This window comes from Salminus brasiliensis, chromosome 4, assembly GCF_030463535.1.
Source record: "Salminus brasiliensis chromosome 4, fSalBra1.hap2, whole genome shotgun sequence".
NCBI classification, from domain to species: Eukaryota; Metazoa; Chordata; class Actinopteri; order Characiformes; family Bryconidae; genus Salminus; species Salminus brasiliensis.
The window spans coordinates 22,396,362-22,518,299 of NC_132881.1; the positions used below are offsets into that span (position 1 = coordinate 22,396,362).

General features: G+C 42.1%; 3 protein-coding genes across 4 annotated transcripts; 2 read left to right on the forward strand and 1 right to left on the reverse strand.

The window, feature by feature from the left end:
- The first annotated feature begins 14,305 nt into the window (after positions 1-14,305).
- On the forward strand, positions 14,306-98,214 carry micu1 (mitochondrial calcium uptake 1). The gene is made up of 12 exons (XM_072677622.1): positions 14,306-14,535; positions 26,345-26,509; positions 29,354-29,543; positions 44,913-45,075; positions 55,183-55,226; positions 75,576-75,690; positions 80,228-80,310; positions 84,004-84,204; positions 87,365-87,502; positions 91,731-91,839; positions 95,602-95,691; positions 96,598-98,214. Exons 2-12 carry the CDS (start codon positions 26,346-26,348, stop codon positions 96,759-96,761), a joined length of 1,461 nt encoding a protein of 486 aa, XP_072533723.1. The 5' UTR covers positions 14,306-14,535; position 26,345; the 3' UTR covers positions 96,762-98,214.
- A 3,178-nt stretch (positions 98,215-101,392) lies between these two features.
- On the reverse strand, positions 101,393-112,317 carry nolc1 (nucleolar and coiled-body phosphoprotein 1). 2 transcript variants are annotated; one of them, XM_072677623.1, is made up of 14 exons: positions 112,186-112,317; positions 111,097-111,152; positions 110,835-110,989; positions 109,575-109,696; positions 109,339-109,459; positions 109,044-109,153; positions 108,780-108,906; positions 108,548-108,676; positions 108,345-108,440; positions 107,706-108,254; positions 105,272-106,225; positions 102,757-102,905; positions 102,474-102,557; positions 101,393-102,389 (listed from the first exon to the last, which is right to left on the reverse strand). In XM_072677623.1, exons 1-14 carry the CDS (start codon positions 112,294-112,296, stop codon positions 102,231-102,233), a joined length of 2,922 nt encoding a protein of 973 aa, XP_072533724.1. In that variant the 5' UTR covers positions 112,297-112,317; the 3' UTR covers positions 101,393-102,230. The 2 variants fall into 2 exon arrangements, with proteins under 2 accessions (XP_072533724.1, XP_072533725.1); XM_072677624.1 differs by having other exon boundaries at positions 102,302-102,389; positions 102,474-102,534.
- A 2,548-nt stretch (positions 112,318-114,865) lies between these two features.
- Positions 114,866-118,651, forward strand: mrps6 (mitochondrial ribosomal protein S6). Its single transcript, XM_072677625.1, has 2 exons — positions 114,866-115,390; positions 118,549-118,651. The coding sequence occupies exon 1, from the start codon at positions 115,029-115,031 to the stop codon at positions 115,386-115,388; it is 360 nt and encodes a 119-aa protein (XP_072533726.1). The 5' UTR covers positions 114,866-115,028; the 3' UTR covers positions 115,389-115,390; positions 118,549-118,651.
- Positions 118,652-121,938: the final 3,287 nt, after the last annotated feature.

A 121,938-nucleotide genomic window follows, 5' to 3' on the forward strand; every position in this document is an offset into this window, starting at 1 on the left:
AAGCAGCTTTATGCAAAAATTTATATTCTTTGCTACTGGGCTTCCCCAATCCACCTACAGTTGGGAAGTGTAATTCACTTTTACTCCAGTGCAGTAAAGCAGAAAATCACGGCTTAAGCTCCCCCCAAGGACACACTTTACACAAGCTGAGACATGCATTTGAAATGAAAAAGACATGTGGACTGTCACACTATATCACTAATATTACAAGAGTTCACATTATTATGATCGCAATTGGTCTTGTGCATGCTCCACCAAAGTTACATAGTACAGTAGTCGGAATTCTGGCCCAGAGTGGCGATGACAGAGACGTAATTTTCCCTAGCATCAAAATGATTCCGAACTTTAAGTTCCTTTTCATTTTGTTAGTTTATACTAGTGGCAGATAGTGGCAGTTTTCTTTGTTTATTAGTTAGTTTAACAGTTAGTTCAGGTTCAGCTTAGGCCTGTTTTTACCATTTGTAGTTTAGTTCCTCCAAATCTAAGAGATAAAGAGATACTGATCGTTCTACACTACGCTGTTGTCTCAATTTATTATGAGCATCATACAGACAGAAAATAAGAAGGCCATTTGTCTATGTGTGTTCTGAAATAATATGAATAATACTGTCATTATTGTATAATATGTAATGTAATGTAAAATAAAAATCCAGATACTAGTCACATGAAGTGACAAGGTATAAATGGTGTCTATTGTCAAGACCTTTTAAGACCATTTTTAGAATGGTCAGGGCATGACCTAAAGCTCATCAACTCTTCCGTTCTGCCGCTTTCATCACTGTATGTGCGTTTCTGTCCTTAGGTTGCCAGATATTCCACAGCAGAATCAATATTCACTTAAGAAACATTCCACTTTGAAATTAAAGTATCAAATCTTTTCAGTGCTGCGGTACATATAAAGTAACTCAAAAATCCACTGGGAAAATAGCAAATCTGGCCGCCCCGCAGGGGAAAGAACCAGCGAGTGAATCATGCACATAATGAAAACAGCTCAGTGTTGTAGTTGCTGTAGCAACCCTGCAGCTTAGCAATCCCTTCCGCTTTCACACTGTTTAATACAGTTTCACCACCATGACTTTTCTCCTGACCCTCCTTCTCTACAGAAATGACTTGCAGTATAAAAGTTCTCTGTTGAAACCTGCAGGACACAGAAATTCTGACGCTATTCCCTTATCCCAACTGTGTGTCTCCCAGCAGAAGAAAATGAGACGAAATCCCAAACTAGGAGTGGCAAACACGCATGCAGCCAACGCGACCATCCAGGTCAAGCAGTGGGTGTGTTGCGAGATGAATGGCAAGTTTGCCAGCAGACGTTTCAAAAAGCACAAGCTCTATGGTAAATTGAGGGCATTACTGAGGCTCCCGCTTTGGGCTGTGGGCTGCTCAGAGAGGCCTCCAATTTCCTACAGTTATGAGAAAGATGGAGAGCACTGAGCGATTTGATAGATTTATGGATTTCACGCAGCACATCATCAACAAGCAATAACAGCGGAAAGGTTTTATAAATGCAATTTGACAGACTGAAAAGTCTCCATTAATCATTTGTGATTGCAATGTTGACGGTATGTGGGAAAGATGGAAAAGTGGTACAGTGCAGGTGTACGTATTGCACTTGTTTCAGGGAAAAGACTAACATATGCAGAGGAGGGGTACTCCAGGACCACATTACTAAGGTATCTGGATGGGGCCTACAAAAATATGTATCTCCAAAATGGTACTAACACTACCTAACACTACATTAGCCAACCTAACAAGCCTAAAATGTAAATCTGTCTGGATAAGAGTATCAGATAAACGCTGTAAATGTAAATGTAGCATTTATGAAATAAACACTTCCACTATGTCGTAAGTACTAGAACTACTAGACCTCAGATTGTTCTATGAGCGCCTGAGCTGGATGGGGTGGACGGGACATGTCATGGTGGAGGCCGATGGCGGTTGCGTCTACAGTAGCTTTGAATAAATCATAGATGTAGACAGTCTGTTTTGTAAACAGATGGTGTTTCTGCTATTCAGCAGAGACACAGGAGCTGGTTAAGCAAATGCTTGTTTTGGAATAGCTCTCTTAAATAGCTTTCTTGTATTTTTTGTTAGATTCAAAGGATTAAAAAAAGGCTGAACATAAGGCTGAATCTCTGCTCTACACTTTGCTGCACTAAGACAAAATAAATGTTATTTATTAAAGTCACATAAAAAAACTATTGTTAGTTTCAACAACAAGTATGTCCTACAACAAGATCCTATCATTTTACTATTAGTATGGTAACTTGGTTAGTATAGTAACTAAGTAGTACAGTAACATGGTTTGGACCTTAATCACTTAATCATATGCACATATTTGTATTTGTATATTTTTGTATTTACTGTATTTATTGTCTTTTGTACTTATTGTCTTTGCAGCCTGTCTTGTGATTTGTCTTTTGTCCTTGCACTATTGCATCATGGTCTTACCTATTCTGCACCCGAGACGTAGTCCAGCAGTGTTTCGCTGTACTGTACGGCCCTGTATTAGTATAATGACAATGAAGTTGAATTGAATTGAACTGAATTATGACCTCTAACATAACGTATGACTTCTAAACCTGTAAGCAGGATCTTCTGAAAGCAGTATTATGCCGTATTCCATTGTCCACTAAGAAGCCAAGACATAACTGCCCATGCAATACAATACAATACAATACAGTCAGGACAATACATCAGTTCAGGATTACAGCTGAACGGTCACCTGTTTAAATTCCCAGTTGGAAACTTGGGCAAGATTCAACTTGCCTGTAAGGTTTCAAATGGAAGCTAAATGCATTGTTTCAACACACCTCTATAATCAGAAATAACAAATGCTTTCTAAAGTTAAAAAAAGAAAGTGTAAAAAAGTATGTTTATTGCTCACCTTGTGAATCATGCATTGGTGTTTCAACAAAAAAAAAAAAAGTTAATAACTGAAGAACATTTAGAGTTTTAATAAACTGAACTTTAAATAAAAATGTAGCAGAATGTAAGACTGGTCACTTACTCAGAAGGTAAGTTTGATTTATAATCAGTTTAACAACCATTTTATACAGAGTATTAAACATTTTTAGACAACAACATTTAAAGTTCACTGGTAAAGTTGCAGGCTTCCAAGTGGTGCAACTGTCTAAGTGTCTATGTGCATATCAAGAAACTGAGTTTGAACCTTGTGATGCTACAGATATTCAGAACTAGAAAGTCGAAGGCTTAGACATATTGTGTATAGGACTCAGAGGAAGAGTCTTAGCTAGTGGGGACAATGAGGGCATGTCTATGAATGTTAACAAAACTGAGATGCAGTATTAGGAAATGTGAGGTAGGGTTGGGTGACCTCAAGTGACCTCGACCTCAAGTCCAGCCAGGAAAGGGCTGGAAAATACAACTTCAGAGTAAAACTATGATTTACATTTACATTTACAATTTATTTTATAATTAATTTCCTTGAATATGGTCTTGACCTTTTGGCCTACAGACCAACCCTCACTGAATAAAATGGCAAAGAGATTTGCAGGTGAAGCTGTGATTGAATTTTTCTGGTTGTGGTTAATCCACTTCATGAGATGTGAATTGTTTTTTGGTTCTTATAAATATCTGGCTGGTTCACAGTAATGCTATCCTGTTTCATCACCATGCCCAATCTATAAAAATGTACTTTTTTAAAGCTCTGTTCCTCATGTTTTCTAACCATGGGCATAAACATCAATGGAGTGGTTTTTAATTAGATATAGTGTGTCTGCTGTGTTTGTCTACTATTTGAACTAATAAAAGAAATGTTATGATCTTTTCATGCTTGATGAACATAAAGGACCCTATGGCCAGTGGATATTCATTAAGAGCAGTTTGACTGCCTCACTAATGACCATGTTGTGGTCATGCTGGAGACAGGCCACGCTCTGCTGGATTACAAACACCATTGTGTTAGCCACAACCCAATTACCACAATATGTTCATCACATGCTAATTAAACATCCATACATTCATGTCCACATAAGCTTGCCACAATATTAGAGTATGATGTCAATATTGTATAGCCAGCCTGGAGACTGAGCCTGGATTTTTGAGCCATTGTAAAGCCGCGAGAAATGGAGCTACAGCCAGGAATACTACGCCTTGCGTGGCTGGACATGTGCAAAAAGCATGTAGTAAATAATTATGGGTGTGTTTTGGGCGTAACATGCAATAAACCAATCAGCGTGTCACATGCCATTCCCTTTAAGAGCCAGATGCGGATTGCTATTTCAATAGCACGTCATGTACGGTCTATTAAGGCTTGGTGGAGCGGTGGAACCCTTAACCTCTAGGGCCCATACTGACTCAGACTGAATGTGCAGGTTGTTGTGGTAGTGCCCCTTGAGGCAATCCTCAAAAACGCAACATACATTTGCATTGCGTTACGAATTGTCTCAGTGCCATGTGATAGGGGCCCTAGAATGGAAAACTGTATTTATCATGGATACTGACTGTAGAAATCATGGACTGCACAAAGTCTTTCAAAAGTGAAGCAAACACAGGTCTAGCGCCTCTGCGGCTTATATGTGTAGCTGTGTAGCTGTGTCGCTCCGCACATCCCCCCATTTCAGTGACGAAACAGCCCATTTTCCATCAGATTTTTCTTCTCTAAACTGTATCTCCAGTGTCTAATTCCAAAGGTTACTTTTCCTTGTGCTAATATCAGAACATTTTTAATTTTCCTGCTATATCGTAAGAAGGCATGGTTACACTTAGGAATTAAGTGATCGTCTGCAGGACCTGCATTGCACACCTTTCTGTTCATTACATGGAGCATCAATACAAGGAGAGTTCTATTGGAACTTGCATGAGCTGCACTTTTACAACTTTCCACTTACTGGGAATCCAGGGGGGAAATGTGCTCTGCTTCTGCGCTGTAAGCTCACTGAAAGCAGTGCTCAGGCATGCTTGGTTTAGAAGAACGAGGCGGGTCTACCAAATGAATAGGCTCTATTGCACAGACTCTGGGTACTATGGATACTCAGTTTTGACTTTGTTTCTAGGGAACAGAAGGAAATGGCAGATGTTTTCTATAGTCATCGATCTTGGCATAGTTGAATAACGAGAGTTCAGTACATGGACAATGAACAAACTCGACTCTATTTTATTAATAACCTTAAAATTCACAGCAAAAGCCTTTCAACAGCTAAAACTGTAATGTGGAGAAAGGAAATGGCCCCTTTGAGAGATTTCTGAGACAATTCTTTCCACACTTCCTCAGTGTGTCACAAAATAATTCTGGTGCTTAGCGTTCTAAACCTTCTAGGCCATTTTTTTGCATGTGACCTCTGTGACAGCCAAATTATCGACATGTTACTAAGCTGATGAATATGAGTAGTCTAATAACAGAAACCGAAGGACTTCTTTGAAGGACAAAATAAACAATTTTGGTTTGTAAAATAAGATGTCAAGGTTCATTACCAATTCAAAGGATCTTTGCACACACATATCTTTTACAAACATGTTTTTTTTAGTAAAGTGGTTCTTTGTGGTTCAATGACACTGATTTATTTTTAAAAGTGTAAATGAGCAACATGTCAGAATGAGTCTTTAAATTAGGCGCAATCACCGGCATGAATCACCAGCATCATGATTAACCTGTAAAATCATGCATGTTTATAAGCTTTTAAAAATGACGAAATCCATTTTATCTTCTTAACAATATACTTACTGTCAGGTTCATCCACACAGATTTTGCATGACGATGTGATTAATGAATCGTTAATTGCATATGCAAATGAAGGGAAAGAGTGGACGGGCCAGATCGCAGAGAAACGGTAATTTGGTAAAACAGTACAATCACCAGTAAAACTGCCAATAATTCTCATTTACGAATGAGTTAGCGCAATGCTATTTGCTTTTAATGTCACCATAAATCCGCTGGTACTTTATGAATCTGGCCCAGCAGACCTGTAACTCAGACAAAGTGGCAGTTAACAAGTAGCAGTTAACAATTTTCCCTGTCATCTTCAGATAAATACTCTATTCTATGATTATGCATGCATTCAGGCCCAACAGCCAATCATATGAAACATGAGGAGGAATGACATAGCAGATTTTCCTATGTTTTAGTGATTTATTGTTTTTTGTTTTTTGGCATTAATGTTTTTTGTTTAGCTTCCCATTTCCACCCATCTTCTGTACACCCTCCCCTTAGTCCATACACCAGCCCGACAACATGGATGCGGCAAGATTATGCGAACCCTAAGAAAAATTCATTCATTCAACCAAAATCACAACCATCAATGCGTCCAATGCACCCTCTAAACCACGGGAGGAACATGTTTAGGGTGCCAAAGGGCTCAGGATACATCCATCAAGGTTAACAATTCCTGTAGTAGTCGGAGAAGCTGTAGAATTAAGACCTGTGGTGGTGAAGAAAAATGAAATCCCACGTCTCTGCAGGAGGATATCTGCTCAGCCCCAACTGTGCTCACTGCTGAGGTTCTGGGTCCCATGCCACTGCCATCTGGAGAGCACCTGCAAGCTAGCACTAATATCCCTCAGTGCCACTTCATGCTCCAGAGAGCCCTACTGAGCCGGCACCAAGCCCCAAGGCACCACACAGTGCTCCAAAGGACACCTGAGGCCCACCAGTCCCATGGTACCACTCAGTGCTCTGGAGAGCATAAGGACGCCAGCATCAAGCTTCAGGATGTTGCCATGTTCTCTGGAGAGCACCTGCAAACCAGTGTTCCACACAGTGTTCTGGAGAGGTCCGCCCACCAGCACCTGACGCTGCAGCTTCAGCACCAGTGGTCACAGCCACTCCTCCTGTGCAAGCATCCTATTATTGAATTGATGGCTAGTGTCTCAGTCTCCCTCTCCAAACTGGACATCCTTTGTTGCAGACCTGGGCTCCAGCCCTGCCACTCGCCCTGATTCAGGTTCCACAGCAACAGCCAGTGCTCCAGATAGTACTAGGAAGTACCCTACTGCCCTGCCAACGACCCAGAATTCACACCCAACTGGTGGCTTTTAGGCCAGCTGTCCTATTGGCCATCCAAGCAGCTGATTTTCTAGTTGCCCAGACTCTGCTAACCTTGCATTCTTGTTGCCTCTGTTTCCTACTAGGCTAGCCACCTTGTTGTCCACTCAGTCTAGCTCCCAGTACCCTAGTCTTGTACAAGCCCACAGTTTTGTTTTGTCCCTGTCTCAGCCTCTGTCTCAGCCCCCATACCTGTCCATCTTTGTCCCTGTGACAGTCTCTTGCCCAATTCTTATTCCTGTGCTTCATCAGTCCAATGTGCGGTGTGTTCAATTCTATGTTCAATAATCTGTTTAGTTCTCAGTCCTGGGCCCCTTCTTCACCCTGGCTTCCACCCCTTGCATTGGTGGCACATTTTCCACACCCCAAGATCTGCATTTTAGAGGGGGGTTCTCCTGTCATGGTTCATCTTGTCATTTGTATCAGTAGCCCTTTGGTTCCAGTGTTCCTTTCTCTGGCCTCATCAGGCTGTTAGTCTTGTCTAAGGTGTGGTCTTATGTTGTTTGGTGTCAGTATGCATTATGTACTTGGTGTTTTGTGTTGTTAATATACTGTATTATCATTCTACCTTCATTATCAGCTTTAGCACTGCACTACAAAAGCATTTTCTTTATTTCTGTAGAATGATTCATTCATCTTCATTATTTGTCACATGATTGGTTTGGGTATTTATGCACTAAAGAAGGTAATGTGTGACTGACACATAGGCATTGATTTTTTCCTATCAATGAACCTTATACTGTGTTAAATTACCATGACAGCTTATGCTACACACGTAATCTGCTCAAGGGTGGGTTAAATTTAGGATTTCAGATCATAAACAGCTGTTGGGCAAATTAGGGTGAGTTTCTCATGGAGGTGGACCTGAGGCTGGGTTATGAACCAGGCCAGTGCCCAGGGACCATTGACTGCCAGGGGTTTCAAGAGGCCTCAAGGCCAAAAGGGGCTCAGCGGGATCCACAGCAGATATAAAAAAGTAGATAAATGAATAGCTATTGAATGTGTTCAAATGACTTAATGAGTGAAAGTTAATTAAGAAATGCTATTTGTTCTCAGGCCCCTCCGGTTTTAGACTAATATCGACTCAAGGGATGTTGTTGTTGCCAATCAAATGGGATGTTTCAGACGGTGTGTGGGAATGGTGTTAATGGGCAAAATCTCATTTATTTATGGTTGCTGTCATCTTTTGTTTTTTTTTTTTTTACATAAATCTTGCACAGATATTCTTTAGATATTCAAAAATATACAACATGAAATGATTCGAAATGACCTGGGATGAAATCTTTTTACATTTCTATTGGAAATTACATTTCTTCATGGAAGAGAAACTGCTACAATGTGAGACTAAAAGGATTCACTATATACTGTATGGCCCGAGGGACTGAAGAAAGATTTGCAGCTGGCTTGTTTTTTTGTGAACTGCAGAGCTAACATGGCTATGGGTTCATTAATGATATAAGTGTAATGTTTATTTTATTATTTAAATGATTTAGTGTAATGGAAATTTGATGTCTTAAAAAACTAATTTAGTTCATATATCCAGTCCTTTTTTAGAGGTTTTACAAGATGTTTTTGTGCTGGTTATTTATTTGTGTCCTATTAAATATTTTTCCTTAATGACTTAAGATCTCTTTTTGATTACCGTGGGCCTCTTTTGAGCCTCATGCAGATTTTTATAGGCCTAGAAAACTGTTGTAATATTTTACTCAGGTACGGCAAGTTTACTTTGGATTAACTGCTGATTCCCCATAATGAGACAGACAGATGATCCAGGATAAGATCCAACTAAGCTTAAAATAAGCTGGCTATAGAAGAAATCCTGCTTTGTGAAACAGGCCCCTGGAGGCCCACCTGTCCTGCACATTTTAATGTTTTCCTTGTTCCCAGCACAACCATCACAGCTAACCAGCTAATTAACAAGCCTCCTCAGTCAAGGTGGGTGTGTTACAGTATAAAAAACACTACAATATGCAGCAAGCTAAGACCTCCAGAAGAGTCAAACTGCAGTGAAGAGAATTTCCAAAAGACAAAAACACTTATTTCAGAAATGCCCTCGCCTCCTTCACTGGCTTGCAGTAGGACAAGAACTGACTGACATTCAGCATTTATCATATTAAAAACAAAGATGCACAACTGCATTAATGCTTCTTTGCTTTATATATGATCAATAGTGTAATCTTTTCCATGTGTATATCAAAGGCAAATGTGTAATTATATTATAAGACTTAATTACATAATTTAAGTAACATTCCCTGCTGGAAAATCCAGCTTAAGACAAGCTTTTGCTGACAATTGATTTTTAATGGTTTAAGCTGGTCCGATAATGTGGTGATGGTGGTCAGGTGGTCATGCTGGTCAGCCGACATGGTCATGCTAGTCATGCTGGTCATGCTGGTTGTCTAGCTTGGTCAGGTTGTAGAACAGCAAAACCTTCAATCAAAAATCTTACTCTATGCTGGGCTTGTTGTTGTTTTTTCAGCAAGGCTAAAAGGCTGTAGAAAAAAATGGTATCTTAGCTAATAAAAGACACTTATATGGTCAAACTGTACATGGCCGAATGCACATAAGTTCATATAAACTTGCTCCAAATACATTAAATACATGTAATTCCAGACATTTCAAAATGAAACCAACTTTAATGAGCAGAGTTTTGTCTGGCAACCCTGAGGGTGGGTCAAGTCCACAAAGGATCCCTACAGGCCTTAATACCAGCGATGGGCTGTGGAACAGCTTTCTCTGGAGTGATGCAACTCCATCCGATACCTTTAGGGGTGAGGGGTGGCTTTTATTCGGGGTGCCGTGTGGGGGAAAATTAGGGTGATTCTAAGGGCCTGCCACTGACAGGGGCCATAAAAATGTATTAACTGATGGGGCACTGTGTAATATATTTACCGAAATAATGAAGAAATGATATCTTAGCTGATGAAAGACACTTATATGGTCAAACTGTACAAGACTGAATGCACATAAGGTTATATAAACCTGCTCTAAATACATTAAATACATGTAATTCCAGACATTTCATAATGAAACCAACTTTAATGAGCAGAGTTTTGTTTATCCCCCAGAGTTGACAGCTCTGCACAATGCAACAGCATCACCAGAAAAACTGCCTGAGCTCTGGTGCATGAACCCTAACTCCAAAAACTCACTCCTCTTACATCACATTAGAGCCGTTCCCAGGGGGTATGCTTGTATCGTTGGAATAACCCCTCGTGTCAATGCAATTCAAGCGTTCCCTGCACAGAGGAAAGCAATTAAACATGCTGTCAGTGTTCCCAATTAATATTCACCTGGGAAAATGGAGTGTGTTATTCCTGACCAGGGAGTATATTCACAACGCAAGATCACTCATAAAGCTGGATATCACAAAGCTAAGGGTTGTCTAACAGACGCGATCTGGCTAACTGCTGTGAAACATGCCCCCTGTGCTTTCTCTTCAGATATGCTCTTAGATGGAACAGTGTGTTTTACTGCAACAGGCGAAGCAGCTCAGTACTTACAACCAAAGCTGAGTGTTCCACGGATTCATTTATAGGCCCCTATTCATCTCCAGCAGCTCACTTAGCTTCTGAGAGGGTTTAAAGGATATGGTTTGGAGGGACAGGACAGCAAAGCTTGTTGCAGTTCACCCAGGCCTGCTCAGATCCTGTTTCACACTCGGTTGATCTGCAAGGAAATTTGCCAAAGCCGATCTATTTTAGTAGGGGTGCATGAGATAACACAACTATACCAATTACATCTCAACTAGGGGGTCAGAGCAGGCGAGTGCGCGAGAAAGGTTTACGGGCTTGCTCGGAGAGAACGCTTCCAAGGAAAGAGCTTATTTTCCGCTCATCTTTTTTGGGTTTTTGGCAAAGAGGCAAAGTTGCGAAAGTACAGGGATGGTGCTGGGTTGCATGCTCTGTGCGATGATGTGATAAAAATGTGATGTCAAAAGCTGGGGAATGGCTGCCAAATGAGTCTCAAACTGAGTAGAGTCAGCCCTTGGCATGCCCAAACACACATCCAAAAAGAACATCCCCACTGATGTACTAAACAGTAGTCTATATATATATATATATATATATATATATCCATATATGATCCATTTTCAGTTTGCCGTTTCCACAAAAGCACAGTATTGAAAACTAGGCCTGGGCTTTATGGTGTCCTGATTAAACACTTTAGGTACATACTACTATGGTAGCCCAAATCTAACACCCCCCCCCCACACACACACACACACACTACCCACCCAGCACTATGCTGTTAAAAATACGTCAAAACATCATATTTTGGCTTAAACTGGATGGTGCAAAGATGAATATGTGAGGACTTATTTCCTACATGTGGTTTTGACTGAAAGTGAAAATTTCTTTCTTTCTTTCAAGTGGCTGAAAAGACGTTTAGGAGTCTTCACATGAGCTCTGTGCAGCTCACTATCCTTTTGTGATGTCTTCATTATGCTGGTGTTTAATCTGACACATTAGGCTTCAGTTCTAGCACTAGGAGAGTCCTAACCAATAGAAGAGCTTGCTTAGCTATACTAGATACCACTGAGAAAGGAAAACCCTCATTGAACGTTTCCTTTTATTTGTAACCCCTTTGTTGCTGAAATAACACCAGTACTGTAAACCCGCGGAAGATGATTAGTGCATGTGATGATGAAGAGCTTTTACACTGTGATTGAGGAACATATGTGGCAACACTACTAGTTCTGGTTCTGGTTGAATTATGGTTGGGTCAAGTCCCACCCTCAGTGTTGCCAGATAGTCATTCAGCAGCCACAAAGGATCCATACAGGCCTTAATACCAGCAATGGGCTGTGGAACAGCATTCTCTAGAGTGATGCAACTCTATTTGATACCTTTAGGATGAGCTGGGGTGACTTTTATTAGGGGTGCCGTGTGGGGGGAAATTAGGACGATTCTAAGGGCCTGCCACTGACAGGGGCCCTAAAAATGTATTAACTGATCTTTTGACCGAACTGTGAAAGTAGTGGGGCACAGTGTAATATATTTTCATGGGGCCTTGAAAATCCCTGGCAGCTCCCCTGGCTTTTATGATTCAGAACTACTCATCCAACAATGGTAACTGATGTCACCAATGTGGTCATGGCTGAATGTAATTAAATACTCACAGCACTGTTTAAACATCTAGAAAATGAAAAGAGAGCAAGAGAGAAAGACAATACAAGCAAGGGAGAGCACAATGTTATCAGTTATATAAGCACTAGCCCTTTGTATGTTTTACAGTTAAATCATGAATTTTTAAACGGATCATATGCGCATCTGTGTTACAACCAAAACCTGATTCTACACATACAAACTGAGTGCAGATCTCAACTATTTATTTTCAAGTTTGTTTAATGTAATCCCCTTAAGTGACCCCAACTATTTATACTATTTAAGTCAACTTAATTCAGTTAGTAGCATGGATAGGTTTGTCAGTGTATTTGTGTGTTTTTATGTACTAAAACAACAGTAATTTTTATGTGACAACCTTCCAATGTTGCTTGGAGTTTTATTAAAACAAGGAAAACCAAACAAGGCAAACAGACTACAAATGAACACAGACAGGGGAAAATAATCCAAATACTACAATTAACAAACTAAACAAACAGAACAAACTGATTAAGCAAATATAAGATTAAATATAAGATGAGCAAAAGGAAATAAACAGAAACAGTACTAGTACTAACAAGTACTAAGACTACTGAAATCAAACTCAAACAACACAGGAATCAAACAACAACCCATAAAATCACCATAGAAACACACGTGTGTTAACATGTACAAGACCAGACAAGGGATTGCTCAAACAAAGGGGTATCCATACAGTGAGACAACGAGGAACACCTGGGGCTAACAAGGGGCGTGGCTACAGAGGAGGCACAGGTAGGAACACTAATGAACAGGAGGGGCTTGAACAGACAAGACACAAACAGAGCCATGTGCTGGAGAGTCTCTGTCTGAACTGGTAGAGAGAGTGTTCAGAGTGAGGCTCTCTCGACCATATAAATACAATATTTTGCTAACATAAATAGGGAGACCCAGCCCTGACTGATTTAGTTTATGTGCCTTTAAGACTAACATATGCAAATGAACACTGTTCTAAATTAGCTGTCCTGTATTGTGCCTCATTCTAAAAGTAGCCCAGCCAGCTAAAAGCAATCATTACGTCTAGACTACTGTAAGCTTAATAGGACCATGTCAGTGCCTTTTATCTTTGACATGGAGGAAAGGAACACAAGAAGTATCTTGCTTGGAAAGCAATTAGCTCTTTTATTGTGAAGCCAGGCAGAAAACCAAAGGGTGCAATAATTTACCAGGGACGACTCACTGAGCTTAACTGACCACACACAGGCTATGTTCTGACTACAAGAAGTTTCATGTAAACTATAACTACCAGAACATGTGCCTAATGTGCTGAAACGGCCCCTAAAAGAACAGCAGGCATGCTCCGCACATTTACAGGACAAAAGCACAGGTACAAACGCACAAATTAACCATGAAAACCCCAGCTAGCAGCTAATCAGAGTTTCCTTGCGGCAATTTGTCTAAACAATAGGACCAGACGTGACAAATGCGTCTGGAAGGGGTTTCTAAATTGTGTAAAAAGTCAGATGTCGCATGTATTTCATGTCATGTTTTTTACAGCTGCGGATCTTTGCAGCTTTCTGTTTAAGCCCCGCCTTCTCACTGCCACCATTGGCGTACATGTACCTGCATCTCCATGCAGCCATTGGTCAAACTGCTTCCCTCCACAGCCGATTCGCCACAGCCCACCTGAACGCAAATATAGGTAAATAAACACGAACCAGTTGGACCTTATGTGACTTTTTAATTTTATGAATGTATTTGGTAGTATTTTTTTTTATTACAGTGGCATAAAACTAAAAACGTAATGTAAAAAGCGGTAAAGTAAAACTTATTATTAAGAAATATCTAAAGTGTATTTATTAGTTGACTTGTGAGAAACTCAAGCTGAAATGAAAGGTGTTGATTTGGACATATTAAGGCTATTTATTAGATTTGGTAAATGAGTAAATGTGTATGTCTTATTACGGTTCATTAACACACTCCTACCCTTTTACCCGGGGTGCCTCATTATGTTAGTTGACACCAAAAAAAAAGTAGTTTTCCCAGTGTAGCTTCATTTATTTATAATTATTTATTTATCTGATTCAATTTTCTTTTATTTAAATGTATACTATATTTAAAAATGTATCTCCAAATGTCAGATTTTAAAAAATCTGAAGGATCACACTGACTTGTCCGTGTACTAGCCTGACCGTTGACGCTCCGTTCCTCCAGCACAGCCGCTCTGAGGGGAGGAGCAGCGGAGGAGACTCCTGACTGCTCGACGTTTACTGGGAAAGTGTGTGTATGTATGTATGTGTGTGTGTGTGGCTTCTGTAGACGCGGAACTTCATGTGTTGTTTTCAACGAAGAAAGTAAAGACGGATTAACTCCCACAAAATCCTCCGCGAAACCGAAAAGGGCTTTTCACACTTTCTCCACTGCTGTCAGACCTCCATAGCAGCCGAAGTGAGTAACGTTAGAACACTGACAGAGCACGGGAAGAGCTGCAGTCGAGTAGCAGCTAGCACGAGAAGCTAGGACAGCACAGCCTGTGTCAAGAGTTGGCTTGTGTCGTTATGTGCCCAGCAAGCTTTTTAATTAGCTAACAGCGAGCTTGGTTATCTAGCTGAGGACTGGCGTTTTAAAAAAGAAACATCCTAACAGCCCAAGAAAACGTTAACGGTAGCCAGCGGCGTTAGCTTAGGCGCTAGCTCGCTCGCTCGCTAGCTAGCGTAGTAAAGGCAGGGTTTCCTTGCTAGCGAGCTGTCACAACACAGCTGCTCAGATGCCTACAGCTGGTGTGGTAGATGTGGTGGAATCGATATATTAGTAAGATGTTGCTCTATAGTTGCCTAAAAGTCTGCAAAATATTTAGCATATTTGTGTCTGTAAAGGAAGTGAAAATGGTGGTTCCAGACTTCTGTGTTTTCTCAGCTCCAGTTGCTACACCTGGTTGAATTTGGTAAACATGGATTTTGTCAGTGTAAGGGTTCCCCAACTGACTAGACCCTACAAATGTATCCTATTTGTTCTTTTACCCACATATGGGGTTTATTCAACCACGATTGCTTCTGGCTGGGGTGTTTACATTCTGATTTTGCTACTATATAAATGATCTACAGGTCTATTACATTAGCTGTTAGCTAATTCTTCTGCATTAACACCTGTCTACCTGGCTAAACCTGTCAACACCGAAGTCCTTACATGCCTTCTTCCAATATCATACTGTAAATAAGTTTGACACAGTCTGTAATTTGCCAGATCTTTTAAAAACGGGTCAGTGGTTTGTCTCACAGATGTTTCCTCTTCTTGGTCTGAGCACCAATAGTTAAATTCTACTTGTAAACCCTATATACTTGATCATGTATACTCTTCTAACTTGCCAGACAAGATGAGTAAAGGGCACAAAATATACACACAGATTAATAACAACAAACTGGTTGGCAACAGGGACACGGCTATTTGTTTGTGATTGCTAAAGTTTGAATGCAGTACCACAGTGAGTAGCACAGTTTGATATGTGTCCTGATCGGTTCTTGTTATTTTGGTGGAAAGCACAGGTCAGGCCTACACAGTTAAACAGTAAAACATGCTGTGGCATGATTTTCAAAACATATGAAATAAAGTCACACAAGATTTCTTTCCCTCCTCTTTTACGATAAAAAAAAAATATATATAGTTATATAAAGGCAAAGGACCTGAGGCAAATGTTTGGGGATACTACTTGGTCAGTGCTTAATAACACCCCCTTTGTGAAGTGTCTTGGCTAGTAAATGCTGTTTGTAGCCAGCTAAGAATCTTTCAGTTTCTGTTTGGGGGATTTTTGCCCATTATTTCTTGCAAAATGCTTCTAGTTCTGTGAGATTACTGGGCTGACTTGCATGCACTCCTTTTTTTTAAGGTCTCTCCACAGATTTTCAGTCTTTTCAGGGGACTGTGAGGGCCATGGTAAAACCTTCAGCTTTTGCCTCTTGAGGTAGTCCGTTGTGGATTTTGAGGTGTGTTTAGGATCATTATCCTGATCTTAGTTGTGATGATGATGTGCTGATAATTGGCAAATCAAGCCAAAAACAAAATTGATCCATCGCTGTGTTCAACAGTTGGAGATGTGTTGGAGATTATTTGCCCTTCTAGCAATTCTACGAGCAGTTCTCTCAGAACTTCTCAACTTGACCTCCACGTTCCTGTTAACTGTCATTTCTACATTATGGACTGATGATTTTTCATTTTTAAACAGCTACCTGAAAATGCTTTGCTATTGTACCTTTATCTTGCCTTCTCCTTTGTGGTCTTTGCTAATTTGCAGTGCAGTGCTGTGCAGCTGCTTAGAGGAAGCTCTGACATTTGCGTCACCTAACCTTTCCTAACTAAGATTGTGAACAAGCCATAGACCTAAAAAGTAGAAGCACTGTTCAACTGTCCAACTCTGTTTTGGGGCCGATTCTGCACGGTTGGCTAGCACCGATTGAGGGCGGGGCTGGATGCCACATTCACACGTTTGCTTTTCAGTTCTGCAACATGGTGCAGAGCTGCCCTGTGTAGTGTTTGCTAGCTCTACTAATACTCACTGAACTGGACTGAGTCATGTACTCTAGATAGTGGTATCTGGTTAGTGGTGTTCAAAGTTTTTACTCTTCCCCCATGAGGCAAAATGGGTTTTTGCAGCTGTGAATGAGAGCCGTGTTCCCATCTAGCGGTTGACTGAAAAAATCAGAGCTGAGGCGACTTCCAAAAACTATAAATATGATATGACCAGCTCTCAAATCAAGTTATCGGCAGATCACCAATCACATATTTAAGCTTCCATCTCTACTGAAAAGCTAATTATTAAAAGCGAATTTATGTATTCATTCTGAGAGCTCCAATCTGTTGGTGTACCCAAACCTTTACAGTGTGCTCCTTTCCTTTATTCCACTCTAAATTACACTAGGTCAAATGACGTATTATATAGTGCACAGTAGGACATAAGCGCTTCCCACACAGGCTGTTCAGTACATAATGATGGACTCTATATGTAGGAGAATACTTATATTAAAAACAGTAATTATGTAAAATGTTCATATTCAATGAGTTATTCATGATACACATCCTGCTGTTTTTCTTACACTAATTGGTTTGAAGTCATTTGCTTTATGGTGTTTAGTTGTGAGCAGTGTGTGTGTGTGTGTTTCTGAAGTGATGTTTTGCTCCTGCAGCTTTAGGGCCTTAGCCCATTTACAGCAACTGAGTAAAGGGATGGGAATTAGTTTGATAGATCTGTATAGAGAGAGAGGATGTTTTTAATAATTAAATAATTTGTTTCTTCTTGTCTTGTCTCTGGCCGCCCCATTCTTATCATCAGTACGTGGTTGGGATTAATTTGGGCCAAGTTCTGCAGATTCTGCTGTAGCTGTCTTCTCTGTTGTGTGGGATCAAGAGAACATGTGAACTGGTAGCCAGTAGTTAATTAATTGTATAAATGTATGTGTCACCAAATGACTTGGGTCTTATTCCATATCCTTAAATAGTATATTTTATATATATATATATATATATATATATATATATATATATATATATAATTTTTTTTTTCCGAAAATCCAAAATGCTGATTGACTGTTTAAGGTCAGGCCGAGAAATCTTCAGTGTTGAGTATGAATATGAGCGCCATGAGTGGTGTGACATAATTGAAGAACAGCGATGTGACACCCTACGACAGGAAGTCAGACGTTTTTGTGTTTTATTGCCCAGTTTGACAACTCCTGTGTCATGTTCCTTGACGTATAGAACCGATAAGATGACACAAATGTAAAATGGCAAAGAGAAAAAGGGATGGTGCTGTTGCAGCTGTCAGGTGGAGCGATGAATCGGGACAAGTTCGATGAGCTGTGGCAACAACACTGATGCCTTTTTGACGTTTCCTCAAGTACCATGAGGAAAAGATACAAGTAGTTGAGAAACAGCTATGACAACCCAGTAACCAGCTGGTTATGCTCTGTAAAAAAAAAAAACAGTTGCCAAGACAGTGTTCATTCTTCTAGACCTTACATAGGATTTTAAAATGGCCATGTTTTGTGTGTGATCCACTCAGAATGATGTGGCTATATACAGTTACCACAACCAAATCATTTTTCTATCATGAGATCTTCTGCGAACATACTGCAACCCTGGTAGCTAGCTGTGTTGTATTTTCTCAGCCAAGCATTCAGACTGTTTCTAAGACATTGCAGTGCAGGAGAACTGTGGAGGTGATCATAATAAAGTATGGAAAACTGAGAAAGCTGAGAAAGAAGTGCTCATATGCTGGTAAGAAAGGCAAATCAACACCCCATAGCAACTGCAGGAAGGTTTAGCTGCATCAAGGATAGTGCTGCACTGTGTTTCACTGTGAAGCGTTGCTTGCACAAAACCTCAACATGTTCTGGGCACTGAGGAAATCAGAATCATTGGCCACAATTAGCAAAGGTACATTTTGGAGGATCTTTAAAAAAAGAACCCTTGCCAGCAGTCAATGATGTGAATGCATGCTTTGGGGTTGTATTGCTGCCAGTGGCATTGGCAGTATTTCACTGGTGGAGGAATGAATGGCTTCTACAACAGGGCAATGTTCCTCAAAAACCACCATGGACCACTTTAAAGGTTTCCTAATCTAAACATCATAAAAAATGTGTAAAACAGACCTCAGACAAGCTGTGCATGCAAAATAACGCGAGAGCATCTTAGAACTAGTGGCCTTCTGCAAAGACTTTTTGCAGGCTACAAAAAAATGTGTATTTTGCCAAGAGTGCCCAACATTTTGCATAAAAGTGTAATAAATGAATTAAACCACGTGTTTGTATATTATGTATTTTTTAACGTCTTTTAGAAGTGCTCACATACGCAACCTTATAACCCGAGAGAGTTCATTTTAATCTAACTAAATCTGCCATATCTTAATACCTAAAATAACTTTGTGTCAGTGTTTTAATATTGTCACATTTATGGACAGTAAAGCACCAAGTTCCTCACTCTTTATTTAACTTTAGATTTCTTCATTTAAAGAATGCATTGAGAAAAGTCTTTTTGTAGGAGTCTGTACTGAGGTAAAGGCACTGGAGTAGGTCCTGCTAATGAAAAGGTTTGAATAATACTAGCCCTTTTAGCCCCTGGCTTCGCACTCAGATCAGGCTGCAGAGAAGTCGAGGTGCTCTTTAGGAGTTCAGTTCTGCAGTTTCGACCTTATGTGAGGCTAATGTGCCATATGCTTTTAGGAACATTTGCAGTGAAGGGAACTGAGCAGCCATTTCAGTGTGTTGCTCTTCTAATGTCAGGTCAGATCAGAACAGCCCTGTTTTAAGGTTCAGATAAGGATTTGAGGATGGAAGTGCTGGTTTGGGGAAGAATATTGTTCCGCAGCAAGGTTAAACCTGCTGTTGTTCTGCTCTCGAATTCTAACTCAAAAGGCACAGTTTTGTAATGGAAAACAATTCATATATGTTTTTTTCCCCCCAAAGGCATTCAGTTCCCTTGGCTACTGTAATTAAGATGATCTGCTTTGTAAAATTGCTCAGAAACCCACTTCATGATAACTGCAGTCACTATATTCATTCTAAACCTTCTGTGAATATAATTCAAACCATGTTCATTAGGGACATTTGAGATTGGTCCTTGTGTTTGTGGCAACTCCAGTGTATAAGCTATAAACACTGTGCATTACTTGTGTCTTGCATGCAATCACGGAAGCTAAAGAAAGCTGGCTGATATGCATATAGAGCGGCAATATGCAGTCAAGCCAAAAAGTCTGCACACCCCTTTCACCTTTTTTATGTTTTTTTATGTTGCAGACTTATTCTACAATACATTGAGTTCATTTTTGCCTCAAACATCTACACACAACTGCCAATACCAAAGTGAAAACATGTTTTTAGAAAATATGCAGTATTTTACTGGCGAAAATAGGTTATTTAGGGGTTACGTATCAGTACACACCCATGGCCTGATACTTGGTTGATGCACCTTTGTTAGCAATTACAAGGCAAGGCAGTTTAACTACAGTGGAAGGTGTCCATGAGCTTGAACATTTTTGCCCATTCCTCTTGGCACATCCTTGCAAGCTTCGTCAGGTTGGAGTGGGAGCATCGGTACTCCACAGATTCAGTATTGGATTCAGGTCTGCTATTGGATTCAGGTCTGGACTCTGGCTGGGCCACTCCAAAACATTCACAGACTTTCTCTGAAGCCTCTCCTTTGTTCTTATGGCTGTGTGCTTCAGGTCATTGTCATGTTGGAAGATAATCCTTAGCCCTAGTCCAGAGGTCCAGAGCAGGTTTTCTTTAAGGATCTTGGTGTATTTAACTGTGTTCATCTTACCCTCCATCAGGACTAGTCACTCCAATCCTGCTGCTGAAAAACCTCCCCACATCATGATGCTGCCATCGCCATGCATTACTGTACTGATTGCATTAGTCAGGTGATGAGTGGTGCCTGATTTCCTTGGTATTCAGCCCAGTTTTGGCTTCATCAGACCATGGTTTTCTTATGGTTTGAGAGTCCCCTGGAAACTCCAAGTGGGCTGCTATGTGGCTTTTACTAAGGAGTGGCTTCTGTCTGCACACCCTACCAGAAGTTCTATAAGAATGACCCTCGGGTTCTCGCTCACCTCTCTGGCCAAGGCCCGTCTTCCCCCAATCAATCAGTTTGGCTGGGTGGACAAGTCTAGGAAGATGATGGTGGCCACTGTGCTCTATGGGACCTACAGTGGAGAAAAAAAGTTTTTAGTCAGTCACCAATTGTGCAAGCTCTCCCACTTAAAATGAAAATGAAAGAGGCATGTAATTGACATCATAGGTAGACGTCAACTATGAGAGACAAAATGAGAAAAGAAAACACATTGTCTGATTTTTAAAGAATTTATTTGCAAATAATGGTGGAAAATAAGTATTTGGTCACCTACAAACAAGCAAGATTTCTGGCTGTCACAGACCTGTAACTTCTCCTTTAAGAGGCTTCTCTGTCCTCCACTCGTTACCTGTATTAATGGCACCTGTTTGAACTCGTTAACAGTATAAAAGACACCTGCCCACAACCTCAAACAGTCACACTCCAAACTCCACTATGGTGAAGACCAAAGAGCTGTCGAAGGACACCAGAAACAAAATTGTTGACCTGCACCAGACTGGGAAGACTGAATCTGCAATAGGCAAGCAGCTTGGTGTGAAGAAATCTACTGTGGGAGCAATAATCAGAAAATGGGAGACCTACAAGACCCATGCTAATCTCCCTCGATCAGGGGCTCCACGCAAGATCTCAGCCTGTGGGGTCAAAATGATCACAAGAACAGTGAGCAAAAATCCCAGAACCACATGGGGGGGACCTAGTGAATGACCTGCAGAAAGCTGGGACCAACGTTACAAAGGCTACTGTCAGTAACACACTACGCCGCCAGGGACTCAGATCTTGCAGTGCCAGACGTGTTCCCCTGCTTAAGCCAGTACATATCCGGGCGCGTCTGAAGTTTGCTAGAGAGCGTTTGAATGTTCTGGAAGAGTATTGGGAGAATGTCTTATGGTCAGATGAAACCAAAGTAGAACTGTTTGGTACAAACATAAAACTCGTTGTGTTTGGAGGAGAGTGAATGCTGAGTTGCATCCAAAGAACACCATACCAACTGTGAAGCATGGGGGTGGCAACATCATGCTTTGGGGCTGTTTCTCTGCAAAGGGACTAGGACGACTGGTCCGTGTACATGAAAGAATGAATGGGGCCATGTATTGTGAGATTTTGAGTGCAAACCTCCTTCCATCAGCAAGAGCATTGAAGATGAAACGTGGCTGGGTCTTTCGGCATGACAATGATCCCAAGCACACTGCCAGGGCAACAAAGGAGTGGCTTCGTAACAAGCATTTCAAGGTCCTGGAGTGGCCTTGCCAGCCTCCAGATCTCAACCCCATAGAAAACCTTTGGAGGGAGTTGAAAGTCTGTGTCGCCCACCGACAGCCCCAAAACATCACTGCTCTAGAGGAGATCTGCATGGAGGATTGGGCCAACATGTCAGCAACGGTGTGTGCCAACCTTGTGAAGACTTACAGAAAACGTTTGACCTCTGTCATTGCCAATAAAGGATATATAACATAAGTATTGAGATGAACTTTTGTTATTGATCAAATACTTATTTTCCACCATTATTTGCAAATAAATTCTTTAAAAATCAGACAATGTGATTCTCATAGTTGAGGTCTACCTATGATGTCAATTACAGGCCTCTCTCATCTTTTTAAGTGGGAGAATGACTAAATATTTTTTTTCTCCACTGTATAAAGCTGCAGCATTTTTCTGTACCCTTCTCAAGATCTATGCCTTGAAACAGTCCTGTTTCCCAGGTCTGCCGATAATTCCTTTGACCTAATGGAGTTTGCTCCTACATGCCCTGTCAACTGTGGTACCTTATATAGGCAGGTGTCCCCAATCATGTCCAATCAGTTGAATTTACCACAGGTGTATTCCAGTTAAGTTGTAGAATCATCTTAAGCAGTATCTGTACCTTTTCTGTTTAGATTTTTAGAAATTAGCACCTGCTTTCACTCTGTTATTGTAAGGTCAGGTAGTAATGATGGATGGTTAGTTCTGGAGCACAATCATCAATCCAAAAGTTTTTGGATAAGGGTTCCATCAATCCTGAAAAAGGCATTCATGTTTTATTCGTGTCATTCTATTGGCCAAGCCTATACAGAGAGTAAGTGTATGCTATCCAATGCCTGTATCAGCGTTCGCAGGGTAGCACCCTGCCTTTAAAATAATTTTGACTTTTTATTGGTATTTGTAAATACAATGCTGAAAGGACTGCTGGGTATTGGCTTTTCTGCTGTCATAGGTGTGTGTGTGTGTGTGTGTGGGGGGGGGGTAATCCCTTTACAGTGTTTAACAAGTCAGTAGTAATTGATGTAATGGATTCCTTTTTTTAAGTAACTAACTACCCCAGCACTTACTGTAATTGACTAAGCGACCAGCCTCAGCTGCTTCAGTGATCAGCTCACTCCTCAGTGCTCTTGCACCAGAGCTTTGCACAGATCTGCAAAGAGAGTAATTTCCAGTATGCAGCCATGTTCCTGCAGACCAGGTGTGCTTCACTCATGCTTTGTGGACTGAGTGCATCTGGCAGAATGTCTGAAGGGAGGAGAAATCTGCTCAAACAGTGTGCTCGCTCCTCCTGGTGCAAGTTATTAATCACTGTCTACCAGTCGGCTGGTGCCTTTCAGCACTAACATGACTGAATCCAGTTATGCCTTGGCACTGTTGTTCTTTTCATGGCAGGTAGTCAGAAAATGCGGTCAATGTAGGTCAAATCTTTTCAGAATAATCATTTTATAGGCTTTAAATAAGCAGCTGCTTAGACCTCCTCTTTGATCCTGACCTTGGATGTGTATACTGTGGCTGTTTTGTTCTGATCTGATCCAAACAGGATCCTTGACAGATTTTGCAAGTATTTCATTACATACGCTTAAAACTAGCGGTGCTACAAATGGTTCTGTAAGCGATGTCATGGAAGAGCCACTGTTGGTTCCAGGAAGAACCATAGAGATGTGAGTCAAGAACCTTTGACAAGCTTAAAGAAACTTCAAATAAAGGTTCTTTACCAATACAAAGCCTCTTCACACCCATCACCTTGAAAAATGGTTCTTTAGGGAACCAAAAGGGATTCTTTTATTGCATCACTCAAATAACAATTTCTATAACTTTAGAAACCTCAGTGTATCTTAGGCCTTATTTGGACAGGGTTAGTTTTATATGGGGTGGTGGGGTAATGTGGTGATTACCTGAGTTTCTCATCAGTCATTTTTTCAGTCAGTAAAGATTCTGGGCCTTTTACCTACTGTAAAACAAATCGTAAATATAACCTCAGGTTATATTGATTGTGTGTGAATCGAGTAATCGGGTAAAAATGGTATATCCTGTGGAAAAGGAGTTTTTCAATGGCTTTCCTCAAGTAGGGAGGCGCTCAAGGAGGCATTTAGTTTTGTTGTTTGTGTTATGAACACATGGTAATTTCAAAACTACTGTAAGTGGGCTGAAAGTCTATTTTTATCATGTGAAGGTGCAGTGTGTAAAAGGAGTATCCATTCCCATCTCAGTCATTTATGTCAAGATTTCAGTCGTAAACTGTAGTAAAATTACATTACTTTACCTCCCCATGTAAAACGAATCCCATCTGAATAGGCTGTAGAATAATAAACTCTTTCCTGAATTAACTGTTTGGGTTATTAACTGAATTAACTGTTTGGGTTAATTGTCTCAAACTTTATACTGATATTAGGAAGAGCTCATAATGCCATGCTGTTTTCTACCCTATCTGCAGTAGAGTTGAAAAAGTGACATTGTTTTTCTCTCTTGTACTCTTGCAGAAAAAATAAACCAGTGACCTATCTAAATTCAATATTGGCTTAGGTAAATTAGAAAGGTTAATACTGCATTTTTTATTTTATTGGCATTTTCTTTCCCATGCACTTTGCCATTTGGTCTTATCACACTTTTTCAGCTCAAACTTGTTAATTGTGCTTTGACAGGAAGTATTGACTTTGCATACTTAATGTAAAGTGCTGTTGCTGTCCTGCCTGACATGAAATCTTGATGGAACTTCAGAACAATGTATTGTATAAATTATGCACACAGCTATTGAACAATATATTTGCATGAATATGATCCATTGGACTTTCGAGGGTTAAGTAAAGTCCACATGCTAGTGCATATGCGGTAGATATTGGCTATTCGGGAGCCTGACTGTTTGGAGAAAGAAACTGTCTCTCAATCAGCTGGTTCTGGTCTTAATGCTACAGTGTCTTTGGTAGACTATGGGAGTCTATAGGCTGGAGTGTCTTAAGGTCACCTGACAAGTCAAATGATGTTATTTAAATGTGGTCGTTTTACATGATCACTTGGTACATAATCAGTGTTTTCTTCAGAAACTTCAGATAGCCCACATTAGCTGAGATGATAAAAGACAATTAGCGCTATGAATGCTATGGATTTTTGTGGTCCAGTGGTGGATATTAATACAATGATGAGTGGTGCTCAGAGACAGCGAGCAGTGCTGGAAGACTGTCTTAGGCAGTGTGCTCTGTGACTGGCTCTTTCTCAGAAGCATCAGGAAGAATTTGTGGGTTTTAACTAGACTCATAAGACCCTTGACCACATGTAGCCCCAAGACCCATGAACAGGCTAAAGTAATTCTGCATGTAGGCTTCAGGCAAGCGAAGTTGTGGTAAAGTTTCATCATGCAAAGCCAGCTTTATAAACCCCACCTGACCAGCTCTCTGGCTGGCCCATTCCAGAGGAGAGCTTTCCTCCTCTAGAGAATAACTCCATCATCTTTCGTAGTCACGCACCACCGCTCGGCCCAATTAGCATAGTGTCCTCTGCCTGTTCCCTTCTGCTGAATCAGGAGTTCCGATCGGGGCGAGGCGATCGGTAATGGAGTATCGACAGGTGGCCGCTCCAGCCTCCGCGGACCCGCAGCCTGCTGTAAGCCCCCCTCATTCCCTTAATTACTTTTCCCCATCCCACGACACACTGCTGACTTCAGTGACTCTCCAAACGAAGCTTGGAGATTAGCCGCAATAATAAAATAAGACGGAGCGTCTGTAAATCTTTGTTATTACAAGGTTTTAGAGAAGAATGTGTGTTTATTCGGTGCAGAGCGTTCTCCTGGGCTTTGGATCGATGAATTGATTGAAAGATGGACGTTTAAGGAAGTAGAGAAAAATTGTTCAGCCTGTGTGAGCGTGGCTTTTTTTTTTCTGAGAGTTGGATGTTAATTAGTTTTTGGAAGCGCTAGGATAAATCTTGGACCAAGGGTGCAGTTTTGGGACTGGGGGACTCACGCTGCAGTACAGTCACTCTGGATTAATCCACATTGCGCTTCGGAGCGGTTCAGTTTGCACCATTTGCAGCCCTCCACTTCAGCCTGAATCTCACTGTAATGTCATCTGAGACCTTTTCCAGTCTCATCGATGATTCTGAGTGGATGTGTGGGAGCTATTTGACTTGGAAGGATTTCACGACAATATAATGTAGCGCTGTGCTGCGTCATGGAATATAAATGAATATTGAACGCCTAATAGCGAGGTTCCCTATGTTACTGTGTAATTACAGAATATGTATGATTTGGGTTTATTGCATTGTTAATGATAATCAAGGTGGTTATAATGTTATGACGATAAGTATTGATGTAAATGTCTTTCTCTATTCAGAATAAGGTTGGCCAGTAAGACAGACTGGTACAGAGCTGGATTCATCTCTCTCTTTATCTGTGTCTCTTTTTCAGAATGTACCGCTTGCGGGTGTTGACCGCAGTCACGGTTGGGATGGCGCAGTCCTCACGACGTTATCACAGCAGTGCTTTCCGCACCCCTTACCGCCGCAGACTGGTGCTGGCCGCTATAGCGGGAGTGACCGGCGTATCCGCCACTACAGGACTGCTCTGGACGAGGTATCGCATCAGCTTTGAACCATTTTACAGCTTTTTTTTTTTGGCAGTAGACAAGACGGTTTGGTACATGAGCAAATCACATGCTTTGGTTTCCATGACCTTTCATATAATAAATAATAAATCACAGTTCTACAGTGCGAGCAAAACAAGTGCTTCCAAACATCTTTCAGAGCTAAACTTCTGTGTGGTCTGATTTGCAGGTTTAGTGACTAATCTGACCTATTTATAGTTTTGGGGAGGTTGGGGGCCCAATCATTGTTCATGTAAACTCCTTTATCACTAGCAATGCCCCCAACATTAGGAGGGTGAAGACTAGCATATGTCTCTTTAGACACATGTGAAGCCAGCCACCCCCAACTTGCTTAGAGGCTCCCAAGTGCGGCCCCCGAGCTCCGATATAACAGCTAACAGACGCCTGTGCTCACCAACATCTCAACGTAGGAGTGATGTGTTGAGGAAGTGCTGTTCACCCAACCCTAAGAGAGCAAGGCCAATTGTGCTCTCTCTGACTCAGCATGACCCGGGATTCGAACCATGGGACCCTTATCATTTTTAAAGAAGGTTTTCAGGAAAGCACCTTTAAAGATGCCATAGGAGTGGAGTCTACATAGAATACATATGACTTTGGTTGAAGGGGGGAAAAAAGCCCAGATTTAATTTTCCATTCCCGTTTATGACCCTGTTATTTGACCCTGTTTTTTTTTCTCTTACGTTCTCCTCAGGAAACATTAGATGTGCTCTCTTCTGATTGGCTGGTTAACTGCAAGGCTCTGTGATGGCTCACACACAATCAGCATGTCTAACCTCAGTGTTAGCACAGTCATAACTAGCTGTGTAATGAATTTATGCAGTTGTTCCTGTCAGTGTGCAACTTACTGGATAGTCCTGCTATCCTCTCAGCACAATGTACAGTTAGCTTGTTTGGAATGCTGCTAGGCTAGGGTTAGCTTTTAGCCTAGCACATATACCTATGCTTTCACTTCTTCCTTGACCAATGGCTTCAGACAAAGGCGGGGTCATGAGGCTTGGTTCAGACAGCAACCTGAGGTCATGTGTTTTCAAAATCTAATGGAGTATGTAGGTGATGTGCTGCTTACTGATGCACCATCTTGGCAAATATTGTCTCAGAGAAGTGACTAACAAGATAACAGAAGCAAAATATTCTCAGGAAGTTATCGCTGTGAATTCCTTAAGAATGAAGAGACACCAGTGTTCTGTGCCAAGCAGTTTCCCATTCTATTGCGCCTTCGAAGACTAAAGAGTAAAATAAGACTTCAAAGAGTAAAATAATTTAAATATGCAAAGAACCATTTATTTGATATAGATACTTATGTAATTGTGGTTCTGTATATAACCATTGTCTTTACTGAAATACTTTTTTGAAAAAAGACCCTTTAAATGCATTACATATGATATTTCCGATGTCCGGGCAGGTCAGATTCAACCTTAAACACATTAGCATACATCATGTGTGTTGTTGTTGTTGTTGTTATTATTGTTATTATTATTATAGGTTTTGGTTAAAGATCTTTTATTTCTTGAGTGGAAGGTGAGCAGAATAATCTCTGATCTGGAAACAGTGGGAACGTGATGATGGGATTGAATTATTTTTGGGCCTCTTATGCCCATGCCCATTATCCCAGAGATGAATCCTGCCAGTTTTCCACTACTGACAGATGTACTAATGAACATATTGCTGTTCATTTAAGTGGTCATTAATTCATTGACAATATTTAGAAACAGAGCAGTTTGGCAGAGAAATAGCTTAATGAGTATAGAAAAGGCGCACGCACAGACGTTCAACGACAGCTGTTAGTTCTCATAATCTGTCCTGGCTCTCCTCAGGAATGTTCCTATTCTGCAGCTTTTAATCAAGTTTCCAGTGTTGATGTGTTGAGCACACTCTACTAAAATGTTAAAGAAGGTATTTGGTTCATCATAAATAGTTTGACTGCAGGCATTTTATGCTGGGGGAAAAACATGCGTAGCTCTAGTGAGTTAAAGCTCTGACTGTTTCTATTAATTCCAGGTTTAATTCTCAGGCTATAAATTCATCATGAAAAGGCCTCAGTGACTTTATTTACAGTTGCAGTGAAACATGTACATACACTCTTCATGGACAGGCTAGTTAGGCCCCAGCTAGACAGGGACCCCAAACTCACATCTAATGTGATTGTGGAATGAATAAAGCAGGCTGATATTAAGCTGTTGGAATGGCCTTCCCAGAGTCCTGACCTCTAAGAGGAGGCCAGCCAGTATAATTGAACTCTTTCAATTCAATCAATAGAAGTAATCAAATATCCAACCAGAATTCTGCCAGAAGCTTTTTGATAGCTATTTTCTGACCCTGTTTTGATTTTAGTTTAAAGAAATCATTGAATGCCCAATATTACCTAATAGTTTTTTCTTCTATAAAGATGATTTTTTTTGGTGAGCAGTATATTTGCATGGCTTGTAAGCAGTACTGTCATCATTTTGGCAGAATGAATACCTGAATGAATAAGTGAGGCATTTAAAATGGCTGTAACTTAGATTGGCTTGAAATTCCTGCTGTATATAGCACACAGTAGACTAAATACTGAAATGCTGAATGTTTGACGCATCAGCAGGTTGTCTGTGCACACCAGCATCACAGATACGATCAGTGTTTGTGGCAGCGTGTGTGACTGCATATCTACAGGTATCAACATGTCAGATAAGCAAGTTCTGAATCTCAGCTAACAGCTGATGTTTGGTTCTGATTTTTCTCTCTAACTTGCTCATCCAGTCTGCTCAGGGACCGTTATTTTTAAGGGTGTGGCTGATGCTGCGAAAGATTCAGCTCTCTTTTTTTCTCTTTGGCAGAGCCTATGCAGAAGCAGCCTCAACCGTAAAGCATGAGGAAGGGCTGCAGGAGGAGGAGATCCTGAAGGATGTGACGTCAGATGCGGAGTCAGACAGCGTGGTGGAGTCCAGTAGTAGCGGAGACGAGGAAGAGGACACCGGCTCCGAGGGCAAGAAAAAGAAACAGAGAATCGGCTTTCGCGACCGCAAGGTGATCGATGATGTGTCATCTAGCCATTTACCTCTTCGTCTGTGACAGCGCAGCCAATAAATAAAAGTCAGCACTAGAGCTGGGCGATAGGGTGAGCAGTGATGACTGACAAGTACCCCAGCGCTGATCCTTGACAGGCAGTAATCACTGATATGGGAGAAGAGAATTGATAAGCAACATTTACCTAAAAGCAACACTTACCAAAGAAGCCAGTTGTCATTGGTCTGGCTTTGTTCGCTTTTACTTTTATTGACCCCAAAGCAATAATAAGGAATTAAGCTACATTATGTGTCCAAATATTTGTGGACACCCCTTATAATAAATGCATTCAGATTCTTTAAGTTGTACCCATTGCTGACAAAGATGGGCAAATGCGCGCACACACACACACAACCTGTATAAGATGTAAGGACAAATGTATTGGGACACCTGCTTATTCATTGTTACTATTGAATGAGTATTAAAAAGAGTTCATGCTCTTTTGTTGGTGTAACTGTCTTTGCTGTCCAGGAAAGGTTTTCTACTAGATTTCAGATCATTGCTGTGAGGATTTGATTGTGTTTAGCAACAAGAGTGTTTCAAATGGATCACCAACCATCATTCAAGAGAACGCCGCTCCACTGCTCCACAGCTCAATGCTGTGGGGCTTTACAGCCCTCTAGCCCACACCTGGCATTAGGCATGGTACCAACAAATTCATGTTTATCTGCTCCAGAGAGTAGTATTCTACTAGCAGTACTTCTCTACAGGGACTTGACAAGCTGTGTGTGCATGCATTTGCTCATCTGTGTCAACAGTAGTTGCAACCTAAAGTAGCTGAATCCATTCATTAGAAGGGGTGTCCACAAACATTTATTCACAAACAGTGTATCTGAATTGGCACTACAGAGAAATAAAACATTTATTCGTATATCAAAATGCAGTAAAATAAATGCAAAGTAGTATATTCTGAATTGTAGTAACATTTATCAGACATTTGAAATATTTGTCTAAATTCTGTAGTATAAAAAGAAAGAGAATATATGCTTAATATATAAGTGTTCTTGTGCAAGACACCTTATGTTCTATTCATATTTAGCAGGCCCATGGGGACCAATAACCACTAAAGTAGCTTTTATGTGTCATTGAAACAGAAAAAAACTGACTCAAACCCACATGGTCATACAGATGGCGATGTAATCAACAATCCAGGTTCATTAGCCAAATAATATTGTGTTAAATTAGTTTATGTATATCTCGCAACCTTTGTGGGCACAACCTCACCGCACAGTAACACACGACACACTGCTTCTTCCTCTACCTCCACGTGATCACAGCTCATACCCTCTGTGTAAATTGAATTTAGTTTTCCACACCATTATCAGAGAGGTGACCCGGTTCAGATGGACCAGTCAGCGGGGCCTCCTTGCTTTAACACAATAGTCGAGGTAAAGAATAGGGATGATAATTGACGGTAGGAGCAATGGAAAATGTGATTTGGAGACAGCAGCCTGAACAAATGGCCCAGCTTGCCTGTGGGTATGAGGAAGGAGGTGAGGGGAGAGGGCAAGAAAAGGGGAGAGCAAGTGGATATCAGAAAAACTCAGAAAGTGGATATCAGAAAGCTCAAGGCAGTCACTTTCCTCTCAGAGTGGGTTATTACAGGGGAATTCTCTCTGTCTTACCCTGTCTAAGCCCAGTTAGTATTCTCATACATACAGTCATGCCCGAAAGTATTCATACCCCTGTCAAAGTTTGACTTAAATTTACTTTTATTTAACCAGAAATTATATTTTTGCCTGGAAATGACACAGGCATCTCCCAGGAGATAACACGATGATGTACAAGAGGCATCATTGTGGGAAAAAATATTTCTCAGCTTTTATACACATTTGAACAAAAAGTGGCATGTCCAAAATTATTCATACCCTTCTCAATAATTAATAGAAAAGCCTTTATTGGCTATTACAGCAATCAAACGCTTCCTGTAATTGCTGACCAGCTTTTTGCATGTCTCCACTGGTATTTTTGCCCATTCATCTTTAGTGATGAGCTCCAACTCTTTGAGGTTCGAGGGTCTCCTTGCCATCACCCTGATCTTTAGCTCCCTCCACAGATTCTCAATTGGATTCAAGTCAGGACTCTGGCTGGGCCACTGCAAAACATTAATGTTTTTGTCTGCAAACCATTTCTTCACCACTTTGGCTGTGTGTTTTGGGTCGTTGTCGTGCTGAAATGTCCACCGGTTCCCAAGGCCAAGTTTCTCTGCAGACTGCCTGATGTTGTTGTTGAGAATCTTGATGTATTGCTCTTTTTTCATGGTGCCATTTACTGCGATCAAGTTCCCTGGTCCATTGGCTGAAAAACACCCCCAAAACATTAGGTTCCCACCACCATGTTTGACAGTGGGGATGGTGTTCTTAGGGTTGAAGGCTTCTCCTTTTTTACGCCAAATGGTGCACACATCATTGTGGCCAAACAATTCAATTTTTGTTTCATCTGACCATAAAACAGAACACCAGAAGTCTTCTTCTTTGTCCAGATGAGCATTTGCAAAGGTCAAGCGGGCTTTTGTGTGCCTTTTCTGGAGAAGTGGTGTCCTCCTTGGCCTGCGTCCGTGGAACCCAGCAGTGTGCAGTGTCCGTTGAACTGTCTGCCTTGAGATGTCGCCACCAGCAGAGTCCAGATTCACCAGGATGGCCTTGGTGGTGATCCTTGGATTTTTCTTCACCTCTCTCACTATTCTCCTGGCCAGCACAGGTGTCACTTTTGGCTTCCGACCACATCTTCTGAGATTTTCCACAGTGCGGAACTTCTTGTATTTTTTAATAATACTTTGCACTGTAGCCACTGGAACTTGAAAACATTTTGATATGGCTTTATAGCCCTTTCCTGACTTGTGAGCGGCCACAATGCACAGCCGCAGGTCCTTAGTGAGATCCTTTGTCTTAGCCATGACTGTCCACAAACCAACTGCAGAGAGCTGCTGTTTTTCTCCTGTTGAGTTGATTAAAACAGCTGTTCCCAATGAATCAGGGTAATTAGGATGCTTTGAAACAGCTTGGACTATTTGGAATGGTATAGAACTTTGGATTTTCCCATATACTGTGACAGTTTTCAAAGGGTATGAATAATTTTGGACATGCCACTTTTTGTTCAAATGTGTATAAAAGCTAAGAAATACTTTTTCCCACAATGATGCCTCTTGTACATCATCGTGTTATCTCCTGGGAGATGCCTGTGCCGTTTCAAGGCAAAAATATAACTTCTGGTTAAATAAAAGTAAATTTAAGTCAAACTTTGCCAGGGGTATGAATACTTTCGGGCATGACTGTATCTATTCATATCTAATCTGTTCTTTGGATGAGCACAGAATACAACTATGCAACACGTGAGACTGGGGTTTAGCTCCTCATCTAGGCAACAGTGCTATTGCTATACCAATAAGTGTCACTCATACTCATACTCATACTTTGTTATAGTAATTTTAAAAAACATGCCTGCACACTTGTCTTTGATAGAAATGTGATAAATATGCCATTCATATGAATTGATGAGTAGATTTAAGTGGATTTAATGAATTTTAAATATGAAAAGGGTGGGGTTGGGGGCAGGTAGTGGGTTTCTGAGGAACTTCTTAACAATGTAGGCTAATTTAGCCATAATTTAACAGTTCTTCACTCATCATTTGAAAGCTATTGAAGAAAGAAGTCCTAATATGTGGTGATTAAAATGAAAGCCAGTGTTCCCCAGTTACCCTGATGAAATATATCTGTCCTCATGTTTTGGTAATGTTATCCAAGTTCTGATTCATTTATGATATCTGTGAGCGAATAATGATTCAGCTGTGGCTGTGCTGTGTTTGGGGAAAGACAGGATTCTCACTAAGAATTCTGACACCTCCTCCCTGCTTCTAAAAAATCCCTCAATTTCAGCACAGCAGCAGCTCAGATCTATATTTACTATAGATGTGCCGATTCCGATTTTCTTACTTTCTAAGAATTATAAAGAAACATTTTCGTTCAGCTTTTTATTAGTACTATTACATATGATTTAAATATACATAACAGTGTGTTTGATCATGTATTAGCCTATGTAGATTATGCACAGACATTTGGAGCTTGTAAAATACTTTCTTTAGGTTTTTTCTAAAGCATGTAACAAACATTAATACTGAAGCGTAAATAGTACTGTTAAACAGCATCCGGTCATGTTGTAAACAATGGCTGAGGCTACTGCCCTTTTCTAAGTACACCAATAATTTAAGCAGACAAACGTACCACTTTGAGAGTTTCCAATCAATCCATCAAGATTTTAAAGATTTACTCATATCTGTGATCAAAAATGCTAAACTCGCTAATGTTTACACAGACGCAGTGGGAAGATCTAAACCTGCCGTATTTTCCCCTTCTAGAATGAAGCACAATAAGAGCTAGTTTCTTTGGTTTGTCCATTCAGAGATGTGATGTGGTGTTAACATAAACACACTTCTGCTTAATGCACTTTGCCCAAGGCAGACTTGCCATTGGTCCATGTTGGAGGGACTTCCAGTCATGTGAACTGCACTCCTGTTGGCTGTGCTTGAATTCAGTTCAGTTCAAAGTTATTTATATTTATATAGAGCTTTTTTTTGGGTCCTGGGTCCGAGCCTCTTTTGAGCAAGCCAATGCCAACTTCCCCTCATATCAAGAGGAAGAAACCTTGAGAGGAAATTACTCAAAATAGGGAACCCATCCTCCTCTGGTCGACACCGGATAGCACAATAAAAAGCAAAACAGGAATAAAACAACAATAAAACAACTATAGTGAATTAAGAAAATCTGGCAAATGTGCCGTCAAGCCATAACAGATGAAAACATGAGTGAAATGAGAGGTAAGTCCATGAGGTAGGCCCAGAGCAGGACAGCAGGGTAGTGGAGAGCCAGGACATATCATGAGTGCCAGCAAATAAAGCTTACACGCTACAGTCCTTTATCAGATCTGTAGCAAAGCATGCCTGATGAGAAAATCCCGCTTTTTCCCCCAAAAAATAACTACATTACATTAATTTGTGCAGAAAAGGTCAAGAATGCATTTTCCAGAGCCCTCTAGTCCCCCGCCATCTTCTGGGTCCGCAGAAAAGACGAGTAGTCATCAGTAACAGAGAGAGGGTTGCTGGTAATACTAAATCTAAGGCTCCAAACCCAACTAAAGTTGTGGTTAGCGTCAGCCTCAGTCAATGTTCACTCATCTTGTCTCCAATAACCCCCTTCCCCATTATTGCTGTTGTTTTGGATGCTCACATCTTGCTCCCACTGAGTTGTGTCTCATGCTCTCATTGGCTGCTGTCTAATTGTGTTTATACTGCCTGACATAGAGATGTTCATATCACACAGTCATTGGGGTGGGACAGCAAAAGTAATCAATGCCTACAAAGCAGGAATAGGCCTTTATGGCTGTATACAGTGAGGAATGTTATTAAGAAATAGCAGTTCAGGGCAACTGTGGAGGTCAAGCTCTGAAGATCTGAAAGACCAAGAAAACTGAACTGTTCATATGTTGGTAAGGCGGGCAAATCAAACCCCCTGTATGAATGCCAAGACCCTGCATCAAAGCTTAGCTGAGTCAAGAAGACCAAGCACAGTGTGTAGGTGGTGCACAGCATGTAGCATTGCTTGAAGAAAACCTTACCTGCGGCCTCGCCACAAAATTCAACATTTGAAGTATGCTACAGAGTTAGATAAGCTGGATGATTTTTAGAAACAGGTGCTGAGGAGGACTAATGAAGTCGAAATGATGTTAGGCCACAAGCAGCAGAGGCACATTTTAGGAATAGTACTTACAGTCCCCCGACCTAAATATCATAGAAAATTAGTCAATATACCTTAAACAAGCCGTGCAGCAAGTTCCACTTGTTCCACAGGCCGCACTAATGATTTATAGCCCCCACCTTTTAAAACTGGTAGCAAAGGATACCCAAATGTTCACACTCTACATTGAAAATTTACTACTGAGCTTCCAAACGCATTATTTTCAATGAGATGCACAGCGCAGATCAGGCAGGGTCTGGCATCAACTTATTCTCTTTTAGATTGTTTAGAAAGGGTCCCCAGGTGTTCCTGAAGTGTTTTCACTGCAGTGTAACTGATCCATTTGTATAATAAAAAGCATCTCGTTCAACCATCTCTTAAAGCATGGAGCAGTAGGAGACTTCCATGTTAAAAGTATTGCTTCCTTAGCCACCACCATGCCAGCCATTAAGGCCCGTTGCAGTGTGTCAGATAAAGAGAGGGGTTTAACAGAGTATCCAAGAATTGTCCAATTATGATTATGACAATTATGGGATTATTTACCTCAAATGCTTCTGAAAAACAATTGAAAAATATGAATCCAATAGTCACGTACCATGGGGCAAAACCAAATGAAGTGGGATAAAGACCCCTCAGAAATCTATCATATATCTCAGTTTAGTCTTGGAGAAAGAAAACCTATGTAAGATCTAAAACTGAATATACCTGTACGTGAAGTTTATGGGGCATTGATGAATTTTGGACAAACTCTCTTCCCATGTTTCCTTGGACACTGTTTCACCAAGCTCTGATGCCTGTTTTTCTACAGATAGTTATAGGTATATATTTTTAGACATAACGCCGAGTTGCAAATATCAAAAAAAGTATGAGTAAGCACAATTGAAGTTTGTTCCAAGTTGAGCCAAGAAGGCAAAACTATCATTAGGGTGTTTTTATACTTATCAGCTTTGGTTTAATTAACACGAACCCTGGTGTGATTGCTCTGTTAATGCGGTTCAGTAGAGTAAGTGTGAACGCTGCCTTCCAAACAAGTGGACTGAGACCGTCTGGTGTAAACACCGTACGAACCACGCGCTGAGTTGGGCACGGGGCCGGAGTTCACTCCTGTCGTCACGCTGTCCACATCTGTGCACTTCATCACAGAAGAATCTCCGTGCAGATCTGCCCACGTTCCTGTGCTGTAACGTCTTCTGTCTGATGCTAGAGTTTAGTGGGCTGTGTCCCAAACCACACACTACCACACTACACAGTGTTTCTAAAAACTAGCCACCATTAGAACTGCATTTATTAGTGTAGCTGCCTCAGTAAAGTAAAGATGTTTCTGAGCTGGGATGCAGCCCCAGTAACCTTACACTTTACATTGTGAACAAATTAGCATGTGTACATAATCAGAAAATTATGGTTAAATACTGATGTCAAGATGCTGTTATCCAGAGCGACTTACACGGTTACTCATATTAAAGGGTGGACCAGTGTTGTGTTAGGGGTCTTGCTCAAGGACTCTTACTGGTGTAGCGCTGCATAGTCACACAGACCAGCACTCAAACCTTGCTCTCCCACATGGTGTGGTAGCTCACTGGCAGGTAGTGGTGTTATCTGTTGAGCCAAGTCTAAGGATCCAGCAGTTAGATTCTACGTTTTCCCCCACTAGTTATTGCGTGGATCATGCAAGACCTGTGGACACACACACGCCACCTTTTTTCCCCCCTTTTGGTTTGAACACAGTATGAACACAAAGCAAACCTGGACTGAACTGGAACAGTGGGTCATTTTCTTGCTTGGCCCGGACAGAATCGAACCACAAATGCAGAAGTATAAATGCACCTTTATAAAGAGGTCTGTGATGCACTTTAGTCCACCCTCTCCCTGTCTACACAATGTCTAGCTGAGATGGGTGGTAAGTGTGTCTTTTACAGGTTAGTCTGCCTGAGGCATGGAGCCAGCTCTGTTTTGCGTCGGCAGAAAACCGATTTAGTAGGCCAAGTGTGTGGGCCTGCTAGGGTGTGTGTGCTGTAAGCTGTACTGTCAGAAAAACAGAGCCAATTTATAAGTGTAATTGTATTGTTCTTTTGCGTGTCCTCAGGAGTCTCGGAAGGAGTGCCGATTGCATTTCTCGACATGACTGCCTTGTGCGTGTCTGTGTGTCCTTGGGCAGGCCACTGTAGGAGGCTGTGTGTGTGTGTGTGTGTGTTGTGTGGCAGGATTTTGTCAGACTGATTTGTTTTAGCTGCTCTGGGTCTTGCAGTAGGGAGGAACAGTGGTGTGGAAGTGGAGGCTTAAAGTAATGATTTCTTCCCGTGCCGCTCGCACAGGGACAGCCACCCTTTCCATTTCTCTTCATTCGTCATCCGGCCTGAGAGGCAGGAATTTACTTATTCAGCTCTGAATTATAGACGTCATGTAGAAATGTGTGAATGTAGAAGCAATGGCTTACTAATGAAATTCCGATCGCACAGCATGATGTTGGATTCTGGCATCAGTCTGTCGTTGATTGATGAAAGCTGTATATCAGCCAACAAGCAAATGACTGGTGAATTTGTGTGTGTGTGTGTATGAGTGTGTTTGTGCTGTGGGCAGCTTAAGCAAAGTGTGAATGGGAGATGATTTGGCTCAGATCAGCCAGGAGGACCACGTTGATTTACTGTTGATACCGTTGATTTACTGTTGTGTAAAATAAAATGTATTTTAGTTTGGGCTGTGTATTGACAAGAACCTGGTGATCTGATATGCATCACTATATGGGGGTTCTGATTTCATAGATAGTAATATACAGCAATTCTGTGAGCAAGGCGATATATATCTCAAAGGTTAGGAAAACTGTCTGTCTGTATTATAAAACACTCTGAAGACAGAGTACAACACTGCTATGTAGCAGTCAGGGTTTTTAAACAACACAAAACAAGCCACTGCCTGACACCGATACAGTATTGCCAACATATCTCTGTATTTTATATATCTATATTTTCTTAGCACAACAGCAGTTTGTAACACTGAAAAGCAGTTCGGTACACTATATCACTGTGGAGAGAGCAGGCTTTGTTGGATTACATTCATAGGAGTTGAAAATAATTAGCACAGCGACACTAAGAGAAGATCATATATACAGTAGATATGATGGCAGAAATAGCTACCTGTTTACATTGGGCCCAGTGGGTTAAGATACTTTCATGCAAACAGATTTGATATGGTATGTACCATTAGGACTGTCCAGATCCTGATATCAGATCCTGATATCTCTCTCTCTCTCTCTCTCTCTCTCTCTCTCTCTCTCTTTTTTTTTCTTTCTGTCTCTCTCTCTCTTTCTTTCTTTCTTTCTTTCTCTCTCTCTTTCTTTCTTTCTTTCTCTCTCTCTCTCTCTCTTTCTTTTTCTTATTTTCTCTCTCTCTCTCTCTCTCTCTCTGTGTTAGTTCTGTGTGTCTTAGTCTCAGACAGTTTCTTTTAAAGAAAAAAAACCCCACAAAAACCAATCTGATGATATTTTTAAGAAGAACTTTCTTCACACAGTCTCTTAAACTACTGACATCCCACTGTCCGCATAAGCAAAAACAGAGAGTGACTAAGTGCAGATGCACACGCTGAGCAAAAAAGAAAAAAAATAGTGCTGTTGGCAAGCCGCAAAGTTTGTGTGTCAGTTTGCGGGATTATTAGCTAACTAAGCTAAAAAACACACCGTATGAAGGCACAGCGGTTTGTTCGGAATAAGTGAGCTTGGATAGAGTCTGGTGTTCTCAGAGTTGTGTGTTTCTGTGTCACTGTGACTAACTGTAAAACCCTGACACAGTAACAGCTCTCAAAGAGGTACACACTCTGAACTAACATACCACTTATGTGAAATAACTATATATTTTATATTTATAGTGTTATGAAGGGTTGTAAAAAGTGTTTGTTAATGGGGCCTCTAACCTACTGGTACAGTGGTAAAAATAAAGGACCAGTGCCTAATTAACAAAAACAGTAAAAACTCTGAACAAAGAAGGAAATAAAATATTAATATCAGTTATTTACTCAGGAAAAACCTCCCTTCCCTCACAAGCATGTACCCCCAAACACACACACACACACTCCTACACTAACATAAAGATCAGCGTCCTCCTCAGAGCTTCTCTCTGCTTTCACATTTTCCTCACGCAACCTCATTGGTTATGGATACATAAGGCTGAAAAATGACCCTACTATAAGCCTAAACCCTGCAGTCTCTAAATATAGTACTTAAGTCAATAATTCCACCAATTCGGCTTCCTGCTGCATCTGCACACAGCAGTAGATTTGCAAATATGTGTGTTTGCTTACACGACTGCTCAAGTGTTTTCTTGATGATGTGCTCAGCATATCAAGCTAAAGACTGAAATGCTGTCTGGTGGAAGTTATAAAACTGACACGCGGGTAATCTTCTCAAAGCAGTCCAAAATTGGAATCTCAAAATAGAGACCAAATGAGTTGGTCTGAGTTTTTGTTATACAAAATCAAACATTTTGTAAGAGGGGACGAATTGGCTGCTGTAACAGAAACCAACACTATTGCCGGCATGTGTGTCACGCTGCAAACTGCTCACCTCCAGCCTCAATGGAAGTATCAGAAGTTTAGTTTCTTTTAAAAAGGCATAGAAGATTGCTTTAATATATACATAGCTCACTAAAAAGAGAGCATATCTTAAAAAACTTTAAAAACTTAAAAAAAAAAGCTTTCATTACTTGTTAGTTTATAGCAGAAATTCTAAACTACAAAAGCAAATGAAATGTCTTTGCTAATTGACTGCATTTGGCCAAGTTGAAGTTTTATATTCCTTTATTCTTTCTCTAATTTCTCTAAATATCTTTGAAATGATGGTCATATTGAACATCTCTGGTCATCCAAGCCTGTTTTCACGAACGTAACTATTGATTCATCCGTCTCTGCTTACTTGTTTTTATGAGTGGCTCAATGTTTATATTGTCCTTATTTGATGAAGTCTTTGAAATAGGAGCATCATTTGGACTGCACAAGGAATTTAGTCATATTGAAATATGGTTAGGCTTGTGTGCTATAGCTCTACATTTCCTCAGAGCTGCCAATATTAACAGGCCAGAATAAATTCTAAGGAACTCCTCATCTTCTTCCAGAGCACAGAGGCCTGCCGTTGCTTAATTACCAATACCTTTTGTGTTCAGTTTGACTAATGCTGCGTTGAAGATGTGACTGCTGGAGAGCAGTGCTGTTCATGGTGAAGATAGTGGTTCATAGCTGTCTGCCAAAATAAGGACTGTGGGTTCAAAACAGTGAATCTTTTGCTTTATTTAGTGTGAACACTCACAACTGCATACTAAAACAGATCCAACTTCCTCATTCTAGCATTAATTTCTCTACACTCTAGCTGAACATTGTACTCTTTGTTCCGGTTTCCGATATGTGTTACATTTACTGGGCTTACATAAAAAAAATGTGCTAAAAGCAAAGAAAATGTTAGAACTTCAGTTCTGCTACCTGGCCTGAACCGGATGGGCAGCAAAATTTTTGAGCATATTTGGTTCAGGTCTCAAAGTCATGTGTATGTTCCCTTATACCTGTGGTAACCTCATCAATATGTCATCCATGCTGAGACCTTCACCTAACTACGACTGGTCTGAATGATCCTATTTTTTGTACTGATACTTCCCTTTGACTGCAGTTGGTCCAAATCAGTACTTCATTTGTTCTGGAACCTCTCCCTGACTGCAGGTGGCCCTAATAAGAGTTGCCTGTATAGATTGTAATAATTCACTTTAGAGATAGACCGTTCAGAGTTTTTGGGGCAGATACCCATGGCTAATCGGCTTTCGGCTTGATTGGTCGATCGCTGATACCAATCGCGGGTGGGGCTGGAGCCACGTTAACCTTTCCAGGCCATACTTGGCAATGCCTCATTTTGCAGGGCTTCTGTAATGGTCTGTGTCTGTGTCTCTGAAGATGAAATGTACTTTGCTTTTTTGAATGAACTGCAATTAAAACTTGGTTGAACGCTAAGCACTTGCTGAGGGAGTCCTGTAGTGAATTCCTGTAGAGATCAGAGTGGAAACCCAGCGGGCTGCTTATCTTGCTCTAAAAACTCCCATCACTTTGGGCGTGATTCCTTTAGCTTTCTGACTGCTGCTGCTGTACGTTTGGACGTGGTCTGTTGGCTTTTTGTGTGGTTAGAATTGTCTGTTAGCTCTGTTGTGTTCTGATACTCACTACTACCAAGACACGCCCCCTCCGTCATGCGCGCAGTCAGGCAGGTCATTTTTTAAAATGAGGCCGATGCAACATCACCGGATCACCAACTCACCTGGAGAGAAAAGTTGGAGTGTTGGAGGCGTGTAAGCGTCGGGTAAGAGCGCACCAGCCTGCACCAGCCTCCAGTGACACACAGCACGGCAGCAAAGTGATGTGGGGAAAGAGCGCCATCTATCCACCCTGGAGAGAGCAAGACCAATTGTGCTCTCGCTGGGCCTCGGCTGCCGATGGCTAGCAGCGTGACATGGATTCGAACCAGCAATCCACCCGGGGCCCTAGCTGGTAGATCTTTACATCTCTAATGCACTTTTTAACATTACAGGGAGCTTTTAAGCTATAGTAAGCAACACATTTTAAATGAAACTTTAAAACAGTTTGGACCCAGGTGAGTAACTGAATAATGCCTAGTAACATCTATAAAAAGGTGATCTGGCGAAGAAGCATGACAAATTTGGACTGCTTGCTAATTAACCCCATGACACACTCCTGGGCCTGGCCGAAGGTACTTGGCTTCTGAATGAAAAAAGTGAACAGACCATAATGCCATGTCTGCCAATGTGGACATGTAGCCTGTAAAGACAGTTTCCATTGAAAATGGATCAGTGAAGGATTGTGTTGTTCAGCTTCATTTTAGAATAACTTTTTTCAGCATTTTTCAGACTTTGGTCTTTCATTTATTGATTGTTGTAATTCCAGAATGTAGGAGACTTCGGACTAGGTATGTGTGTTAAACAAAGGAATTGCCCTTGTGGGTTCCTTCATCGTTTCCCTGCTTGGTTGCTTGTGTTGTTCCTGGCATCCGGATGTTCCAGCAGCAGCTGGTGCCACTGCCAGTTAGATGCCAACCTGTCAAAGTGTGATCCAGCCCGTTTCTCCCTGTAGCTCGCAACAGTGGCAGTGACAGACACACACACACACACACACACACACACACACACATCCTGTGTTCTGATCAGCACTGCTGAGGCCTACTCTCTGAGCAGCAACTCTGGCTCCTGACGACTTGCTAATGGAGTGTGTGAGTCTGCAGGTTAATACCTCCCCGCTTTGTGACTGACAGCAGCACACTCATTTCCTGACAAAACTCTTTTCCATCACACTGCTCTTCTGCTCTCCTCCCTCAGACACACACATTAAATTGATGGCCTGGAAATGCATACACACACAGACAGGCTCTTAATGCCAGTGCCCTAAGGCAATTGGCCCTTGATTGTGTTGATCTGAGGAGAGACCCTTGTGAATTTCTGTCCCATTTTCCAGAGCCGTTCAACATGATTCTTTAATCAGCCCAAAAATAGGGGTTGCTTTTGTCTATGTTTACTGAATTGATTGTTTATGCCAGACATATAAGCTGTGAACTGGGTGGCAGCACCTCAAACTGACAAATGAAAAAGGGGGTTTCAAGTAAAATATACTTGTCTTTTGAGCCAAAGCGACAAGGTGGTTTTAGTTTTAGTGGTTCAGTGTGTTCCACCTGCTAAACAGAACTCCCTGGTTGGACTACACTGTTAAAAGTATTAAATCCTTGAGAAACTTTGGGAGGTTCTTCAGTTTGAAATTCTTAAGCTTTGCTTTGAGGAACCTTCAAAAAAAGTGTTTTTCTCAAATCACATTAAATGTTCCTCCACAGTTTCAAACTGAAGAACCTCCAAAGGATCTTATACATTTTACAGTGGATGATGTGTGCTAGGACCACCGGTGGGATTTTTGATGGTTCACTTTTTTCTTGCTTCAAACTGAAGAACCTCTTTTGTTCTGAGACCTCCTCCCTCTGACTGTGATTGGTGTTCTGAGGCTTGACTGTGACTGGTCCTAATCACAGCTTTGTTTATTCTTAAAACTCCTCCTGACCACAACTTTCCCTTTAATTTTAGGTTTACTTATGACAGACTGGTAGTTTGACATCATGTAGTTCGACACCCAGTCGTTCTTTCACTGGCTAAAGTATACTGTTGTCCTCTGTGATCTTTAAATCTGTTCTCATTGCAACATCACAAACTAGTCAGGGGTCAGGACTTTTTTTGTGTCATAGTGAAAATAGTCTGTTGCTTCAAAGTGGTAGGTGTAAATATTTAGTAGCTTCTAGCACATATGTACATACTAGTTTGTGTGGAACAACCCATTTTAATTTAGTAATGTGTAAACCTCAGCTTAGTAAACTCCTCTGTTACTAGCCAAGTTGGAAGGCATGCTCAGCTGGTGTAGCCGGGCCCTGATTATTATTCCTCCTCCACTAAATGCTGTATTTGGACAGGTAGACTACCAAATGCTGAAGCAACCTGTTTAACACCACTCTAGCAGACATCTTATCCACCAGTTATTGCACTGAGTTCTTTCTTCCAGAGGCAGTTTGGAACTTGGTAGGGAATGTCACAACCTAGAGCAGAGGAATTTTACATGCTGTGCATTTCAGCACTTGTCACCCTGTTCCCTGGCCTGTGGTACAACTTGTTTTACTGCTAGTGTTTGTTTATGCAGCTTGGATGGGTGCGTGCTTGACTTTTTTGTGGATGGATGTTGGGGATGGGCATTGCTTACATTGCAGAACACGCTATTTAGAAGGGACACCCATAAACCTTTTTTAATTGCATGTATAGATTTAACAGCATATTTGATACTTGAGATTCACACATTTGTTGCTAACCTGGTTCTTCATTGTGAAGGTAATACATTTGTATTGTAGTATTTGGATTGTAAACTTGGTTGACTGGACCAGTGCTGATAGGCCTCTGAACACATGGGGCTATAAACTGTTTAAAATAACATGCAGGAGAGGGAGTTTACTGAGATGAGTAGACACCCTCTATACACACAGTTGTAGAGAAGAAATCTGTACTGTGTATTTATAATCAATAATGGTGTCTCGTTGGCTTTAGTTTTTGCAGCTGTGTCCATTATTCTGTGGCTTTTATTGTATGTAAATAGTTTAATAGTAAATAGTTAAACATATACTGAATTTGAATACTTTTATTAAATGTGATTGTTGTTATTAATATTATTATTTTATTATTATTATTTACTGGTGTCTTCATCACATATGATGGACCATTCAACAATATAAAGCTGTAAATAATACAGATATGATTAGCTGCCCAACTCTATTGGTTCCATGCACAATAAAAGAGACCATTACAATTTTTAGTTCTGTATTAATGTAAAAAATGTGAACAAATTAGATCATCATTTCAGCTAAAGGGTCCTAGTCAGTAATGGGACCATGCAGACAGGTCACACTTTAATCTGACCTTGGCATGCAAAAAAAAAAAAATACATACATAGCAGCAGGACTCGCACTAAGTTTTTTGTGTGTTGAAGACACAATAAACTGTTAGGAGTGCTCCACCTAATGCAGACTGTGTTTCCCCCGTTGCAGGTGATGGAGTACGAGAACCGTATCCGAGCCTATTCCACCCCGGACAAGATCTTCCGCTACTTCGCCACACTGAAGATCATCAGCGAGCACGGGGATGCCGAAGTGTACATGACGCCACAGGACTTCATCCGTTCCATCACACCAAATGAGAAGCAGCCAGAGAGTAAGTGCTCCCCCCTTCTCTCTCTTTTTCTCCCTTCAGGAATGCTCCAGTAATGTTCCTCCCTGTTGCTATATCTGTGAGTAGCTATGAAGCATGGCACGCTCATGACCACACATCCTCGGCCCTCTCCTTGACTATAAATGTACCCTGTATGGTCAGTCAGCTGTGGCCTTCCATGGCTATGGCTTAAAAACCCCATTTAAAGAAAGGTTTGCTCATTTATCAGGATTTTGGAGTAATGCTATATGAATTTGTCTTTGGTATATGTGATTCTAGGGTCTAATTTCATTAGTGGGTTATGCTTTCCAAAGTTTTTTTGTCGTACTGTGAAAATGAGTTGGGCCAGGATATTGTTTGGCCTACTGTAATTCATTACTGATTAAAAGTTCAGAAGCTTACACCTAAAGGGTTTGACTAGGTCTGCAGTGTGAGCCTAGCGATTATTCTGGATGGTTTTACTGCAGCTCTGTTGTCTCATGATTTTAACATTTAAGTTGCTCCTAAAGGCTTGATTTTAATTAACTGACTCAAATTAGGAGTGGCAATAAGAAGGTTATAATTTACAGTTGTATGCCAAAGTCACTTGTTTAAGTGTAAAGAAGTAACAACAACCTCTTTAGCAAATTATTTTAGTTTCAGCCCTAACAAGAGCGAGCTGCTGTTCGTCCCTGGAACTACCATGTTCTTGCCATTTCCTTCAAGAACTCCCTAGTCTTTCCCTCTGCAGCAAACACAAAGCTCTGGTGTAGTCATGGATGACCAGTGATCATTCTTGACTCATGTTGCAAACCTGACTTGGCCATGCAGACCTTCTAGAGAGGTCACCCAGGTGCTTGTTCAGTCTTTTGTCATTTCAAGACTTGCCTACCGCAACTCCCTTCTGGCTGGTCTTCCTATGCGTACCGTCAGGCCCCATTAGGCGGAATGACTTGTCTTCATTGTTCCTAAGCTCAGCCATGTAACTCCTCTGCTGCGTTCTCTTCACTGGCTTCATGTAGCTGCTGCCCGCCTTAGATTCAAAACCCTGATGCTGGCCTACAAAGCCAAAAATGGACCAGCCCCTCCGTATTTGATGGCAGTGGTTAAAAGCGGATCTGCATCAAGAACCCTTCCAGCTTCAAGTATGGCTCGGCTTGACCCGCCATCCTTTAAGATCCATGGAGAACAAGCATCCAGACTTTTTTCAGTCCTGGCACCAAAGTGGTAGAAAGAACTTCTCCTAGATGTCCCCATGCTGTCTTCCAAAATTTGCTGAACGCCAACTCTTCCAAGAGCACTTGGGCAAAGTGTAGTGAATGTTGAGCATTGTGTCTAGGTAATCTAGGTAAACATACTGACTTTTGGGCAGCAGCTTCTGCGATTATTAATGTTGCATTTCCGTTAACCTGAGAACTTCTCTGTCCTTTCAAACATCGTTTTTCAGTGCTAACACTGGACAGTCATGACTTCTTCTAACCAGCTAGCTTGCTGAGGACCTGAACATAAAATGAACTGATGTCTTCAGAGCAGAACAAGTCTATAAGGAGATATAGATGTTAAGAACTGGCAGTTTAGGGGAGCTGTGGAAGGCAAAGCAATATCTAAAGGACCTAGACCTGAACAGATAGAGCTGTTTGTGTGCCATTCAGAAAGGCAAAGCAAGCTCCCCATTTGGCAGCAAAGACCTACAGTAAGGTCTAGCAGACAAAAGAATGGCGGGCAGCTGTTTAACTGTGCAGTGCTGCTTTTACAAATCTGATCTGCATGGAAGAGCCATCAGAAACCTAACCTAACCTGCAAACCTCATCACAAAACTCACGGCTTGAGGTCTGCAAGAGTGTTTTCAGTTTATTGTAAATGTATCAGACTTGGGGAACCTAACAGGGAATTGGCTGCAACTGACTTTTGTTTGTGCTCACAATACAAGTGAACTGTCAAAGGGTCTCTGTTCTCTTTCTGGTCCTCTTCAGCACTGATCTTGGCTGTTGTTTTCAGTTGCACCAGTCCATTAAAATAGACTCACTATAACGCTTGGGCTTTTGTCGCTTGTCTAAGGAACTCTTTGCAAGAGCCCACTGGCATCTGTTTTTACTCCGCTAAGCTCTTAAAGGTTGTGGCAGTGTTTATACGGTAGGCCTTGAGGTTCTTTAACTATCAAGCAAATAGCAAGGTGGACCAGGGCTGTTTTTCAATGTAACAATGCCCAAATCAATCAAACCACAAATAAACCGTACTGAGAAAAAGAATTCTTTGGCCACAGTCACCAACAGGGTGTTTGGGGGCTGGCGGTGGGGGAAGAAGGAGCTGAAAAGAATTAAAGATCTATACTTTGGCGTTGTGTGGTATGTGTGTGTGTGTGTGTGTGTGTATATATATATATATATATATATATATATATATATATATATATATATATATATATATATATATATATATATATATATGTATATATATATATATATTTAGTTTGTCTAGTCCCTGTGGAGAAATATTGCCAACAAAATAGGACTCTCTAGAGCAGATAAACCACGAACCTATTAGCACCATGTCTAATGCCAGGCATTAACTAGAGGGGCATAAAGCTCCTCAGCTTTGAGCAATATGCTCTCTGGAATGATGGTGCTCCATCCAGTACTTTTGAGATGTGTTGAGTAGTTGAGAAGGAGGAGGAGTTGTGATCAACCAACATCCTGACCTTACAAACTCTTCTGCCACTGAATACAATCAAATCCTTACAGTAATGCTCAATAATCTAGTAGAAAACCTTCCCTAGACAGCAGAGACAGGTAAGATACCAGGAACAAAGTTTTTTTTATATATCAAGGGTATGTAAGATACCCTTGATTTCAGAAGAAACAACACATGAGTGAGTGTCCCAATATTTTTTCTCATATCATTCAGAGGTTACAGTGGAAGTCATATAACTTCAGTTATTGGTGCTATTTTTTTTCTATGTAAGGAAATTGTCTTAGTCTCAGACTGGTCAGTGTACGTGACTGCGTTTCAACCAAGACCATGATGACGTGGTCAATAAACATGTCTTTGCTTCACTCTTCTGGCAAATAACTCCCAGGAATGTGTTCTTGCTTATATAAACAGGTTGCAGAGTTTTTAGGGTGCAATGTTCCCAGCTTACCAGGGAAGGGAACCTGACCAGCCTGGGCCTCCTATAACCCTTTCCTGCTTTTCACGTGGTCGTCAGCAAGGCCGACAGCTGAGGCTGAAGAGCAGCTGCTTCCCTTGCAGCTCTGCTGCCTCAGCCTTAAAGAGGACCGACGTTCTGTTCAATTTCGTTTCTACAACCCTTTCAGCAGAGCTTATCATGAAGCAGCTTTGCTGAAATCCAAGTTTAGACCCTAATGATCAAGCTGAGGGGGACTGTGTCAGGACAAACTTCTAAAAGCTTGAAGAAGGAACACTGAGGAGAACCCAAAAAACAAAGGAGTAAACTTCCTTCTCCAGTCCATCCAGACCGGATAGCAGAGTTTTGATGAAAGTGTTGCACAATGAAAGTGTTGATCCGTGAGATTAAACAACGGACAGTGTGAAAATAATGTGGCCTGTCCAGCAGTTCTGATTGGCAGATTGGGGCCAGAGGGACGGGCCATGAGGGTGACTTTGCTACTATGCGGCAGGGAAATGAATTAGCGGCTCTGAATGAGGAACCCTCGCAAGCTGGGAAAGCTGACGAGGGAGATTTGATCTCCGGCCTGCAATTACTGGTGTGTGTGTGTGTGTGTGTGTGTGTGTGTGTGTGTGTGTGTGTGTGTGTGTGTGTGTGTGTGTGTGTGTGTGTGAGAGAGAGAGAGAAGGAGTAAGAGTGAGTGTGAGGGCAAGCATGCTTCTGAGAATTCACACACAGCATTACACATGGCACTTTCATTACTTCAGGCCTCAAAATAAAAACGCTCCATTTGTGCATTTCATACAAGACACTTTACACTAAAAGGACAGGAGCGCACTGCCCACTAGGGGACAAATGTATCAGGGCATACCTCCTTCATCATTGAATTTGGGTGTTTTACTCTGTCACAAAAGCTGTGCCCCAGGCACTTCATGACATGGGTTTCCCTGGCCGAGCAGCTGCATGCAAGCCTTACATCACCGAGCAAACATCTGGGTTGGGTGAATGCCAGGAAAACATTACCTGCCTGACTGCATTGTGTCAACTGTAAAGTTTGGTAGAGGAGGGATAATGCGGTGGGGTGTTTTTCAGACATTGGGCTATAGGCCCCTTAGTTCCAGTGAAGGGAAATCCTAATGCTTAAGCCTACCAAGACATTTTGGACGACTGTACGCTTCCAACTTTGTGGAAATACTTTGGTGAAGGCCTTTTTTCTGTTCCAGCATACTTGTTCCAGCAAGGTCCCTGAAAGCATGGTTGGGTGAAGTCCTGACGATGGCCATTGAGCCAGGCTATCTTTTCCAATATCAGTGTCTGACCTCACAAATGCTGCTTCTGGATTAATGAGCAAAATGTAAGACAGAGATATACTCCAAAATTGTAGAAACTCTTCCCAGAAGAGTTAAAGCTGTTATAGCTGCAAAGGGGGCTGTGGGTTTAGAAGGGGTTGTCATAAAAGCTCCTGTAGGTGTAATAAGTAGTTGCCCCAATACTTTGTTACACACAGCACTGGATCTTTGTTTAGAATAGAGCCCATCACGATCACAGCAACTGTTGTTGCTATTAAATATATTGGAAAGAATGGGTCTGACTGCTAGTTAGCTAGCTAATTAGCCAGATTATTTGTGCAATAGTATGCTAGCCATCTGTAACCTTAGCCCCTATTCATGCTTTTTTTTTTTTTTTTGTACATGAACACACACATATACACTAGTGATCGAACACATATGCCCGGAGTGGTAGGTAGCCATTGCTGCGGCGCCCGTGGAGCAGAGAGGATCAGATTTGGGAAAAATACCGGATTTAGTTCTATAGTCTGGTCATTTTGTCCACTTTTACTGTTCAGCCCTCTTTATTCTGACCGGAGCAGTCCTCTCAGCACACTGAGCCACACTGACCCCCTGCCCACATATCTCTAACCTCTAGTGTACTCTTGTGCACTCTCACTTTTGCCGTCTCGTTCTGTCTCTCTCCCTGAGTCGAAGCTTGAAACAGTAGGATGCCGCAGACGTGGGTGTGAGAAAGAGGTATTAACACCGACTGTCAGACGCAGAAAGAGGCAGATATGGCATGTGCTGGTGTGAAATAGCTGGGCAATCCTGCTTTTTCCCTCCAAGCGCAAAAAGACTCGCCCGTCCAATTACCCAGCACAGCATCGCTATCATTATTAGAGCTCATTGTCTCGCCACACTGCACAGCGGAAGCCTTTTTGTCTCCGAGTCGACGAGCTCTCTATTGCCCACAGATATGAATCTGATTGAATAACTGATGAAACTGCTCTCTGCTTACTTTGTAAGCTTTTGATGGTGCGAATTGTAAGGACAGCTTCTCGGGGGAACACCCCCATATGACATTCATTCATCGTTTTTGTCCGCTTCCTCCTGGTCCGGGCCGCGGTGGGTCTGGAGCCTACCCATATGAAATGAGGTGCTTAATTTATGGAGCTTGATGCAGATAGGCGGAACAGGTATTAATGCATCAGTCGCTCAATAGCCTGGATCTATTGATGTCCCTTTGCCATTGGGAGTCTGTCTGAACTGTCTGCTGTTTAATTAAAAGCAAAGCGTGAGGGTGTAAGCAAAACGTCGCGGAGGAGATTCCGGCAGTCAATAGCCATCTGGCAAGCAGCTCATATCAGAAGTAAACAATAGATGTGCTACTGTGCCATTCACACCTAATCGTAGAAGGGTTTCCCTTGTTTTGAACCCTTTAACATAGTAGAGTAACAGTAAAGGCTTCAGAACTACTAAAAATATATGTGGTGCTGAATATGCAGGGATGAAAATGTGTTAAACGAAACACAAAGCCTATATTGCACATTCTTCAGTGTAAGACTAAATAATACTCATAAAAGTTTATACTTGTACATTTAATTGTGGAAATGCAAGTTAGCTTGTCTTTAGCAATATACATTCCCATAGTAAAGAACCAGGACATGGCAGAAGGCATGCCTTGTGTGTGTTTTGGCTTCTATCCACATGAAGAGGCTGTTTTTGGTTGTTTTTGGCTACATTTGATTTGTCCGAAGAAAAAAGCAAGAACTACTGCATACCCTTAAAAATAAAGCCATGGAAGAACCAATTTTGGTTCTGTAAAGATCCATTTCTGTAAAGGAAATGTGTTCAGTTCTGTTGGTTAAAGCACTGTGGAAGTAACCTGGAACTTGAGCCTGAACTGGATGTACAGCTATATAGAGGATGATCACATTTGGGTTTTACTTTCACCACATAAAAAGCCAGCTGTAGTATACAGTAGGATCCTCCAACAAAAAAGAAAACAATGGATGGAAATTGTCTACGGAATGTGTGTAATGGAAAGCCATACATTTATGTTGCAATTTAGGATGGATTTTTTTACACAATATTGGGAAAAATGGATCTTAACATGCCCTGAGGTGTATGTGAAGCACTGTTTATTATCCATTGTAAAATACATACTTGTAAAATGTCCTTGTAAGCGAGGTTGTACTGTGCTGGAACTGCTAGACAGCCTTCGTTTGCAGATTTGTTTGTCCATATTTGTACCTATTTGTTGTATGTCTCTTTTTTGCCCTAGAGGGAATTGTAAAATCAAAAAAGAAAATGTGCTTGCTTTTTAAACACAGCTGTCAAAACTGGGACAGGACTAAAGGTGCTCTCTATAAAGTGCTCTCTTTGTCAGTGGATTTGCATATGAACATTTTCCCCAAAGCATCTTGTTTCATATTATTTAGATTGAATAACGATCTAATCATTCATCATATATTATAATTTTTTTTTATCAGATTTCCCCCATCATTCTGCACTCAATACCCCATAATGACAACGTGAAAACAGATTTATTAGAAATTCTTTACTCAGTACTTATATGAAGCACCTTTGGCAGTGCTTCTTCTTCAACTTCCAGTCTTCTTTGGTAGGATCCCCTCAAGCTCTGTAAGGGTTAAATGGGGACTGTTGGTTTACAGCATTTTCAGGTCTCTCCAGAGATGTTCAAATGTGTTTAAGTCAAAGCTCTGGCTGGGCCATTCCTTTGTTGCCTTAGCTGTGTGTCTAGGGTCATTGTGCTTGGGGTCACCAGCCTGAGTTATTGAGCGCTCTAGCTCAGGTTTTCATTTAGAATAACTCTGTACTTTGCTCCATTGAACTTTCTCTCAACCCTGACCCAGCAACTAAAAACACCTTCACAGTGTGATGCTGCCACCACTATGCTTCACTGTAGGGATTGTATTGGGCAGGTGATGAACGGTGCCTGGTTTCCTCCAGACATCAGGACTAGAGGAACGTTGTTTCGTTTCACTGTGTACTCTGTATGTAGTTGAAATGACAATAAAACCCACTTGACTTGATTTAAGAATTGAGGCCATCTTGGTTTCACCAGACCAGAGAATTGCAGTATGAGAGTCCTTTAGGTGCTTTTTTTGGTTGTTGTTGTTGTTTTTTGCAAACTCCAGATGTGTGTTTATGTGTCTTTTACTGAGGAGAGGCTTCTCTCTGGCCACTTTGCCATAAAGCACAGATTGGTAGTGCTTGACCTTGACCTAGAAGTTTCTTCTATCTGTACACAGGATCTTTGGAGCTCTGCCAGAGTGACCATTGGGTTGTTGTTCACCTATCTTCTCCCCATCTTCTCCCCCAGTTACTTAGTTTGGTTAGGAGGAGTCCTAGTTGTTCCAGATTTCTTCCATTTACGAATTCTAGAGGCCTCTGCACTCTCAGGTACTTTTAGTGCAACAGATGTTTTTTGTAGCCTTCTCCAGATCTGTGCCTCCACACATTCTCTGAGCTCTACAGGCAGTTGTTTCCTTGTCGGGGCTTGGTTTTTGCTCTGATATGCATTGTCAGCTTTGAGACCTTATATAGACAGATGTGTGTCTTTCCAAATCCTGTCCAATCAACTGATTTTACCACAGGTGGAGTCCAGTCAAGGTGTAGAAACATCTCAAAGATGATCTAGACAAATGAAAGGCCACCAGAGCTAAAATTTCATAGCAAAAGGTCTGAATACTCTATATGCAAAAAGTTATTTCCTTTTTAATACATTTGCAAAAAAGTCTATACTTCCTCAGAACAGAAAATGGATTATTATATTAATTTAATTTAATTTAATTTATTCAACATAAAAAATGTGAAAAAAGTGGAAGGGTTGAAGATTTTATTTTGATTCCAATATCACCTTTTACTGATATGTCAGCAGTAGAGAAAGCTCACCCTAACCCTAGTAAGAAGTGATAAGATCACATGACACCAGAGGCATCGTTCCCACTTGACATTATTTAGTAGCACTCCGGACAGGGGGAAAAAAGAGGGGAAGGAGGAAGAGTGATAAAAGCTGAAGAAAACACAATCCATTATTCATCCAATTGCCACTGCTCCATAATTCATCCTGTTTTGCACAGAATTTTTTCTCTAGCAAATACATAGTGATTGCATAGCTTAAGCAGTTTAACCAGTATTGCTATGGTGTTGCTAGATGGTTGCTGTGGTATTTGGACAGTTGTTATAGTTAGTTCCACAAATGCTAAATACTTTTTAGGTTCTAAAAAAAGTACTCGTGATAATATAAGAGAAATATATTCATATGTATTAGTTTGCTGAAACGTTGTTATTCTAGGTGGCGGGTAGGACATTTGCTATGATGTCCATGGTGCTGCTTGAGTACTTGTGTCGTGGTCACACGTGCTCGAAACGTTTTTGCGTAATCGTATCGCGCATCCTGCCATTCTTTCCTATGGGAAAACAACTGACTTTAAGTGGTTTCTAAGCTGTGTAATAAGTTAACAGACAAGAATTTGGCTGAAAAATAATAACAATAATAATATAGTGATAATGGACTGACATTAAACAGATTTGGACAGACACCATTATTGGAACCATGGGCCAGTTTTTTAAATGTGGAAACTAGAGCTATGTCAGAAGCTGTGCCCTATGGCAACTGTGTACGGACCAAGTCCCACCTTTCAACAAAATGAGCCATTTAGCTTACTGATTACAGTGTGGATAACCACATGCACGCACATGCTTAATGGAACTTTGCCACCCTTCTGCCTAACAGGGCATGTCCGTCACTTTCAAACTAATGTAAGCTCTTTATCGTTTTGTAGTCATCCGTGCACCACACAGATTTCTACTAGCTATCTGATCCGCGTTTGCACTTTGCATGTGCACACATGCAAACGGCACTGCATAAGCAATCTGAAAGTCAGCCTTCCTCAGAGAAAACTTCAGATCAAACAATGCAATGAATTATGGGTATTCCATCTCCGCTAGGGTACATTGTTTGTACACTACATATTGCAGTACATTGTGGAATTGTTACAGTACACTCAATGTTTTTGGACACTATGTAGGGAATAGGGCACAGTTTCGGACACATTAGGACTAAGTTTGCCCAGATTAGCACGAGAAAGAAATGCTTTGCTGATTTCTGTAGGGGTACAATTACAGTTAATTGATTACAATGCTGATACTTTTTAGCCCAGTAATCCAGCATCACCCAGATATTCAATAGTTTAATAAATACAATTTTCACATGTTTTGGAAATATTGATTATCGATCTTTCCACTGCTTTAAGTCTGTTATTTATAGGTTAAGTGCTTCATTGTACTTTGGGTTTGCCATGTTATCCATGATATGTCATTTTCCCTTTAAAAGAATTGTACATTATCGCTTAAACTTTCAAACTAGTACACCTCCCACCCCTAATTCCACTCCTGTGTAGCCTCAGTAGTCCAAGCTCTCCAACTTTGCTCATGATTAATGAAGCATGAGTCGAAACGTAACGACGCTGGCATTTATTTGCAAGCGAAGGAGAATGGAAATGGGTTGGTAATGGCAGATATTAATCAAAGGAACATGTCGGTAATTGCCAGAGTTATTGTTGCAGCTTTAAGATAAAAATGTTTCACTCCTGAGATCTAGGGATAAACTGTGTGTGTGTGTGTGCTTGCTGAGATATGTGTCACGTCAGATGAATTAACCTTCTCTCTGTTGTTCTGTTTCCCTCTCCTTTCTGTCTTTCTCAGACCTAGGTCTGGATCAGTTTGTGGTGAAGCGCTATGATGGCAAGGTAAGCAGTGGGTGTTGTGTATGTGGGCGAATGAGTGGAAACAGAGAGGTTACCTAGCTATTGTGCATCCCAGCAGGATGACGCCAGAAGACATGCCTTTCAAAAGATGCTCCTTATAACACCCACCCCCCCCATCCATTCTCTCTCTTCAGAAACCTGCTCGGGCCGTGGATCCCTCGAGGCGCCTTTCTCTCACCTTCCCTGTCTGCTTTGTTCATGAAACGGCTTAACCCATGCTATTAGCCATACACGTTTTTCTGTACCAATTGGTGACGGACGCGTATTCGTCCTTTTCCCTCTTTCTCACATTCTCTGTTGGTATCACTTAAGGATTCTCGGTGGAGTGTTTTGGAGGTGCTGATCTATTGGAAGTGTCAGTGTTGAGCTGAACAAAGTGGTGTTTTGACCATCTTTAGTCTAGAGTTTTCTGTGTCACTATTTCAGCCACAGGTCTTCACTTTGCTCTTTCTGAATCAATATTCTACACAGTTCTCTTGCCAGAATTGTCTTTTTCATCCTCAATCCAACTCCGAGCTTTTCTGTAGTGTTCCTTTCCATTTGTTTTTGTGGAGTCAATATCACTTTTTTTGAGCGCACAACTTTTTTTTTGCGCTGCAGTAAAAACAACGAAAAAGTTATTTTGCAGTGTTGGATTGCTAACAAAACAGGTTAATATCTCACAGGCACGTTCCACACTGAAGGATTGAGGACACGTTCACATGGTTTAGTCTCGACTGCAGTGATACCTGGACACACCCCCTGTCTGTTAGCATGAGTAAGGGGGAGGACTATAGTCTGTAGAAAAGAGAAGCTGTAGCTGTAATCAGTGGCTGTATGGATAAGCCAGCAGCTTAAGCTCAGCCATGCAAGTGAAGGTTTTTTACCATGCAATGACAGAGTGTGGCATTAAATGGTTGGTTGGGAAACATCAACAAACGTCCCTAAGCACCAACCCAACATTAACCAGAGACCAATTGAGGGGATGTTCAGGTAATGCCTTTTTAAATTCTCTCACGCATTCTCTTCTATTCATTGTTGCCTTTAGAACAACGGCTGTGAAAAGCACTCCTCTGTTCTGCTTTTTTTGACCAATCACTATAGAGCCTTCTCTATAGTCATTCTTCTCATTCAGCTTGGAGAAAAAGTTTGTTTTAACTTTGATTTAACTGAACGTCCAGATCTTTTTAACACTACCACAATCTGAACGTGACCAGACTTTATTTAGTGTTGTATCTGTCCATTTCCAAACGTATATTACTCATCTGCTTTTCCTCCTCTCAAATCTATGTTTTATGTTTAACTACTTCAGTCAGATGTCTCAACCCGCCTCCTATGAAACATGTCTTGCTTCTTATTAAGCAGTAGACATGGCACAGTTCACTTAACAGTCATTCTGTAGTCAGCATTTCAATTACATCCAAGTATAGACATCGCTATATTAGGCAGTAAGTAAACAGTCCGTTCTTGTAGGTCATGTGTTAAAAGTTGGAAAAATGAGTAAGCACTTTAACAAAAGCCAAACTGTGATGGCTCACAGGTTTCATTTTGGTGTACAGTGGTCAGTAATCTAGCAAGGTGCTTTAAGAAAGGGCAACCGGTGAACTGGCGATGGGGTAATGGGCGCCTATCAATGTGATGCATAGAGGCTCCACATCAGAACTTACAGGACTTGAAGGATCCGCTCCTAACATCTTGGTGCCAGAGACCACAGGACACCTTTAGAGGTCTTGTGGAGTCCATGCTTCGAATGGTCAGATCTGTTGTGGCAACACTAGAGGGACCTACTAGGCAGGTGGTGCACGGAATTGTGAGGTGAAGGAGCCTAAAGGAAAATTGTCCACAGTAAAACATCATATATCTCCAAAACATCAACTTTACAGGAGGTGGAAAAATGTAACTTTCAGTAGAAGACAATGTAAAAAGTCCAGTCCCGTAATAATGGCAATGCAGTGTGCTTTTTTTTTTTTTTTTTTTTTTTTACATTTTTTTTTTTAACACAACCGAGCGCATTGAGCCAATTTACGTCATTGTTTAAGCAGAAATTCCAGTGGGCTTACGAGTTCAGAGCACAGGAGTGTTAGCTCACATGTATTTTCCTCATAGAGGAACCTAGCTCAGACCTTCCTAATATGGGCACTGACTACAGAACAATGTCTTCAGAGGTCTGGGACAGCCATAAACATAAGCTGTACAAAATCAAGGCTAAATTTCATTACCGAAGGATAAGTCATTAATCAGCGCTTTCTTTTGTCTTAATAAACTCTAAGAAGACTAATGCACTCATTTTCTGCCAGCCTCATGGATCTTGCTGTCCACAGCATTTGCTGATCAAAAACTGTTTAAAGTCAGAGAGTCCGTACATGTGAATGGCTGGACACCATCAGGTTCAGACAGTGAAGTCTAGTGGAGTATGTTGTCTGTTAAGAAGCATTGTCCAGCAAGACACCACAGACTGGTTTGGGTTAGAAATGAGGACGCTTGTTTTCCTCTGGTTCCTGCACTCAGAAAGAAGACTAATGCAGGGCTTTTCCTTCTTTTCCCTCTCTTCAGGGACATTAGCTGTGGGAGGCAGTCAGTGTAGACACAAGTGGAGATGGAGTGGCGCTTTATTAAGTGGACCTTGAACAGTGGACTCATCTATTGGGCAGCATTGGGCCTGCCTGAGCCGCCCACCCACTGATTGGCTTGCGAGAAAGATAGGATGAGACACCATAAATCAACCCTGTTAAACATGTTAAACCTTTATGGTTAACCTGGCCTGACCTAATCTTCTTGTCTTGTGGGATATCTGGTGTTGGCATATCTATCTGGAACACGCACACACTCACGGACTTGCTAAAAGCAGACTTTTCTAAGTTAATAATAATAATAATAATAATAATAATGAGATGTTAGCAATTCTTATAGTGTATCTAGGTCTTATCATACAATTTATAGACATTACCTTGTTTTTTGCCCATTTGGCTTTTCATAGTTACCTGATTAAGCTCAGTTACTTAATTTAAACAAGGACATTGAGTGTCTAGATATGAAGCATCAACAGCTATTTGAATTCTAATATCGTATATTATAATAATAGCGTCTCCAGTCATTTATTAGGTTGCATCAAAAATATAGATTGATTGAAATACATGCTCAGTTATTAAACAATATGTAGTAGGGATGCACTGATCCAGTATACTAGATTGGCATGGATGAATATACTGGGCAGGCGCGACTGATCCACATACCGTACCGTTGCCTAGTCATGGTTGTTTTAACATTGTAACTATGCAATTTTATGAGCCTCCTGGAACAGTATTGTTTACTTTGCTGCTATGAAACACAAGTGTCTTCATGGGGAGCTGTCACGTTGGGCTGTTTAGTAAGATCAGGAGGTGCTGTGTCATGCTAGAGCTTTGAAAAACATTGGCTTTATTGGGCGAAATCCCACCACCCAGTGATGTCTTTTGGTCCTGTATCAAACAGATTAAGTACTCATCTCCCAAGAATCATGAAGAATAATGGCATGAACTGCACAGTCTATCCATTCCCCTTCACAGCAGTCTATATGCTTCCATATCGGAATCTGGTATCTAGAAAGACCAAAGGTTGGATCAGAGCATCGCTTACAATCAGTTTACTATTTGATTGCCATGTGTTTTTTAGAGTTGTTCTAAAGTTTCACATGAGGTCATTACATAGCATATCATAGTATAGCATAATTAATGGACCAATAGAAATGCTCTAAAATGATTTGTCCTGTAAATGTGCCGTTGTGGAGATATTAGGTTTTTGCGTGAGAGAAGATATGTTTTAAAGTGTTTTTAAAGGCTTCCTGAATTACTTATTTCCAGCAAGTGTTATGGTATCGCTGAATCTTTAGTCGACTAATTGCCTGTCAGCACGATTAGCAGCAGTTTACTCCATTAATACTGGAATTAAAAGGCAATTTCTAATTTGGGTCCTTTGTAACATGGACTTCTTATCATGAACAATTCAAAATAATGTTTTCAATTTTGTAATATTCAGTTAAACTCGTGCAGTCGAGGCAAAATGTAGGAAAAATAGGGTCAAACTAAGTGTTCAAACATTGTCAGTAAACAAGAGCTAGAAGTGGGTGTTCTTCATGTAGAATCGTACAGTACTGTAAGAACAATCGCCCCTTTTAATCCTATTAAATTAGTTCATTAAATCATAGAATTTCAACTATTTCAACTGATCATTTTAAAGGCTGAACTATTAAAGCAGTCATAAGGTGAAGAAAATATTTCAGAACTTAATTTTTGGAGAATGCCAATTGTTCTTAGAATCTGTCTTAAGTGAAAAGTTAGTCTTGTGAATCCAGCCTCTGGTGGAAATAACTAGACGTTGCAAAGTTGTCCGCTGAGTGAACAGGCTTTCCTATATGGCCTTTGGTCTCTGTGGCACTCTTTCAGTGCTAATTTCCTGCTGGAAGACTCTCTGAAATATGAAGAGTGGAGCGGACGTCTGACTGACCGCTTCATAATGAGAAACATGAGAAGTGAAAGGGAAAGGGAAAGGTGGGAAATGGATATGTGCTGTTATTCCCCTCTTCATCAGGTAAAGGTGAGAGAAAGGTGCCTCGACACGGTTTCACATAGGAAGAGCCTATGATGAGGACAGCTCAGCAGAGCCACCTCCGTGTGACTGCGTCTCTCTTCCATTTTACTTAGCTCCAGTCTCTCCTTGTCTTCTCTCCTGTTCCACTCTGCCTTTGAGATTCTTATTCTTCACACCAGATCATCATGTCTTCCTTATTTTGAACAGGAGAAACCGGTCTGGTGTTGTTAGACAGGTAGGCTTTCAGAGGAGCTGGGGATTTATGACCTTTCTCTCCTCTCAGGCAAAAGCTTATCTACATTCTGTCTGGTCGAGATATTTCCCTCCCAAATTTCCACCCCAAAGAGGTTTTGCATTGCAGCTTCTCTCTCCTACTCTCTCTCTATATCTCTCTAGTATTTGCTCGCTTTCTCTTGCTATCTCTTTTTCTTCTGTTCCTCTCTTCCTCTCCCTCATTCCCTGAAGCTTCACGCCTGCTGCTCGACTTCAGATGTGGAGCACTGGCTCCTCTTCTTCATTTTCATCCCTCCTTCCCTCCATTCTGCTTTGCTTTGTTTTTTGTTTTCTTAAGCCTCCAACCTGACTACTGAATCTGTCTCTCTCTCTCTCTCTCTCTCTCTCTCTCTCTCTCTTTCTCACCCCCCTATATAACCCTTCTTCCTCTCTCATTCCTTCATTCTCCATTCTTTATGCAAACCTCTCCCCTTTTCCCACCCCTTTTTCCCACTCCTGTCTTCTCCTTCATACTTTGTGTCTTTCTGTGCTTATCCCATACTTCCCTCTCTCACTACTTTCAGTATGTTCTCCCTCTCTCTCCCTCTCAAACTCAGTCGCACTCTCACTGTCGCCGCATCATGCTCTCCCCTTTCTTTCATTCTCTTTTTCTCCTTCTTTTTCCACTCCCTCACTCCCCAAAGGTTCATGTCTGGCTTCAGATGTCGAGCACTGGCTCCTCTATTTCATTTCCACTCATCCTACCCTCCCACCCTCTCTCGCATTGCACCTCATTTGATTTCTCCAGCTTTCTGTCTGTCTGTCTGCCTCTCAGAATCTCTGTACCTCTCTCGCTCTCTCTTTTTCTCTCTGTCAGTACTTTAAATACATATCCTCTCTCTCTTTTATCAATAAGTTCCACATATCCTCCCATTCACTCTCTCTCACTCTTTTCTCTTTCTTTATCTCTCCCTCTCTCCGTACATTTAGTTCATCCTCTCTCCCCCTCTCTCATGTCCCAGTACTCTTTAATGTCGGAGTGTGGATAATGGGGGGCTGTAATGAAATTGCTGTATTAGTAGCGGTGTAGCGGGCCGTGCTTTATGAATGTGCTGCGGCCTTGTTTTAACCTTTTCATCTCTCACTTAACAGCTTTTTTACAGCTCTGCAGGTCTGAGCAAGGCTGGGATTGAGCATCATAAGGAGTCCGTCTGTGTGTGTCTGTGTTTGTGTGAGGGTGTGTGTGTGTGTGTGTGTGTGTGTGTGTGTGTGTGTGTGTGTGTGTGTGTGTGAGAGAGAGCACTATCCAAAATGTGTTCAACCCTGTAATAATCTTTGCAGCTTTGTGCAAATGCAGTGTATGTTTACCTCCAGTGTGTACCTGTATTAACATGTAAGTGCATTCTCACTTGTGCTCTATCTGTCTTTCTAACCCTTAGAAGCTTCAAAGGCTCTTGATATATGAAATATTTCTCCACAAGAGATGCTTTTATGATTTGTATATGCTTAGTTATTATTGTCTGTACGGGACGGGAGCGCCAGTTATCGGAATGCCGCCGCCCACCGCTATGCAATAGAGGTAAAATACCCTCGATTTAAGGATACTGTAGTTGCGGCCACCAATGGGAGCGCCACTAGGTAATACAGGGAAAATACCCTCTATTTGGTTATATATTGTGGCTTTTATTAATTGAATTTGGTTATAAATTGTTGAGTTACAGACGCAGCAAAACTGCAAACCACTTTGGGATGCACTAGCCAGGTTTGGAACAGCAAGAGTTACATTTATCGGCATGAAATGGAGCTTTGTTAGATAACTCCCTTGTTTTAACAACATGCTACACGGTGCAAGTAATGAGTCGTTACTTGGTTACAGGCAAACAGGACGAACTGATCTTTCCAGAGATTTACATTAGCCAATTACATTGCACAAGTTTGGTAAAATGACATAACAGTGGTAAAATGACCTTATTAGTATTTGGGTAATACAAAAACCCTGCAGAAGAGTCTAGGAGTAGTCTTCTAAGGGTTAACACACACACCATTGCCTCATTGTTCTTATAGGCTTCTATCTGTTGTGAATCTCTCTCTCTCTCTATCTCTCTCTCTCTCTCTCTCTCTCTATCTCTGTCTGAGCATTCTCACAGTTGTTTATTAACATGATGTTGTAATGTTTTGCTGTTGTCCTGTTGTACTGGTATTATCTTGTGCTCTCGCATCTCTCTCTCTCTCTCTCTCTCTCTCTCTCTATCTCTACATCCACGTAACCAAAATAAAACCCTCCATTCTCTCTCCTCCTTGTCTCTCCATTCTCTCATCCCTCCATTCTCCATCCTTCTTGTTGGCCCCTCCCTTTTCCCCCCAACCTGCCTCTTATGCCCATCCCTCTATGCAGGACTTCTGGCAGGTATGGGGCGTAATGCTGAGCTGCATGGGTGTGCGCACGGGGTGGGGCGCGCGTGCGCGTGTGTAGTGTGTATGTGTATGCGTGACTTGAGCGCCATTGCACTAAAGAACTACTTCTCTCTACTTTGGTCTCTTACTCTGTCTGGACTCTCTCTCTTTTCTTCACTGTCTCACTCTTTTTCTTTCTCTTCGGAGTTGCCAGGGGTTCAGTGGAAGGTGGTCTCTCCGCGCCTGAGCAAGCATTTAACCTGAGCTGCCCACGCTTTGGTGCCATGCAGGAGCCTGGCCAAACAGTGCATTAAAAAGTGTATAAATTTCATTAAGAATCATTGGATCGGTAATAAAACACACCTCGGCCTCCACGGTGGCTAGCGCGGCGCGAGCTGAGGAGAATTTTGGACTCAGCAGAAAAAAAGAAGAGACGCGAGTAGCGAAGTTACTGACTGTGCACCTTTTCCCGGCTGGCATAGCAAGAAAAAGAGAGAGACAGGCCGACGCAGACGGAGAGTGCTTTTATAGTCAGTCGGCTGGGGCTGGAGCTGTGATGGTATTTTCCACACTGTGACTCAGCTCTCGGCTACTTATGATCGAATACAGGCGTGCAAGGAGTGGAACTTACAATATAATTAGTGATTTCCTGTCTTGCTCGATTACCAAAAAAAAACGAGACAGGCTCTTTACTGATCAGGAGAAATTCCCTGCACCAGCACCTAGGATAATGATGGTGCTGAAATTATTAATTGCACATTAGTTGTAGATGATAGCTGGGTCTTAAATTGAAGATGCCTTGCCGTCTTTGCTGTCTCTTAAGTCAGTTCCTTAGAAGGCAGTTTAGTGAAGAAAGTCTCTAACGAGATCGCAAAGGATATTCTGCTATGTCCTAATGTTGCCAAGCCGTCAACAGCCCACTGAAGGCTAAGAAGGCTATGATGGCTATGAGACTGTCCATGGCTGGGGGTCTTCCTGCCTCAGAGTGCATGTCTGCGTAGGCAGGGTTTGTAACAGTGTAAACACTGTTAAAGAGAACCCTGTGTTTTAAGCCTCAACATGATGTCCAGTACCATTCAAATATGTCTTGTAAAGCAAGCAATGATAAATAATGTTTTTTTTCTATTCAGATTATTAATCATATCATTAATATCATTCTTGTGGTACTAGACATGTGCACTTAAATGTAAAGGCAAATGAATTACGTAACTATCAGAATAGCTTTTCTAAAAATTTGCAGAGTACAGTTCTCTCCTGCATCCCTGAATGAAAAGCAGGCAAGAAAAACTCTCAGAAAGGCCAGCTGAACCCAACGCCGACCAAACACACAAACCGAACGCGTTGAGCAGAGCTCCCTTTTATTATACAATGTCAACAGAGGCCAGTCCCCCCCCGCCCACACACGAGCACACCTGAAGCTTAGCTTACACATGTGCGCTCAGGCTTGTTGCTGAGCACAATGTAGCAGGAGGCCAGCAGCTGGCCGTCCCTTTTGAATTATTAAAGGCACAGACTCTCCCCTTTATACACATAAGTGTGTGTATGTGTGTGTGTATGTGCGTGCCTCCTTTTTGTACGCAGGGTGTGTGAGTGAGAGTGCATGGGCCTATATGAATAATTCAACATGGTCAGAGGCTCAGCTTAGTGATCAGTCAGCGGCTTTGGACTGTACATTGGCGTTCAAGTCTGCAGCCACACACGGTCAGCTGCACTCGCACACACATTTTAAGACGTAAAGCAGGTGTGTTTGACTGCCCCAGGCCAGAGAATTCTGCTGGCTGACCTCGGGACAACTCTGAGCTGTCTAAACCTTTTGCTCTCTTTTTTTTTTCTTTTTTTTTTTTTTTTTTTTTTAAATTTATTTATTTTTTTTTTTCCTCTCTCACTCTCTCTCTCTTTCACTCTCTCTGAAGCAGAGGCCTCTGCCTGTGCTTTAGTGGTGTACTGTAGCTTTCTCTCTCTCTCTCTCTTTCTCTCTCTCGCTTTCTTTCTTGCTCTCTCTTTCTTTCCCTTTTGTTCTCTCCCTCTTTACTCTTTCTCTGCGTGTGCATGCCCTGCCGAATGCCTGTGACTGACCGCTGGATAGTCTCTGCCGATTGGAGGCAGAGTCTGCACCCTGTGGCACCACAGTCAACCCTGGACCCAGGAAACTCACTCTATCCGTCCTCATTTCCTCACTGGGCCTCAGATGGACATTAAAAAGCATGAGCACAGTGCACCCAGCATGCTATGGAAGTGTAGTGTCGTGCGTTTTGTTTTTACGCTGCGCTTCCTGTTAGAGCTGCAACAATTAGTCAGCAAAGGCAATTCATCATCAGTGATGTTAATAATGGAAAAACGCTGACACGCCAAAGCATTTTTTACTTAAATATTCTTTATAATGCAATTGAATGCTAATGTGACACACATCCAACCTTCAGTATTGTTTTATGACAAGCCCTTGTTAACTTGGCTCATTTAGCGCACATGATCCCTTTAGAGCTGGTCGTATATTTTAGTGGGGCGGGGAGAAGGCTAGGTAGACTCTGGCTAAAGGAGATCCCTGTACACAGTTATGGGATAGTCACGCAAAATGTAAACAAGCTCTTGGAAAGCAATGGATCAGATTGGTTAGCGTGAATGTAGACCTCAGAAGCAGAACTTGCTCAAACTTCTCTGTTCAAGCCTGGAACAAAATATGGACAGAGCTGATCATAAGAAACACATGGAAAAAGGTCCTCAGCCCTAGTCCTGGAAGTCCAGTGTCCTGAAAGTTTAGATTTGAGTTTTTTCCCTCCTCCCGGCACACCCGATCGAACTAATCAACTCATTATCAAGTCCGTAATGAGCTGAAGTGGGTGTGCCAGAGCAGGAGAAAAACTGGACCAGGCTTGTGGACCAGTGCTTTAGTGTAGTGTACACTCACTGAGCACTTTATTAGGAAGACCTGTACATCAGCCTTGTTGATGAGAGCTCACTAGGACTATAGCAAAGCCTAGTGCCGTTGCATTCCTGTGTACAAATAGACATCAGCCCTCTTCAGCTTTGTGTTGCCGCTAGCATAACGTAGGTGCTGTGTGTTTCTGAGTCAGGTTGGCGAGGGCTTGTTTAAAATGGGGGCGGTCATGACAGCAATCTGGCACCTATTGTTTCGAGAGCGAGAGGAATCCTTAGCTTTGCACGATGGCCGTGGCGTAACGCTACCGTCAGTAATGAAAGTCTAGCCAACAGAAGTAACGATTAGTTGCAGCCCTAATTTCCATCATTCCTGCGGTCACACGGCACTGTGATGTCACAGCCTCTGCCTAGTGTCAGGTGACCTAGGTAGACGGGTGGCGGTCAAAAGCGAGCGGAATGCTGATGGGGCTGCTGCCATGGAAACCAGCCTGATGTCTTGTGGCTGACTTTGCCGACCTCGTTTTGGACTTTTGGGTTCTGTAGGAGCCTTGCAGTGACGGCTGGGGGTTTTGGCATCTGTCTCTCGCCCACACACACACACACACACACACACACACACACACACACACACACACACACACACTTACAGTCACACTGCTCCCTCACTGTTTCCCCTGTAGCTGTTTGTTCTCTCTGACTATAAACTTGTGATAATTGGTGCATGTGTCAGTCTGTTCTGTGAACTATGAAATTCTGCTTTCAGGTTTACAGCTTTTTGGTTTTATAAACTGCATCCCCCCATACACACACACACACACACACACACACACACACACCACACACACACAGACTGGAACGTGAAAGAACACAGTTTGCATTCAGGTTGCTGCAGCTAAGGCTGGAGTATTGAATTAGTTTTGTGAATGTGAGGTGTGTGTGTGTGTGTGTGTGTGTGTGTGTGTGAGAGAGAGAGAGAGAGAGCGAGAGCTTATTGTTAATGACATTGATAATAAAGTAGTGGGTACAGAAGGTGGGGAAGGTGACCTTTTCGGAAGTCACTGATGTGGGATATTGAGTTCTGTCTGCTAGTGTGTGTGTGTGTGTGTGTGTGTGTGTGTGTGTGTGTGTGTGTGTGTGTGGAAAGTGTGTGTGTGTGGGGGGGGGGGGGTAATACTTTTGTCAGATTAGTTTTGGAAATTAAGTAATAAACTATTAAATAATAGAATTTATGCCGTTCAGCTGTATAGATACTTTTTCTGGACTGTCATCTAGACTATACTACTCTCTCCCTCTCTCTCTCTCTCTCTCTCTCTCTCTCTGTAACTGTCTGTAACCAGTTCTTACTTTATAACTCACTTATCCCAAGGTGACTTATCTCAAGTTCTCTTGACTCTTCAACTTCAACCTTTACATTCATTCTTTTTTTTCTTTTTTTTTTTTTTTTTTAAGGACCAACCTGACCGCTAGTACCTGACACACACACTTGACACACACATGCACACATGCACACACCGCTTGTTCTGCTTGGGAAGGCAACAAAGTTATGTCAATCAAACTAAGTTATGTTAATGTTCAGGAGCCCAGAGTGTGTGCATAAACAGGGAAATTTCCAGAAATTGTAGCTAATGGATCAGTAATGACTGGATGATAATAAAAAAATGGAAAGTCTTCCCTGCACAGTACAGGCAGTTACTCCAACAAAAGGAGGTTAAACACTCTTTTAAATACCCTTGATTTCAGGAAAAAACAATGAATGAACAGGTGTCCCATTACTTTTGTCCTTTTAAAAACACCCTCAGTCAAGCTACACCTCTCCACCACACTGTTTGTGTCTGTAGTAAGAGGCATGTGAGGTAAATCTGTCCCGTTATTTTTCCAGTGTAGGTTTTTGCAGCGTTCCGACAAACAGATTATTCACTATTCGAAGTTGGAAAAGTGTTTTAATAGCTTATTTCACCAGCTTTTTGTGAGACACACAGATTTTGATGACTAATCCTCTGTGCGCAACAGTTGTTGGTTTGATTCCCTAACTCAAGGGACAAACTCTATCTCTATCTTATTTTGTATGTAAGACACTCACAGATGGTGTGTGTGTGTGTGTGTGTGTGTGTGTGTGTGTGTGTGTGTGTATTTGGGATGGTGCCATTGCCGCATACGTTTTTGCTCAGGCCAATGCAGATGAGAGTAAGAAGGATGTTGTAGTCAGACTCACATACACACACACATGCTGTTCCTGCCTATCTGTAGTGCTGATAATCAGTAATGAGGCAGCTAGATCACAGCACTGCAGCGCACTGTGAATTACCAGTGTCTGCTCACCACACACACACACACACGTACACATACACACGTATACCTCTCCAGGGCCTCAAATGCTCCTTGGGCAAAAGGACTGTGGAGATCTCCTTGCATTTGCCAGTGGTTCTGAACAGCATGAAGCCCTGAAGCAAGCCCAGTAGTCTAGTAGAGACCGAAATTGATGCAGTGTGAGCCAGAGACGGGCAGGAATCCCCATCCAGCCTTCACACACACACTCAGCACTGGACTGCACTTTAGCACATCATTGCATTTACGGCCTTTAGCAGAGCTCAGCTCAACAGAGCACTAGACTGCTACAAACACCACTCTTAGTCTGATTGTTCGGCACTACATCTGACTTAAAGATGAATAGTTTGGTGGAAAACAATTAATTCACACAATGTATCACTCACCCGAGATGTAGTCCATCAGCCAAGAGACATCCAAACGCTAATTATGCTTCTTTGCTTTAGTTCTGGAGCTAAGAGCTCCATCTTGCTAACCCTGGGAATCAGTAGTCACCCAAATATTTAACGTAAACAAATGCTCATGCACATTTCCAGGTCATTAAGATTGTGCAGACTTGCCTGTGTGGGTTAGGATACTGATACAGGCTTACTGTCACACTGGAGTGGTGGTGGGGGGGCAGCCAGTAGAGAATTCTGTGGGAGAATTCTCACATCAGTATTCACTCAACCCACAGATATAGTATTTCACTTTTTATGGGACAATCAGTAAAATCATTCATATTTTTTAATATTCAGATTTCTTTCTTCAGTGTGTTTCTAATGGTGGGCCGCAAAAGTTCCCTTGTATAAATAACCATTGTAAACAACCAAGAGAACGAGCTAATATTAGTCTCTGTCTCACTACTGTCTCATTTGTGTGTCTGTAATGTTTCATCTGTGCCTCTGTTGTGTCTCACTACTGTCTTACCAGTGGCTCTGTACAGTCTTACCTGTGCCTCTGTTGTGTCTCACTTCTGTCTCATCAGCGGCTCTGTACAGTCTTATCTGTGCTTCACCTGTGTCTCATATGTGTAATATTACACATAGATTTCTATGGGCTGTTGTTACTGTTATGAGGGTTAAGAGATCTGTCCTCAAGTGGCAGTCATATGTGCCCCTATAATTTAAATGATTTTATAATGAACGTTAAGTCGCTCAGGGGCTTAAAACACATTGTCATGTCTGTGTGGCTTTAATGAAGGCCTGGATGTAGTTGGTAGCTGGGTGGGTTCAGAGACGTTTTGGTTGTATATTTATGGAAACAATTTTGGTGACTATTGATTTCCAATGTTGGTAAGCAAACCACTAGCCCCAGATGAGCAGAAGGCAGCCCTGAACAGCCTTCCATTGGTGCTCTGAATCGGCCTTCCCCATCGTGCCCCAGGGAGGGCAGCACTCAGCTTAGTTGTCAAGAGAGAGACTCAGGAAGCTGAAGCACGATTCTTCTCACACACGGGACACTGCCGCAGTGAGGATTAGTCAGGCTGTTTTGAAGAAGAGCTGCACAAGAGAGATTGTGCACAGTGGCATGCACTGCTTTAAATGGGCTGGGTCATACACTAGCTTGCAACCCAGCTGCAAGGCCACTCAGCTCATCTCGCGTTACAGAGCCCAAATGTCTCAGTGATTTCTCAGGACAGTCTCGGATGTCTGTCAGTGCTCTGTCAGTAATGTCATGACAGAGTCACTGAGTCGTGCCTGTAATGGGTCATCCATGTCTTAATATTGTCTCAGCTGTCTCTGTACAGTCTCACCTGTGTCTCTGCTACATCTCACTACTGTCTCAACAGTGTCTCTGTACAGTCTTATCTGTGCCTCTGCTGTGTCTCACCACTGTCTTAACAGTGGCTCTGTACAGTCTTATCTGTGCCTCTGCTGTGTCTCACCACTGTTGAGACAGTGGCTATGTACAGTCTTATCTGGGTCTTTGCTGTCTAAGCAGTGTCTCTGTACAGTCTCATCTGGGTCTCTGCTTTGTTTCACTACTGTCTCAGCAGTGTCTTTGTACAGTCTCATCTGTGCCTCACTACTGTCTCATTTGTGCCTCTGTACAGTCTCATCTGTGTCTCTGCTGTGTCTCACTACTGTCTCAAAAGTGTCTTTGTACAGTCTCATCTGTGCCTCACTGCTGTCTTGTTTGTGCCTCTGTACAGTCTCATCTGTGCCTCACTGTTGTCTTGTTTGGGCCTCTGTACAGTCTCATCTGTGCCTCACTACTGTCTTGTTTGTGCCTCTGTACAGTCTCATCTGTGCCTCACTACTGTCTTGTTTGGGCCTCTGTGCAGTCTTATCTGTGCCTCACTACTGTCTTGTTTGTGCCTCTGTACAGTCTCATCTGTGCCTCACTACTGTCTTGTTTGGGCCTCTGTACAGTCTCATCTGTGTCTCTGCTGTGTCTCACTACTGTCTCAAAAGTGTCTTTGTACAGTCTCATCTGTGCCTCACTGCTGTCTTGTTTGTGCCTCTGTACAGTCTCATCTGTGCCTCACTGTTGTCTTGTTTGGGCCTCTGTACAGTCTCATCTGTGCCTCACTACTGTCTTGTTTGTGCCTCTATACAGTCTCATCTGTGCCTCACTACTGTCTTGTTTGGGCCTCTGTGCAGTCTTATCTGTGCCTCACTACTGTCTTGTTTGTGCCTCTGTACAGTCTCATCTGTGCCTCACTACTGTCTTGTTTGGGCCTCTGTACAGTCTCATCTGTGTCTCTGCTTTGTTTCACTACTGTCTCAACAGTGTCTCTGTACAGTCTTAACTGTGTCTCTGCTGTCTCACTATTGCCTTATTTGTGCCTCTGTGCAGTCTCATCTGTGCTTCTGCTTGTACAGTCTTTGATATGTCTCTATACACTCTCAGATGTGTCTCAGAACTGTCTAGGCTGTGACAGTTCTTTACTGTGTCAGCTGTGTCTCTGTCTCTGTGTCCAGTACAGACAGACAGTCTCAGCTGTCTGTACAGTCTCATTTTTGCCACAGTACATGTTTGTCGTCTCTGTAGTTTCTTAGTTGTCTTTCTGTTCTGTCTCAGGAATCTATTTGTATATCTGTACTGTCTGAACAGCCTGTACTGTCCACGTTGTGTGTCAGTGCGGTCATCTGTGTCTCTGTACTGACTCAGTAATATCTCTGTACTCTCTCCATACTATTCCTACTGTCTCAGCTGTGTTTCTGTGCTGACTCAGTAACGTTTACAGCAGCATAGGGTGGGGCGATACACACTGGCTGGAAAGCCACACTGAACCTCAGTAACACACATGGAAATCAAACAAAAGCCAACAGAAATGTAGAAATGCAAACAGAGATGCAGCTTACTCCGGCTTGTCTCACCTAATGACTCTCAGTTTTGGCTTCGGTGTCAGGGAGAGCCAGGGAGAGCCACATATGCCGCTGCTCTAATGGCAGCTCTGCCTCTCCACCAACACGCTATGTACTGTTTCAGTACCTCCATTACTGTCTTACTACTGACTCTGCTGTCTCAGCTAAAGAGTTTCAGCTGTCTCTAGTGTGTCAGCTGTATCTTGACTGTCAGCTGTGTCTTAGCAGTTTCTCTGCTCTGTTTTAGCAGTGTGTCAGTACTGTTTCAGCAGTGTGTCAGTACTGTCTCAATATTGTTTCAGCAGTGTCTCAGTACTGTCTCAGTACTGTTTCAGCAGTGTCTCAGTACTGTCTCAGTACTGTCTCAATATTGTTTCAGCAGTGTCTCAGTACTGTCTCAATATTGTTTCAGCAGTGTCTCAGTACTGTTTCAGCAGTGTCTCAGTACTGTCTCAGTACTGTTTCAGCAGTGTCTCAGTACTGTCTCAGTACTGTTTCAGCAGTGTCTCAGCAGTGTCTCAGTACTGTCTCAGTACTGTTTCAGCAGTACTGTTTCAGCAGTGTCTCAGTACTGTCTCAATACTGTCTCAGTACTGTTTCAGTACTGTCTCAATACTGTCTCAGTACTGTTTCAGCAGTGTCTCAGTACTGTCTCAATACTGTTTCAGCAGTGTGTCAGTACTGTTTCAGCAGTGTCTCAGTACTGTCTCAATACTGTCTCAGTACTGTTTCAGCAGTGTCTCAGTACTGTCTCAATACTGTTTCAGCAGTGTGTCAGTACTGTTTCAGCAGTGTGTCAGTACTGTCTCAATACTGGTTCTGCAGTGTGTCAGTACTGTTTCAGCAGTGTTTAAGCAGTGTAAATCCTGTACCCGTCTGAGTACTCTCAGTAGTGTCTCTGTACTGTCTCAGCAGTGTTTCTATGTCTTTACTATGTCAGCTATTTCTTTATACTGTCTCTGTTGTGTTTCTGTACTGGTTTGACTGTGTTTCGGTACTCTCTCAGATGTGTGTGCATTGTGTCAGCTATGTCTCTGTACTCTTTTAGTATGGTTTCGGCATTGTCTCAGTATTGTTTCGGCACTGTGTCAGTACTCTTTCAGCTGTATGTTAGTACTTTAATGTCTCGGTGCTGCCTCAGCCATGTCTCAGTACTCTTTCAACAGTGTTTCAGCCATTTGTGTACGGTATCAGTACTGTCTCAGTACTGTTTCAGCAGTATTTCAGCCATTTCTGTACTGTTTCGTCCGTGTCTCAGTGCCGTTTCGTCAGTGTCTCAGTAATGTCTCAGCTGTGCATCATCTCTGAGCATCCCGGCTGCGTGATGCTAAACTAAGCGCCAGCCATTAGAGCAGAAAAGCTGCTGCCACCTGCCCACCACTTACTGCAGTGGGCTGCTGCCAGCTTCTCTTTTTCTCTCCCCAGACTTTTTACCCCTTCTTCTCTTTCTCAGTCACTCAGTGAGCATAACTGCCTGGCGGGGTGGGATCACCTCACGGGCTTCCCTCACCTTCTGTCACTAATTTGCATGTGTGTGCGTGTGCTCCCTCCACTCTGTGTTAATTTGCTGCCTGCTGAGTGTTGCGTGTGTGTGTGTGTGTTCCTGGCTAAAAGAGCTGCTGTATGGTCAAATCTCTCTGAAGGTGACAGCAGGGACACACAGACCCTGGAGCTTGATTCCATTTCCTGTACACAGAAACACACGTCTCACCTACGCCTTAGACACACACACATAGCATATACTGGTCTCTCTCTACCTCCCCTCAACCCATCTGAGACCATGCTTTAAAAATAACCTTCACTCTCTATGTCCTATATATACACAAAACATGGTAAAACACACACACACACACACACATGCCGACGCAATACCCAGCTGTGCTCTTACTCTTAATTAATTCTTCCATGCTTACTATGAGCAGAGGAGTCACATTCATTATACATGTTTGGGAGGAAATCTCATATCTGTGGTAGTAGCTCAGTGACGTCAAAAGCAGTGTGCGTGTGTCTACCGCATTATAGCCTGCTTAGTAAGGTTTTTTAGCGTGTGTGTGTGTGGGGGGGGGGGGGGGATGGGGGTTCTGAACATAGAGGGCATCTCTCAGATCTTAAGACTCAATGTGTTCATGCATCTTTATGAGTGTGTGTGTGTGTGTGTGTGTGTGTGTGTTGTGGAGTGTGTAATAAGGCTGTCCGTCAGTGTTGGTGAGGGTGTGTGTATGTGTGTGTATGTGTGTGTATGTGTGTGTATGTGTGTGTGTGTGTGTGTGTGTGTGTGTGTGTCTGTTTTTGTTTGTTTTTTTTTTGTTGTTTTTTTTAACCCCTTCTCTCTCCCTCCTCCACTCACTGATGGGATCTGCAACAGACGGAGGTAACCCTTAGTCCCAGTGCAGGCTGAACCCTAGCATGTCGTGTGTGTTAGGAAAGTGTGTGTGTGAGAGGGAGAGAGAGAGAGAGAGAGACTGTGATATATGTGGTAACTATTTTCAGTCACTGTGTTTGAAAATGTGGATGCAGGGCAGGATCTGTTCACACCAGTGTTGATTCACATATAACTTACCCGCAAAACCTTGGCAAGTGAAATCATCTCAGATCGAAGTCTAGATATCAAATGTTTCATATTTTGCGGTTGTTGGAAGCGTTTGTTTGCTTTTGTCCCCTTATCTAATCCGAGGGAGAGCTGGTCAATTTCCTTAAGATATGCAGGTTTGCTGTTTAAAGCAGCAATGTGTGAGACTGTATATTCTTTGCTCCTGGGCTCCTCCTACAGCTTGGGAGTGTCATTTTCCAAGTGGTTGATATTGCGCAACAGATATCGCCACTACCTGCCAGTGAGCTACCACACCACATGGGAGATTGGAGTTCGATTCCCAGTCTGGGTGACTATGCTGCACCAGTAAGAGTCCTTGGGCAAGACTCCTTACACTACATTGGCTCACCTCTGTAATACGAGTAACCTTGTAAGTCGTTTTGGATAAGAGCGTCAGCTAAATGTCATAGATGTAAATGTAAATTACTGTTACACGACTGCTGTTAATACAAATCCTGCTCTTGCTCATGGACAGCTCTATACGTGCATTTGTTGACCAGCGCAGAGTGAAAGTGAAAATGTGGACATATATATGTGTATATATATTTTTTAGATATATTATTCATTTTGATGCAGTTAGACATCAAGTAGTCTTATGTATGCATAGTAGCCTGCTCCTGTTTCAAACGTTGGTTTTATACCAATATATGGTTTTATACCATATACTTAGGTTACACTAGGGTTATAGTTGTATACCAATGTTGAGTATACCGTGGTAATGAAAAATGATGGTTAGTATACCATGTACATTTGCTTAATATAATAATTGGGGAAAATAAGGCAAGCGAACAGAGAATTCCTCCAATTCACTATTTTCAGAGTTTAAAAACCCAAACCCATAGGGAAAATAATCAGCAGATTAATCCATAATAAAAATAATCATTAGCTAGAAATGAAATAGTTGGAAAGAGCTCCACATCACATGCAGCTTTCTTATTTATTTATTTTAGCATAAACTGGTCAATTAGACAATTAGACATCTTGTGGGTAATTTTCTAAAGAAATTGAATGAAAATTGTAATAAGATTGTCTGCCAGAGTTAAATGCTATTACTGGATAAAATACTAGTCTAGAAAGTTCCAGGTTATTCTAATATTCTCAAAGCAATCTCGAAAACAGAAATATTAGATACTTGGACTAGATTTGAGATGACTTTGTCTGCCAAGATTTAAGTTTTGCAGTGTTTGTGTCACATTATGTCTACGTGATTTAAGCACCAAGTCTTGTTTTTCAGTATCCACTCTCCACACACTTTATTATTACCACCTGTCTTGTGCTCGCACTTACTGACCAGTGTATGTTTACTTACTCTGTTGATCAGTAGGTGAACAGTTGCAGACTGTAGCCCATCTGCTGTCATTTTCAGCTTGTCATGCACCCTGTACTCCATTCAATGTTGGTCTGTTTCTGACCACAGGACCACAGTGGACCAGATAATAGTTAAGCACTGGACCACTCTCTACCTGGCAGTGACCATGACAACAAAGTGGTGCGGTAGTGTTTGAGTGTATGTATGTGTGTGAGATGCAGGCACGAGCGTTGCAGGGACAGCAGTGTTGGTGAGGTGTTTACACACCCGTGTCAAATCTGGGTTGAGAAAATAAACCACTACCCAAAAATATCCAGTGTGGTTCTGTGGTCTGAACCAGAGGATGATGAGGAGTTAGGTGATGGCTAACACAGAATATTCTGTAAATGAGCTACAGTCTCTAGGTGGAGGTACAATGTAGATGTTTCTAATAAAGTGGCCACTGAGTGTATGCACAGCTTTCTCTTTAGCAGTGGTGGTGTACTGTGGTAGTGTTTCACATTTGACCAGTGTGCAGTAATGTATGTGTTTGACATTCAGGTAGTAACACACTATGTTGTCTTTATGTTCCCTTATCTTCCCTTAGCCGTGTCTGGATGTATGAGTATGCAGCACTTGCATGCTTGTTGTGTATATGGTGTCATTGTGTCAGCATGCTAGTGTGCGTTTGCTACCCTGATCGCCGTAGAGCTCCTACTCTAAAGTAAGCTCTGAATGTTCCACCTGGTGTCCGAAAACAGGAATGCTGATGCTCTCTGTCCCTCTTTCTTTCTCGAAACCAATAGAAGATTGCCCAGGAGCGGGAGAAGTTTGCAGACGAAGACAGCATCTTCTACACGCTCGGGGAGTGTGGCCTGATCTCCTTCTCCGACTACATATTCCTCACAACCGTTCTCTCCAGTGAGTGTGTTTGTTTAATCCTCCATTTGTTCAGATACTAAATTACCTTTGTTTACATTGAGTTCTTGTACTATCGGACCATGTAATACTATGAAATCCCCAAAATGATAAATGCCACTAATAGGCTCAATGTAACCAAGATATAGTTGAAAACACAAATTATTATTATTTTTAAATTACTGAACGCTAGATTACAATAATAATATTGTAAAATTATTATGTTTTAAAAATGTAAATACTACTTTTCCCATCATCATTACTATCTCCAGTTCTCAGTGACCAGTTTGGGGGCGTGCCTACTCTAATGCACTGATAATAGCTGGTAATGAGGTGATGAGTTGAATTAGGGTGTTTAAGCAGGAAATTCACCAAACTGTGCTGGACCTCTAGGACCACATATCCTATAAAATGTGAAAAACCTGACAATTTTGAGACTAGTTTTCCAGCCATGTGAATAGGGCTAAGCGATATGGTATATATTATGTTATATTATAATATATTAGGGAAAATATGATATCATAATAACAGGCAATATTTTGACATACAAAGACAAAATGCACCAGTAGCAGCAGATTCCTAAACTGCTATTAAAGGGCTCAGAGTGGTCTGGCAGACTAAGGTTCTGCTACTATGACCCGTGGATTGCTGGGTCATGCTGCCTGCCATCAGCAGCCAGAGCCCGTGGGTGGGTAGAAGGCTCTGTGATGCTGGTCGGCATGGGCATCTGCTAGCCACTGCATCAGGGCTCCGCTTACCCTGCGTTTTCTGGGCACATTCCTGTAAATTATCAAGTTCCTGTAAATTATAAGTACACTCTATGTCCAAATGTTTTTGGACAATCCTTCTAATGAATGCATTCATCTACTTTGTGTTGCCAATTGCACATCTGTTGCCATTGCTGACACAGATGTGCAACTGCACACACACAAAGCTTGTCTAGCCACTGTAGAAAAGTAATGCCAATAGAATAGGACTCTCTGGAGCAGATAAACATGAGCCTTTTGGCACTATGCCAGGCATGGGCTAAAGGGGTATAAAGCCTCCAGCATTGAGCTGTGGATAAATGCAAGTGGGAGTTGGGGGTTGGGTGTTGATCATCCAACACCCAACTCAGTCGAAACATTTACCCCAAACCCCAAAGGTAGGATAAACTGTTTTTAAAACTTTTGATTTTGGAAGAAACAGTGAACGTGCAGGTGTCCCAAAAATTTTGTCCATATAGTGTATGTTCTATGCGATGAATATCCTTAATTTGTTCAGTTGCTACCCTACTCCTGTTTCAGAATCCGCAATCCCACGAGTGAGCTGAGAGGGAAGCATCTAGATCGTAAACAGCCTAACGTTATTGCCTCACATAACACTCTCAGACTTTTGCTGTACTCAGAAAAATAGAGGCGTTTTATTACTTCTTGAAATACTGTTGGAGCATAAAGGCCTAAGCATTTTTACCCCCTTTATCTCTTACTCAATGTCAAAGTGAATGGAGCCGTACCCTTGGGCTGAGCTCCTGCCTACGGCCACTAAAACCTGATCCTTGCTTTATCCTTGTTGGTTAATGCAGAAGCAATGCAAGTTCCCTAACTGTTCTTAGGTTAAATATCTCTGGGGAGAACGATAGAGAGATACAGGAAGAGAGAGGCGAAAGTACAATTGTGGGGGTGGCGGAAGGACGGGCATGTTTGCTAATTCAGTAGGCGGGTGTCTTTCCCACCTACTTGTGTCGTGTGAGAAAGTGAGTGACGGTTGGGGAGGGAGTGGAGGGCAGAAAGAGTGTGATGATGGATGCCTTGTGTTAATCGCTGTACTGCAGTCTTCAGCAGCTGCAGCAGAGCTGAACTATAGATAATTCGGCAGTAATGATCCTAATGGCAGACTCATTTCACTCCATTCACTCACCTTCACATTGCAGTTAGGTGTATATTATACATACCTTAATGACTTCCATACACAGCTCTGCTCCCGATATGACACCTTGCATTATTGCACCGCCCAGAAATGCTTGTGTGTTTGTAATAGTGCAGTAGTCATCTAGAGTCTCCACACACAACAAAGACCAGAAAGAGAGAGAGAGAGAGAGAGATACAGTGGGTCAAAAAAAGTATTTAGTCAGCCACTGATTGTGCAAGTTCTCCTACTTAGAAAGATGAGAGAGGTCTGTAAATTTCATCATAGGTACACTTCAACTATGAGAGACAAAATGAGAAACAGTCACATTGTAGGATTTTTAAAGAATTTATTTGTAAATTATGGTGGAAAATAAGTATTTGGTCGCCCACAAACAAGCAAGATTTCTGGCTCTCACAGACCTGTAACAATTTCTTTAAGAAGCTCTTCTGTCTTCCACTCGTTACCTGTTTTAATGGCACCTGTTTGACCTCATTATCTGTATAAAAGACACCTGTCCTCAGCCTCAAACAGTCAGATTCCAAACTTAACCATGGCCAAGACCAAAGAGCTGTCGAAGGACACCAGGAAGAAAATTGTACCTGCACCAGGCTGGGAAGGGAGACTGTACAATAGGCAAGCAGGTTGGTGTGAAGAAATCAACTGTGGGAGCAATTGTAAGAAAATGGAAAACATACAAGACCATTGATAATCTCCTTCGATCTGGGACCCATGCAAGATCTGATCCCGTGGGGTCAAAATGATCATGAGAACGGTGAACAAAAATCCCAGAACTACACAGAGGGACCTGATGAAGGACCTGCAGAGAGCTGGGACCAAAGTAACAAAGGCAAAGTACCATCAGTAACACACTACGCCAGGAGGGACTCACATCCTGCAGTGCCAGGCGTGTCCCCCTGCTTAAGCCAGTACATGCCCAGGCCCGTCTGAAGTTTGCCAGAAAGCATATGGATGATCCAGAAGAGGATTTGGAGAATATCATGTGGTCAGATAAAACCAAAATAGAACTTTTTGGTAAAAACTCAACTCGTCGTGTTTGGAGTAGGAAGTTGCATCCCAAGAACACCATACCTACTGTGAAGCATGGGGGTGGAAACATCATGCTTTGGGGCTGTTTTTCTGCAAAGGAGACTGAACGACTGATCAGTGTTAAGGGAAGAATGAACGGGGCCATGTATTGTGAGATTTTAAGCCAAAACCTCCTTCCATCACTGAGAGCATTGACGATGAAACGTGGCTGGGTCTTCCAGCATGACAATGATCCCAAACACATCGCTCAGGCAACGAAGGAGTGGCTCTGTAAAAAGCATTTCAAGGTCCTGGAATGGCCTAGCCAGTGTTCAGATCTCAACCCCATAGAAAATTTGTGGAGGGAGTTTAAAGTCTGTGTTGCCCAGCAACAGCCCCAAAATATCAGTGCTCTAGAGGAGACCTGCATGGAGAAATGGGCCAAAATACCAGCTACAGCGTGTGCAAACCTGGTTAAAATGTTTGACCTCTGTCATTGCCAGCAAAGGATATATTACAAAGTATTGAGTTGAACTTTTGTTATTGACCAAAAACTTATTTTCCACCATTATTTACAAATAAATTTCCTGGATTTTTTTCTCATTTTGTCTCTCATAGTTGAAGTGTACCTATGATGAAAATTACAGACCTCTCTCATCTTTCTAAGTAGGAGAATTTGCACAATCAGTGGCTGACTAAATGCATTTTTGCCCCACTGTATTATCTCCTAGAGAGATTAAAATAACGGTGGTCAGATGGTCAGTAGTACAACAATGCAGATTATATCCTGGTAGACAATATCTACTAACACTCCTGGGAGTCTACCCTGGATCTGAACAAGCACACAGCAGACTTCCCCATTTACTCCAGGTGCATCCCTTAATCTCTGCACCTCCCATACCTGTTCCACTAGCGGCCAGCAGAGGACACACACAGGGTCGTTACAGCTCAAACTCATACCCTAAAAAAAAACTTGACTGTAAAAAGTGAGGAGCATCTATGGACCTTCTTTAGCCTTTACTTTTATTAACAAATTGAAGAGTAATGAAGGTCAAGTAGAGAGTAGAGGCTAGACCAAATGTCCAGTTTTGCTGAGTCAGAGGGAGTGAGGTCGGTTCTGTTTTCTGGGACTGTTTTCTCTTGAACTGGTAAACTTTAAATGATGGGGACAGCACTTAGACAGCTGCACCACTCAGACGCCCCATTAGATTTTTATTTGAAGAAATATACCCAGGAACATTTCTTTCACTCTTAGACATTGTCTATCTTGCCCACAGTCTGCATTCACAATCCATCTGTATTGCACTCTGGACAAATAAAGGTGCTACAAAGGCTTGAGCAGTGCCATAGAAGAACCACTGTTGGTTCCATAAAGAACCATTGTTGTAAGAGATGTGTGAATGTGAAGAACCTTTAAATGGGTAAGAAACCTTTATAATCAAGAGATATTCATGCCCATACTCATACTATTTGCCCCCTTAGCCCACCAGAAACATTGAACAGAGAGAAAGTTTGGACCCTACTGGTTTAACATGATCTGTACTGTATAAAAGCATTCCCAGATACATTGTCTTCAGTATCCGCAGTGTTCATTAAGTACCATCACTGTGTTGTTTGTGTTCAGCGCCTCAGAGGAACTTTGAGATTGCCTTCAAGATGTTTGACCTAAATGGAGATGGAGAAGTGGATCTGGAGGAGTTTGAGCAGGTAGTAAGAATGCACACACTTGCGCGCGCACACACACACACACACACACACACACACACAGCTGTTCAAAAGCAGTGTCAGCAGTGTAGAATGGAATATTATTAGCAACAGACCTGAAGATATTTTAGATGTTTGCCAAGGCTTTTTTAGTTTTAGAACTTGTACAATGATAATACAATGGGATTGTTTATGGATTTTAATCAGATCTTTCTTTCTTTATTTATTTATTTTAGTCAAATGTAACAGATTTGTTATCATGTGTCAGTGTGTACGACGAAAAGCACTCAGAATCTGACCTTTTCAATTCCGATTTGAGGCACTTTCATATACGGGATTAAAACGCAACAATGCGACTCCGTCTGGACAGACAGAACTCAATTCATGCAACTTTTACGTCAATCCAGCTCAAGCTGGAGAGAAGGGAAAGTGGAGGGAGGATTTCTGTGACAGGATAGTCAGATATCAGACCTCATAAACATTTGGGTTGATTTTTCTGTTCACACAAAATTAGAAGGGACTAAATCACTGCCGCTCCATGTTTGAGGAAACTTAGAAAGAAATGGCCGAATGGGACCAAAGGAGGGCGGGGCTTTTTGCAGTGTTAAAGCAAAATAAATAGCTTAAAAAGGAGTGACCGTGGCTGAGTAACGTGTCCTTTTTAGTGCGCGCTGGAACTCATTCTTGGTGATAAACCCAGCTGTCGGCCACTGGTTATCTGCTGTGCGATTGTCGTTTAAGTCTCAAGATTTGATCACCTTTTTTTGAAACCTGAGACATTCTGATTATTCATTTATTATTACTTCCTTCTAACTGTTGTACAGGAGAGGTCACCTCCTTCTGGAGACCCCCTTTTCAGCTCAATTTAGTTCCAATCTGCAACTAACATACTGCTCCATCTTTAAGCTAACACTAATGCATCGGACACAACCAAACAATCAAAGAACTATTAAAGAGATTGATCAGATTAATCTTCAGGATCAGGCTAAGTGACCAGTTATGCAGCTTTTTCAGTCATTTTAGAATCATCTACATTTCTGTTCATCACTCTGGAAACACATTGCTTTTTTATCTTTTTACACTCCTAATTTACACTGAAGAGGTGAGTGTTAAGTAGTTGGTGGGGATACCTAACCATCTTCTGGAAGAGAATTTTATACATAACATAGGTGCTTCACTAAAGTTTATGGAAGGTTTTTCCCAACAGTTTAAGTTAATAAATATTAGAATGTTTTCATTTACCAATTTTTTTTTTTCACAAAAAATGTCAGTCTAAGGATTCTTCTATTTAATATTTATATTAATTAAAAATGGTACACATGCTCAAAAGTACACATGCTCATTTGTTTGGTATATTTTGAAAGCCGGATGCTATCAGGGTTTTTGTAACTCGTAAACCAGCTCATCTTCATATCCTCATGATCAGGTGCCTTAAATAAATCTTTTAATATCATAGTTGATACAGGAATAGTAAACAGCCTCACATTTCATTAGGCTCCGTTCTAGACTTCCATTCTTGTATGGCATCCAGTTTCAGAATCCAGTTTGGGCATTTGGGTATAAGTGGCCGGAACGTGACTCCCTTAATTAGCGTGTGCTGCGGATGAGCAGGCGTGCTCGGGGCTGCGAACGGAATTCTCTCAGCATGGATTAGCAGCAGCCTGCCTGTGGCTCTACTGAACAAAAAAACAAGCGCTTCCATCGGAATAACTCGGCATAATTCAGTAAAGAAGAGTTTGTTCTGAATAACGACTCTATTATGCGCCTTAACTACAGTCTGTAGTTATTTATAGTGTCCATAGTCCTCTTCGATCAAGTCAGGATAGTTTGGGGGGAGGGGGGGGGGGGGGGGGAAGCTCAGTACTATTCTGGTAGAACAGAGTGGTCAAATGTGGTCAGATTGTTTGTAAGGAGTGACTTTTGTCAGTCAGTGAGCCACTGATGAGGAAATGAGAGGATTTATCTCTGCGTCGATAGGCTGTCCCAGCTACAGTGCATTAATCCGTGTGGGACAAGCCAGTGCACTGTTTTTAAAAGCCTGTAAGCTCAGTCTCTTCAGACAGTTAATGTGGCTCCAGTCAAATAGACAGAATACTAGTATTTCAATGATATTGCAAAGTATTGTAGTCCTTATATATGCAGTTTTTGCTTCATTTTTCACTTTTTGACATAACTTTTGACCTAATCTGGCAGTTGTTCATGTTGTGTCAGAATTTCATGATGAATGGACCAATGAAAATGCTTCAAAATGACTTCCATTGAGAGCCAGGAAGGGTTTTTTTCCCAATATTTATTACACACTGAGGTGTATTGCTCCCTTAGTCCTGTACTACTGTAACTACAGGGACTTCTGTACAATCTGATGGAGCTATTCTTTGGTAATTTGGACGTTTATAATAACACTTTCACCCATCAATGGGCCATAGTCTGGTTGGTGTGGTTGGTGTGGCGCAACAGATAACACCACTACCTGCCACTGAGCTACCACACCATGTGGGAGACTGGGGTTCGATTCCTGGTCTGGGTGACTATGCTGCGCTACACCAATAAGAGTCCTCGGGCAAGACTCCTAACACTACACTAACCCACCTCTGTAATACAAGTTACCTTGTAAGTCGCTCTGGATAAGAGCGTCTGCTAAATGCCGTAAATGTACAAATGTACATAGTCTGTTTAAAGGGGTTCAGATGCATTGGCAAGTCAGTTGTGACCTAGTTAGAAGTGTGGCTGGCTGTAAAAAACAATATATTGCCATTTTCTTATTGATTTATTTTGGTAATACAATTTTAGGAAAACTTTTATGATATAAACAGCACCATCATATGTATAAAACATGATTAAAAGAAAAGTTTACTTTTGTGCAGTCAGAACAGTGGGATCTGAAGACACTGAAGTACAACACTGCCATCTAGTGGTCAGAGTTTACACACAACATAAAATGAACCACTGTTCACTGATGAACATTAATCTCTGCATGGAAACGTTTTCACCAGCATTAAAAATCAGTCAGTACAAACATAATATAATGAGACTTCGTTGTATCAATATTTTCTTACACCCCTAGTTAGAAGTTAGACAGCTTGTCTTATGTTGCATTATGTGAATTTCCTGATTTGTCAGAAACATGTATCTGGAACTGTGATTAGACAAAATGCTCACAGAACCCCGTAATAGTCTGAGGACTCACTAGCATTTCATAATATGAGGATTGGTCAAAGCTGTATACTCAGCAGTATACTCAGTCAAGCTATATCCACTTTGTCCACTGTAATCAGGCCTTTTTCAGAGCGCAGTTGTATTTATTTATGAAGCTAGCATTTTCTTAGATGTGACCCTACTTGCGAGTGTAAAGTCTGATGCTATATGTCCATCCATTTTGATAGGACATTATTTTTGCAGTGCTTTAAGACTGGATACGATTATTGTGGTCCCCTTCAGGGCTTATTCCTTACAGCATCCCTGTTTTGCCACTGTAGGGTTAAGGAAAGTAAATATGACCGAGCTTCTAGTTTCCTAAGGTTTGGTAGCAGGCAGGTGCAACATTGATGTATTACATGAGAACACAGCGCCCTCCAGAGTTTAATTTATGGGCCTGCCCCCTCTGTCTTTGTGTGTGTGTGTGTGTGTGTGTGTGTGTGTGTGTGTGTGTGTGTGTGTGTGTGTGTGTGTGTGTGTGTCTGTTTGTGTGTAACGCAGGTGCAAAGCATAATTCGTTCTCAGACCAGCATGGGCATGAGGCACCGGGATCGCTCCACCACAGGCAACACACTGAGGACAGCAGGCTGCAGCTCTGCTCTCACCACCTACTTCTTCGGCGCCGACCTCAAGGGCAAGCTCACCATCGGCAGCTTCCTGGAGTTCCAGAGGAAACTGCAGCACGACGTACTGAAGCTAGAGGTACCGTCGGAGATGGAGAGCAGGGCTGTAGAAGTGGACTTGACTGGGGGTGCTCGTTTTAGGTGGTGTTGCTTAGTGCATTTAAGCCCCATAGGCTGATGAGGTGGAATTCCTACAATCACCACAAAAAGTAAAAACTCCAACAAATGAATAGTCCTGTCACAATTACACTAATGCATTAGATAAAAGACGGTGAAAAGGACTGAAGGATGTGCACCTATAAACGTGTGTTTGTAAGAAACATGTATATAGATTTTACATAAATATTTATCCAGTCATATATAACTAGGAACTGTGCTTGCAAAAAAAAATGGAGTGCTGAAAATGCTTTACTAGGACTGCAACATACAACATGTTTGATATTTGAACAACATATAAATAACTGAAACAGATAGATGATTATTCGGATTATGAATCAGTTACCAACCAGCTTTTAACTTTAACTTGAGACTGTTTTATATATTTGCTAACTAACAATGAAGACAACAAATATGAATGACAAGACAACAAAAATGAACTTTCTGTCTAATATGAAAGATCTATAAAACCCCAATTTAGTTTTCCTTTGAAAATCAGTTAATATATATATATATTTTTTTTACATCAAAAAAGTAAAAGATAAACTTGAGAGACTAATTGTTCTTGTAGCTTAATTTTAGCTTTCAGTTTGTATTAGTGACTTCTATGTTTTCTTCCCCATTCCGTTCCACAGTAAAAGTTAATAGTGGAATTTGTTGTTCTGAGGTTGACTTACTTGATTTCTCCTTTTTACAAACAGCCCTAGTATATATGAGACCTCACCACACCTCACGCTAGTAGACCTCTGAACTCCAGGTGAGGTGAGGTGAGAGTCATTTTTTAAACTGAGAAGTAGTTAGCACAGCCTCTATAGTTAACCTAAATTAAACGCAATATTTTCAGCAAATACTAATGCACAGTCTTTAATTACATAAAATAATCAAAATCATCAGTGTGGCCTGTGCAAAGGTGTGGCCAAAACAGTTGAATAGCAAAGCTGCTTCTCAAACCCAGGCACATAGCACATTACACACTGCAGGGCTATTGAGACCACACCCCCTGCATGCACTGCTCATCCCTCAATCACATGTACAGCTTATGCCCAGATGATTTCTAGAAACCTGATTAATTCCCTTTAATTCCTGCTCATTCTTGTAAACCTGTTTATTGTAAATTTATTCGCATTGTTATGCCTTCATGTCTACTGTTGACAAAAAAAACAGTACATTGATGACAATGTATGATAAAGTTCCTTGGAAAGCCCAGCATAATTTGTAGCTATTATCCAATACTTGGTTTGGTGGTGCTCCAGTTATTTTAGAAATCCATTGATTGGATGTAAGGCCTGTTTGTTGGCCCACATGGATGGTTCTTGACTCTCATCATTGTAAACTTACTTATTCATTTCACAGTAGTTACCAGAGATATTAACTACCCAATAATAAGTCTTGGTTCAAGTGTTTTATTTGGCAGCATGATGTATTTCGGCTGGCTGTGAAGACGTGTGGAGCAGTGGTTGAAGACGGATGCGATGAGAGCAGTGTATGAAAGAATGGACGTGTTAACAGGACTATAGGAGAAAAGGCCCAGGGGCTTTGGGACAGTTGACAGGCATAGAGGCAGACTGACAGTGTGCCTCTGACGGCAGCCTTCACACACTCAGCATGTGTCACTACCGCAGGCAGCCTGTGTCACTGAGAATCTCTCTCTCTCTTTCTCTCTTGCTCGCTTACTCACTCCCTCGCTTTCTCTCTCTTAACATAAGTGCTGCTGAGGCAGCAGGTCTGACAGGGTTAATTCAACCCCCTGTCCAGTCTCTCTTGGCACGGACCATCGCCATCCCCCTCTTTCCCCTTTCTATCCTACACACACACACATTTTCTCACTCTTTCTCTCTCTGGCTCTAGTTGATGGACACTGCCACTTCACTAGATTGAGATTGTATGGCTCAGTCTGTCAGAAAGGCAGAGAAGCAACTCTATTATTATTATTTTACTGTTCTTCAGAGTTGGAGAAGTGGGGCTTATTTAGACATGTGCAAATAAGCCAGCTCCACTGCTGCCCTGCAGTCCGGATGATCCTGCACAGCTGTGCTGAGTCCTACTGCAGAACAAGGGCTGCAGACTCCGAGCCTGAGCTGGATCATGCATCAACACACAGGAGAGGAGAGATGTACATCCAGCTATGTTGGGAGACTTGAGAAAGAGAGACAGGGCAGCTGTCAGCAGGTCTGAAATGATCAAACGTGTGTTTTGGTCTGGCACCATCTATGCCAGTGTGAAAGAGTACAGTGTATACACTGTATAGCCAAATGTTTATGGACATCCCTTCTACTGAATGCATTCAGCTACTTTACGTTGAAGTATTGTCAATAGAATAGGACTCTCTAGAGCTCTGTATGAACACATGAACCTGTTGGCACCCTGACTAATGCCAAGTGTGAGTAAGAGGGGTATAAAGCCCCCAGCATTGAGCTGTGGAGCAGTAGAACTGTGTTTTCTGGAATGATGCTGCTCCATCCAGTGCTTCTGGGATGAGCTGGAGAGTTAAGGATGAGGTGAAGTTGTGATCATCCAACGTCCTGAGCTCACTAACGCTCTTGTTGCTGAATGCAATTAAATTCTCACAACAGTGTTTCAAAATTCCCTTCCCTGGACAGTAGAGACAGTTATTCCAACAAGTGTAGGCCAAACATTTTGTAATACAGAAGAAACAATGAATGAGCAGATGTCCCAATACTTTTTTTTCCCCCACAAAGCTTAATTATGTTTAATACTTCTTATACAGAGGTTCTTACCTTTGGGGTCGGCTTACAAGAGTCAACTGATTAGAACATCATTAACATAAAGACTGAACTGTTGAGCATAGTTAACATCAAGGAACTGGTAGACCAAAGAAGGCCTAAAAAATACAAAGATGCCCCCCTACATTTGCATACTGTTAAAAGGGCATGTAACTGAAAACTACTTAAAACAGTCACCTGGTTTTGTTCATTTAAATAAAAAAAACATTAGTAAGTAGTAATAAACATTTGTTGTGTAGAAGTGTGTACATATACCTATTGCACATATGTATAACCTCACATCCTGACTTTGTATAAAAACAAACCTCTTTGTGTATGTCTGTGTGTGTTTATGCACAGTTTGAGAGGAATGACCCAGTGGATGGCAGGATCACAGAGAGGCAGTTTGGGGGAATGCTCCTGGCCTACAGTGGTGTTCAGTCCCGCAAGCTCAAACAAACACAGAAAGGCCTGAAGAAGATGTTTAAAGATGCTCAGGTAAGCTCAAAACCATACAGCTGTCCCAGTAATCCTAGGCTGCCCTCTATGTGGGTGTATGAGTCAGCATGCCTTTATGCCTTTATGATTCTGGCTGTGCAGTACGGACAAAACCCCACCATACTACAATCGCTTTACGCGTTCTGCAGTAAGCCTTGTATGTATTTAAGGCAGTGAACGTTTTGACATGATACGTTTAATGATTGTTTGAACATTTTCGTGATTGTGGGTATGCTTGAATGGCTTGATTGCTACAACTTGCTTTTGGAAACATTTTTACTTGCAGAACAGGAAAAAAATAATCGCACCATTACACAGCACAGATACTGCAAAGGCGGATATCACAATAGAATACTAAACATTGTATCATGTAGTACTATACTCTGTGTGTGTGAAGAGATAGAGTTGCAAAAGAGAAAGCTATTGTAATGGAGTGTGTGTGTGTGTATGCGAGAGGCAGAGTGAGCAGTATTACATCATGATGAGCTGCATTGCTGTCTGAGTGCTCTCCATCTACCTCCTCTGTCTTTTTCTTTGAGTGAATGCTTTCGTGCAGCTCTATTTTTCTCCCTTCTTGCTATGTGACTCACTTATGAACTCGTTCGATGCCTTGACAGAATATTGTAAGTCAGTGCCTTGCTGAAAAAAAAATAAAGAATTGGTGCATTTTTGTAGGTTTTAGTTTGTACATCTGAATTTTAGGTTTTTATATGAGGGTGTGTAACGGGATGTGTATAAGTACCGAACAGGCATTGGGGTCACAGGTTGGTGCAGGCTTTGTGGACTGGTTTCTATGTAATACTTTATTAGGAAGACCATGTGGCAGCAGTTTAGTGCATCAATTAATCCTGAAAGTGGTCAGCAGCATCAGAATGTGGGAAATTGTGATCTCAGTAAGTGCGTTTACATGCACTCTGATCTAATCTGTATCTGATTATGACAATGTAAATGCACTCACTGAAGCCTAACTACTGAACACTACTGAAGTCACATTTCTGAGTGGGAGTTTATCTACCCAACTGGTAGAGGATTCATGAGACAAGAGCCACTGTGTACAAATCCTTCCAGGTAGCTGAGGTCTACGGAGTCCACACGAGTGCTATTTACCTGCAGAATCCTTTGTCTGCTGATTGCTGGTTTGAGGAGTCAGAGTAATTCAAAAGCTTTTAAATTTGCATCATTTGCATTTATGGCATAATAGATGGTGTACATGAGGAAAAGAGGATCGCAGATGAGCCTGACTTCATTTCTGATCGTCTGCTTTGAGTAAAAAGCACTTTTAATCCCTGCCTCTTTTTTCTCCTAATGGCAGTAATCAGTTAATCAGCCGTATCCTGCTCACCTACCCAACTCTCCCCAGGCACTGCACTAAAACGTCCTCAACACATGCTTGCACGCACACACACTGCTGCTGCCGCCGACAGTTTAGCAAAAGTGAAGCTGAAGTGTCATGCGTCATGCTGTGTTTAGTGTGAACACTGGGACATCAACACCAGCATTTACACAAAAAGCCTCCATGCATCCATTTTAAAAACTCAATGCAGGTCTAATTGAACACAATCAGCTAGTTGTTTTCTCTCTCTCTCTTTCTCTCTTTCTTTTCCAGTGTTGTTTTGTTCTTATGGAACTGAATCAAAGAAGTTATGCTTCAATGCTAACTGAAGTAGCTTTTGAAGAGGGCTAAACAGCTTTTACACACTCATCGATTTAGCTCCTTTATTCATTCCCTGCACCCACTGATGTTTTCCTCTCGTTCAAGGGCAATTTGTACAGATGTCTTAATCCTTACAGTAGAATTTGTTGCCTAAATGATGCGGTTGTATTATGTATGAAAATGAAAGATCTGTATCAGCTGATTTACTTAATGGAATAAAAAGCTCTGATTTCTGCAGAACTCTATAAATAAAGACACCCATTGAGTTTTTCTTCTTTTTGGGAGCTAATCAGCTTAACAGAAAACTGTTTGATATTTCTTTAAGTTTGATAAGTTCTTTAAGTTTACATAGACACTTGTCATGGATATGAATGACATGGCATTATTGGGCAGAGTAAGTGTTCAACATACATCTTGAATCCAAATGACACATACAGCACATCTAAAAATTGGTTAAATGTTTCTTAGCCAGTTTCATCAGTTTCATTTGACCACTTTTCTTGGCAAAACTTCAATGTTCAAAGTTCAATTGAATTTGTTGTTTTTGAGCACAGTCCACGTATTTGAGGTCAGAACTTGGGAAGGTCATCCCAAAAGTTTATTGTAAGCCTGTTTTACCATTTCCACAACCATTTTGGTGTGTATTTAGGATCACTGTCCTGTTTAAACATTGTGTCCACATTTTAACTGTCTAGCTGATGGTCTGAGGTTATGCTGAAAAAGTCTAAGATAGGCCGACTTGATTCTTCTTTATTGTTTCATTCACTTTGTGCAGTGCACCAGTTCCACTGGCGGCAGCCCATGAAATGAGGCTACTGCCACCATGCTTAACAGTTGGAACAGTTGGAACAGTGTTCCTGGGGTTGAATGCCTATTGTCCATGATGAGTGCATGTAAACTTCTGAACTGTACCTATTTACTTTTTCCCAATAAGATTGAGTAATGGAATACTAACAAGCATGTTAGTTTGCAAGATTAGTGTATGATGCCAGTGCATAAATACCATAATTATCTTTTCAGTAGTAAAACCTCAATGAAATTATGGATTCTGAATGGTTCAGAATTACAGGGATAATTTGTAATTGGTCATTAATAATGACCCCACTACACCTGTCTGTATAGTACTTCAGTTTCTAGAGGCCTCCCAGCTGAAATACTCAAACTGTCACTGGTGGGTCTCTTAAACTTGGTATTGACCTTTGGACATTGTGACACAGTGAGAATTGACTGAACACAGTAGTGAAGGACTATTACACATCTCATTGTGTTATGGTAGTGGTTTTGGAATCGTAACTAAAGATGTCCTGTGCCGTGGTCTGTGCTGTTCATCTTGTTCTCTGTTTATTTAAAGAGTATTGATATTGATGTTAAGTGGTACGTACATCTGTATGCTGAGGACGCTGTGTTGTAGTACACTGTCTGTTCTGTCAAACTGGTTATGCAGAGCCTTACAGATGCCTTTAAAACTGCTTACTCCGGGGGTTGTGTTTTTAACTTGTGTTAAAAAGAGGGGGGGAAATATACATTCCCCCGTACTTTTTTTGTGTGTGTGCGCCTTAGAATGCAAAACACATCATTGACTGTGATAAATGTATTGGCAAGTTACTTAACCTCAATATCCTTTAACTTGGTTAAGACTAAGGGCTGGACCTGTGATATTTCATAGGGATAAAGCTTGTAGGGGAAGATTGCAGTGTCCTTGCCATTTATAAGTAGTGATAAATACACGAGTCATTGTGTTTTATAAGAAAAGCATGATGGTCTTTACCCAAAAATAGGACCCCACACACTTGTCTATTTGCTACTTGTTTATTTATATAGCCATTCTCAATAAATCCTGTTCATATATCACGTCTATAGCGCTGAAAGGTCGCTGTAGAGATGCCTGTGCTGCCTAAGCAATGCTTGCTATGTGAAATACCTGTGAAATACAGCTTCATATTCCTGGAATGAACTTTAGAGTTTTAAGTCAGGGGACTCTGAGGGTCATTCCGAAAAGCTTCAGTTTGTGTCTAGTTAGGGAGTCCATGGTGCTTTTGATGTATGTCTTAGATCATTATCCTGTTGTAGCAGCCATCCTGTTTTCAGCCTCAGCCTTTAAAACAGATGGTTTGACATTTGCAACCAGGGTTTGCTGGTATTTTGTAAAATACATTCTTCCGTCCACCCGTGCGTTATCCCCAATGCCATCGGCACCAAAACAACCCCAAAGCCTAAAAGTTTGTTTCCAGATGTTCTGTAGTAAACTTCAACCATTGAGTTTGTGAAGAGGTCACAGTTACGGTTTCCTTCTTATAAGTTCACAGGACCTTTAGGGCAGATGCTTGTATTACATAAGAGCATTTTTTAATTCTATCTGCTTATAGCTTAATTGTACTAGTTAATTGTTACCAAACTAATTGTTAATTGTTATAAACTAAGTCCACCAGCAGCATCTTCACATACAAGGAAAACCTGTGGTAGATAGCTCTGTATGATGTAGATACTAGATAAAAAAGGTTTACAGTTGTTATTACCTTGACAATTAACACACAGTTCCTTCTGTCTGTGTTACCTCCTTATTCCCTTGTCTAGGGTATCTCCTTTGAAGAGGTGGAGAACTTTTTCACGTTTCTGAAGAATGTGAACGATGTGGACACTGCATTAAGTTTCTACCACATGGCAGGTGCCTCCATAGACAAAGGTACATACACTCTCACACACACACACACACACACACACACACACACAGACACTTTTACTGCAAAACACTACTACTTTCATTAACCTCACCCACCAGCTTCATCCAGATTTTCGCTGCTTTGCTCATATTTCCTCCCTATCACCTCTCCTCCCTCTCGTTCTCACTTGTTCCATCAGGCCATTGGCCTGATAAACAGCCCTATGTACCTGGCTCTGCTCCCAGCATCACTTTCCATCCTTCTCTTCTCTTTTAGTTTGTCTTAGTCTCTTGTTTTACCCCTTTAGCTTCTCCTGTTTCTTTCTTAATGCTAGCTAGGCTGGTGTGTTTAAAACATCTTAAAAGTCCCAAAGCTTCTCCTCCTCCACTTCACACTTCATATTCTCTCTAAGGCGTAGTGCTGGGCGGTATTGATAAAATACAGCATGGCAGTTTTCCAATATATCTTGGTATCAGATGACATTTAAGTTATTATTTAACTTAATAAAGTTAATGAACCTTGAGTGCTAAATGTCTTGCATAACTTGTTCAAGCTGCAGTGTTTTGTTCTGTTTTCTTCTCTTACAAGTACACCAAAGGGACCCTTACAGTGTTTTAAATCTTAATCAGACACAAACTACATTTCCAGAAAAAAAACATTGTGTCCTTTTTCATTGAGAAGTAGTAAACGCAGCATTTTCAGCAAGTCTTAATGCGCAGTTACTTCATAACAACAAAATAAAAATCATTTATGTGAGGGCTGTACAAAAGGTTGGGCACCTTACAGAGTCAGAACTGCATAAGCCGTCTACTTCTGAGATGTTCTTGGGTTGTTTTGCACACACAGCTTGTTTAAGGCTTATTCCCAAGTCTATGGTTTTTAAGTCAGGGGACTCTGAGGGTCATTCCGAAAAGCTTCAGTTTGTGTCTAGTTAGGGAGTCCATGGTGGTTTTGATGTATGTCTTAGATCGTTATCCTGTTGTAGCAGCCATCCTGTTTTCAGTCTCAGCCTTTGAAACAGATGATTTGACATTTGCAACCAGGGTTTGCTGGTATTTTGTCAAATCCATTCTTCCATCAACCCGTGCAATATCCCCAATTCCACCAGTGCTGAAACAACCCCAAAGCGTAGAAGTGATCCTGAAAGTGATAGCTGATTGTGGCCAGAAAGTTGTGTTTTGACTTCAACAAACAGGCTTCTCCAGGAGTTCTGTAGCATACATCAACCGTTGAGTTTGTGAAGAATTACAGTTATGGTTTCCTTCTTATGACACTTCCTTGAAGATTATGTCCATGTAAGCAATGCTGCACAGTGGAACAGTGCACCATACTTCTTGACTCAGCTTAACTTGCATAAATCATGCAGATTCTTCACAGGGATTATACAGGGTTGGAGTTGATCTTACCAGCATTTGAGTGGTTCTCTCTTTCCCTGAGAGTTTTCTTGGTTTTCCAGATCTAACCTAGACCTCCACAGTTTCTCTGAATTGCCATTTCTTATCATTCCGCACTGTAGAAACTGCAAGCTGAATAGGCTTGGCTATGTTCTTGTAGCATACCTTGCCTGCCTTGTGGGCATCGACTTTCGTTTTCAGATATTGCCAGTTGCTTAGAGTTGAAGAGTCAGAATTTAAAATGGCAAAATTAACTTCAGCTAACAGTTCCTAATTACAATAGGTGACATCCATCAGGCCTGATTCGCTAAAGCTTAGCGATACTTTGGCATAATCCACACTGATGGTTTGGTTGCTTGTTTTTTTTTTTTTTCTTCAAGTCCCATTCATGGCTTCAAATGTGAGTTTCTTCTTAGTCTCTTAGAGTTTACATTACAGTGTCCCCTCATGCCCAACCCCCTCAGCAGATAACTGCACTGTTCATTCTGATTGTTTCTCTATTGATCTTGGTAAGCAGTGGCTGGTTCTGCACATATTAAGAATGCGGCTTCTCTTCTCTGTGCTCTCTAAAGTGCTTGCTGCCTGATACATAAATCCAGTAAATCAGATCTAGTCTAGTAGTCTGAAGCATTGGGCAGCCCGACCCACTCTCACTGCAGTTACTATGGCAGCACGGTGCAAGCTAGACATGTATGATCATGCTGAAACACATGAGCTTTCACCTGTCTTGGGTCTGTTCAGTATAGCTGTGCTTTCGTAGACAGTGAGCTCCAGTATCAGACTGGCCCTAAATCTAGGAGACTTAGGGAGAAGAAAAAAAAAAACAGTCCGGACAGGGTTGATAGGTTTGCACTTTTTCTGCCAAATTGGATTTTTACTATCTAAATAGTACCGCAGCCACTAAAAATGTCTACTTTGCAGACAGTAGGCAATGAAAACAAATCATCTTGATACACATCCTGAATGTGTATTGATCCCGGTGTTTTAATAGCTGGCCTAAGTAAAGAGTATAATAACTGAATCATACTTTCATTGCATGTGCAGGCTACAGGTGGGCGCCACACTATAAATCTGTTAATTATTACACATCAGTAGTCCACAGACAGCAACAGCAAACAGTTCTGAGTGTGTACCACTGCACGCACACACACAAAGTGCCTGGGAGCTGAATGGATTATAAGATATTAAACATTATAGAAACTGTTCACAAAATGTATTCAAATTAAAAGTTGTTGTATTTATAGAAACACAAACATCAGATCTGATCGGTTTCGGCTGACAGCATTAGGGTACTCTGATTGGAGGGTAAAAAAAAAAAAAAAACCTTGATGGGGACATCTCTAGTGTTAAACAAACTGGGCTGTAGATTTAGCTGAACCTGGTTCTTTGTGAGGTTATGAACTACATTGCCTATAGAAGATATGAGAGGACATGGCTAGAAGCAAACAGAGAAATCTACCCATCATTGTGGCGCTGACTGACAGCACAAACACACAAAAAAAGGTTTTTCGAGGCCAAGTGAACTCCAGTAGTCTGAAAAAAGACCCCACACACAGCTGATAATGTAGGAATTGATTTGTCTCGGTGCAGAAATCATAACCCAGACTACGTCTGTCCTTCACACAGCTGATTCTCTCTCTTTTTCTCTCTCATCTCATACACTCTCGTGGCCTAAGTAAATCAATGTCTTTGGACTGAAGATGTCACCCTTCTTATTTATCTTTAGTTCTCATGGATCTGGAACGGACTGCTATGTGCAGCAGGTGTCCTTTGTGTGTGTGATGGATGTCCCTTGTCTGGCTCTGGCGTCCTCATGGTCCCTCCCTTTTCTGATCCCCCTGACGACCCACTCTTACTATTTTTTCCTCTTGCTCTCTCTCCCTCCTCATTCTTTCTCTCTCACGCTCTCTCTTCTCTCTCTCAATCTTTATTCTATTTTCCTTCCCCTCTCTTTACTATCTCTCCCCTTTATTGCACTTTCTTTATTTTGTATTTTTTTATGAAATAAATCTCTTTGCCTGTCTTTCTCACACTCTCACTCTCTCTGTCCCCCCACACCCTGCTCATCTTTCCTCTGATGAAGCTTACACACACACACACACACCCGGGTGGAGGGGGGTTGTTATTGATTTAGTCGTGCACACAAAAACAATATCCCCCTAATCCAGTTCACCAGCACTTTACCTCATAAAGTCCCACCATGTTCACTCTGAATGTACTCTGTGACTGCAGGGAGATGGAGACCTCCTTAAGCTTTTATTGCTCTCTCTCTCTCTCTCTTTATATATATATATATATATATATATATATATATATATATATATATATATATATATATATATATATATAATTGCCCTCACTCTCTGTTTCTCTCTCTTTCTTTTACTATAGCCACAATGAAGCAGGTGGCTCGCACAGTAGCGAAGGTGGAGCTGTCGGACCACGTGTGTGACGTGGTGTTTGCACTATTCGACTGTGATGGTAAGTGCTCAGTAAGTGGTGAAAAAAAGAGTGGTTTGAGAGAAAAATTTCAACAATACAAAAGGACAAGTATAGTGCAGAGGATGCTCCTATTTACTGTCTTATACATTAGACACAAGCTAACTCACTAAACACAATGGCTGTGACTGAATTTGCTCCCTATTTACATTTTAGGGCACTGTCAAGTTTGTTGGACATTTTTCTCTGAGCATCCAAATCATAGAATTAGAAGATGATTTTAAGGGCACTGCAATCTGCCGATATTTGCTCATATAATCCAGTTGATAGATGTAACAGTGTAACCCCTTAGCTACAACCTCTCACACACCAAAATTTAACTAATTAGCCACAAGCTGACCCACTATCCTTAAGCTGATTCACCAGTCACAGTGTAACCCCCTAGCTACGGCCTATCGCACAAGCCGCAATGTAGCCAATTAGCTACAGTCTTACTCACTATCCCCAAGCTGACTCACTAGTTGCAGTGTAATTCCCTATCTATGGCCTAACACACAAGCCACAATACCTTACATACGCCCTTAGCTAACTCACTAGCCACTCACTGGCTGGTTTTTATTCCACCTCTTTCAGTGTAAACAGTATTAAAATGAGTGCTTTGTGTGCTCCAGTGTGCTCCAGTGTGCTCAGTGTATTGTTTATTCCCTGTGTGTATTGAATCAAAAGCCTCGTCTGAAACAATACATGATGCATCATATTGTTCATCCGTACATAAGCGAACACTCATGTTTGAACTTCAGAGCTGTTGGGGGAACATTTTGAATGAGTTTTATGATTGATAGTGGCAGTAGTAGTACAGTACAGTAGGACAGTAATGCTTTACCAGTAGCTCTGTTATGCAGTCTGTTATAAATGCTGAAAACTCAGTATGGGATCGCTCTTTCTCAGGCAACGGCGAGCTGAGCAATAAGGAGTTTATCGCCATCATGAAGCAGAGGCTGATGAGGGGACTGGAGAAACCCAAGGACATGGGTTTTACTCGCCTGGTGAGGGCCATGTGGAAGTGTGCCCAGGACACCGCCTGGGACTTCGCCATGCCTAAACAACAATAGCACGAAGGGATAGAAAGCGAGAGAGATGACAACTAAAGGTGCCCTCTTGTCATCAGGTTCCTCTTGAAACTGAGTGAATCATTATGGAATGAACTCATTAAGATGGCTCCACTGATAAGCCTAATCAATCAAGCGAGTGCTCTGTAGGCAACAGAGCTCCTGCATGAGCAAACCGCTGCAGTGTTTGTGTGTCTCTAGCATCAGCCTATATACACTACCCCCCAATGATGCTTCTCATGGAGTTCCTCTATTATGCTGGGTGTTTCTGGGTTTAGGCTTTTCTTTAAATGAATACTCACAGATTTTGCAACTTAATCTCTGTCTGCTGTGTCTGTACAGGGTCTCTTACCAAAGACAGATAATCTATTATGGTTCCATGGCACTGATGTTTAGCAACTGTTTTGAATCTGAATTAAGGAATATAATGCTTCTTTTTAATTGTCAACCACTTCACAGGCTTATCATGTACTGGCTCCTCAAGGAGGCACTGTTAGTACTCATAGTTTTTGGTGCTTCATGTCAATGACACTGTGTCCCCTTATTTGGTGGGAAACCAAAAAGAAAGACCTGGTGTTTCTACTACAGCTATCGATTTTGAACAGATATCAGGTGAACTGCAAAGATGGATCTTTTTTGGATGATGAAGGGCGGCATGTGAATTTGTCACAGAAATATATTCCAACTCTTTCAAGTTCAGATCAGTCAGAGTAATGAGCCAGTCAGTCACATGTTCCTTGCAACATGCTCACGTAAAGGCTCTGGATTGGGTCTGGATGGTCTCAATTTACAGACCCTTTTAGGTGATGTCATAATAATGCTTAAATCTGTCACATAAGCAGATTTAAACAGCACTGGGAATTTGTTGGCTTGTGGTGGGAGATGTGTGGAGAAAGCTTAGATCAAGCAGTTCATTTAGATCACTTTAAGAAAATGTTCTGGAAATTTGGGAATGTGGTATGAGACATCAATGCCAGGACGTACAAAACACAAAATAAATGAGGGGGGAAAAAAAGACTAACAGAAAGCTTGCTGGCTCAAAACGCACTTATAATAGAGTCATCTTTTCAAACTCCAGCAAGATCATTAGGTGTAAGATAAGGAACTCTATATTCTACAGATTCAGCAGATAGAGACTGGGTTGAAAGCGCTGCAGGGTTTCGAGATGCTTTGAGTGATGATTTAAAGTGAATGGGGGACATACATGCATTGTAAACACAAACACTCATCAGAGCTTCTTGTACAAGTACTTTTAATACATTTTGAGCATGCAGACACAAGAGTGCAGCACAAAAGTCAGAAGGACGTGGTGTAAAACGCAGTGGCCAAACTCCAGCCTTACAAGGGGCTTTATTTATCACTCAAATATTCCTCCATGTCCTCTGTACTGTATTGTACTATTTTGAATGTGCTATTGAATGAATATATAAGGCTATATTAAACCATTTTTTCATGACGTCTGTGGTCTTTGTGTGTGTACTTTGGTGTGAAGCGCAGTGGGAAGCATCTCTGATTTCTGGGGAAAAGAATGGCATTGCATCTGTAACACAGCCTTCACAGCGAGGTAAGATATCAATCTCTATTTCTAACAATACACCGCTAACGTACACACAGATTTTAGATTCGATTTTACATTTCTATTACTTGTATTTAAAGCTTTAAATAGCCAAACACCAGTGTGCCTCACTGACTGTGTGAGCTTATATCTGCTGATTCTGGCCTTCTGCAAATTCCCTCCATGGAATAAAGATAATGTGAAGAGGCCTTTTTCTGTTATTGTGCTTCTAATCTGTGGAACTCAATATCACGTTTTTCTGGACAGTCGAACACTGTACAAAAGTTAGGCACCTGAATACCTGGTACTATGTATACTTAAGCAAATAGAAGCTGACCTGATTTCCAGAAGGCCAAGATTTACATTTTCCACATTTCCACTTTTTTACAGTTTACAGCAAAAGTTTTAGCACTCTCCAGGGTAAGTACTGTTGTTGCCTTTAGACCAGTCACTAACACTTTTTTGTATCCAAGAGTTCTCTAGTAATCAGGCCTGTTTACACCTGTGTTTTGTATCCGGAGTAGTATCTGGATCTACTTTGACTGTGTGCCCTAGCATGACCAGATGAGACCAGGAGGGGTTCTCAATACAAAGTATGGCAAGTGCGGACAGGTAGTACTGACTTGGCAGGTTCGAATTATGAATACAAATCTCAGAGGACAAGAGGGCGCTGTACAGCCATTTTGCAATTGGAGCAGCAGCGTGGAGAACAAGAACACAAGTACAGACAAGAATGCAGACTGAGAATTGACCCAGGTGAGACGTTTAAGAAGTTTAACTTCCTGTAAACAGCGGTTTCTCATTAAAACTGTCCTGCTCCGGGACACCATGGACAGTGTGTGGTGGTTCTACAACGTCTTGGAACAATCGGTGGTTCTTACATTCCCATAATGACTCAATCAGACCTTGCATGAACAAACTCTGGAATACTGCTTTTCTCTGTTACACAGGCAAGCGTGAGTGGACGAAAAGAGACTAAATTAAATGCAAGGACAAACGTTTTTAATGAAGCTTGTAATTGTCCTGTTTTTTTACTTTAATTTATTCTGCTTCATTTTATTATATTTCTTTACTTCATTACTTGTTTAAAATCCTGAGAGCCCAAAAGATTATTTTGAAATACTCAAAAGCACACATAGAAGCAGTAGTTAGGAAGTCATACAGCCACCACCATCGGAGTACCCTAAGAGCCATAAGCTAAACAGTTTGAAAACAGTAAAGAGTGGTAAAGAGTAGAGTTAGAAACTGTTCTGTGCATATACATGCATTAGGCGTGGATGAGCTGAGCTGAGCTGTGAGTAATAAACTGTTCCCACAGTCACATACTGTAGCTTCTGTAGCTCTGGCACTCTGGCTGTGGTTAACACTCTGCACATGCTGCCTGCCTCCTCTGGTGTGAGCTAAGCACTTGACTCTGCATTTCCCCACCGGCCTCTGCACACAAACGATGCACCTGCAGCAGCTACTTTAGTGCTAACAGTGCAAAACAACCAGAGAGACACATATTAGCACATGCAGGTGATCACACTTTATATAGAACAGCAGGGGTAGCAGCATCCTCAAAGCCCCAGTGAGGAACTGCTGAACTAGCACTATGGACCCACGACTAGACTTCAGTTTGCTAAAAGAGGGCCTATTAATTATAATTGAAGTACAAAGGCATTCAGAGCAGTTTCGTGTGAAGTGGTTCCTTGTCGAGACCCACCAATTTCTTTACAGTAGTGGTGATCAGGTTAAGGGGTCCCTAGGTCTTCAACTCAAATATAGTAATTTCACCATGTCTGGTTTCACTTTTGTCAGCCGTGAACAGAAAGCTGAGGCTGCAGTGGGCACAGACTCTCCAAAACTGGACAGTTGAATACTGGAGAAACATAGCCTGATCTGAGGAGTCTTGATTTCTTGAGCAACACAGATGGTAGTTGTTTTTCTTGGGACTTTGGGCCGACTGTCAACCAATCATGACTTAAATAGCATATCCTATTTGAGTAATGTTGCTGATCATGTGCATCCCATCATGGTAACAATTAATCCATCTTCTAACGGAGGGGTGGGCAATTCCAGTCCTAGGGGGCCAGATTCCTGTAATGCCTTTGCTTTTCTTGCCCAAGCACACCTGCTTCAGCTCACCTGGCAGTTGCCAGGTTTCGTAAGAACAGTGGAAATCAGCAACATGTGCTGGACTCTAGCCCTCATATCCCAGCCCTGTTCTTATGCCTACTCCGAGCATAATAATGCACCACGTCACAGAGCAATCGGGTTTCATTTACATGACAATGAGTTCGGTGATCTTCAGTCACTGGCTTTGAATGCTATTGAACACCTTTGGGATGTAGTAGAACAGGAGATCTGCAGAAAGACTGTGGTCCTGGAAAACTCTACAGAGATTGAGTGATGCAGTCATGTCCACATGGACCGGAATCTCAAAGGAATGTTTCAAACATATTGTGGAATCCAAATCACAAAGGATTGAAGCTGTTTTGAGAGGAAAAGGTCCCACAGTTCTGTGGGTTAGCATTTACAGGACATGACCTTGGACCTCTCAATTACACCCAACGAGCTGAAGGTCACAATCAAAGCAACCTGGGCTTCAATAATATACATCTCAGCAGTGCCACAAGCTGATTGCCTCCATGTTAAATTGATGCAGATATTTTGGTAAAGCAACTACTGTAGTGTAGCTGTAGGATGTTGTATAGGTTTCATTGCAGAGTGATCACTCGCAATACTCTAATATACAAGTCAATCTGAATCCTGATTCTTGATTCACACAATCCAAGGTAAAAATCACACTAGAACTCCAATCAGTTGCATCAAGTTCAACTACCAGCGATTACAAAATTCAGGCCCGAAAACTTGATATGAAGTAATAAATAGGAGGAATATGGAGGTGATGTCCTACTTACTGTAAGCTAGCTGTAGAGATGCTGGTCCTGGAATTTCAAACTCTTTCAAAAACTACTGAGTCTAGACAGTTATTGGAGAACAGAGCCCTAGGGATTCCACTACTTGCTGCTAATTAGGGAACGAAACTGTAGAGGTCAAAAGGAGCAAGAGCTGATTAATGATCAAACCTCAGCGGTTAAGATTTAAGTTTTAATTAGAAATGACCAATTTTACAGGTAAATGAAAGAAAGAGGGGAGAAAAACCAAACAGGGCACAAACGTACAACATAGGTGTGGAAGTTAAATAAAAATCCAAAAAATAAAACTGCCAGGATACGAATGGTGCTACAGTACCAGTCAGATAATCAGTTCAGACGCATGGCTTCTAATTTACATAAGACACTACGCACAATCACCAGACTCCAGCTGCACAGTCATTATAAGAGAACCGAATTTCACCCACAGTACATTCGCTTGATATGAACTTCACACCATTCGATCCAAGCCTTGCCAACAAACATATCTTATACATATAAAAAAAACTTTTATCTGCATCTACAGTCAGGAACTGAGTATAACCGCTTAATGCGTAAACCGCTATTAGCACAATAAGTTGCAAACAAACCTCAGTTTATATAGTTTACAGAATAGCTGACATGGACAAAAATAACTCCTTTGTTATTTCTACATTTCATTTAGACGTCAGGAACAGAATCAAAAGCAAAAATATTACTTAGAGAGACGCTGGGGCAAAAACAATGAAAGGGCACCATCTAGTGGCTCATTACTGTAACCTAGAGCTGAGGTGAACCGGCACGGGTGACTGCTATCTTGCTCTGGCCTACTGCGGACTTCTCTGGCTCTTTACTACTGTCCTGAGTAAAGTGCCAACACAAGGCCAGCACTGCAGGTGTCTAAACAGCCAAACCACAGTTGAAAAGGGGTTTAAAAAGTAGTCCGGGTTGGAGGAAAGGGCTTGTTGAGGGCTCAGATGGATCTGACTTGAACTTAACAGCTGCTTTTGGGTCCGGATCTCAATCACTGTCAAATTTAATTGAGTTCACTGAGGTGGAGATGGCGCCTCCTCTGTAGCTGCCGCGCTTCTTCTTGGTCTTCTCGTGACGAAAGGACTTCCCTTTGGTGAACTTTAGGACGTTGTTGGCTTTCTCACCCCAGTCACCGGTGGATCCAATCTGAAACCAAGACAGGCGAGGTCAGTGAGGTTTGATGCATAAATACAGCAAGTATGAGTGCTGAGAATGGTTACTGTGCGCTACCTTGGCGGTGAAGGAGTTGTCTGCCAGGCGGGGGTCCACCTCAATCTCGCTGTCTTTTATTCTACGGAAAGGATCATTGCCTTTCTTTAGAGAACACAACAGAGAGACAGACAAAGGAAATCGTACTTAATTACAGTGCTTCACCACAAGCAGTTAGTTCCCCACCAAACGCCTCTGTGCTTAACAAAGATACACAGCTGATCTTAGAAAGAAGCAGAAAGCCAGGATAAAGAGCCATGCCGACTGGGTGCACTTATGCAAACAACTTTGAGAGCCCACGTACCTTCTGTTTGGCCTTGGGAAAAGAGTGAGGTGTGGTGGTGATTTTTTTCTGCTTGGGTGTTTTCACTGCAGCTCCCTCCTCCTCCTCCTCCTCCTCCTCTTCTTCTTCCTCCTCCTCCTCCCCCTTCCTCTTCCTCTTGCTACTTGTGCCTGTGATTAAAAAGAAAATGGCATCAGCAGAGATCAGACATCTCAAATGATGTTGAAAATGTAAGACCCCACATATCCCAGACCTACAGAATTCGCTCATTTGTTCGTTTACCCTTAGTCATCCTTCAGTCTTCACAGCCCCCACACTACAAGATTTACCCAGGGGAGTCAGACCAGACCACAGTCCATACCAACGGTTTCTCAAACTAATGGAACTTCACATAAAAACAACATGGCAAATGACAGCAAGACACAGATTATGTAACCTGTGTTATATCTAATATTTATCAAGTGTAAGTAAAAGGAGTTTACACTTGTTGAGCCTCTTTACTTGATCAAATCACATTCAGATGTTACTTGTCTGTATAAAAGCCAAAAAAACATCTATATGAAAAACTCCCAGGATGCACTGTGATTGGATTAAGATCAGATCACTCATACCACATTCGGAGCATTCAAATATGTATTCGTTACTGTAGATCTTTGATTCCCTTTCCCTCCAACTTTCTCCCTCGTCGTGTGTCTACGCGGGCTCCCGCCCATTACTGGTAGTTGAGAGCAGTATTACAGAGTTTGCGTTTTAAACAGTGCAGCACATTTTCTGATAGTGCCGTTACAGGAATGCGAGAACCACCCATTGTTCCACATCATTGTAGAACCATCACCATTACTCCAACTGTTCACAGTTTCCCAGAGCAGGACAACTTTGAGGAATCATTGTCAACAAGAAGTGAAGAGGAAATAAAGTAGATTATTGAAAAAGTAAAATCGTAGGTCATCTGGTCACGCTGGGGACGCATTTTAATAACAAGCGTAACCTGAATGAAATAGTAGATACTATCCAGATACAAAACACATGATAATGCCAGGTATAATCAGACCCATTGTCTGAACACCAAGAGCTAGTTTCCCAGGCAAGCATCAGCCTAGGCCATCTCTATCTGGAACACACATTTACTGGCTTAGCTTAATTAATGTCCATCAACCCAGAACTTTTCAAATTCAGTCGCAATGCAGCATAAAAAAAAGCATGTTTATTTATAACAGGCAACCACTGGCCTGTCAGGGTTCTCAGTCTTAATGACTTTCATGTTATTTTCCAGTATCCATGTGTAAAACCAGCTTATACGGAGAGGCTATTATCACCACTGTACCTCCTGTACTTTTAACACCTTATTATATATAAAAATCTGTTCTGCAAGATGCAAATCATTTGGCATTTTTCCAAATGTGAAGCTCACTGATTTCAGAGCTGCCCTTGGAGATTGAAGTGTAGTGTTATTGTGGTAAAGAGTGAATTAATGGCTTTATAGACAGAAAGTCATGAGCACAGTGAAAGTGTGCACATATGGGCAAGGTTTTAAACTGCATAATTAGTGCCTTACTTATTTTTATTTTATTTGCACATTCGTCACCAAATTGGGAGCAAATGTCTGGCAGCTGGACTCAAAGCTGACTGATCTTGCTATCAAGATAAGTGTCCAACGGTAAAACTGACTAAGAAAGCTTGCCCATGTGTGTGAAGCAAATATGTAAAACGGGTTGTGACTCAAGGATCCATTTATAACATTAAAACCCTGTAAGACATGATGCTGGTGTACATCTGTCCACAAAACAGTGCAGCTTTACTAACTTCAGTAGAAAATCGGGCATCAGTGGCCTAAATTTGTCATTTCTTTGTAAGCTGAAAAAGATGAGCTATTGAACCACTAATACATGTCCAAATCTTGTAGGCACCCCTTCTAATGAATTCATTTAGCTATTTTAAGTTGCACCAGCTGCTGACAGAGGTGTGCCAATGCACACACAGTGCTTGCCTAGTCCATATAGAGAAGTACTGCCAATAGAATAGGACTCTCTGGAGCAAATAAACATGAACCTATTGGCACCATGTCTAATGGCATGGTGTTGTGAGCTAGTGTATTTTAGTGTATTTTAAGGACACTTTCCACCCTGCTTGTGCTGTAACTGCAAAACCACCCCAGATACCACCAGCTCATGAACAGCATGCATGGCTTTGTGACTAGAGAGGAGCAATTCTGTCTCCGTCTACAGAGAAGCAGGGTGACATTTCGCACTACAAGTGCTTTAGCTTCTAATTGGCCTTCTAGAACTAAAAGCAATAAAACCTTAAGAGTAGTTTAAAGGGCACAAAAAGGTCAATTGCTTTTCCAGCAAGAGCACCTACATATACAAATGACCTTTTTAGCATCCTCCGCTCTGCTTGTGCAGGCTGGCCGAGGCGTTCTGCAGAAGGCCATGTTTGTTATTCAGCAGCCATCCAAGATACTTAATAACCTGTCAGAAGCAATCTCTCCTCAAAACCGTGCTGCAGTTTAACTCCCAGAACTAGGATTTTTCATTACCGTTCACTGGGGTAGCAACAGGAGTCTTGGGAGTTTGTACTTCCTCTTCTTCCTCAGATGAAGAGCCGTCTGATGAGCTGCTCTCCTGCTTGGCCTTCGCAGAGGCAGCTGGTGTGCTCTTTGCCACAGGTGTGGTCTTCACAGCTGTCTTTGTCGTTTCCTCCTCCTCTTCAGAGCTGTCGTCACTAGAGGAAGACTCTGCAGGTTTTGCAGCAGGGGTCTTCGGTGTGGCTGCAGGAGTTTTGGGTGTTGCTGTTTTTCCATTTGCCACAGCAGACTTGGCTGGCGTCTTCTTCGGAGCTTCTGCCTCCGAATCTGAGCTGTCTGAGGAGTCCGAGCTGCTGCTTTCAGCCTTCTTAGCACTGGCCGGGGTCACAGCAGGCTTCGACACAGCAGTGACCTTTCCCTTCTCCTCCTCCTCATCGCTGGAGCTTTCCGAGTCACTGCTGCTGGCTTTAGCTGTGGGTTTAGCGGCTGCAGCTTTGGGTGTAGTTGGTTTAGCGGCTGCAGGTGCGGCTTTGGGCGTAGTTGGTTTAGCAGCTGCAGCTTTGGGCGTAGTTGGTTTAGCAGTTTTAGCTGCAGGAGCCTCGTCCTCAGAGTCTGAACTTTCGCTGTCTGAGCTCTCTGCCGGCTTGGCTGCTGGTTTGCCGGCCGGTTTGGCTGGGGCAGCCTTGGCAGCAGGAGTTGCTTTCTTAGGAGGTTCCTCGTCTTCAGAGGAGCTCTCTGACTCGGAGCTCTCTGCCGCCTTGGCGGCTGGTTTGGCGGCAGGTTTGGTAGGGGCAGGGGCTGTCTTCTTTGGAGGTTCCTCGTCTTCAGAGGAGCTGTCAGAGTCCGAACTGCTTTCAGCCTTGGGCGTGGCCGCAGCCTTGGGCGTGGCCGCAGCCTTGGGCGTGGCCGCAGCCTTGGGCGTGGCCGCAGCCTTGGGAGGAGCCTCATCTTCTGAGCTTTCGGAATCTGAGAGGAAAACACAGTACAGAAATATATTAATTCAGCATAATGTCCAGAGGAGATATTATTTTGATGGTGGGTCATTCTCAGCACTGCACTGACACCGTCATGGTGGCAAGCGCATTAGCGTGTGTTGTGCTGGAACAAGCGGACCAGACCCAGCAGTGTTTTAACGCCACTGAGAATATTCCACCAACAGTGTCCTGTGGGAAGCAACCAGTGACTTTATTAGACACTCCTACCTAGTTGGTCTTGTAAAGTGGACAGTGTTTTAAAAACTCCAGCAGCCCTGCTGTCTGATCCATTCGCACAAGCACCAACAAGCCACCACCATGTCAGTGTCAATGCATGTCCATATATCCCTTCCTATGATGGCAACTGATCAATTGTTAAAGCAGGGAAAATGGCACAACCGTGCATTTGTGCTGTTACGCCGACGTTACGCTGTTACGCCACTGTTACGCCGAAGACACTCAACTCATGCTCTTTCCCACAGTCTGACACAGGTTTCTGCCCGTATCTCAGCATGCCTCGCTGAGGTCTCTTCTTGGATGGCGGCTCACCACCTCAAACTCAACCCCAGCAAGACGGAGCTGCTGTACATCCCGGGAACTGCTGGACCAAAAAACGATCTTGCCATCACCTTTGAGAACTCACTAGTAACTCCTTCTACAGAAGCTCGAAGCCTTGGTGTTGTCATGGATGATCAGTTATCGTTCTCAAGTCATGTTGCAAACGTAACTCGGTCCTGCAGATTTCTCCTGTACAACATCCGGAGAATTCGACCCTTCCTCCCTAGAGAGGCCACCCAGGTGCTTGTTCAGTCTCTCGTCACTTCAAGACTTGACTACTGCAACTCTCTTCTGGCTGGTCTCCCTCTGCGCACCATCAGGCCCCTGCAACTCATCCAGAATGCAGCGGCACGGGTCGTCTTCAATGTCCCTAAATTCAGCCATGTCACTCCACTGCTGCGTTCTCTTCACTGGCTTCCTGTAGCTGCCCGCATCAGATTCAAAACCCTGACTCTGGCCTACAAAGCCAAGAACGGACCAGCCCCTCCGTATCTGATGGCAATGGTCAAAAGCCGATCCGCACCTAGAGCCCTTCGAGCTTCAAGTACGGCTCGGCTTGACCCCCCATCCCTCAAAATCCGCGGAAGACAAGCGTCCAGGCTTTTTTCTGTCCTGGCACCAAAGTGGTGGAACGACCTTCCCCTGGGTGTCCGAACGGCCGAGTCGCTCGCTATCTTCAAACACAAAGACCCACCTCTTCCGAGACTACTTGGACGATTAGAGTACTATGGTCACCTTATTGTCTTGTGTTTAGCAATGTCTAAAGCTTAGAGGTATTCTTTGAATTATTGGTCTATTCTAACTAGCTAAAGTTTTTCTTGGGTAAATAGCAAAGCACTTTGTAAGTCTCTCTGGATAAGAGCGTCTGCTAAATGCCATAAATGTAAATGTGCTCTTAGTGTAGAGAATCTCACCTGAGCTTGAGGATTCTGCCTTCTTAGCAGGTGTTGCCTTTGCAGGAGGAGTCTTGGCTGGGGTAGCCTTGGCTGCTGGTTTAACCGCTGCCACCTCCTCCTCATCAGACTCCTCTGAGCTGGAGGAGGACGACGACTCTTCTGCAGCTTTAGGAGTGGCCTTAGCTTGCGTGGCTTTAGCAGGGGTGGCCTTAGCTGGAGTAACTTTAGCAGGGACGGCCTTAGCAGCTGGAGTTTTTGCTTTCGCTGCTTCTTCGTCATCCGACTCTTCTGAGCTGGAGGATGAGGAGGAAGACTTCTTTGCAGCAGCAGCAGGTTTAGCAGGGGTGGCCTTGGCAGGCGTTGCCTTAGCTGGTGTGGCTTTCAGCGGTGTTGCCTTGGCAGCCGGCTTTTTCTCTTCCTCATCCTCAGAGCTGGAGGACGAGGACTCGTCCTCCTGAGCAGGAGCTGCTTTGGCTGGGGGGGTTTTAGCAGGAGCTGCTTTGGCTGGCGGGGTTTTAGCAGGAGCCGCTTTGGCTGGCTTCTCAGCCTCATCATCTGAGCTTGAATCTGTAACAAGAAAGCACTAACGTGGTTAAAAACCTGGTGACATGGGTAACAGTGGAATATCACTAAAGAGTGAAATCAGGTTGGGCATACCAGAGCTATCTGAACTGGACTCATCCTTCTTAGCTGCAGGTTTGGGGGTCACTGTCTTAGCTGCAGGTTTGGGGGTCACTGTCTTAGCAGGTGCTGCTTAAATACAAACGCATGACAAAGGACCACATGAGCATAACATGAAGAAAGAGGGAGGGGGGGCTGAGTAACACATGTAGACTCAGGCAGTCAAGCCAAACTCTTACCGGGGACCTTTTTTTCTTCCTCATCACTGCTGTCCTCACTGCTGTCTGTAGAGTCCTCTTTAGCAGTTTTTCTAGCTGCTGGAGCAGGTGCACTCTGGGCTGCAGGTGGAGGAACAGCACTATATGGGCCTACAGGGGAGGGGGGGAGCAAGGGGGAACACTTAAATTGCATTTTCTTCTGTATTTATTGGGCATTTGTCACATTAGGTCAGATGGACCAATAGGATAGTACCTGGTTTAGGTTTCTTGGTAGGAGGAGCTTCTTCTTCATCTGAGGAGTCCTCGCTGCTGCTGGAATCAGCTGGAGCTGCAGCCTTGGCAGCTGGGGGCTTTACCTGGGCAGGAGCCTTCACTACTGGCTGTGTTGGGCAAACCAGAAATGTGTAACAGTTACAGAAGATAACATGGCATTCATTCCCACACGTCAGTGTGTATACCCTACAGCAGATGAACTGGTAGTAGTATGTACATTATTCATTGGTGGAACAGTAAGCACCTTAGCTGGGGCCTCATCCTCAGAGTCACTCGAACTGTCCTCACTGCTGCTGCTCTCCTGCTTCTTCTGAGCTGGGGCTTTAGCAGGGGCCACAGCTGGAGGCTTGGCCACTGAGAAGCACAAGTCAAATTTGTCCCTTAATACCAAATAATAGCTTATAAAGCCATTGACAATTTACACACTACACTCTACTCTACACTTCCTTTAAATCCCATCCAACTGAAGTGATCAGAGTGACCGTGAGCCTTACCGATATCTTGCAGTGTCACTCATGATACTCGCAGCACTATCTCACCTGCTGCTTTAGGCTTGGGTGGCTCCTTCTCGGAGTCTGACTCCTCGCTGCTGGAGCTGGTATCCTTCTTCCTGGCTGCCACTGCAGGAGACTGCGATGCAGCTTTCACCACTGCCACTTTCTGAAACACCAAATAAAACATGATCACCAAACAAAATATTTTTAAATAAATGCTGGCAAACAATATTCCTATGTTTTATTTAAAAAAATAAACAAACAAAAAACAGCAGACATACCTTCACAGGTGTTTTAGACTCAGCCTCGTCTTCAGAGTCACTGGAGTCTTCGCTGCTGCTCGACTCTGCTGCAGCTGCTGGCTTCTTCGCTGGAACTGCAGGCTTCTTCACTGAAGCTGCAGCTGCACAAACACACAGGCGTTTCAGGTAAATAATAGAGAATAACAAAAGTTTAATAGAGCAAAAAAGAAAACAAGCAAGAATTAGGGGGGGGGTTCTGAAATCAACACACTGAAATTAACAGTCATATATACATTCACTTAGATTATTAATTCAGTGGTGCTGAAAAGTCCCTAAATATAACCTATAAAATATCTTTTGACTTGCTAAGGCCTCTTAACTTCCTGTTAGTAATCATGACTGGCTAAAGAAAAAGGGTTTGTTTGATAGCACACACGCACACACTGATCTGATCAACACAGTCCAATAGGAAAGTCAAAGTTGACTGGGAAGTACAGCCAAACGCTTCTAGTTGAGGCACAGCTTGCTAACTGACAGTCAAATAAAAACGTGTGCTGTATGTATATTTGACACTTGACCAACCCTATTAACTTGTGCATTCTTGCTTTTTTAATTAGTGTGATTATTAAAAGTTTGTGGACAAAGCTCTGTTAGCCAGATGCATTGGTATGGCCAAACGTTTGTAGACACAGCTCTATAAAGCAAACATATTGACATATAGTGACAACACCTTAGCAAACAAAATCTATACTGTAGCAGCCAACATCTATACCTTTACACCCAATATATCCTAGCAACAGCTTAGCAACCACCTCATAAAAGGCCTTAGCTGCCACCACCAACACAACAGCAACACTGTTAAGCTACAATCACCTCGTCAACATTTATAAATAATCAAGCGATAAGGATTACCTGAAAAAACGTTAGGGCTGAAAATGCAGGAAAAAAATAATTGCAAACACCCAACCTTACACCCTAATTGTAGTCCAGCGTCACCTAAACAGTCTGCTCTTCTATATAAAAGTTATATAATACATCAAATAACAGCTTAAACAAGTCAAGCCCATTTGTCAGACACCAAAATACATAAAACAATTATATGCCAATACTGGTAGGATTCTGATGTAATTATGCCTCCCTAATGTTTCTACTTGGATATCTTAAAGCTTTAAACCATTGCTCTGACCAATACAGCCACAGCTTCCAGAACTAAAGATCAGCTTTGTCCAGTACATGCAAAAATACTCCTGGGGAGTATGTGCTCCTGTGGGTCAAATAAAGCACTGGAAAAGCAATCACCTTGAGGTGTTTTCTTTGCAGCTGGAGCATCCTCCTCCTCCTCACTGCTCGAGTCTTCACTACTCGAGCTCTCCTTCTTGGCCTTCTTCGCAGATGGCCCATTGACTGCAGCCGGGCCGTTGGTAACCGCCTTGCGCTTTCTGGACTCTCCAGATCTAAAGGAATAGCAGGTGTAACTGTAAGGATCCACCAACTGCACAAGTTCAAGGCATTCTGCCTACGAAGCTACTTTTACGAGGACTAGCAATCTGCATAAACTTACTTGACCCAGAATTTGAAGATGTCAAGGAGTCCTTCTTCGTTTTGGTCCTGGGGTTTCTGAAACGACACAGCCTTTATTAATTATGCATTACTACCTCAAAACATTCGCTAAATAACAGTGTTCCATCTGCTGTGCTCCAAAACAGTCTGCAGAGCGTCAACTTTTAAAAGGTAATTTAGCCAACTAACAAATACTAATTCTCAAATGTTGAAGTTCACTCAACGTATCCAGTCCTCAGGGCCTCCAAAACTATTCACACTTCTGATCTCCCCCTGTATGTTGGGAGCTGAGCTAGAACAAAATGCAGATCATCTGGGGACTCATGTGGACTAGCCTGAGAACCACTGACAAACCATGAATACTGAATAGTAAGTGTTTATTTGCTCATACAAATGGCAATAACACACAACTGTGATTTTACACCAGTGCCACCAGGGCTTCCAAATAACTTTCAGTGTATTTGACACCTAATACCTTTACTGCTTAAGCAGACCTCCAGGAACAACGAATCTTGGCTAGATTTCCTAGAAGCATCTCATCTCTTATGATCATTCTGAAAAGGTCGAGGGAGCATCACATTGAAGTCTCTCTCAGTTAAGATTATGGGATCCTGTACGAGATCTGGAACCCAACAGGTTATTTTAACGAGCTCTTAAGAAATGTATTCAGCGTTTTCAGAAAAAAGTAGTACACTGTCTGAAATGAATCGGACGTTACAGCGTGTTTAGCCAACAAACACACTCATTTTACCAAAGTAACGTTACTGTACTGCCATGCCACGTGACTGGTAACGTTCAGACAGTGCTCGGCTCGCAGTAAAGCTTTGCTCGGCTCCGAATCTTCTTTATAGCTACGTATTAGTGTGTTATCTATATAAGCTACATGTAAACACACGTTATATGCCGCATACACCCTCGTCTCTATACACCTATACGATAAATAAAGCGTGCAGCAACAGCCTCGCCGCTCTCCACGCTGCCCTCACTCAACACGTGTTTAAAGCGCGCGTGCCGCAGCTCCGCCAGCCTCTCCGCCTCGCGGTAACAGGGAGCACGCGCGACATAACCGAATAGGTTCGAGGGCACTTACGACTTTAGCCTGCTTTATAAACTCCTTAGCAGCCTTGGTGAACTTGTTCTCCAACAGAAACGAGTACACATGCTGGTACAGATCACTCGGTACCGCGCCGCTCTCCGCCATCTTCACCACACTCGAACCGACTGCGAGCACGCAGGAAATGGCGCGCGAGAAACACGTCATCGTCACGTTTTACGCGTAAACGGAGCTACGTCCGAAATCGAGCACTGCACACTACTGCACACGTCCTAGCCAGTGCTAGTGTGGGTAGGGTACGCTTGCGTTAATGGGGAGCAATGACAGTATAGGTGCTGGTAGTGGTCTTAAAACTCTTCAATAACAAACAGTGCCTGAAACAGTGTTCCACTACGAGGAGTGCACTCCTTAAGAGCTATTAATGCAGTAGGGGCAGTTTTGGAGGTGTGGTTTTGGACGCAGCCATAGTTTCAGAGCCAAATGTAGCGCTAACTGTCTACAATTGGCCTTAAGCTGCCTTCAGGCCGAGTTGGAAATATTATATTCACAATATGAGAAGATGAGCACATGAACACAACTTACGTCAGTTTTCCTGAAGTCTCCCTCTCCATACACGAAACAAAATGGACAATCCTGCATCCTGCTGATCATTTTTACTGGGTAAACACAACGGCCTCCTTAATGTTCATACTCTGCTCACCTGGTTTATCCTGGTGAAGAAATCCAAAGCTTACTTACAAACAATCATTGCATACTTGGCTAAACTCTGAATCCATAGATATAGATTTTTCTCATACAAAATCATCCAATATGGGGTAATTTTGAAAGATAAAAATGTTGAGTTCCTAATTATTAATATCATTATTATAACAAAATATTATATACATCAATGCTGTTTTGCAAAATCCCTCCATTGTGAGCTGCACTAAAAATGAAGTTCCATCTAATGACGCATAAAAATGCATAAGAAATAGCACAGACCAAGTCAGGAAACATGCACATTCTTGTGGATTAATACAATGTATACTATTTTGTAATATTTACACAGTAAATATTGAATATATGTATATATTTAATATGAATTGATTTATATGACCAATTTGCTATTATTATTATTATTATTATTATTATTATTTACAATTTATTAAAACAACTTGTTTCATTATAATTATATTTTAGATTTTTTACCACATTATATATATCATGTATTCTATATTCAGTAATATTGATCACAAAATGTGAAGGTTTCAGACACTAATCTTTCTGCAGCATTATGCAATTTATTAAGATTTATTAACTCACATTATTAACCCTAGAACACTAACGCCGGGTGATTTTCACCCACTCAATTTTTGTCATGTGATTTTCATTGTGTTGCTGCTGTCTGAGTTGCATGGGACTTTGGGTAGCTTCAGGGCACTCATTGATGTCATTAATGGTATGGTTGATTCCCTCCTCCCATCTGTGGTTTCTTCAAGAGGCATGCGTTTGGGTTATTTTCACCCAGCGTTAGTGATAGAGAGTAACATATTTTATGGGTGGAATTTACCCGATGTTAGTGTTTGTGTAACAAGTGAAAAAAACAAAAAACAAAAACCAAGAGGTGGCCAAGAGGTGTGCTATATGGCATGATGAACGCTGGTGTGATAAACTCATGGATCATTCGCAAGGAGAATGTCTTAAGGAGAGGTGACACACCAATGAGGAGGAAGCAGTATATGCAGGCTTTGGCAATGGCACTTATCAAGCCATGGGCAGAGCAGAGACTCCCCTCTTCAAGTCTGTCCCGTCAGCTCAGAATCCTCATCTGCACTGTGTGCAACATCCCTACACCTGGCACTATAGCAAGAGAGGTTGGACCAGTGGGAGCAGAAAGCAGAGGTCCCTTAGTGAGGTGTGCTGACTGCCCCACAGGCTCGGACAGGAAGACACGACACAGGTGTCATGTCTGCCGTCGACCAGTGTGCCCTCGCCATTACTACCCTGCCTGTACTGACTGCATGTAAGGCATAAGGTAAGTTAGAGTTGTCCCAGAATTTGCATATAATCCTTAATTAGTATAATGGCAATGAATAAATATCAATTAATGGTATTTTCCAAGAAAATTCCTATAATCAAAAGAATTTGGTCATTTTTTTGTCTCTCTGTCCCACAGTTATCAGTGATGCAGGAAGACTGTGCCTTTACCAGACAGGGCTCACATGTCCCAGGAATAGGGGGACCAAAGACCTAGTTTCCAGTAGCATTATTTTTTTTGTTAGGACATTATCTGTTAAGGATTACCCGATTTTCCAATACTTTTTCTGTTTTTTTATAGGGTCATCCATGGTACCTTTTTTATGCGATGTTGTAAAATTAAAGAAGGGTTCCAAAACTTGTCATACAGTGTTGTACTTTTAAAATAAATTGATGAAAACTATATTTTATCTGGAATTTTATACCGGGTAAAATATACCCAACGTTAGTGATGGTGTTACTAATTTTAACGTTAGTGTTCTAGGGTTAATATAAGTGTAATAAATGTAAGTAAAGTTTGCTACTCGCAAAGAAACCAAACTGGACTCCTTCCAGTGCAGTAGGGGGCGCAGGAGGCTGAGCTCTGCTCTAGTGGTGGCACACGCGTTTCGTGTAGTTTCGTGAAGCTTCGATCTACAAATCACCCACGGAGCGAAACTATGACGTGATGATTTGGTAATCTGCGACTTGCGGAAGTGGGCGTGGAGACGTAGCTAACAGTTTCCAGTGCTGTGAAACCGTAATGGCGGCGCCCTGTTACCCTTAGAGAAGTCACGTTTTCTGTGCTCTGAGAGGAGGTTTGTTGAATGTTCCTCTCTCTGGTGTGGACTTTCTGTCTCGACCTTTATTCCCGTAAGTGAACGATGCCTCGGTACGAGCTCTCTCTCATCCTGAAGGCGATGCAGAGGCCCGAGACGGCGGCGGCGCTACGGCGCACAGTGGAGACCCTGGTGCAGAAGGGCGCCGTGGTGAGAGACCTGGAGAGCCTCGGAGAGAGGATGCTGCCCTACAAGATCTCCAAACACAACCAGCGCCACATACACGGGGGATACTTCCTAATAGACTTCCACGCCTCTCCGTCCTTAGTGAAAGACTTGCTGAACCACCTCGAGAGAGATGTGGACGTTATTCGGCCCACGGTGTTAAAGAAGGACACCGTGGTTTCTCAGGGGCAGTGCTGCGGTCCGCCACCCCCCCAAACAAACAAGAGGTCTTCTAAATAAACGTGAGGAATTTAACGGTCATCTACACTGTGCGCTCATGCGGGGTTTCGGTAACACTAGCAGTGTCAGTAGAGGTCACGGTGCCCATGCCGAGTGTCAGCTAAAGGGGTGTGAGCCAGCGGGACCTGTGCTCTCTGGAGTGATGGAGCTTCATTTAATACCTTTGGGATGAGTTGGAGGAGCTCTCGTTGCTGTAGGCCATCAAATCCTCACCCACATCTAAGTGTAAAGCCTTCCCAGGAGAGTAGAGGGTGTTACTGAAGCACATGGGACATAAACAGCTCCCTAACACACTTGATTTTAGAAGAAGCTGTGAGAGGGTGTCTACACACCTTTAGAGGGGCTAATGTTGGGGGACAGGGATTAAGGTTGGTCCTGTAGTTTATGACTAGGCTTAATCCTTGTTCTTAAAACCAGCCTGTAGCGAATATCAGAAGCTAAAGGTGGGTGTTTGTCCAGTTCACAATTTTAGTCTAGCCGTTGAGGAGGAGGAGGAGGATATAGCCGTGTGTAAGGTCGACCGGAAGTGCAGAGTTGAAATGTATACAAAGTAAAAGGATGTTCAATCTACGGCGAGTTGAGGTGAATAATTGACGTGTGTTCATTTAATCTAAATAATTATATATAAATATTTATATTAATATATAAATAGTAAAACTGACTTAACAGTTAACTCTTTAAAGTCCAGTGTGTATTTGATTTTTTTGAATATTTGAATTTGAGACCTCGGCAGTCATAATACAAATAATAATAACATATATAATTAAATATATAATTAATTAAATAAATAAGAAAAGAAAAGAAAAAACGAGACCCTACCCCCCCCCCCCCCCCCCCCCCCCCGTGGGGTATCTGTGTACTGCATGCACCAGAAGTATATGTACAGATTTGTATGTTTGAATTTACTTGAATAAATTTGAAAAGAAGCGGAAGGGAAGGGGTTAAACATTTTTACATATATTAGTAATTAATTTTAAATTTATTAATAAAACTGCTCAGAGCAACAACAACAAAAAAAAACAGATGTATTAAATTGATGCAAAAAAGCAAAACAGTATTTAATATCTTTTAGTTTAAAATCTGGTGAAAATGTCAAATAAACAAAATAAATGAAAGTTATTTTGTTATAGTTATATATTATTATGTTAACAGTTATAGTTTCTGGACAGTTATTTGAGGGTTCAGGCTTTAAATTCAATAGATTTTTTCCTACTACAAATGTGCTCAAAGTGCATATATAAGTTAGAAACTGTGACATGTGATATAACCCAGTGATGACCACAGGAAAAAAATAATGATGACTCTACATTTACAATGGGAATGTCTGTGTTTAAAATGTTAAGGGTTGCGCTGTTGACTTAAAGCCCCCATGACTGCACTGTGCATGATGTTGCTTTAGAGCTGAGTCTGAGTAAGTAATTCACTCTATTTAGTAGTTCTGTATTCTAGTTCTGCTGAATTACTGAAAAGCATAAACCAGCTACAGGCATGAGCAGCTTAGTCATGGCTGTACATCCTCACTTCATATTGAGTGAATCACAGACTCACGCTCCGTTCATATTACACCATTTACTATCATCACTATTTTAGCTTCTGACCAAAGTCTTAGGTTAGTGGTTTGTGGTAGGTTCTGCCCAGTTTTCTGTACTGCAACACAGCTGACCCAGCACCTGAAGAGCAACAGTGTACAGAGTAAGCAGGATTGAGCCCCATTAGTTCAGGGAAATGCACATTCCTTGTATATATTTTGAAGGGAACTCCTAAAACTTTACTTTGAGAAGTTGATACTTCTTTAAATTAAGGAAGAGCTTTGCCAGAGTAGTCGAGAACCCCCAACCCCAGTCCTCGGGACCCCCACGCTTTTGTGTGATTCATTAGCTAGTGCACTTGATTCAGATCCTTAACTAACAAGCTCTTCTCATGCTCAAAGATTCTGTGAATCCTACGAAGTGGAACAGATGAGAAAGGCAGCCTTCCTTGACTGCAGCCTAGGCTTAGGGATGGGGGGCTATCGTATCTGCAAAAGTCAAGCGGGAGCACACCTGAAGCCACTGGTTTAACCAGCTGATCAATTGTGCTGTTGATAAAGTGTGCTGCTGCTCTGTTATTCACTCTGCTACTGGCATTTTAAAAAAGTATTCCACACAGCAGGGGTTTACATACACTTGCAGTCTTCTCTGCAAGGTCTGGCAGGTCTTAATTCCAGTCAGACGGCGGCACACCTGATTCCACTGGTTTAATCAACTGGCTAATTAGTTTTGAGGTGCTCCTAAGGCGGTGTTATAAGTAACATCGGGGATCACTGACAATGACCAATATCTTTGAGGTTGTGGTGGTAAAGTCAAATGACAGGAATTATGTTGTAAATGTTTGTTAGCATATGGACCTTTACATGTGGTAGCAGATTGGTCCTTTGTATGATGTGAATCACAAGATCTTAGTCCATTTGTTTATTTTTTGCAGTTTATTTGAATATTTAGGGCATTCAAAAATGGATACAAATTTGTTTTGGTTTTTTGTTGTTTTTTAAAAGCTTTGGAGCAAGTAAGCTATTGGTCCTAGACCACAGTTGGTCCTAGACATCTTCATCACAGTTTACATCCTAAAAAAACAAAAACAAATCATTGACATAAATTTTCTCATCTTCATGAATGGATAAATAGTCCATTTGACCAGAGGTCAAGGTTATGAGGGAAGTAATGGGGTGGGGGTGGCCTCAATGAACTGCTGTACTGTATATTACTTTAATACAGTGTTCCAAAAGTACTGCAGGTATTTTATAAAGTAGGATTTGCCAGAACTGGGGGAATGTTCCCATTGAACAGTCCTCAACATTGGGTTTAAGAGGCCTGACTATCTAGGAAAGCCTGCTTTTGGAAATCCCCTCCCCAGTTTGCATGTAGGCCACTGTTTTTTACCAAACTCATGTTTATTAATAACTCCCCATTTTAATAACATTATTAATAACTGCCAATAACTGTCATCGGCCAAGGCTCTACATATTTGATTCAAACAGTGAGAGACTCTGTGGAGAAAACTGGACCCCATTGCTTTTAATACATGACCTCTCATCTATTTTCAATTGAATTCTTTAAGGAAGTGAGAGAGTGTTACAGAGGAAATGAAAATTTACACTTGATTTCTTTCTCTTTCTTCTCAGGACTGTAAGGAGGATAGCTGAAGACTAGCCTGCCTGCTGGAGTGTGCTTCAATGTGTCGGTGTGGTGAATAATATTAGAAATAAATAACTGCGTCTTTTTAAATTGTGTTGGAGTCTGTTAGTTACTTCCGTTTGCTCAGAGTCTGTCAATGTCAATTTCAAGACAAATCTGATTCATTTAAAAAAGTATAGAAGACTGAATTCACTGGTACTGGATTTAGATAAGATAAGCGTCCCGCAGTGGGGAAATTCTCAGTGTCACAGCAGAAAGGGATAGCAAGACACTCAGTTACAAAAATGTAGATAAATAATTTACACTATATACACAATATAAATAAGAATAAAAAAAAAAGCAATAACTATTATTTACAGCAAATGACTCTTAATTGCACTGGGGGGGGGGGGGGGGGGGGGTATTGCACATAGTATTTTTGCATTGAGGGATCTCTGTTCTCTGAACATGAACATGTGTGTGTGGTCCGCTGGGAGCAGTGCTGGTTGTGGAGTCTGACTGCAGCAGGAAGGAAGGACCTGCGATACCGCTCCTTCACACACTTGGGGTGAAGCAGCCTGTCGCTAAAGGAGCTGCCCAGTGCTGTCAGAGTCTCATGCGTTGGGTGGGAGCTGTTCTCCAGCATGGATGCCAGCTTGGCTGTCATCCTCCTGTCTCCCACCACCTGCACTGGGTCTAAGAAGCACCCCAGGACAGAGTTTGTCCAGTCTCTTCTTATCTGCCGTCGAGATGCTACTGCCCCAGCAGACCACTCCATAAAAGATGGCAGATGCCACCACTGTGTCGAAGAAAGTCCACAGGAGTGCTCCCTGCACTCCAAAGGACCTCAAACTCCTCAGCAGGTAGAGTCTGCTCTGGCCTTTCTTGTATAGTGCAGCAGTGTTGACTGACCAGTCCAGTTTGTTGTTCAGATGAACACCCAGGTATTTATAAGAGTCCACACTCTCGATGTTCATACCCTGGATGTTCACTGATGGAGGGGGGTGTCTACACCTGCGGAAATCCACCACCAGTTCTTTGGTCTTCCCCGCGTTTATCTGAAGGTGGTTCTGCAGACACCAGTCCACAAAGTCCTGAATAAGTTCTCTGTACTCGCTGTCCTCCTCATTGGATATGAGGCCGACGATCGCTGAGTCATCAGAGAACTTCTGGAGGTGACAGGTCGGTGAGCTGTACATGAAGTCAGCAGTGTCCAGGGTGAAGAGGAACGGTGCCAAGACCGTTCCTTGAGGGGCTCCTGTGCTGCTGACCACCAAGTCAGAGACACAGTCCCGTGCCCTCACATACTGTGGTCGGTTGGTGAGGTAGTCCAGTATCCAGTCTGACAGGTGACTGTCCACTCAACAATGTCCCAACTTGTCCTTTAGGAGCCATGGCTGTATGGTGTTAAAAGCACTGGAGAAATCGAAGAAGGTGATCCTCACAGTGCTGCCGGGCTTCTCAAGGTGAGAAAGAGCTCTGTGTAGAAGATAGATGACCGCATCATCCACCCCGACACCAGGCTGGTAGGCAAACTGAAGAGGGTCCATGGATGGGCTCACCAGAGGGCGGATGTGGTTGAGGACCAGCCTCTCCAGTGACTTCATCAGAAGTCAGTGCCACCGGCCTGTAGCTGTTTAGGTCCTTTGGGTGCTGTGTTTTGGGCACAGGTACCACACAAGATGTTTTCCACAGCTGTGGTACTCTTCCCAGTTTCAGGCTCATGTTGAACATATGCTCAACTGCCCTGCACAGCTGATCTGCGCAGGACTTGAGGAGCCTGGCACTGATTCCATCAGGACCTGTAGCTTTCTTAGGCTTGATCTTCCTCAGCTCATTTCTCACATGGGTTGTTGTGAAGGACAGGTGCAGGGGGGCTGGGTGCTGGAATGTGTGAATGGGTGGTTGATGCTGCCAGACGATGAGCCATTAGGGGATGATGTGAGCCAAAAGTTCTGAGAGAAGAAGAAGGGGGGGGGGGGGGGCAGCATGATGGTAGTGCTGCTGAGTGGGGATACTGCAGGGGTGTCTGTGTAGGGGGAGGGCTAGGTGATTGATCAAATCTGTTGAAAAATAGATTGAGATCATTCACCCACTTCTGGTCCCCCACCACCTGGGAGTTGGACTTTGTGTGGCCAGATATGGTTTTAAGGCCCTTCCAGACTCCCCTGATGTTGTTCTGTTGCAGCTGTTCCTCCAGCTTCTTCCTGTAGCTGGCTTTCCCCTCCCTGATCTTCCTTCTCAGTTCCCTCTGCACAGCTTTCAGCTCATCCTTGTCACCAGATCTGAAGGCCCTCTTTTTCGCTTTTAGGAGAGCCTTTTTATCTGGATTAATCCATGGCTTGTTGTTGGAAAAACACTGAACAGTCTTGGTGGGCACGGTGTTATCCACACAGAAGTTGACATAGTCCGTAATGCAGTGAGTGAGGTTGTCAATGTCCTCCCCATTAGGATCACACAGTTCTTCCCACACTGTTGTTTTGAAGCAGTCCTTCAGAGCCTCCTCAGACTCCTTAGACCATTTCTTCACTGTACGGGTGACAGCTGGTTCCCCATGTACAATGGGTTTGTACACAGGCAGAAGATGAACCAGACTGTGATCAGAACTTCCAAGGGGAGGGAGAGGTGACGAGTTGTATGCCTCCTTTGTGTTGGCAAGAAACAGGTCCAGTGTTTTCATGTCTCTGGTGTGGCAGGTTACATACTGGGAGAAGGTGGACAGAGTGGAGGATGGAGAAGCATGGTTGAAGTCTCCAGACATAAGAAGGAGGGCCTGCGGGTGCTGTGTCTGCAGCCTGCACACAGCTGAGTGCAGGACATCACAAGCCGAGTCAGCGTTAGCAGAGGGGGGGGATGTACGCAGCTATCACGATCACGTGCAAGAATTCCCTCGGGAGATAGTACGGCCTCATGCTAACGGCTAACAGTTCAATGTTCTTACAGCAGATTTGTTCCTTAATAGTGATGTGCCCAGGGTTACACCATCTATCATTCACAAATACTGCCAGTCCGCCTCCCTTCCTCTTACCGCTCTCCTCCGTCCTGTCCGCCTGACTGAGGTGGCCTCCCCTTTTCTCTCAAAACAGCCTTATACCTTTGTAGAATGGATTCCACCAGCTGTTGAAAACTTTTCCTAGTGATTGTGGTTCTTGTTGACATGAACTACATAATTCACTACTGCCTCATACAATTCCTGTAGATTTTTCAGAGTCCTTTCATGCTGTGGCTCATTATCATGCTTAAAGTAGGCATTAGGAAATGGGTAAATTGTGGTCCTCAACAGTACTTAAATAGACTGTGGCATTCAAGTGATGATTGGTATTAATGAACCCAGAGTGTGCCAAGAACACACCATTACACCATCTCCAGCAGCCTCAACTTCTGACACAGGCCAGGTT

Excerpts from the sequence above, each read along its gene's own strand:
- mrps6 (XM_072677625.1), top strand. The coding sequence starts at position 115,029 with ATGCCTCGGTACGAGCTCTCTCTCATCCTGAAGGCGATGCAGAGGCCC.
- nolc1 (XM_072677623.1), bottom strand. The coding sequence starts at position 112,296 with ATGGCGGAGAGCGGCGCGGTACCGAGTGATCTGTACCAGCATGTGTAC. Across the intron at positions 111,153-112,185 it reads TTATAAAGCAGGCTAAAGTC|AAACCCCAGGACCAAAACGA; the intron begins GTAAGTGCCCTC and ends GTGTCGTTTCAG. Across the intron at positions 102,906-105,271 it reads TGTTGCTACCCCAGTGAACG|GCACAAGTAGCAAGAGGAAG; the intron begins GTAATGAAAAAT and ends TTTTAATCACAG.
- micu1 (XM_072677622.1), top strand. The coding sequence starts at position 26,346 with ATGTACCGCTTGCGGGTGTTGACCGCAGTCACGGTTGGGATGGCGCAG. Across the intron at positions 45,076-55,182 it reads AAATGAGAAGCAGCCAGAGA|ACCTAGGTCTGGATCAGTTT; the intron begins GTAAGTGCTCCC and ends TGTCTTTCTCAG. Across the intron at positions 80,311-84,003 it reads ATCTGGAGGAGTTTGAGCAG|GTGCAAAGCATAATTCGTTC; the intron begins GTAGTAAGAATG and ends TGTGTAACGCAG.